The following is a 144179-nucleotide window of genomic DNA, read 5'->3' as shown; positions in this document are numbered from 1 at the left end:
TGGTGGAGCAGACGGTTGTGTCCAGTCCTCGGGCGGAAAATCTTGACCTGTTCCCGTCGTTCCAGCAAATGGTATCGGTCTTCTGGGTTATATTTGGGGTGCTGGAGGCGCCACTTAAGTTGCTGTGCCTTGATGATTGTCTTGATTTCATCGTATGACTCCATTTTGGTGGCCTGAGGGACACTGAGTTAAAAAACCAACTTCTGTTGGACAGCTGGGTGCCATCAGCACCTGGAAGTCGCCTCTATACGATTCACTATTTCTTCTGATTCCTGTGTCCATCTGCCTCTGTCGAAGCATAACTGAAGCTGCCATCGATCGGGGACTATGATTATCTTCAATGCCGCTGGCTAAGAAGGATTGTTTGCTTCCCTCAGAAAACCAAAACCTTCATTGAAATAAAAATGATCATTTCAATAGTTCGATCATTCGTTATATCTCTCCCAAACTCCTTTCTATCTCTATACAGTATTTAAGGGACAATCTCTCTCTCTCTCTCTCTCTCTCTCTCTCTCTCTCTCTCTCTCTCTCACACACACACACACACACACACACACACACACACACACACACATACAGAGAGAGAGAGTCTGTGCGGGCGCAATATGTACACAGCGACAATAATGTACCGCAACAGCTTCTGAGTGTGGAGCAAGGCCAGGCAGGAAACGGGCCAGGCCACACACGGCCTGTATGCACGACACTCCCATAAGCCACAGCGGGCTGGAGCACTTACAGAACTCAACGAATAGGCCTAACAGACTGCGGCTGGCTACTAAACAACACACAGCTGCCTCTGCTGTGAGTTCAGTGCCAAGCTATTGCTGAGCTCACTGCTAACAGGCGGAATGAACGTCTGACTCAGCCAGCAAACATTCGGACTGGACTCGACTGATCACAACGATGAAGAGAGGAACTGAAACTCACTCGTTTTCGTGTTCTGTCGGGGATTATCTGAAAAACCGACTCGGAGAAATGTCATTTGTTCATGTTGTGTATTTGTACGTTTGCTTTCCTGGCTGGGCCACAAATCCCAGAAGATAGTCGATGACTGAAGTCTGTGTTCAATGTATTGCAGCCAATGATAATTTCTTCAAATGAACACACCTCATGTGCGCGTTAGAGCACGCCGCGCACAAGCACGCACGCGGCGCGGCGCGCGTATTTTAGATAAAGAAAAAGATTGATTTTTTTTAAAGTAGACAAAAACCAACAAAAACATAAGAATGTAGGTCCTGCGTAAACAAAAAACGGGCATTATAAGTAAGTTTTATATGTGCAACGCCCATCCATTTACACATATCAACTATGGGGTGGATTCACAAGAACTCACAACTTTTACGCTAGCACTCATATAAGCTGTCACCCCTCAACCCCTATAACTCTCTGCAGTGGAGTGATGGCCTAGAGGTAACGCGTCCGCCTAGGAAGCGAGAGAATCTGAGCGCGCTGGCTCGAATCACGGCTCAGCCGCCGATATTTTCCGTCCCCCTCCACTAGACCTTGAGTGGTGGTCTGGACGCTAGTCATTCGGATGAGACGATAAACCGAGGTCCCGTGTGCAGCATGCTCTTAGCGCACATAAAAGAACCCACGGCTACAAAAGGATTGTTCCTGGCAAAATTCTGTAGAAAAATCCACTTCGATGGGAACAACAAATAAAACTGCACAAAGGAAATATTTTTTAATGGGTGGCGCTGTAGTGTAGCGACGCGCTCTCCCTGGGGAGAGCAGCCCGAATTTCACACAGAGAAATCTGTTGTGATAAAAAGAAATACAAATACATAAATACACCCCGCTTCATTTACTATGTTCGTTCATTAATAATGGGTCTGATGAACACACTTTTCTGAACCGAAGGCCCCTTTTGGCTCATAGCCAGTATATGATAAGAACTGAAAACACACATGTATACCGTGGCGATATGCCCATAACAATGCTTACATACACTGCCGGTACACTGACATACCCATCTGTTTGTATCATAAGCATACACATACATTAACACACATTATGTTTACTGGCAGGGATTCAGTGTAATACATGTCCGTAGGAATCCACTTTTTGAGAAACTATACCGTGTGTCATCGACTGTTTTTATGGATAAGTTGTGCAATTTTAAATGTCACGTATATATTGTAGTTCCTTCAAAGGGTGGGAATGGCAGTGTTGGTTTTATTTTATTTGTCTTGTTTTGTATGACGTATAACTGATTTGGCAGCCAGTACTAAGATAAAGTCAAATATGTCATCAGTTTGATTGTAGATTGTGTAGTGTCAGTCGCGTGAAGCTGACTTTTTGTTTAATTGTTGTACCGCGCTGCAGTGTCAAAAATCTTTGCACGAATTCACAATGCCATAAACAATGAACAATTGTGTCATCTGAGACATCACAAAAATTACACCTGTCGTCTTTAACTACTACCGTGTCTTTTAAAATCCGGCAATTTGCAATCAGTATTGTGTAGCAAATCATAAGTTAGAACCAGCGTTTTTTACAGCTGAATTAATTGCCATTCTTATGGCATTAACATATCTAATTGATCTGCCCTTAAACTTGATTAATGTTTTATTTTGTGTCGATTCAAAATCAGTTCTGCTGTCAGGTTGTACGAACTTTAATCATAACATCATTTTTCAAATAAGATTTTTGATTCACTGTATTCAAATGAGAGGAACTAATTTTGAATTGTGCTGGATTCCCTCACACTGTGGGCTTTTCTCTAACGAACGTGCAGATCATCTTGCAAAGCTTGGAGCTAAAAACGCTTTAACTGCAGTTGAACTTCCTCATCGTTTATCATCACCGGAAATGTGTAATACTGTTGAAAGAAATATGCAAAATTCCTTTCTGTCTTTAGAAGTTAACACTTCTGCCTTATTAAATGTTAAAAGAACTGGCAGGGCTGTTAAGAGCATGGCATTTAGGTTATTACTAAATGCCCCATACACAAAATATTGTGAAAATATTGAATGCATTTGCAAGGGACTTTAACGGTAGAGCATGTTTTAACCTCCTGTTTTTTGGGGTTTTTTTATATATATTTTTTTTTTTATTGATATGCACTTGTATGTATCCTACTTTCTACTGTATCTGTGTTTGTGTATGATTTCCAATTTATGTTCATACCTTGTTATGTACTATCCCCCCACCTCCCCACCCCACCCGCCCTCAATATTCCTTGTGACCCAGGTACACTTCGTAATAAAGACATATTCTGTGCTGTTCTATTTTCCTTGGATTCTCTGTTGTCTTACATATTTTCCCATTTTAGAAACGTGGCGATCTTGGGTCGATGTTTCCCCAACAACATCGATATTTTGGGACAGCTGCTTGAAGTCCCTCTCTCAGTTTTAAAATTGTTTCACGGACACTGACAGTCTTTCATATTTTAAGGCAGACGACAAATCAAAGATGAACAAACGGAGTATAACTGCAGAAACTTGGTCAATTTTATGTCCCTTTAGTAATCCTTCTAACAATATATGATTTTGGAATGGTCAGTTTCGTGTGAAAATATACACTAACAAGAGAGGCAAGGCCTTCAAGACTCACTTGTGATACACTTTTTTTTTTTAAATCCAAGCTTTTTATGTATTGAGTATAATTTCAAAATGTAATGTTTAAGATGAGAAAGATCAGTTTAAAGCAAATTAACTCCCCTAGCATTAATTACAGAGTAATTTCCCTTTTTTACTATCTGCACCAAAACGTTTCCAAAATAAATTAACTTCCATGCTTAGCAAAAGAAGTTCCTGTTTGAACAAAAAATGATAATAATGACTGCTCTTGTTGTTGGGTCGAATATCAGATCAAAGTGCCAAGTTTAGAGCGGAATACAAAAAATATAAATATAACAGTAAATGCAGTTTGCATATAATTTGGCTTCTTTTTTTAAAAAAAATTTTGTGCCCTTCAGTCCCAGAGGTGCAATATTGTTTTAAACAAGATGACTGGAAAGAGCTGAATTTTTCCTATTTTTATGCCTTATTTGGTGTCAACTGACAAAGTATTTGCAGAGAAAATGTCAATGTTAAAGTTTACCACGGACAGACAGACACACACACGCACACACACAGACAACTGAACACCGGGTTAAAACATAAACTCACTTTGTTTACACAAGTGAGTCAAAAATGAAATAGTGTCACAGACTTGTGAAAGTGCATCATGACTGCCATCTTATTCGCATCATTCAACCCTTTGAGTGCACAACATTCTTGCCGCATTTCTGTTGAAGGCCGAATCGTCAAAGTGACGTAACGATGATGACAGACCTCAGATGGTAAGACGTGCTTGTGTCATTGTAGTGAGCCTCCCGCTCCTGCAGTTCATACACTTGGCCTTATTGTTCCCATGAATCGAGCGATGGCCAGCGGGTACTGTGGCTAAAGTAAACACCGTTTGCTGGTAAACAGACCTTACCTTGTACAGTCTACCGTCCCTGTACTGTAAACAGAGAAAACTTTGCCTTCCAGACGCACGCTGTTCGTGCTTTGTCCAAACAGTCTCTCGTTCCTGTTTGGATCACTTCTTATATACAGTGGCTGCTTGAGGCGACCGTGTCAGGCGCACAGCAGCCATAGTAATCCCCGGTCTAACATCAGTGAGGGAGAAAGCGAAATAGCATCATGCCGTGTTGTGCTACCGTTAATTGCTCCAGAAAACCTTCGAAGGCAGAAGAAGAGAAAGGAACACATTTCACTGGTCAGGAAATATTATTCTGTTCTATTGTTTGTCATTGTGTAATGAAAGAAAATGTGTGTTTTCTTTTTCTTCATTTTGTTTTCATTCTGAGATTCTCTTAATTTTCTGCTTCTCACTTCTTCTTAGTAGTAGTAGTAGTAGCGGTAGTGCTAGTTAGTATTATCATCGTGCACTTTGGCATAATACATATAATGTGTGTGTGTTTGTGTGTGTGTGTGTGTGTGTGTGTGTGTGTGCACTTTTCTTTTTACATAAATATAAACGTCCGAGGCGAGGGACGAGTTTTTTTTGTTTTTGTTTTTTAAAGTGACTAGTAAAGAACAAATGATCACTTAATCTCTGATTTAGAATACATTGTGCATTGCAAGAAAAATATGGTTACACTAAATATGCACGTGTATATGTGTGTGTCTGTCTGCCGGTGCGTGTCTGTGTGTGTATGTGTCTGCATGAATGACATGTTTGTATGCGTATTTGTCTGTGCTCTATGTACAAGCAAATGTGTATATGCAGGGACGCACTTGCAATTTCTTGAGCTGATTGTTTTTTGTTTTTCTTAATTCTCTACCACTTTCAGATTTCACCAAAACAGCCTGAACGACAGAAACCTGTGAAGGTGCGGAGAGAACTTCTACCCCTCCCGATCTGTAGTGCTGTGTTCAGTACATTTGGAAGAGAGATAATTCTACCAGTTTGGACAAATTACGCAAAGATGACGGATGCTTGACTTAACCAAAGATTTAGTAAAGGAAACAATGCAAAATGTTTAAAAGTTTAAAAAATAAATGAAACGAAATGTGAACATACAAAGCGATTTTTTTTTTTTTTTTTTTTTTTTTTTTTTTTTGCGCACGCACACACACACACACACACACACACACACACACACACACACCGCCATGTTCCTTGGGATTGTCATGTACGTCACGTTGGGTTATCAGTGAGTGTATTTGTGCGTGCGCGCGCGTCCACGCGCGCGCGTGTGTATGTGTTGCACTGATGCTTTTTATGTTTTAGCACAAATTTATTTATGTCTATGTTTAGTATTGTGTTTTTACTCTGATGTACATTCCAAATCCTACTAATATTCCTTTTTCTGACTCTCTGTCCTCCTCCCTGCTGTTCTCTCTCTATATCTCTCTACTGGTCTGTCATTCAGTTCAAATTTGGGGGTGTTTCGGGTGTTTGTATAAGTGGAATTGCGTAATTCATATTTCGATAATAATGATTTATTTATAATTTTATGCATGGATTTCTGCGTCTGTGTTCGTTTTTGTGTGCGATAATGTATGTGGAATGGGGTATGTTGTCATGACAGTATCTGTACCTTATCTCAGCCCTTGTTACAATAGGGATGCTCATAAATCATCTTCGGCCTTTTAGGTGGTGGTCAGCCTCTTATATAAGACTTCACCTCTGCACGTCTGCAGGAGGAACACACACACACACACACACACACACACACACACACACACACACACACACGTGATTCGGGCGTGCATACACTCATTCTCACTCACACACACAAACACACAAATGTACACACATGCGCGCATGCACACACTCACTCTCACTCACACACACGCGCGCACGCACACACACACACTGACGTTTGCTGCACTGTCAGCGCGCGCGGCACGGGAGCACTGACATGGCGGCCGCTTGGCTTGAGCTTCGCGGCTATTGGTTCGGTCCCACTGTTCTAAAAATAGATGGATAGACCATTGGCCTGGAAAGCTGAAGCCATCTGGACGCCATACTGACACTCGTATCCGGCCGTCAGTCCGTTGAGGAATCGTCTGCTAATTGGTGTTACTTTCTGAACTATAACCGTGTACCTTCGATGAAATCTTCTTATGCTTGCCCACGACATGCAAAATGTTATGTCTTGGTTGATATCTGCCAGAAAAGAAGCGCTTTTAAACCGGTTTGTGTGGTCGCTCATTTTAGTTGGTTTTTGTTTGTTTGTTTGTTTTGTTTTGTTTGTTTTCAAGGTGGTTAGCATAGGAAGGTCTCCAATGTGTGCCTGTGTGTTCAGTCACATAATATGCAACACTTTCTATCAGTTGCACTTCCTGAGCAGCTAATTTCAGTTCCTACTTTCCTATTCAGTCTCCATATGCTCTACCCATTGTTTTGATGACAGAGAGAGACAGAGACAGACAGAGAGAGAGAGAGAGAGATGTATACGTCGTCGATGAAAGAAAACAGAAGGGGAAAAAAATTCGCTTTGAAGTTCAATTACAAATGGAAAGAATATCCTTTTCAGTTTCTCGCTCTGCAGTTTTGCCGGAAACAGTTTCACATGGGTATCGTGGCTGTGTAAAAAATGAAGTGGTTTTCGCAATATTCTGCATAAACTCAAGTCACAAACTATATGAAATTACCGCTTCACGCTGCATTGACACAAGTGGCAAAAATGGTTAATTGAACACTTCCGCTGGCTTCTGTTAGCAAAGGGGCTGAAAGAAGGCATGCGCTATCCAACTATTTTTTAATCAATTGTTCGATTCATACACAAATCCAAACACAAAACCATGGTCGAGATCCCTTTGCATGACAGAACCAGACTGAAAGACTGAAAGATAAGCTTGACAAGAGTGGCTTTCGTCGTCAAGCCATACTGGTGTTCTTTTTGCAGCTGTCAAGAAATGAACATTTCCACAGTCTTTTCATATTTTTTCAGTTGGCGACGATGTACAATACTATAGACTAGTTTTCAGCCTGAAGACAGCACAAATCAGCGCATAAAAATCTTATGATACCCTGTCATCTATGCTTTCTCTTACGTGTGTTATCCTTGAACAAATTAACATAAAAGCAACATGCGCCAAATAAAGCACTACATAAACAATCATAAAACGTGAAAAGGAGATATGCTAACTGAGCCTGAACACAACATAATCATCAATCTATTAGTAGACCACAATTACAACATTTGTTTGTGCGGATGGTTCGAACTAATTCCAGTTCTGGAATCACAGGTCGGTAGGGAGCACTGAGCTTAGCTGTTTGATTAACACACATTTGTCCTGATCAGACTGATCAGGCATTATAGCACCTTCTGATGCGCAAGGCATGTGAATTCCAAATTTCCGATGAGACCTAGAGCCAGTCTCACTTGCACCAGTCTTGGAGACTTCAGTAGTCTCTATCAGCTGTGTTCTATCTTGTTGCAAACGAATCAGGTTTACGGGCAGCAGCACCCATTCAACCTGGCAAGGATCATTAAAACTCCATCTCAAACTGAAATTGGCACCAGATCTTGCATGAACCTAACACTTTATTTCAAAAACAGCAGTATATTTTCTAGCTGCGCCATTTTTCTCTGTTGACTGTTGCTGTTCCTCTTCCATCAACTTCATGGCCTGGAAGAAGGTGACCTTAAGTATGGCACATGTCTCTTTTCAGTTGGGGATTTAGGGGGTTGATGAACCACTCTCTAAGCAGATAAGCGGTGTGTTCCTCTGAGATTTACGTCTGGGTGGACTCCAGGCTGTACAGAGCATTGGAGTTGCTCATGACAGATTTTTCTGGTTGCTGCTCCCAACTAAAGAATGTGGACAACATTGTGGTGACACACTGCCAATAGCCAAACACCCAAAGGAGAATGCTGGTCAATTTATCTGCGGTGTTGGTCTCCTCTATGTTTCTCAGGTTTATCTCCAGGTGAGTATTTCCACTCAGATGGCTGTATTCTTAGATAGAGTAAGGTATTAGAACTTTAGCAACACAGATAACATATTAGAACATAAGTAGCACACATCCCGTGAAATGCCCCACTAAAGACAGACAGAGTAAGATGGTGCAAGAAGTTCTAGAACAGCTGTATTGTGCCACCCATACTGCCCCTGTTTACTGGAGAGCCTGATGATGATGTATGAACTGGAACATCACAGCTGAGGTCCTCAAGCGCTGCCAAAGTGTCCTCATCACTGAGCCGCATAAAATCCACTGCCTCTGCTGGAGAGAAGGTGAAGGAACAACTAGCACTGCATCTCTCTCCTCAGATCGTCGGAATGCTCTTTGCTCAAGTCGCACTGAACTGAGAGGACCTGCATACTTGCAAAATCGCAGTGTGGTTTCCTAGCAGACAACCATCGACATTATCTTCTCCCTCAAACAGATGCGGGAAAACTTAAGGGAACAAAGGCACTGAGCCACTGTTCATAGCCTTCATGATAGATCTCAGTAAGGCCTTTGATCTTCGAGATCCTCCCCAAGATCGGATGCGAAGCCAGGCCTCTCAGCATCATGAAATCTTTCTATGAAGACATTAAGGGCACTGCGGTCTTCGACGGAACGACATTAGATGCATTTGATATCGGAAATGGGGTGAAACAGGGCTGGTCTTCGCACCCACACTGTTTGGAGCAATATTTCCGTTTTGCTCAAGCACGCCTTCGCCAAAGAAAGCATCTATATCCCGACCAGGTCAGACATAAAGTTGTTCAAGCACTTCAGACTAAGAGCAAAGTTCAAATTTCAGGTGAAATGCCTACGGAACTTCCTCTTCGCATACCGTACGCAGTAGTTACAGCCCGCTCAGCTGAACACTCGCATGAACCGCTTCAGTGAGGTTTGCCGCGACTACTGATTTACCATTAGTCTGAAGAAAAAAACAAATCATTGGAAAGGACATGGATTATCCATCAGACATAAGAATCCCTGACCATGGAGTGGATGTCTGTGACTTTGTGTATCTGGCAGTTACCACCATGTCCACACAAAGAATGACAGAGATCAATGTAGATTACAATAAATGCATTTATACACCACTTTATCAAATAACATTAATTTTGTTGTCAAATGATCCAGACTGTGTTTACTCCTTCACTGAAAATAATGCGGTTCAGTTTCTCAAGGAGGTGTCACTGCGTTCAGACTAATCCATATATCTATATATATACGTTTGACATTGCGTGCCTAACTGAAACTTATATAGATGGTATGTTTGATTTGGAGGGTGTTTTCAGAAATCATACTATGTTTAGAACAGCAGCAGTGAAACACTCATATATGGGTCGTAGAAGCGGGGGGTTACTGCTGCTTGTCCATAAAGACCTGAGCAAATTCATAACACCAATAGTGGTTAATACCGAGCATGTGGTCTGCATCAAGATTTCTAAATGCATGCTACAATGGGATAAAGATTTGCTTATGGCATTTGTTTATATCCTACCATCAGTACACTATAAAACATCAAATTTTACTTGCCATATAGATGCCCTTGATCATTGTATTCTAGACTTAATCAATCGTTACCCACAGGCCCATTTGATATGTAGTGGAGACTTTAATGCAAGGACAGCCAATCTCCAAGTAACGTGGTCACACACCGATCTGACCTCCAGACCCCTCCACTTAACTCTTTCCTTCAAAGAATCAAGGCTGTCAAAAGATGACACATTGAAAATTTAGGTGAAACTATGTTAAATTTATGTGCATGCTTTGATTTATGTATCATGAACGGTTATAACCATAGTCCTGACTACACCTTTATATGAACACATGGATGTAGCGTTATCGATTACTGCCTTGTTTCCAGCGATTTCATTGACAATATTACCAGTTTTTCAGTTTGCAGCAGAGTTGATTCAGAACATATGCCAGTTTTATTTGAAATCAAAGGGGAATCACCAGTGCCATGTTCGCTTCATTATGAAACAGAAAGAATTGTGTGGAGAAAGGAAAGGATGACAGAATTTACAAAAATATCTAATAGCGATTTGTTCTTTCATAACATAGATTATGCATCCTCTTTGAGTGATACAAATATCAACACAGCTCTTCAGGAACTTACGAGCTGTCTAATGAATGTTAGTGCCCGTGTACGCTCAAAGCGCCCTGCTAGAAGCATTGTCAAAAGAAAAACATGGTTTGATAAAGAATGCCAGGAAAACAAAAGAATAGTTAGATCAGCGCTGACACTTTTTAAAAGATCTGGGGACGTAAATGAACAAAACACCTATCTACAGCTAAGAAGGAAATATAACAATCTAAAGGACCTGAAAAGGCGTAACTTTAATCAAGGGCGCATCGATTCTCTGATGAGTGTTGCAAACGATTCTCAGGCTTTCTGGTCAGAGATCAGTAAGTATCGCAGTAGAGCCCACTTAGCTAACAACATTTCTCAGGATGAGTGGCTGGTCCACTTCGACCATCTGCTGAATTCTGGCTATGAAGAGAATCAGCACCAACCTGCACTTAACGTCTCGGATATGGTATTCGATTGTATCCTGGATTCAGACATCACAGCAGAGGAAATTAAGCAAGCCATCCAAGGTCTTAAAAATGGCAAAGCTGCTGGACCAGATGATCTTATAAGTGAAATCTTGAAAGTTTCAATAGACCCAATACTCCCTTTCCTTGTTACATACTTCAACAAACTTTTTAGAGATGGTATTTTTTCAGAGGAATGGACGAAATCCATCATAATCCCTCTATTTAAATATGGGGATTCTAATGATACTAACAACTATCGGGGTATTTCTCTGATCAATAACTTAAGTAAAGTTTTCACAAGCATTTTAAATAATCGACTCGTTTCTTGGGCAGAAACGAACTCAATTATTTCAGAAGCACAAGCGGGATTTAGAAAATCATATTCCACCACTGACCACATTTTCACTCTGCATGCCTGCATCGAGAAGCATCTGCCAAGAAATAAGAAATTCTATGTAGCATTCATAGATTTCAGTAAAGCCTTCGACAGAGTACAACACAGCCTATTATTCGGTGTACTGCTTAGAAATGGTGTTAAAGGTAGAATGTTCAATATTTTGAGGAGTATGTATAGTACGATACAATCTTGTGTCAGATGCGGTAATTCATGCACCAAATATTTTAAATGTATGCAAGGTCTGAAACAAGGATTCTCATTAAGCCCTCCTCTATTCTCGCTCTTTATTAATGAGCTTGCACATGAATTGTTTACACGGGGTAAGCATGGAATACAGTTCCAACCAAATGATATTGAAATCTTTATTTTACTATTTGCTGATGATATTGCTCTTATGTCTTCCACCATTTCAGGTTTACAAAATCAGTTGAATGTTCTACATGAGTGTGCACAAAGATTACGCTTGAAAGTGAACCTAGATAAAAGTAAAGTTATAGTTTTTCGTAAAGGTGGATACTTAGGAAAGAAAGAACATTGGTTTTATGGTCAAGATTGCTTAGAAATAGTTAACTCTTACAAATATTTAGGTGTCCTATTTTCAACTAAACTTAGTTTTGAAGTTGCTACTGGATTTGAACATGTTATTCGTGCTAAGAAAGCTACCTTCGTAATTTTGAAAACTTTAAGGAAACTTGGATACTATTCTCCTAAACTGTTTTTCAAGCTCTTTGATGCTCAGGTCGTTCCCTCGCTTTTGTATGGCTCGGAGCTATGGGGTTTCAAACCACGAGAATTCACAGAAAGGATCCATTTGCAAGCTTGCAAATTACTGCTAAACGTCCCACCTTTCACTCCTAATGATATGGTATACGGCGAATTTGGAAGATACCCATTGTTTATAAACTCTGCCGCGAGATGTATACTATATTGGTTTCGGCTACATAAACAGCCATTGTCTAGATATTCTAGGAAAGCCTATGACATGCTTTACGACATACAAAACAGAAGTAACAATGCACAAAACTGGGTTACTTAAGTAAAAAACCTTCTCTATACAAATGGTTTCGGTTATGTTTGGATGTTTGGGGCAGTTGGGGATGAAAACTCTTCATACACACATTTAAAGAGCGCTTACAGAACTGCTTTTGTCAGCGTTGGTATGCGCATGTGTCAGGAAGCAGGCGCTTTGAATTTTATCATTCGTTTAAAAGCGCCATTGAATGTGAAAAATACCTTGATCACATTAATAATAGATATTTCAAAACAATATTTACACGTTTCAGAATAGGTGTTTCGGCTATAAATAGCCACACCCACCGCTTTTCCCCTGTTGGTCAAATGGGTTGCCCTCTTTGTTCTGCTGACTGTGAAGATGAATTCCATGTACTGTTTGAATGCCCAAACTACAGTGACCTTAGGTTGAAATATTGCATAAATAGTTCCAACTCATACTTGACACGGGATCAGCAATGTGCAAGTATTTTGAATGGTGGACTCGACAGTAAACTAAATCTTTCAAAGTTTCTTTTTCTGGCTTTTAAACGCAGAGACTTAATGAATCATGAATCACTACCAACATCTAGTTAAGGTACGAAAATGATTAATTATGATTTGCCATTGCCTTATTCAAGTGTCTTCTCACAAGGATGGTCTCTAACTGATACAATGAGGACGAAAGATTTATTTATTCGTTTATTTGTTTATCTGTCTGTTATTTATCTACTTATTTGTGTGCCTTGTGCAGGTTTCTTTATGTATATTATGTTTGCAACGGGTCACAGGCCTATACGCAATTAAAACATTAATTTTGTTCTTGTTCTTGTTCTTGACTAATCCATATGCGCCACATTAAATCTGCCGAGCAGATGCCCGACTAGCAAAGTAATCCAACGCGCTTAGTCAGGCCCTGAGGAAAAATAAATACATGAATACATAAGTAAATATATATGTGACCAAGCGCCCTATGCTTGCTCCAAAACTGCTCACACACGAGCTACATCAGACGACGTTTTTTCTTACCGCGCCCAGAATTGTGACGTCACTCCGTTTAAGGGTGGTTTTGCAATTTATTTGCTGGATGTTTTTTGTTGTCTTTTTCTAAACATCTTTGTGCAATACCTATTTGTCATACTGGGCGCGCGAATGTGTGGGTGTGTAGTTTGTTTTAGTCTATCGTCAGCTTGAGTGGTTTCTTATTTGACTTGTTTCAATGTGTTTCACGGTGCGCGTGTTCATTTTTTGTTGGTGTTTACAACGAGACAGTGATTGCACACGCTAATTTCCATGTGATCAACGAAGTGTTGTTGAATTTGAATTTGAATTTCTAAACCACATTTTTATATATCCTTATTGCAATGGGATTGTCACAAGACATCTTTATTTCGTTCACATTTTTTCAATACTTTTTCTTACCAGCAATAAAACACCTCCTGAATTTCTGCCATGAAAAGAAATCGTTTAAGTTGGTGCATGAAACATAATGTAATCCGTAAAAACTCCATTATAATCGAAAGATAAATCAAGAAAAGTTTCTGTTAAGCAAGCAAAATCAAATTTATTTACATAATTAATGAAAAATATCTAATTTGTTGCACAAATTTTCCACGTTTTAAGTGTAAAAAAAAGTCCATTGAATTGGATGGCGTGCCTGTCCAATGGCTTCTCTGAGCCGCTTGAACGCAGGTGCCTGTCGCTCACACTGCCACTCACTCTCCAACGCCACGAACTGGACAAACCGGAGATTTCATGTACCTTTTTGTTCAGGTTTATGAAATTTGCAGTCTTTGACAAAATATATTACAAAGTTATCAAAAGTTTCTCCATTTTACTGCTTTCTTTCTTGGAAAACTTATCTTGCAAATTCAGTGTTTTTCTTTGGCACTGTATTTTCTTTGAATTTGTTTATTAGTATTGCAACGTTTTTCGCTATCTTCTTTAGACAAGTTACAGATCTTAAAAAGTGAAATGGGGTTTCCAAATCTTCAATATACTTTGGGCTTGTCTCCTTTTAGAAGACAAATTATTTCAGCTTGTTGTCTTCAGAAAAGGTGTGCAGGGACAACGAATGATGCTTGACAATGGAGGAAATTGGTAGTGTTCGTTAGAAAAAAAAATTAGAGTAATTTGCCCTTGATTACGCCGGAAAGAGAATTCGTGGGGAGTCTCTAAAAGCGAAAGTAGCGAGTTCGTCGATTGTACTTGTGTAAATGTTTCACAATGGGTCTGGGGAAAACGGGAGGAAAGAAGTACTGTGTGTGCTGTTCGAACTTAAAAGGAAAAAAGATGACATCGCAACGAATACCAGCCACGAACCGACTGCATAGAGCGTGGCGAGCTTCGTAATCTGAAAAGGACCACACCCTCAGTGGCGATGATATTCCTTCACTTTTTACGAACAAGGTCTTCACAACAAGCACGGTATGTGACATTTTGAATCGAATGGATTTGTGTGTGTGTATGTGTGTGTGTTTGTTTGTTGGTCACATTCTTAGCTGTGATATTTAAATTATTCAGCACAGATATATGCATTTCTGACACATAGTACAAAACTGACTAGTGTATCCCTGAAACAAACACTACAAAGAATTTCCACTATACAACATTTGTCAGCACATACTTCTTTCAAGTAAAAATGCTTGAACATTTTCAGAAGGTGCTGTAACAATGATACTGAGACAGTGAGATCCTTGCTACTTACACAGGCAATGTGAATGTTTACACACACACACACGCACACACACACACACACACACACACACACACACACACACGCGCGCGCGCGCGCGCGCACACACACACACACACAGATAAAGAACAGTTATTGTTGCAAATTTAAACAACTCACTGGCTTGAGATTCTGCACATGCCTAATGCAGTGAATAGATCTGACACATTTTGGGGGTTGTATGGAGTTTGACTGAAAATGTTTAACTAAAACAAATGTCACAACATTCAAGCTATAATTTGAACTTGAACTTGAACTGTACGATGTTTAAGGTCTTGAAGACATGTTCATCGCTCCGTGTGGGTCATCAGTTGTACATACTAAACTTTGCATGCGTAGCTTATTGGCAAGACGGATTGTACTTGTCTGGCTTGTTCTTCCAGTAGACATCCAGTCTGTTCTTGAAGGCATTCACCGACGGTGCCAAGACCACTTCGTGTGGGAGACTGTTCCATGTCTTGGTGACCCTTTCACTGAAAAAGTGTTTCCTGGTGTCGCAGTGGGTGTGGTGCGGGAACAGTTTCTTCGTGTTTCCTCTGGTGCCTGGTTCCTCTGCAGTTTCAAGTTTTGGTTTTTCAGTTCTGTGGAGTCCGTGGACATACTTGAAGGTGTCTATCATATCCCTTATGAGTCGTCTGTGTTCCAGGCTAGGCAGGCCGAGTCGTTCTAGTCTTTCCGCGTAAGGTAGCTCACTGATCGAGGATATCAGCTTTGTGGCTCGGCGCTGCACGTCCTCTAGCTGCTTGCATAATGTCTTGTGTCTAGGTTGCCACACAGTTTGTGCATACTCGAGGATAGGCCTCGCTATTGTTTTGTAAAGCTGGATGAAGAGCTTGCAGTCTAAGAACTCGAAGGTTCTCCGGATGATGCCAATTACACTGTTCGCTCTTGCTGTGACACTGTCCACGTGCTGCTTAAATTTGAGGTCATTATCAACTTGAACACCGAGGTCCGCTTCCACCTCAATTTCTGCCAAGGGTATTTCTCTGATGGTTCCGGTTTCAGCATCTACATGCTTCATATGGTACGATGCTTTTGATTTTCGTGTGCCGATTTTCATCACTTTGCATTTCTGTGGGTGGAATCTCAGAAGCCAATTGTTTGACCATTCTGGAGGCTGTCTAGGTCCTGCTGAAGAGATGCGGTCGATTCCTGGTTGTTGCTAGCGGCATAGATTTTTGTGTCATCTGCAAACAGTTTGACGGTGTTTTGTACATGTTTCGGTAGATCGTTGACGTAGATGACAAACAGGATTGGCCCTAGTACACTGCCTTGAGGGATACCGCTTGTGACTGCTACTTCGTCTGACAAAGTTCCATTGATTCTGACTCGTTGTTTTTGGTCTCCAAGGAAGGCTGATATCCAGTTGAGTATTGGGCCTTTTACTCCGTGGGCTTCAACTTTCTTCAGCAGACGACGGTGCGGTACAGTGTCAAAGGCTTTTTGGAAGTCCATATACACGACGTCAATGCTGCTGCCGGAGTCTATCAGCCTGGTCCAGTCATCGAGAGCTTCCAGTAGATTGGTCACGCAAGATTTCCCCTGAACGAATCCATGTTGCTCTCCACAGAGTAGTTCATTGCGCTGTAGGTGATTCATTATTTGTGCCCTCATGAGCGTTTCCATTACCTTGCACAGGATACAGGTCAGGATGACAGGTCGGTAGTTTTCTGGCTGCTGTCGGCTTCCTTTCCTCTTGTAGATAGGAGTGACTGTGGCTTCTTTCCAATCTTTAGGAATTTCCCCATGTTCCAGAGTGAGGCGGAATAGATGTGCTATTGGGCGTGCTAGAGACCCTGCTGCCTTTGCCAACACCATGGGGTGGATTCCGTCGGGTCCAGGTGCCTTGTTTGTTTTCAGATTTTGAAGCTGCTTTTTCACATCTGCTTCAGTGATGTTTACCTCTTGCAGTATTTCCTGAATGCTGTACTCGGGTGGTGGTGGTAGGTTCTCCTCTTCTTCCTGGGTGAAGACTCTTTGAAATAATTCGTTTAGAACGTCTGCCTTTTCTTTGTCTGTTGTCGTTTTTTTTGGTTTTTTTTTCCGTCAGCTTTTTTTCAAATCTGCAATGCCTGACCTGCATTTGGTTTTCGACTTGACATATGACCAAAAGACTTTGCTGTTATTCTTTGCGTTGGCTGCCACCTTTTCCTCTCTACCTCTCTTCGCTTTGTGGCACGCTCTTCTGGCTTGGTTATTTGCGCGACGGTATTCCTGCTCGTCTCGAGGGTCTCGTGATTTTTTCCATTTTCTGAAGAGTCTGTGTTTGTTTCGAACAGTGCTTAGTGTTTTCGGGTCCATCCATTTCTGGGTAGTTCTTCCTGATGTCATCACTGTTGGGATGTGCTTATATACAGCTTTCTGGATCTCATCCTTGATGGTTATCCAGGTTTCTTCAACTGACTTGTTGGAGAGAAGTTTGTCCCAGTCTGCTTCAGCGAGGTCCAAATTCATTTCTTCGTAGTTTCCCTCTTCAAACTTTGTCTTCTTCCTTGCTGGTTCTCGCTTATAGTAAGAACATGAGAAGCTGATGATGAGAGTCATGTGGTCGCTTCTTCCTTGTCTGGCTTGTGTTGTGATGCTGTCTATCATCTCCTCTCTGTTGGTGAAGACCAAGTCATCTAGGCTGGGGTTCTGTCCTTGCCTAAATCTTGTTGGTTCCTTCTGGTGCTGGGTGAGATATGCATCTTGGGTGGCTTCGAGGAATTTCTGCGCCTGGTGCTCCTCCCTACAATTGCAGGTCTCATTTTGCCAGTCGACTTTTGGGTGGTTAAAGTCACCCATCAGGAGAATGTGGGAGTACTGCTTCTGTTTGCACAATCAGTTTGTTGAGTTTTTCTGCGTTATCCGGAGGAGAGTTTTGGCTTCTGTATATCAATCCAATCAGAAGTTTATCTGAGCCATCCAGACGACATTCGACTAATATTTGCTCTTCAAAGTCGTTGTCTTGAACTTCTGTCTGGGAAGCTTTGAGGTTGCTGTCTACATATAAGCACATTCCCCGTCCTTTCTTGTCCGTGAGGTTATGAAAAAGGTCGTAATCATCAATGGCTACCTCGCACTCCTGTACTGCATATCTTGTGTTCTTTGGTTTGACTTCAGTTATTCCGATTACTGATGGTTTGTACATGCTGATAAGGGCTTGTAGTTCACTCCTTTTATTGACTCACTTGTGTAAACAAAGTGAGTCTATGTTTTAACCTGGTGTTCGGTTGTGTGTGTGTGTGTGTGTGTTAAACTTTAACATTGACTTTTTCTCTGCAAATACTTTGTCAGTTGACAACAAATTCGGCATAAAAATAGGAAAAATTCAGTTCTTTCCAGTCATCTTGTTTAAAACAATATTGCACCTCTGGGATGGGCACTCACTTGTGTAAACAAAGTGAGTCTATGTTTTAACCCGGTGTTCGGTTGTGTGTGTGTGTGTGTGTGTGTGTGTGTGTGTGTGGTAAACTTTAACATTGACATTTTCTCTGCAAATACTTTGTCAGTTGACAACAAATTAGGCATAAAAATAGGAAAAATTCAGTTCTTTCCAGTCATCTTGTTTAAAACAATATTGCACCTCTGGGATGGGCACGAAAAAATAAAGAATGAAGCCTAATTACATGCAAACTGCATTTACTGTTATATTTATATTTTTTGTATTCTCTAAACTTGGCACTTTGATCTGATATTCTGACCCAACAACAAGAGCAGTCATTACTATCATTTTCTGTTCAAACAGGAACTTCTTTTGCTCAGCATGGAAGTTTTATTCATTTTGCAAACGTTTTGGTGCAGATAGTAAAAGAAGGGAAATTACTCTGTAATTAATGCTAGGGGACTTAATTTACTTTCAACTGATCTTTCTCATCTTAAACATTATATTTTGAAATTATACTCAATAGATAAAAAGCTTGGATTTTTAAAAAAAGTGTATCACAAGTGAGTCTTGAAGGCCTTGCCTCTCTTGTTCAGTAATGAATCTGCATTGTTGTAGAGGCACGTACGTGAGTTCAAGGAAGCACTGGCTGTATTGTTCTGGCGGTTAGATGACAGTTTGGGAACTGATGAACTTTTAAAACGATGTACATTGCGAGTTGAGAGGTGTTTTTTTTACTCCGAGTCTCCCTGGGCCGCCTGATCCGGCGATTCCCCGAGGTAGACCACACGCTTGTTGCGCCTCACCCATCTTGCTTTGTCGTCACCCGACGCCTGGGCCCTCTTCGTTTGCAGTTCATTGTAAAGTGCAGTCTCTTTCTTGCGTTCTGCAGGGGTCAAGTCTTTTCTCATGCTGATGCCAGAGATGGGGGTTGTTGCAGCAGCCTTGGTTTCTTCTTCCTTTCTCTTTCTGTGGTAGGTACGCAGAGTCTCATCTCTCTATGCCATAGAGTCGAAGGTTAGTCTTAGTGGTCTCGGGGGGGCCTTCGCTTCCCTTTTCCTTCGGCTTGCCCAGTCTTCTGATGTCTATTGGTTGATATTCAGATGCTGCAAGATTTTTGTTGTTGTCTCTGTGTCTTCTGATTTCCTGTCCCTAGATTCAGTGGCTGCGCATTCTTTCATTTTGAAAATGATCAGGTTGGTTTTTCTTCGGTGCCTGTCTTCCATTTCAGCTACTTTTTCCTCTGTCTTGCTGTCCACAATGTCAACGATTTGGCTCTCTGTAGGAGTAGGACTGCCTGTGTTGTTGTCTGCTGTGTTGATCGTGACATTTTTGACGGCTTCGTCTGTTATGTCTCTGATCTTTTCAACCATTTTCTGGGGATTTTTTTTTTTTTTTTTTTTCACAGCTGTCAGATGTTCAAGTCCAAGAAGACGTCACTGCTACTTATGCATCAGCAGTGGAAACCAATGATGCTGACAGTAAATTGAGTAATTTTACAAAATTTAACAAATTTGGAAGTGAAAATATGTAATGATCTGACAGCTTTGCTTCCTACTTTACACCAATCTGACACTGATGACACCATGAAAGATGACTTACTAGGGCCTTGAAGACTGTTTTGTCAAAAAATTTAGACTGAAGGGGGGTTACAGTAGTGGGTGTCAATTTGTACAGTGTGTGTGTTAGCTGAGAGCGGATTGATTCAGGTGGATCATTGGTATTGACAAATTGTGTAAGACAGTCAGATTATTATCTGTGTATGAAGTGTTTTTTTTAAGCTTTCTTCTTGGGAATTGTGGAGTTTGAATGCTCCTGATTTTTTTTCCATACTGATGTGAACAAATATTGCAACTGTTTATATACCGTTTATATTTATCTGATATAGTGTTGATTTACATGCAATATATACATCACTTGTATACAAGAGAGAATTTGATTTCAACAGCCAAAGCTTATACCCACTGCTTACTAACGATATTGATCATATGGTGCATTTAAATAAGACTTCAGAAACTGTAGCTGTGATTTTTCTTCTTCTCTTTTAGGGAGAAAGGTGGGGGTGGGGAGGGGTGCAGTGTGGTTCAAACCAGTGAAGATTCACTGCAGAGTTTTTGTTTTTTTCTTTCTGATCATGGAAAAAAAATCAAAATTTTGTGAATGTAGACATTGCAGTTCAATATAGATGTATATTACACACATACACACGCGCGCGCGCGCACACATGCACAACATCCAAAACTAAATCGTGCTCACATCATAAATAACTCAAATTGTTTAGACAATTGTTCATTGTTTAGCATTTAGCTATGAATGAATGATACAAAAAATAAAAGAAAATATTTAATCAAAGTGATTTTCTTCAAGTCTGTTTGTGTTTGACTCAGACCTGTTCACACTTCATTTTGCAAACAGTCCAAATTTGATTGTACAGATTTGACAACAAGCAATAAGCAAATGAAATATATATATATATATATATATATATATATATATATATATATTTTAAAAAAATACAGGAAATAAAAGATGGGAGGTGGGGCATGCAAATGTAAATAAATGCAAATATTTACACTAAGAATTTACAACACTATACCAGTTTCTAAAAAATGGCATCAAAGAGAAAACTGGTAAGTATGTGTTAATCCTTTGGCCAGTTGTTAGATACAATGGACTTACAGGTTTCCATAAAAGAAATACATATTCTAACCTGGTGAAAGTACAGACATATCCATTTTGGGTAAACAGGCCAGCTGATTGTACCAGACTGGTGTGTCTGAATGTCTGGAAGTCTTGAGAAGACTTATCAATGCATGTCACTTGTAATGAGTACTGTATGCACACATGCATGCATGCTGCACCATAAGATGAAATCATTCTTTACTTGCAGTTAATCATCAATGCAACTGCAATGAAACACACATGAATCAGTCTTGATGATGATTATCTTTAATCAAATTCCATGCACAGCTCCACCACTCTTCTCCCCACAATTTCCATGCTAAACTGCACCACTCATTTCCCCACAGATTTCCATGCTCAACTCCAACACTCTCCTCCCCACAATATGTATTAAAATGTCATGTGATAGAAAAGCCAGAAATAGATCAAATTCATTGGAACAGCAATGGCCATTTTCTCAAGTCTGAAATCTGTTTTTAGAAGGCACACACTCACTCACTCATACTATGTCGCAACAATATGAAATGCTAGAATGTATATAGATTCTGAATGAATGGGTCACACACAGGAGCAATACTTTTTTCTTCAGTTGTTAAAAATCTGTGGGAGGTTTATGTCGCTGTGACAGCAGAAATGTCTGTGACAGCAGAAACTGACTTGACTTCGCCTTCTTGTTTCTGGTTCCACGACAATTGAAAATCTTTGCACGACGAACAAGTTCAGCTTTCGCTCTACTTATCAGTTGTCCGTTCTTTTTAAAAATACTCTTTCGGTTCTTTAGCTTTCATGGATTCAAGCGCACTTTCAGTTTCAGCGGACAGAGTCGCCATGTTGCCTTATCCGGACGTCCCAAGGTGAAGGGGCTGAACTTTTCACTGACTTCGGTTTCCTAACGAACAAGGTCTATTGAGAACAAACAGAATGGGCCCAAGCACAGAACTTTGTGACACACCAAACTGTACAATGGTAGGGGACGATGAAGGCCGCAAACAGAAACAACATTGGACAGGTCAGACAGATTAGAACGGAACCATGAGAGAGCAAGATCGCAGAATCCAAAAGTGCAATTAAGACGGTTGAGGAGAATCTGTTGATCAACAGTATCAAAAGTGGTCAAAAGATCAAGGAGGGGGACAATTGATAGTTCGTTGTTGTCAAGAGAAGTTAATAAATCGTTCGCAATTTTGAGAAGGGCTGTCGCAGTGCTGTGACAGGTACGGTAAGCAGGCTGAAATGGGTAATTCAAGTTATTGGTGCTGAAGTGGTCAAGAAGTTGAGCAAGGACAATTTTCTCAGTTACTTTTGAAAACAAGGAAGATTTGAAATGGGTTTGTAATTTTTTTGGGGGGCTTTTTCAGCAGTGGCCGTAAGATAGCAGACTTAAACACAATGGAAAAGGAGCCAGACAGAAGAGAGCTGTTAATAACAGCAGTGATGAATGGAAGAAGTGTGTCAAGACAGTGGCTTAGGAAGGAAGCGGAAAGAGGGTCAAGTTCGCATGTTTTAATGTGTGACTGATAATTCTCTTGACAGTGTCAAGAGAGACAGGCTGGAAAGAGGTGCGGGGTTGCCAAAAAAAGGTGGGTCCGAAAAGACAGAGGAGGCGACAGAATGAGAGTCGAGAGTCTGACTGAGGTCCAGGATCCTACTGGTGAAGAAATTTTAAAGTGCTTGTGGAAATTGGGAAGGAGGGATGTTGGTGGGAAGGGGAGATGGGATGGATTTGCCATGGAGCTTGTTGGTGATAGTATATAGCATTTTGGGGGTGGCACATGCAGCAATTCTGGCATTATGATATGCAGTTTTTGTAGCATGTACTGTTCACAGCTTTGTTAGCAGCCTGAAATATCCGTTTGTGAATTTTCAGCCACTGTCTCTCGGCTCTGCGACGCTTTCGCTTTGCTTCCAGCAACTGGGGGCCAACGTCAGAGAACCACGGTGATGGCGGGCGCTGGGAGACCCTGCATCTGGTGGCAGGGACGTTCTGGTCCAACAAGTCAGCCAGCAGCTGGTTGAGGTCATCGGCAGAAACAGGGGGACAGGCCGCCAGCCTGGTCTGGAGGTCCTCATCAAAGGCGGTCAAATCTATGCAAGCTAGATTCCTCGCCCGCATGTAGACCTGGCTAGAAGAGGGCCTCAACAGGTGCAGGTGACACTGGAGGCACACATAGTCAGAGAACAGGGTGTGGCTGACGGTCAGGGACTAATGTACGTATGGTCTGGTCAGTCCAATGTATGGCCGTGCCAGTGTGGGGACACGGACAGCTTGGACCAGACCAAAAGAGTCAAGGAGTCAGGCGGTAAATGGTGAGAAGGTGAAAGGTGTGGTAGGGAAGGGTGAGGGTGAGCCGGACAAGTTCAAATGAGTGGTGAAGAAAGGGGAAATCAGTGGTGGTGGAAATAGAGGGGTTGACAATGACAATCATGGTTATGACTGTGGCATTAGTAATTATGTTGACTGTCATGACTTTTTGAAGCCTTTCAGTGATTGAAAGCCTAAAGTTTGGTCAAGTGGGTTACGGAAACAAGAATATACCCAGCATGCACACCCCCGAAAACAGAGTATGGCTGTCTACATGGCAGGGTAAAAACAGTCATACATGTAAAAGCCCACTCATGTGCATACAAATCAAGGTTGTAGCCCCTGAACAAAGAAGAAGAAGGAGGTAAAGTTAAAAAATGATTACTTTAATCAAATTATATCATACTTCTCAGGTTAATAATTCAAAATTGATGAATTCATTCATTTTGTTTGAATCGTGTGCGGATGAAAGCTTTAAACTTAACACTACAACCAACACTACAGCAATAAAAAACCCAGAAGAAATAAACACCTACTACACATATTAGAACGCAAGCAGAAGCACACAAGAGCAATAATAAACCTTAATGTACACAGCTGTAAAAATTTCTATGAATGCATGCTGCAAGACACACTGGGCAATGGCTGTGCCAAATAATAGGTAATGATTCTCAAATAGGCCTTTCAAGCAACAACCGATGCTGCACCTGAAACACCACTCCATAGTCTCCCAAGACTGACAGATGCCAGCTACCTACAGCACACATAAGGGGTAAACTGCATGGGAAAAGGCACCCTCACATTTGAAATTCATCACACAAAATGTAATATATAAAATATTTCACACCACTCATGCAAAAAACAAAAACAAAAACAAAAACCAGTATGTTGTTATAGAGAGCAGTTATTATTGGAATACAACTATGCTGACTGAGATGAAGAGAAGTCCTTTTTTTGAAGTAAAATTCCAGTGACAATTCTGGATTCAAACAGTGTAACTCACAAACTATTCAATTCTACTGATTAAATTATCATTGCTATATCTTCATTCACTCTTGGACACATTCTACATATTGTATGATTTTTTTTCTATCCAGAGTGAAATACAGACCCCATTTGCACATAAACAATTCTCCGATCAATATGAAAATAATTTGTACAGATGCAAATAACAAAAGTTATGATTAAAAATGTGTGTGTGTATATATATATATATATATATATATATATATATATATATATATATCTGTGTGTGTGTGTGTGTGTGTGTGTGTGTGTGTGTGTGTGTGTGTGTGTGTGTAAAGCAAATACACACACAAGACATACACACAACATAATTCTGGAGGAAAATAATTACAAGTACCGGTAAACAACTCTTTGATCATTACCAAATGACTTTACAAAAACATTAAAAAAAAATAAAACAAATAGGGGAGGAGTGGGTGTGGAGGATTATTTGAACCCTTTAAATACAGCAAGTGGGGGCCATCTGAATTTTCTTTTATAGAGAGGCAACTATGCCAATATGACTGAATTTTCATCCCTTGTGGACTCATCAGATACATCAGCAGTGGCAGTGAACTGTACCCCACAACAAGTGAGTGGGGGAAAAATCACAATCCATTCACTTTCCAAATCTGCTCCTGTAGTTTGGTGAAAGAAAAGGAAGAACACCGTTGAAATACATTTTATATAAAAGAAATGATACAGTAACAAATGAATAACTAAAAAAGAACTGAACTTTGCACCCTATGCATGGGATCCAAATGTATGTGGGATCCAAATAAACACACACATACACAAACATTCCAAGAGAAAGTCAAAATGTAGCCCAACTGGCTTCAGCTCTAGACCTTCAGCAGGAGCAATAGAAATTTTGTTCAGCAGCAGATACAAGTCTCATTCCCAAATCTTGACCATATGTAACTGAACACAATTCATGAAATATAAAACCACTGCAATGACAACAACTAAATCAAAGAGGAATGCCATTCAGATAAGCTGACATGCAAACTTCTTTTAACAAAACATTTTCCACATTATTTTCCAGTGCAACCCTTTTTTATGTGAAATCTGTCCCCTGCGTGTTATTGGCTGCATGGGCCCTATCTGTATCTGAAAACTTAATTCTGACCGCCACTTCTTAGAACTAACTCAGAATACTTGATAACAACAGACACACACAATGACACTGAAGAGCAACAATACAAGCTACAGTCATACTAAATAAAAACAAAATCACATCTGATGCTGGATTTCATGTGAATGTGATTGCAATATGCCGGAAGGACATGAAAAAAGAGAAGCACCAGAGTTGGTGCAAACATGGAGAAATCAGGAAAGTGAACTGATCACCTCCAAAACTATTTGAACATACAAAACATGATATGGTGGCTGGGGCTGGAAGAGGAGCCAGCAGACTGGATTGTGATTTAGCAAGTTAATACACTAGAGTTCAACAACAGTGCAAGTTCAACTTAAGAATTCAGAATGGTAGAAATTTACCAGCTGGTAAGCAGATATCAGAGGAGATGAACAGAGTAACATGACCAAGTCGACAAGCTGACAAAAACAACTCGCATTCTGATCCAAGTTTCCAAAGATGACTTCATGACTCAAACAACATCCAGAATAAACAGAACCATTCTGCACCAATCAATATGGACTTTCACTTAAGGAATTTTGGCAGATGCGGCCGGATGTGTGTCTCATATGTATTCAAAATAACTTTTTCTTTACATTCTGGGTGTGTGGCTTAAGCTCTGTATCACCTATTAGGTTGCATGTTATGGTACTTAAATTCTTATCCTGATTTCATTGCTGTAACTGCCCCCACCACCCACTGCACTCCCAACCCATTGTGATTCCTGTCATTCAGGGCTCCCACTGAGGAAAATATAAAATCCCTGAAATTCTAATAGGGTCAGTGCTTTTCGCGAACTCTCTGCTCCCCTGGAAACATTTTTTGAAATTTACATTCAAAATGGAGCAATATGATGCAAATCAGGGCACATCTTTAACACTTTATTGCCATTATCATAAATCTACAATTCACACAAAGCATCTGCAGTCTTCCATCTGCAGGGATGAAAAAGGCATTGATACATTCAGTACGCACCACTTGTACTGGCCACAGGTTGCACCGGGCATTGTTTATTCTGTCACTGTAAAAAATTTCCTGGCCGGACATTGGCTGTGTCCGACATCACTTATACCGGCCATGCTTTTCCCATCCTCCAGAGCACCTAACTCCAGATATACCGGACATCATGTATATTGTCAGAGATCCCTTCCCCAGGAGTCTTCTCTCTGGACAAAGTGTTGTGTCAGACATCGCTGATGGCCCCTAGTCCCATGCCCAAGAGTACCTAATAATTCTGATATATTGTCAGGTATCACTAGCAGTGAAGGCCCATCATTGTTTCACTACAAGGTCAGAGGCTATACCTTTGATCTAAAAATACTATAAATATAACCTATAGATATAATCAAGAAAGGCTGTCTAGACATTACCCAGTTCGTGCAACACAAACATACAGACACCTGAAGGTGTTAATCAAAGTAACTGACCATGTGCAAACATTCTCATTTTCAGGTGAAGTGCCTTGCCTGTTTCACTTGAAGCTAACTTAAATGAAAGATGAATGATAATATAAAGCAAAATGAATATAAAATACAATCCCATGTGTTTTAACCTTCCTCCACTATCAGTTTTCCTTCTCTTATTCCTGCTATGTGTTCTTCCATTTATCATTTCACGCTTTCCATCAGTTCTCCCCTCCAAATCATCTAAAGCCATACTTCTGTATCTTTTTCAATCTTTTGTTGACTTCTGTCTTGGAAAAGATGGCATGGATGTTTAACTGTCATGTACATGCACACTTCAAAGGAAATGAACCTAAGAGTGGGAGATGGGTGGGGGAGTGGGCAGGGTGAAACTTGATACTCGACTCGATGAGTCAGAAGAGGAAGGGAGTTGGGGGAAGGGGAGGAAACTTGCTGACAAGGGAGTGGGGGTGGGAGGGGAAGGGAGATGCGAACTGGCACGAACCCGTGAGGTTGACCTTTTGACCACTAGACTGTTTTAACTGCTGGCTCTGTCGCCCTCCTTTTGACCACTAGACTGTTTTAACTGCTGGCTCTGTCGCCCTCCTTTTGACCACTAGACTGTTTTAACTGCTGGCTCTGTCGCCCTCCTTTTGACCACTAGACTGTTTTAACTGCTGGCTCTGTCGCCCTCTCGGCATGAGACCACTTACAACAATGACCGCAAAGGGGGTTGTCATTGAAAAGAAAGCTGGAAATTATCAATGCTCTGGAACAGTACTTTTTTAATCTAATGTATTACCTTTGGAAAGAAAACCTCAAAGAATGATGCCATTCTGGAACAGAATCACTACAATCACAAAAGCAACGACCTGCAAGCCACACTGTACTGGATCAAAAACTACTCGGCTGGCTTTGCTATGCAAGGTGAGAAAAAATTCTCTCCTTCACATTAATCATTTTGTTATCCATACATTCATGCACATTGATACAAGTGTGATCGCATTGTGAAACATTTATGTTGAATTATGTTTTAAAATACGTTTAATACAAGTCTTTTTTTCTTTCTTCTTAATATCATCATTATTACTGTCATTATTTTCATTATTGCGATTATGTAGGTAAACATCATTCTTTTCTTCTTCTTTTTTTTTTTTTTTTTTTTTTTTGGTTTTTTTTTTTTCATGTGAAAACGATAAAAGTATGTTAGTCAAAAAGCGAAGATGGTAATATGCACATATTGTTCTCTCTCTCTCTCTCTCATGTATGCATGAAACGTCCTTATGAACATGGCTATCTTATATCTGCAGGTCCCAGAGCATCCCATGCAGCTGGTCCAGTGCTGAGGGACAAGGCAAACATGCTTGCCAAAGACCTTGGAAAGAGGACTGGAAAGGACAGCTCACCCGCAGGAAAACCGGCACAACACTATCTTTAAGTCTTTAAGGTGGAGAGCAGTGAAAGGGAATCTGTTGATGAACAGGCCGCAAATGAAAGGATGGAAGATGCCCTCAAGCCTCTTTTGGCACATTATCAAACCAGAGACATCTTTAACCTGGAAGAGACAGCACTTTTCTGGAGATTACTGCCAGGAAAGACACTGTTTCATGGGAAACAGGTGCATTGGTGGAAAAAATCAAAAGAAAGAGTAACAGTAATGTTCTGCTCAAAAATGGATGGGATGGAGAAACTGCCACTTCTTACAAGTGGGAAGTTCAAGAACCTGAGATGTTTCAGCGTTATTAGGAGGCTGCCAGTGCAATATCAGGCAAACCAAAAAGCATGGATGACTACTGATATTTTCAAGGATTGACTGCAAGAATTAAAATATCAGATGTCAAAGCAGAAACACGAGGTTCTGCTATTTCTTGACAATTGCCCAGCACATAAACTTCCACCACTGAAGGCAACAGAAACAGTATTCTTTCTGCCCAGCTCTACCGCTAAGATGCAACCTTGTGATGCTGGGATGATTCAGAACTTGAAAGTACACAGCAGAACAATAAAAGTATATCAGCTGATAGATCACACTGAAGTAGTAGGTACATCTGAAGACTATCGGTTCAGCCTCTTTCATGTCTTGTGTACTCTCCAGCAAGCATGGGAAAAAGTCACCACATCTACAATCACCAACTGCTTCCATGAAACAGGATTCAGTGTTGCTGAAACAGAAGGCACCAAAGCTGATGAAACCACAGAAGATGTTCTCCAAGAGCTCAAGCCGTCAAAAGATCCACTGCTGTCCAAACTCCTTAAGGAGCATGACATATCTTTGTCTGACTTATTTGTTGATGACAATGTCACAACAACTGTTCCTGAGATTCCTTCAACTTGCACTTTGGAAGCAATCCCTTCTATATCATCTGCCTCTCCAGAATCAAAATTTGAAAAGCTTCGACTCAGAAAAAGATAACTGGGAGATCTTGAAAAGTCCAAAGTGATGGTTGTGAACTGTTAGCAGAAAATCAAAACATAATTATTGTCTGCATGCAACATGCACATGTGACAGCGCTCTTCACGAACTCTCTGCAGCATTGTGTTTTGCCAAAAAAAAAAAAAAAAAGATGACAGAGTACTTTCCACAAAGCTGGCTGATTCAGGATAAGGCCAAGACAAGGGATACCCCTTCTCATCATCCTCCCCTTTCATCATACTCCTTCCACTTCACCCCCTCCTCTTACCCCCTCCCTCTTCACTCCCCCCTCCACTGCCTTCTCCTCCTGACTCATCTCCTTACCCTCCGACATCCTCACCCCCCCACCCCCACCCCCCCTCTACTCTACTCCTTCTCCTCCCCCTCTTGCTGCTTCTCCATTAGTTTCTGTAAGAGAACAATGTCACTGTAGTGACATAACTTCTCCATTAGTTTCTGTAAGAGAGCAATGTCACTGTAGTGACATAACTTCTCCATTAGTTTCTGTAAGAGAACAATGTCACTGTAGTGACATAACTTCTCCATTAGTTTCTGTAAGAGAACAATGTCACTGTAGTGACATAACTTCTCCATTAGTTTCTGTAAGAGAACAATGTCACTGTAGTGACATAACTTCTCCATTAGTTTCTGTAAGAGAGCAATGTCACTGTAGTGACATAACTTCTCCATTAGTTTCTGAAAGAGAACAATGTCACTGTAGTGACATAACTTCTCCATTAGTTTCTGTAAGAGAGCAATGTCACTGTAGTGACATAACTTCTCCATTAGTTTCTGAAAGAGAACAATGTCACTGTAGTGACATAACTTCTCCATTAGTTTCTGTAAGAGAGCAATGTCACTGTAGTGACATAACTTCTCCATTAGTTTCTGTAAGAGAGCAATGTCACTGTAGTGACATAACTTCTCCATTAGTTTCTGAAAGAGAACAATGTCACTGTAGTGACATAACTTCTCCATTAGTTTCTGTAAGAGAACAATGTCACTGTAGTGACATAACTTCTCCATTAGTTTCTGTAAGAGAATAACGTCACTGTAGTGACATAACGTCTCCATTAGTTTCTGTAAGAGAGCAATGTCACTGTAGTGACATAACTTCTCCATTAGTTTCTGTAAGAGAGCAATGTCACTGTAGTGACATAACTTCTCCATTAGTTTCTGTAAGAGAACAATGTCACTGTAGTGACATAACTTCTCCATTAGTTTCTGTAAGAGAATAACGTCACTGTAGTGACATAACTCTTCCTCCCTCCTACCCTGTCTATGACTACCTGACTCCAGTACTATCCAGCATGGAAATACAAGTGGACTACATCAGAGGTGATGGCAGTTGTTTTTTCTGCTGTCTCTCGAGAGAACTGCCAGGCACAGAAGGCTCCCATACCAAGTTCAGATACCGGTAGTCAGTTTGTGACAACTGACCAGCACCATGGTGTGTTTGCTCAGTACATTGATGGTGGCAACACAAGTCTGTGAGGGAAATGCAAATGTCAGGCAAGTGGGCCACTAGTGCTGCAGCGACGGGTGTACGTGCTGACCCCCATTTCCTGTTGTGAGAAACTGGTGCCAGGTGGACAAGAATTTGTATACTGGTGGCTTCTCTTCTCTCCACTCAAGCTCAGCACAAGTGGAGAAGGTGGTCCTGCATACTTAACACTGTGCAACACTAAGAGCAACCACTATGACTATACTGCACCATCAGTCAACAAGTGCAACTGTCAAATTCCTGCACCAGTTATCATCAGTGAGGAAGACTCCATCGTTTGTGATCTCAGTCAAGAAATGTAAAGGATGAAGAATGAGGACAAAGGCAGCGAACTTGAAGTTTTGACCCAGAAACTGACCTCTTGCTCCATCCCATGTTCCTCATGTTCAGGGCCCAGAGCCTCTTCAGTGAATGTTTTGGACCTACTTTCAACTTTGCTTAATGGCTGATTTAACTATGGTGGTGTACATGCCCACCGCCCAATTTAATGATTGTTTTATACCTTATTTATATTCTTAATGATTGTTTTAGATCTTGTTTATTAAATGGTTTAACTAAAAATACATGTCCAGCACAATCTTTACTGATTGTATTAGACCTAATTTATATTTTGTTTAATAAATGATTTAATTAAAAATGCATGTCAATAGCCCTCTTTACTGAGTATACTGGACCTAATTCATATTTTGTTTAATGAGTAATTTAACTAGAATACTTGTCAAGAGCCCTCTTTACTACTGAGTGTATTAGTCCTATTTACTATTTCAGTAAATGAATGACTAAAAACACATGTCCAGAGTCCTCTTTACTGAGTATATTGGACCTATTTTCTATTTTGTTTAATGACTGATTTCACTGAGCAATATTGCACCGAATTTCTTTATTTCAAGCCAGTGACTGATTTCATCGAAAATTTAAAAATAAGTACATGCCCACAGTCTTCTTCAGTTAGTATACTGGGCCCATATTCTGCTTCATTTCAGTGACTGAGCTTATAAGGACGATATAAATATTCATGTACAGCAAATATTCATCCCATCTTTTAGAACTTTGTGTTTATAAACATTGTGATTATTACATGTATTTTATTGATGTGTTCATCAATCTTGATACGAGTGTGCCCTTTGTGTTTTTCAACACCATAACAAAATTCATGAGATACACACAGTTGAGAAAAACCTCTCTCTCTCCCATTCAATCCCTCTTTTTCTGTCTGTCTGTCAACATACCCACAAACTATTTTTTCACGCATACATGCAACCTGACATCGACTATGCCTCAACATGCTGGGACTCAGCTAGCAAAAATTGCTTGAAACCACTCATAAGCATATACAGATGTTCTCAAAAGATTATTCTCCTCAAATCTTCTATCCATACTAGCGACTACAAAGAACTAAACATTCTTCCTTTCCATCTGAAATGTATCTTTAATAAAGGTGTTTTTATGTACAAAATTAAAAAGAAATTAGCACCACCCTACCTTCAGAGAAAATTTCCTGAAAAAAGTCTTTGTGGCAAAAATACCATTTCTATCCCTCGTCCAAGAACTAACCTTTTCATATCATCTCTCATGTATTCTGGTGGTAAACTATGGAAGGAAATTCCCAACTACCTAAAAAATAAATCTACCTTGGTATCATTCAAAAAAGAGTACAAAAAATATCGAATGGAACAATTATAAACAATTCTTGTATGCTATGTTTTGTTTGAACTTCTTGTGAGAGCTTCTACACTATAACATTTTTCGTTTGCTCTCTGACAATGTGAACAGGGAAAAGAGCTCAGAAGTATTAGTGTATATTAGCCCGTGTATGCATGCGAGTGAAAGTTGTTGCATATGTGCACGCGCGCGCGTGTGTGTGTGACCGAGTTATATTCCATGTTATTTTTTAAGTTTCATGTTTAACTTTTGCATGTTGTTGTTGTTACTGTCGACAGAGTCCGTACCGATTTTTTTCTCTTTTTCTCCTTTTGTGTGTGTGTGTGCGTTTGTGAGTGAGTGAGGGCATGGTGTAAAAAAGCTTTCAGCTTATCCAGTTTACCCTCAATGAAACATTTGTTCATTGTTCAAAACATTTGTTCTATCTGTCTGTCTGTCTTTAAAAAAAAAATTTTTTTTTGATTAATTATATTTTAACAAAAAAAGTTTTAAGTGTTGTTTTCAAAGTCATATTATTACCAATTATGTACAACCTACATAAACTGTCCTGCCAGCAGGAGTTGTGCTGTCTGTTTTATCTTTTTTTTCTCTCCATCTCCCTTTTCTTTACATCTATACTCATCCATTCACTCACAGTTCTTTGTCTGTTTGCTTCTCTATTAATGGACAATATGCAGGCATGCAAGATGTTAGTGTTTGTTGAGCGTTTGCATTGTTTTTCTGTTTTTTTCCCCTTGTTCTTGTGTATTTTCTGACGATTTGCTTGTCTGTCTCTTTCATTCGTCTCTCACTCCATAGTCATCCCTTGCTATGTTGTCGAGATACACAAAGGAGAAGGAAATAAGATAATGTTTAACGTATAGACAAGCATATTTTCGATGATTTATGAAAATGGATACATTAGCAATTAATAAACAAGTATACACGATATAGATAGCAAGGTTAATACACAGATATGAGATAACGTAAGTATTATAAATACCATAATAATGTACATTCTATTCCTTTCCTTTTCTTTTTTTACGTAATTTGTTTTTCATTTTCTTTGGCTGGGCGGATGTGCTCTAAGAACTAAACTGTTTTCTAATAATATGTTCTCATTCGAACATGGACTGCAGATTAAAAGCAGACTGTATTTTAAAAAAAAATGCTAATGTGCATTTTCCCAATTAGTAATATCTTATTGATAAACATATGAGGATCTTTCATGTGGTGTAAACAGTTTATGCCAAATAATATACCAGTTAATGATAGTTTTATGTTAACATTAATATGTTAGAATTTATTGCTCTATGAAATCCCAGAACTTCAGCACCTCCAGACAATCAAAAAATGTTCACTATAATCTACAGTATTGTTACAGTAAGAACATTTGTTACTATCTGATAATATCATTTCATCAATCAGTATTTTTGGGGGGTAGATGTTATGTAGAATCTTCCAATGAAGAACCCTTAATCTAGTTTCCTGTGTAGTGTTCACGGCTCTGGCCCAGGTTGATTTGTCAAGCTCAATACCGAACATTCTATGCCAAAAATTACAGGCTATGGGTATAGTATCCTCTGTCTTTGCACTCAGAAGCTTCCTAATATTTTTGTTCTTTGTGTCAAAATGTCTCGCTCCACATTGTTGATAGTCTCTCTTTCTCTCCAATCTGTATCCACTTTGTCCAGGTGTTTGGGATTGAGCTCAACAAAGCAAAGCATTCAAGAATTGTATTAGCATTATTTCGACCAATGATAGGAGGCGTTTTAATGATAGGAGACATTTTTCATTTTGATGAATTATGTCTTTCATTTGTTGAATTCCCTTGTCGTGCCAGTTTTGAAAGAATAACACTGTTTTTATATCTTATCAAGGAGTTATTAAAGAGTAACTGTGAATGAAAATTTCTACAATTTACATCTGTTAGTTCCCAGTGGCCTTTGCAATCCAAGTATGTGCTCAATACATCTTTCCAAAATTCATCGTCTATATTACAGAACTTTAAAGCTTTTGTTCTGCAGTTAATAAAGAAAAAATTATCATTTGTAGCAAGTTTATTCAAGTGCCATTCTGTTAATAAGCACCAATTTTCCTGTTCTCTGACTTCAAAAAGTTTCCCTATACACTGTAAACTAAACATCTTTGGAACTCAATAATGTTTACCATACTTAAACCTTCCTGTCCATATTTGGCCTCTAAGACTTTTCTTTTTGACTCACTTGTGTAAACAAAGTGAGTCTATGTTTTAACCCGGTGTTCGGTTGTCTGTGTGTCTGTGTGTGTGTGTGTGTCCGTGTGTGTGTGTGTCCGTGGTAAACTTTAACATTGACATTTTCTCTGCAAATACTTTGTCAGTTGACACCAAATTTGGCATAAAAATAGGAAAAATTCAGTTTTTTCCAGTCATCTTGTTTAAAACAATATTGCGCCTCTGGGATGGGCACAAAAAATAAAAAAGAAGCCTAATTATATGCAAACTGTATTTACTGTTATATTTATATTTTTTGTATTCTCTAAACTTGGCACTTTGACCTATTATTCTGACACAACAACAAGAGGAGTCATTATTATCATTTTTTGTTCAAACAGGAACTTCTTTTGCTAAGCATGGAAGTTTTATTTATTTTGCAAACGTTTTGGTGCAGATAGTAAAAAAGGGAAATTACTCTGTAATTAATGCTAGGGGACTTAATTTACCACAAATGAGTCTTGAAGGCCTTGCCTCTCTTGTTACTTTTTCAAATGCCCTTCTGTTGTTAAACATTTCTTTCCATATGAATAACAATATACTCAGAACTGTGTGGTTTAGACCAACTGATTGCATTATATATATATCTAAACTAACTTTAAAAGGATGTTTTAACTACATTGACTTTATCCATAATACTTGAATCACGTTTACTCCAATCCTTTATTAAACTACCTCACTGCTAGAATTGAGTTGGTTGTTCTGACAGCTTCTTTCACAGAGTCAGTAATGTGGGCTCTCATGCTGTCCAAAACCAGCATGGCCTTATTCCGGCGAAAGAAACCCCCTGGTCGCTTGCCATAGCACTCTAACAGCCACGCCTTCATTAAGGTTTCATCCATCCCTTTCTTGTTGACTTTTACTACGATTCCTTTTGGGAATTTTTCCTTTGGCATCGTGATGCGTTTAAAAATGATCATTGGTGGTAGCTTTTCTCCTGATGCCGTGCAGCTAAGAACACAAGTGTGTTTTTTCATGACCAGTTGTTTTCAGTGTGATGAATGATTCTCCTTTTTTATTTACAGTCCTATTGAGAGAAAGGTCAAAGGTACTTCATCCGTATTAATGAGGTCTTGCGGACCAATGAAATTCTAGGCTATTTTCTCCTGTGTGAAATTACGGAAGTTTGTTAGTTTTTCTTCAAAGTCAGGAGGAAGCTGTTGACAGAGAGTTGTTCTTGTCCTGACTGAAAGACCTCTTCGCTTTAAAGCCTGAACCGGACTATAAATGGCGGGCGATTTGAATCAAGCCAGTTTCTCACCAGAGTCTGACACTGTGACGTCGGTGAAGGTTTATTCAAAATAAAAGCCTAATAAAGCTACGGTTTGGCTTCATTTATGGCAGAGAGCGAGATTTGCCTAGCAGCTTCCAATCTAGACCTGAATTGACTTTGGAAAGTACAAAATGTGTCAGCTACACGTAATACAAAATTTGAATGCAGAGAAAAGGGGCGGAGCTAGAGCCGTTTGTGTTTGCGCTAGACGTGTCTGTCAGATAAAAATAGCACCAGCACGTGGTACTGTCCGGTGAGAATTGGAAAGCATGCAGACAGCCCCTCGACGTTGGCAACCGTAAACGACCACATTGTGTGGCAGGAGTACACGGATATCTTTCTCCGCTAACAGTGAGTCGGTCTTTGTTTTGCTTTCACCTCCCACATGTTTACATTTCTACCGGACATGTGCTCGCGCTTTTTATAGATAAACTCCGCCCCTTTCCCTTTTATGGATAGGCTCTAGTGCGCATGCGCAACCGAAACCTTGCTCTCGGGAGTTAAGACTTTAAGGATCTGAGGCACCATGATGGCCCACCTTGGAAACCCTCAATGTTCTTTTCTGCAGCGAATGTTCTTGCTTTCAGTCTGATCTGAACTGTGGAAACGCCTCAGCCATTCGCTCTGTGTGTGTTGATCCAGTCTTTGAGGTGGTTTTCTAATTCAGGCCATCTGCACTTCTTGCCTCTAAAGGCCTTTGTCGTTTTCTTACAACACAAAATTTCTCCACGCTGCTTCCTCCAACGTCGTATCATTGATTCATTCACTCCAAGCTCATGTGCAGCGGCTCTATTGCCATTTTCAACAGCTAGGTCGATCGCCTTCAATTTGAAGGCTGCATCGTACGCATTACGTTGTGTTTTTGGCATGATGAGGGTGTGCGCTTGAGCAGAGCAGAACTGAATGCTCAACTGAAGGCTTTAATGTGTGCGGATCTGATTTTTAAAACGTGAACAGTTAGCACACAAATCTGAAGCTCATCCAAAAATTAATGAACAGAAATCATGATTTTGGTGAGTTGAAGGGCAGCTAAGAATAGACGAGAACGTGACACTCCCGGGATTGGGAAAATCCGCAGATAAGCCGCATCATTGTATAAGCCGCAGAGGTTTTTTCTCCGCATGGGAGAAAAAGTCGCGGCTTATAGACCCAACTTTATGGTATTCAAACGGTTAAGTCTGTGCATCCAGGTTTCCTATATCTGTCATGCCTTTCTGTTTGTTTCAAAATATATTCCAAGTATTTTTTATTCTGTTTACAGCTGTAAAGGGGATACTGTGTTCTTCTTTCTGGGTGCCCATCCTTAACCCTTTTTTCTTTTGTACATTCAATTTTAAGCCTGAAAATGTTTGAAACGAAGTGAAAATATCTAATGATTTGTGCTTGTCTTCTTTGTTTTTCAAAAACAAAATTGTATCATCTGCTAATTGTTTCACTTTTAAATGAATCTCATTTTGAAAGTGGGAGCCCTGTCTATTTCAGTCTTATCTCTACACACCTTTGATTCAGTTGAAGACAAAGATCTGTGCCAATCATACCTCACCAGTGATTCAGAAGTTGAAGACCATGCTTTGTGCCAAACACACCTCACCATTTACAGACAAAAAGCCACTAACCAAAAGAAAAAGAACCCCAAAACCCAAATAAAAAAACCCAACAAATACACAGACGTGAAACAAATTTAGAAAAAAAAGAGTGCATTACTGCATGCACATATACACACAAACAGGCACACATATACACAGACAGTGTGTGTATGAACAGCAGATTAAAGTATATACATAACACACACACAAACACACAGAGATAAGACTGAGCGAAATGTAGTCGAAGTGATCAACTGACTAGCAATGAAGAAGCCATGTCCACGTGAGCTGCAAACACTGGTACAAAGTACAAAGTTCTGTGTCATTTCACAGGAATTTCCTTATCTGCATGCCAGATGGTCGAATATAACTCCTCACAAATTCACTGACCTGATAAAACCTGTGTTCACCACACTGAAAGAGACAGCATTTGTTGTCTGGAATCTTAATCTTATGACACTTCCTCATTGACAGCAGAACTGAAATGTCAAGTAATGTCATGAACATGTTGAATCTCCGAGGTTTAACATTCATCCCGATAAAGTCTGTGCTTTAATCAACAAACTGAGTTCAGTATCAATAAGTAATCATGGATGCTATAAAGTGATGGAAATAACTGCTTGTTCCACTACAACTGTTAGAAAACTATGACATGATCAGGGAGGCAGCTGAAACCAAAGAGCAGTAGGTTGTCTTTGTTCCTGCAGCTATGGAAGAGTCTCAATATGGAGAAAATGCCTTTGAAACTCAGATAGTCAGGTGCTCGACATCATCAACATCGCCCTAGTTGGAACTGCACAGGTGACTAAAAATGTTAAAGAACAACCTATGTCATTCAGCAATCAAAGCCTGAATTAATACTGTATTGTGCAGCACAATCTGCCCTACTTGATCAATGCAGTGTTAATCATGATATATCTAACCTGTATCATACCTGTAAGCTGTCAGCTGACAGCACAAAGCTCTTCTCTGGTGCCATAAACCCATCCACTGATGGCATGCGTTGCACCCATCCATTCCAATTGTTCCTTCAACCAAAGTGATTGAATGAGCTCACAAAGATTCTTGAACAGTTAGCTTGATGTATCTGTTGTTTTAAAATGCTGTTTAATGAGCATGTCTAAGACCCTTTCTGTGTCAATAGTGATAAGTAACTGGACAATGTGGAAGGCATGTTGAAAGAGGCAATGCCACATAGGCAAAAAAGGTGTCAGAAACTTTGACAAGCAGAGACAATGGTCCTAGTCAGCAGACTTTGCAGGCTGTGCAAATGATCATGGATTATGATGGAGATAGTCTCTCTTAAAGAGTCTGATGATTCATTAAAACATGAAGAAGATGACAGTGATGAAACTGACAGCAACATTCAGCACTTGTTCAATCTATTGAAGCAGACAGCAGTGATGAGTGAGTGACAGTGACAATGAGGAAGAAGAGTGCATGCATATGGTGCAGGAAGTAGGAGGACAAGGAGAGGAGTGGTGTGTTGCAGCATGTATTGCCACCCCTGCATGGATTGTCACCAACGACAATACATGCAGCCCTCACTACACATATTGTCGTCCCTCTGCACTGGTGCTGTTGTGAGGAGTCAGTGAGGAGTTGTGACGTAACTTTTACGACCCAGTGTATAGTCGTTGAAGGGCTGTACCCACGCGGATAAAATAGCACACACACACACACAAACTCACTCACACACACACAGTGACAGTAGCCAAACCTGGCCAGTTTACAACCCATCCACTCTTAACTTTTACGATCGACTGAAGATCCCAAACCCACTGAGTGAGAAGTTCTGATGTATTTTTTTTTACAATCCAGCATAGCGTCATTGAAGGGCTGAGCCCTCGCAGATAAGTTAACACACACACACACATCCGCACGTACAAACACAGAAATATGCATGCACACTCACACTCACACACATACACAAACGCGTCAAATACATCCGCACATATACACCCGCCTCTTCTACCACACACCCCTTTTACATAAATATGAATACACTCTCAAACAAACACACAAAATACACATGCATGCATACACTCACACAAGTATCAGTATCAGTAGCTCAAGGAGGCGTCACTACGTTCTGTCAAATCCATATACGCTACACCACATCTGCCAAGCAGATGCCTGGCCAGCAGCATAACCCAACACGCTTAGTCAGGCCTTGAGAAAAAAACAACAATAATAATAATTTAAAAAATAATAATAATAATAAAAATAATAGAATAAATATAAGAGAATAATTTTTTTTTTTTAAATGATAGATAAATAAAGATAATAATAATTATGGTATTTATAAGGCGCAAAATCTTGATGAAATCAACTTTAAGCACACAAAAAAACAAAAACAAACAAAAAAATCAATAAATGAATATATGAAAAAAAAAATTTTAAATAAAATAAAATAAAAATAAGAAATAAAAAGACAACAATGATGATAAATATTTAAAATAATCAAATAAATGTAAAACATACAGACACACACACACATGCATATAAGATATGCAACAAACATGCAGTTTCACAGATATGAAAGCAAAATCAAATACACATAAACGTACATGAGCTCCAACACACATTACCCTGCGCCCCCCCCCCCCCCCCCCCCGCACACACTCATTTCTAGGCTATGTATCACAACTTCCGCGGCACACACACACACACACACTTACTTGTACAAGCACACACACATACGCCCATATCCCCCACCCCCACATATACAAATATGTATATGCACACCCGACAACCGCACATTGCAATATTCTGTTGCTCCCACAGTACAGACAAGCATACACACACACATACATCATCCTCTACACACACACACATACACACACATGTGCACATAGCTCTCCTGACACATGTGTAAACTTACACCCTCGTGCATGCACACAAACACACAGACACACAAACACATACATACACACACGCACAGAAGCTGCCACAGATTGGCCGAAAGAGGGGTGGGAAAAGATCTCTGATGACAAGAACGTGGCGTCTAGGATGTTGCTCAGTCTATTGTATTTGGAAAAGCCCACAGAGACTCCGTTCCATTTTGAAGAAATTTGCGCAAGGTTGGTTTGGAAATGCCGATATTTGCTTGATTTGCAAAGCATCGTGCTCTACCGTTCATGCTAGACTTATGGCCGCTCCCTCTCTCTACCTTTATTTCTTTGAGGCAATCGATGGTGTGATGGCTTTGTATCTGTTCTTTTTGGTATTCTTTGACTTTTCTGAGGATTTCCGATTTTCCTAGATGTAAGCCGCTCGTTGTTGCGTTACCAGCAAGTCTGTCAGCTCGCTCATTTCCCTTAACACCTGCATGTCCCAGGCAGTATGACCATGTAAGTTTTTTAATCTGAAAGTTGCACATTGCCTCATGCCACTCTGGGCTTCCCATTCCACTTTCAATTTTCTGTATGAGGTTCATTGAGTCGGTTAGAATCATGGCATGTTGGTTTCCGGGCATATGGATAGATGATAGCCACTTTACTCACTCGGAACGACAAGTTTTCTCCCTTGCTTTTCCCCACAGACGGCCCATTTGTAAGGGTTTGGAAAAAAATTACAAAAAATACAAAATACTGTGTAAGAAAACGAAACTTTCAGAACTGGTTTATTACGTGTTGAGCTATTACATATAAAAAAAAAAAAAAATCAAATTTCTCATCTTATTTTTAGTTTTGCCATATGTAGAAAATACTGCCAATTTTTCACCCCAAATCACCATACCCATGCTCGCTTTCTGCATTAAATTCGCTTTCTTCTTCGTCATCATCCACCTCTTCAATGTCTGACCCTTCAGTTTGTAGCATTTCAAGTACTTCGGCAACCCTAAAACATTGCCGTCACTGCCTTGTTCGCTTCACAACATTCTGAGAAGAGGCCGCTTTGCGCTAACAGGCTGGCACGCGAGCAGACGACCGGTCAGTGACTTTGTCAGCGTGTGTGCAAGACAGGCCACACATCCCAGACTAACCAATCATACTGTTCAATTGTGGAGTGACCCAGAATAGCACACTCTGCTTGGCTAATCACAAAATCACATGTACAGCGCATGATGGAATTTTACTTTCGGAGAATGCTATTCCATTCCTTCGTCCGAAACCGAATACGTTTTGTGTAGGCCTTCGTCCGGAAAGAGTTAAGGCCATGTGTCACAGCTTCAACTTCCATCGTTAGGCTGGCGGTTGTGACTTTGTAGGCAGCATTCTCTTCCCTAATTGTTTTTCCATTTTGTTTCGCAATAAATCCCCAACCGGATTGGCCTTTGGTGACTGAGCCATCTGTGTATATGATGATGTCCTCTTCTTTACTGTTTTCTTCTATGAGTAACTTCACTCCTGCATCAGTTTTGCCCTTTGGCTATTCCCAACAATGTCTTCCTAGAGTGGGTGAAATGGCTGTGTTGAATAGATGATTGAGGTTTTTGGGGTTTTCCTCCCATTCTTTTGTTTCTTTCAGGTCTTGCAGTCGGCATACTAAATGGATTGTCTTCTGCTTGCCCCGTCCATGATCGTCCTCATCCTAAACGGCTGCCTTTTGGTTCCTTGACTGCATCATGCAGTGGGTTTTGAGGGTTTTCTAATGCTCTGAAGAAGGTCTTAACCTGTTCTAACTTGTTTCTGGCCTGCACTGAAGGAAGGTCAAGCAGGTATCGCATAGTTTCCGTGGGCGTGTCTTTTGTTGTTCCAAGGATCAGCCTCATAGCTTCATTTTGAACTCTTTCTAATTTTAGGAGGCTGCTTTGAGACAGTGTTGTTAACGCAAGTCCATAGCCGATCACACTGAGAACAAGTGATTGATATAGCAGGAAGAGGTGGCGTTGTTTGATACCTTTGGTTGCCATTGCTTTTAAGACTGAAAGACCCTTTTCACATTTGTGAACAGCATTTTCCATATGTTTTCTGAAGGTCAGCATCCTGTTGAACTGTATTCCTAGGTAGCGTAGGCATTCGGTTTTCTCAATCTGAATTCCGTCGAATGACATAGGTAGTGGTGATTTGCTCACGGTTCTGTTGTTGAGGGTGCACAGCAACGTTTGAGCTTTCGCTGGATTGATGGAAGATCCTGTGTCCTTGCACCACTGAGCGATATTGTTCAGTTGTTTCTGGATGGCTGTAGTTCTTTCTTGAGCATCTTTTGAAGTTTTGAAGACCAGTGGCCTTCATCCACAAGAGTAAGCACCCGAGCTATTCCATTGTACACTCACACAAACAAGCACACAATAATCTCATATGCACATGCGCACACGGACGGACACACACACACAACAACAACAACAGTGCAGAGGGGTGACAATATGCAGGCCGGTCAGATGGCATGGAAGAGGAAGTGGCTGTGAACATCAATGAACTGTTGCTTTCACTGAACACTGCTGCAGAATGGACAACAGCCTATAATCCCTGATTTTACTTGAAACCCAAGGTTGACAGTGTAACCATCAAGAAGTATGTGATTTGAATTTTTCATGCTTTTTATCACTGATCAGATGATTGACTTGTTGACACAGGATGCAAACTGGTATGCACAGTAGACTTGAGTCAGCCCAGTTACAACCAGAAGTGAGTGAGTGGTATGAAAGAGCTTCCTCCTGTGTTCAGGGCAACTCTTTGGTGTTATAAACCTTGTCTGCTCAGCAAATGAGTATGTATATGGCTGATCTTTCATGTTGACTGAACCCACGATTGTCACTGACTGGAAAGTTATTCACTTGCCTGCCTGCACGAGTTGCGATTGTTCTCAACTTGTAATCTGTTTTATTTCATTTCCATGTATATAAACAGAAAACATGCACATCATTTCTGGCTATATTCTGTTTGCTTTCTTTTTCAATGTTAATCTGTAGAAGTGGAGAAAGACTTTCATGTATACACAAAATAATCTGCATTTTGAAATGTCTGAATAATTGGTAAAAAGCCCAGATTCAGAATCTTAACTTCTCTTTCATAACATTCTGTCTCTTCTGTATCTTTTTTTTATAGTTTCCATGCTAGAATTTCATCCCTGAGTCCTCAAAATTCCATGGCAAGTGGAGAGCACTTATTTTTACAGTATTTTCTGGCACAACACCTATTCTGGGGTATAGGGATTACAAGCAAGTGAATAAAAGAAGATAATGAACATGATAAACAACTGAGTGAACAACACTTGATGTGTTGATTACAAGTATGACTAAATCATGCTGTATCAATAATGTGACCCCATTACCCCAATCATTTCTCCAAATGTATACACATGTTAAAAGCATATAAAAATATTGTAAAAGACTGCCTCAGAATATTACAATCAAAGTTATCATAACACCACTTCCTATATCTGTATAATCTATGAATATAGTATTAAGAAGCTGGACTTATCATTGTAATTCTTAAGTTTTTATTGTAATTCCTAAGTTATTATTTGTCCAACTGAAAGTATCAGTTTTCGCAACTTAGAAGACATCATCCTACAAAAATTAAAACATGACTTAGGATGAAAGAAGCCTTAAGGAACCAATTTTTGTCATAAATTACTGTAATCAGGGCATTCTGTAACAAAACTTAGTTCATCTCTAATCACTGACAATCTGTATTTAAGGCATAATCTTTCATCACAAGGTATATTATGATTATGTTCAATTAACATATCACCCATAACCCAGGCAGCCAGTTTTCCATTACAGGTTTGAAGTCAAACATGCTAATGTCTTCTGAAATGTCTACAGCATATTACATAACAATTAAAATTAAATGAACTTACATGAGAACCCATGACTCTACCAGTGTCAAAAATTACACAATAGATTCAATTAGTATTTTCTAATACTTTGTCATTACATCAATTTTATTCTCAACGAGAGAAAACCAGAACTATACAAATGTTATCTTATCTCTTGCATACTGAGAAAGAAACAAAGCTGTACAATCTGTAAAAACATTAGGTAAGAAGAGTGACTGGCTTATTTGTGGATGGCAGCAGTCAGCCTGTCTTGGTGTTCAAAAATGAGCTTCGCCAGTTGGGCTCGAGTAGCCAGACTGTGAGAGCGACGATCCAAGCACCTCTGGTAATGTGCAGGAGGGGAGTTGGCTTGGCAGTTGAAATGTTTGTAGTGGTGTTTCAGGGCAGGCTCAACTGCTCGGAAAACATGAAGCTTGCTGGCAAACAAACAATGTTACAAAGCTTTGTAACAAGAAACAAAACCAAACCACAATAACAAACAATTTCTTTTCAAACAATAAAAGTTAGTATCACACACACACACACACACACTCACACACACAGAGTTTAAGATGAAACAACAACCGATAATAACTATATCTCCAACAATGTAATATCTATAAATACAAGTGAAATGAGTAAACTCAGAAACAGTGCTCATGACTTATATGTATAGAAAAGGGAAGGCACAACACACCAGTCAGGAAAAGAATGTGCAAGATTTGTCATATATTGGAAGATAGAATTCATTTTCAACTATATTCTAGAAGGCATGAGATGAAAGACATGTCCCCAATGACTGGCAGACAGCGGTTGTTGTGCCTATGGAAGAAAAAGGGCAACAAGAAAGACTGCAGCACACTGAGGTTTCTCCCTTCTAGTCATGCTGGCAAGATCTTCCCCAAGATCCTGGACTAGTGCACCAGAGCAAATGAGGATCAACTTCTGAGTGAAGCTCAGTTTAGCTTCAGAAAAGGATGAGGCTGAGCAGATGCCATCTTCACCCTCCAACAACTCTGTGAGAGCATGCAAGTAACAAAAGCAGTTCCATCTTGTCTTGGCAGACCAAGAAAAAGCCTCAGACACTGTCAACAGGAACAAGCTTTGGAAGTACTGAAATTGTATGGTGTGAAGGGGCAACTCCTCAACAACAACAGTGCAATCTACATCAACAGCCAGAGTGCAGCATGGACCAAAGCAGGCTTTCCAACTGGTTCCAAGTGAAATCCAAGGTCAGACAGGGTCGCTACTGTCACCATTACTGTTCCTTGTGTAAATGGACAAAATCACCAAAGCTGTCAACCCACACCAAGAGGCCCTAAACAAACTGCTGTTTGCCAATGACCAAAGCATCCTAAATGAAAACAGAGAACGTCTGCAAAGACATACAGACAGCCTGAACAGCATCTGCGAACACTACAGTATAAAAATAAACATAGGTAAGACAGAGGTCATGTTAGTAGGGCACACACCTGAAAAACTGGATATCACCATCAACAGATAGCAGCTCAAACAAACCACAGAGTTCAGATAGCTAGGGAGCATCTTTGCTGAGGACGGGAAGCTAGACAGAGAAACAGTGACTAGAATCCAGAAGGCAAACTGTCAGCTATCAAATAGCAGCCCTCCTGAAGCATCCAAGCATACGTATGGAAACCAATGTCAAACTGATCAACACAGTCTTCATTCCCACCCTGATCTGTCAGTGCCAGACATGGATTCTGAAAAAAAGCCCTGGAGTTCAAACTCACAACTTGTGAGATGAGATGTCTCTTTCGAGCAGCTGGCAAAACCAGATGGGACTGGGTCAGAAAGGACAACATCAGAAAGATGGTTGGTGCTACACCTATCGACCTAGCACACCAGCGCATAGAGTAGTTTGGTCACCCAACAAGAATGCCATTTAACCAGCCAGCCCTGCAAGCCTACAACACAAAGCACTCAGGCTTCAGAGCCAGAGTAAGACCATGCTGATGGTGTATTAACAGAGTTTCAGATACTCTCTGCACCCACAGCATGACACTTATCCAAGCCTAATGTCTTGGCGCAGATCGCCAACCTTGTCTGCCTGCGACATCTTCCTGGTGGACGTGATCGGATAAAGTAAAGAAATTTATTTTCTTGACAGAATTCATGCAAATGATATGAAGATAAGAGAATATGGTTTATCAGAAAAGCATCAGAAAATGTTGTTACTTTGTCATCAGAATGTATGAAAATTGACAAAGTCCCACTGGACTTTGTTTTCAACTGTTCTGCATTAACAACTGTTTCAAGAATGAGACACTGAATACTCTCTTTGTAAACATGCTGGATTTGTGGACAAACAAGCTGATTCTGATTCCACCATTTGGATTTGGTGCCACTGAGATCAGACCAGACTATTTGCTGTGCATCATATCCCAGTTGAAGTCTGCAGTTTGACTCAGTAGATGTAAATCATTTTTTCAAAAAAAGATATTTATTGCTCTGGATTAAAGAATTGATTTATGTACAAGTTGAATGAATTATTTTTCTTGTAGAAAAGAGAATCATCAGGAGAATTGACTGCTATGATTTTTATCTAGTAAGAAATGTTTTTTTTATATCATTGTGTGTCTGCAATCCATTGATCTCAATCATTGTGTGTCTGCAGTCCACTGATCTCAATATAGTTGATATAGAAATTATATTATCCCTATCTGTTTGGTTAAAAAAAAAAGAGCTAGGAATGCTGAGATCTTGGTCAAAGGAAAGGGGACTGGTACCAGTGCCGGCATCTGTTAACTCACAGTAAACCCACCATGCTCATGTCTGTTCTTGCATCATGCCAATCGGGAGGAGGGGAAGCGAGGAAAGCAGAGGAAGGGTCAGAAAGAATTTTTTACGCGGGTGTCAGCACTTGACAAGTTGTACAATTCTTTCTGATGGCATGTGTGTGTGTGTGTGTGTGTGTGTGTGTGTGTGTGTGTGTGTAAGAGTGTGTGTGTGTGTGTTTGTGTGTGTGTGTGTGTGTAAATATACGTTTGAAAAAGGCACTATAGCACAACACACACACACACACACACACATTTATGCAAATTAAGAATATCCTGTCATGTATCTTGCAAAAGAAAGGGGTAGATATTTCAATATCCCAAAAGAAATGAGACTACGTTTACAATGTCAAACAACTGAGGGTGAATATCATTTCTTAGAAGTTAGATGCATGTGAATTATACAAAGAAATCAGAGATGATTTCATGCACAAACTTTAAAAGATACCTTTGAAATATTATCTAACTCAGTCAGTTGATACTGGAAGACAAATATGAAGGAATGCTTGGAAAATATGTCAATAACTGCTGCCAAAATCGCTACAACATGGAGAAGTAATTGTTCAATCTTATTTTGGCTTATTGTCTTATCATTAAATTACTTTTTGTGTGTGGTATATGTGACTGTGCATGCATGTCTTACAAACCTTAAGGTTTAATTGACATTGAAATTGATTCTGATTCTTATTCAGATCCTGATTCATACACATGCATACACACACACACACACACACACACACATGCATACACATAATTGTTCACATACATTTACCAACCCATTCACATCAATACAACAATGCCAAATAACCATACTGAAACATCTATTCTCTCCACTGCCATTTTCTTTTACATGGTTCTGTCTTTCCATCTTGTTCTCTGTCTTGTTTACACACACAAGCAAACACATTGGCCTGTGCGTAGTCATACATTAACTTCAAACTCACACACGCACACACATATGCACACACATACACACTCATGCACACACACATTCACACTCACATTTACACGTTGCTTTAGCAACAGACCTTTGTGACATGAGGACACCTTGATGAAATGGCCCATGCCTGACACCTTCCTTACCCTTCATCCCACCATTGTTGCTCTAGCATCTCTCCTTTGTCTACAGGTGCTGAACCTTTGACCCCATATGAGTTGACCACTTGTTTTGACAATCACAGGCACTCGCATTACAGGACATTAGAATACGATTTTATTGCTTACGTGTATGTGAAGTTGTGTAAGAAAATAAAACAAGCTTAGGGTTATGCAGCAAGTCAAACACATGTATAACATGTGATTTCTATTTTGAGCAATGCATAGAAAGCTCTACATTTCATGTGCCTATGTGGACACTCCTCCATTTCCCTAGAATAGCCAGCAATCGTATGAAGCAATATACATCGCAGCGAACTAACCAACCATTCCCAGGAAATGGTTCCCGAACATAAAAGTAAACACTTCACTATATCCTGCTTGAACTCTTCATGGGACTAACATATGATTCACTATAGGCAGCCCACTGGGTCCCTAGAACCATGTCATTACATCCGACTTCATTATAAGCAGCTTCGACTGTATGCCAGAAATATTAATTTTCGATAGTGTTGTTCTTGGGATATAGGAATATGGAACATGTAAGTATGACATGGGTGGAATTTTTGTAACACTGAAAAGTTTGCAGCCAGGGTCCAAGGGCTCTTTATTATAAAAAAAATAATAATAATAAAAAAAATAAAATAAAAAAAGCCAAAATGCCAACACAGAAATCCATTTAAAACAGAATTACTTCCACCCATACTATGACATATTTACTGCCCTGGACAATATGGAAGGCTGTTGAGATGTTGAGATGGAATCAATAATTCACTTTCAAAAACTTACCTTGAAACTACTCGCTGCAGAAGTTACAGATGTGAATGAAATAACAGGTCCTTATGTCTCAAAAAAAAATTTGTTATAAATCACTGAAAAATACATACCTGTATTTGATAAACATGTCAAAAAGATCTCCATTGCCAATGTCATCAGGCAGCATGAGCTGTCGTGCACTGATGAAGTCTGAGATGTAAAAACTGGAATGTTCATAGGACATCATGTCATAATGTCCAACTTTGTTATTCAGCTCAATGGTAGTTGGATAAGGCTTCTTGTCATAGATCAGGTTGGGTTTGTACTGCCAGAAGCCAATTGGGAAGAATACCTGAACATGCATATGACAGAAATGGTGGTCAGAATTGGATTTCATCACAGATCACATCTATAGACCTCTCTCTCTCTCTATGTACACACACACACACACACACACACACACACGCATATATATATAAATATATATATATATATATATATGTATGTATGTATGTATAAATTCATGCACATGTTGTTCAACTTATAATGAAAGATAATAACAATAATAACATATGTAATTATATATTTATTATTACTTATATAGCACAAACTCCCAAATACTTACGCCACTGAATCTACACAAAGAATGGATTGCACATAGCTAAGCAGTGCTGATTCAACCATACTGGAGCTCATATCGGGCCGTCAGTCATCAGCATAAATCAAATCAAATTATGGTGCTTCGAGTCTCGCTGACCACAATGGCCATCTCAAGGTTATCACCACATTAGCATCTACTTCAAGGGTAAAAAAAGAAAGAAAAGTAAAATTAGTCACCACTTGAAGCTTTTCTCTCACAGTTTAAAAACCTTCCAGAGTTTAAAACACATTCAGAGTCACCACTTGAAGCTTTTCTCTCACAGTTTAAAAACCTTCCAGAGTTTAAAACACATTCAAATCGGATTAAAAAGGTTCACTTCTTTCAAAAAGTCCATTAGCATCCACAGAGGGACATCACAAAACAAAGTCTTAAGAGAATCTGCCGTGTAATGTCTGTGTCTAACGTCATGCTGATCCCAGCAAAGACTCCTCCTTTCAATTCTTCACAACTGCTGGGAGGGTCTCTTTTGGGTCTGGTCGAATTTGGAACAGCTTGTGGGTATGCAACCATCTGGGTGTTCCACTCCTCTTGCCAAAGACCCTTAACGTAAGTGTTCACTTTCTGCTTCTGTCTGTGCATGGTACATAGGATCTTAATAATTTTTCCTTTACATGGTTCTTGGTCAGCTGGTCTGCCATTTCATTACCTCTAATGCCAACACAGCCAGGAACCCAGGCCAAAATGTCATACCCTTTTCTTGTTTCAAGTGTAAAAATTTCATAAAATTCCAGCATTTTCAGATGTATCAGACAGGCGCAATAGTTGAGTGGTTAAAGCACTGGACCTTCAATCTGAGAGTCACAGGTTTGAATCTCTGTAATGGTGCCAGGTGGGTAAAGGGTGATGATTTTTCCAATCTCCCAGGTCAACATATGTGCAGACCTGCTTGTGCCTGAACCCCCTTTGTGTGCATACGCAAGTAGAAGATCAAATACACATGTTAAAGATCCTGTCATCTATGTCAGCTTTCAGAGGGTTATGGAACCAAGAACATACCTAGCATGCACAACCCCAAAAACGGAGTATGGCTGCCTACATGACAGGGTAAAAACAGTCATACATGTAAAAGCCCACTCATGTACATATGAGGGAAGGTGGGAGTTGCAGCCCACGAATGAAGAAGAAGTAAGAGTCTTAAAGAAGACCAAGGTGTGTGTGGGAAAAGAATAGTTGGGAAGGAAGCAATGGTCCTCAATATATGGCTCTGTTGACCTGTATAGGGGGAAGTCATCCACAATAAATGATTAGCTGAACAGCCCACTGTGGACAGCAAAGTCTGCAGGGATGTACCCCTATAGGGTTTTCTGACATAAATTGTCTGGTCTTATCAAAATCCTTCACCAGTCAGTCAACAGAGCTCTTCACTTTGAAACAGTGACCAGTAAAAGGAAACATTTGCTGTGATAAGCCAAGAAGCAGTCAAGCAACCTTGCATAGATACATGTTCATGATTCTATAAGCACTGTCATTTGCATTGTCATTTTACAGCAGAATAAGAATTAATCATGCCATCAGTACATTTAGCATGTTAGTTTGCTGCAGACTGCAGACATCAGAACTTAAACCATACATAACACACCATTCTGAAGATCTTTTTATTTCTCCCCTCCAAGAGCGAGAGAGAGAGAGATAGGTTAGCAAAGAAAGTCAAGAAAGTAAAATCAAATTTACCTGCCATTCAGGAATTGTGTTCATGCGAACACGGTTGAAAAAGTCTGTAGCCAACTCCATTCCAACTGAGCAGAAAAGAACAAGTGAATCAGGGGGAATCTTATGAGTGACAGCCTCCATGAGATAGAACTCAGATATGTAGGAGCCGTTACTTTGCAGAGAAATCCATTCAATCTTGGCAGCACTGTCAGCATATTTTTTATTGTAGTAGGTAATCATGGACCTGAAATTAAAAACAGACTTATACATGCAAAATATCAAAGCTAACCCCATAAACCAGATTTTTGTATTCTTTTCCATGCACTACCTCTTGCTGCTTACAGAGAAGCTGGGGTTCTTCTCATTGACAAACATTACAGATTAAATGCTGCAAAATATATTCTGAAGACCTTTACAAAAAAAGAAAACAAAAAAAGAAAAAGAAAAAAACAACAAAAAACCAACAACAACAAAAAACAAAAGAAAGAGAGAACATTTAATTTTGATGTTCATAAAAAAAAATCTTTAAAAAAACAAAAAAACTGAGGCAAAGCCTTCATGACTCACATGTTTCCTGCTCAACAACAAAACTAAAAACACAGGACGGGAGTGGGGATTTTTTTTTTATAAGTGTTTATATCTATCTATCAATCCAAATCATATTTTCACTCACCATCAGATATATGAATGTTTGTAGAACCGAAAGCTGTGTGCTGGAAACAACAATACCATCCTAAGCAGCCCACATCAATAATACAGGTCTATTACTATCAAAGTTTCAAACTTTCCCTGTCTTTATCATCACTTTTTGAGAATTGATAAATGGTAACTGTAATGGATTGAGAAAGCCTTATGAGATTCTTTTTATTTTTGATATGATCTTTACTTGTTTTGCATTATGAATCTGTTATGTTTACTAGTTTCTGGTGTTAAGACACTTGTTTGCTAATTTCTATTTGTGATATTTACCAATTGGTTCACACAGAATATGTTTAATTATTTATCCCTTAGTATGTGAAACACTGTTGCGTCCCTTGTGGATTTGTAACATCTTGAAAAAATTATGCATGGTTGTAACTGTGCAAGAACATCTTTGCAACTAAATTGACGGCCACTGGTATGGGGCAACATCAACACTGGGCCACGGTGGTCAGTAATGATTTATTTACCTTTTATGATTGTGTTGATTTAGAATTTGTACAATTTCTTGCATCAATATTTGTCATGACTGACAAATTGGAATTATCACAAAACATACGAACACACATACCCCTACACACACACCAGAACTCACTCTGATTGTCTGTCTGTATCTCTAATCAAGTGCACTGATGTGAAAATATCATTCACATAGATTCTCTTAGTATGTTAGTGAATGGAACTTTGGAAATGATTATCATTAGTGTTTAATACCTGACACAAGAAAGTTTATTATCTTTCTTTAAGAGACAGTGTAGATCTATCTGTTAACTCACTCGCTGCCATTGTCCGCATATGCGGATGTCTTCGGAAAAAGCGTTCGATGCCAATGTCCGCATATGCGGATTTTGATTTTGAAAATTTGCGCTGTTGGAGTGACGTGTCGGATACGAAACTCAAAAGCAGAACTGATTCTTAAGTTATCTCCAGCCAACTTTTCATTCACACACACAGCGTGTGTGCAGTGACACGCTTATTAGCTGACGACAACGAAGCATACCCTCGGTCAGCTCTGCAAGTTGTTTGACAAGATGGCGTCGCGTCGAAGTGTTCGACACGGTAGGAGAGGTCAAATGCAACACAGCGTTGAAGCTACTTTGGAAATGATCCAAACTGAAAGCTCCGATGTTGAAGGAGATAATGATGGTTCGTCGGACAGTGATTTTGAACCATATCCCGATGAACTAGAAATAGATTCCGCTGCTGAAGAGGGTGTTTACAGTGGAGAGGAAAGCGAGTCCTGACCATGTGCCAGCTGACCGACACTGACAACGAAATCACTGAGGAAACGGACGACTTTGCTGGTGTTTTTACCAGTGATTGGACTGAAAATGGTGAGTGTGTATGTATTATATATATATATATATATATATATATATATATATATATATATATATATATATATATATATGTGTGTGTGTGTGTGTGTGTGTGTGTGTGTGTGTGTGTGTGAAAGAAAACAATGTCACATGCTCAGGTGTACAACTCTGTGTGTGTGTGTGTGTGTGTGTGTGTGTGTGTGTGTGTGTGTGTGTGTGTGATTGCATGCATATGTTTACTTATTTTCTGTTTTACTTGTTTATTTGTAGAACAAGGTGCTGTAGAAATGACAGAAATAGTACTAATACTGATGATACTGTCATTATTGTTTGTAATATTGTAAAAAAAATAATAATAATAATTATTAAAAAAAAAAATCTAAAGTGGTTTTCTTTGACTACATGTAAAAAAAACTTACCACATTATGTTTCCATTCACATAAATATTTAGAATAAACAAGGGAATAAGCAAACAAATAATTTAAACAACAATAAGAAGAAAGAGTCAGACCTGCATGATCATTTGTGTGTGTGTATGGTTGCAGGTCATGTTGCTGTGCTGAAGTGGCTGAACAAAAAGCCAGTTTATGTGCTGACAACAGTCATGCTGCCAACTACCATGGTCAGTGTGACAACACGGCACCGTCCTGAAAGACAGAAGCCAGCTGCAGTACAAGACTACATCACCAACATGGCTGGAGTGGATATGAGTGACCAGCTACTGCAAGTGCAAGGTCTGTGAAGACCTGTTCAAGCACCACAACACACCAAGACACCAAACTGCCAACTGGTGTCCAAAATGTGGAGTTCCACTGTGTGTGAAGTTGTGCCCAGGACTCAACATCACCTGCCATGAGCTTTTTCACTCCAAACAAGACTATTGTCAGTGATAATACATCAGGTTTTTGTGTACAGTGAACTCCCTTTTTTATGTAGAGACAATATTTTCTTTTGTGTGCGTGATTTTCAACTTTCTCCACCATCTGTTCATACTTCATTGCATGTACTACGTCTTCAGTTCCTCAAATAGTGTAGGATGTGATGTGGAACATTTGTAAGCTGTTCAAGGACACTTGGCATACCTTTCTGATGGGTGCAAAAATGCTACAAAATACACAAAAAATGAATACCGTGATCAACAACAAGATGGTGAGTAAATAATTTTTTTGCACAAATATGGAACAACATTCACTGAATACACATACTAAATTTCAATTCTCTGGGTGTTTATTTGTTTTTTTGAGAATTTTTTTCCCATCCTATACAAACCCTGGATTTTCAGGGATTCGCAAGGGCAAAAACTCTTGGCATGGAGTGAGTTAACCTTGTATGCAACAGCCAGACACTACAGTCAAATAACGACTTTTTTTCTCTCTCCGACTATATCTCTGGGGGTTTTTTGTCTACTAGGTGTATCATCACTTGTGGATCACAAAAAATGTGTTCTTAAATTTCTGTGAATACCTGTTGCTATGGAAACAAATCAAAATGGCCACCAAACAATGTATCAAAGAAATCGGGTTTGTGGTCCATGTGGTGCATGCAGACACTTTTTGTTACGTGGAATTGATACACAATGACATTATAGGAAATTTTCTTCCTAAAATTATGTTTAAGTAACATACTTACCGTGACCCACAAGCGCAGACTCCACCAGGGGTCTGACATTCCTGTCCTGTGCAAACTACTATCCGCCTATGCGGAGGAAACGAAAGTAGCTACAGCCAATAACTTCCCGAAAGTAGGTAACCTCCCCTTTGCCCCCCTGACTAGCGCCCTCTTTTTACGGCAATTCGCCGCAACCAGTGCAGCATGCAGGGAGAACAGAAAGCGGGGAGGAACAGGAGGGTCTTAAGTGTGGGTCACGGTATGTTACTTAAACGTGATTTTAGGAAGAAAATTTCCTTTTAATTACACATACTTAACTGTGACCCACTAGTGCAGAATGGCATGACAAGATGGAGGGCTCATCTGTTCTATTGTCAGTGCACTGCGATGGCCTGTTGTGTGACCACCGCAGAGGCAACGCCTCTTAAGCCATCATCCCTAAAGCGATAGACATCCCTCAGTAGAATTAATGAAGGTAGCAGGGTTTTTCCAGCAAGCAGCCTCCATGTCTTGTAGCCATGCTGAGTGGGCAAAGGCAAGGGTAGAGGACCATGCTCTGACTTTGTGAGCTCTGGCTGAGGAGGCATGCTCTAAGGGGTCTGAGTTTGAGTGGGTGAGCTGGCAACACCCCTCGCTAGCGGCGACGGGGCTCAGAGAGAGGGTGTACTGTGTCACCTAAGGATATTGGTGCGGGCAAAGAAGACTGAGGCCCGCAGCTATATTGTGGGAGAGGTCTGTGGACCACAGCTGATAAATGTAGCGCAAAGAGAATCGGGTCAGTGTGTTGAATCCACACTTTATTGACAGCCCTTCGAATCAAAGGAAGGGAAGGAAACACGTACCCTATAGGGTTGTCTCACTTGAGCGCGGTTGAGCATCAATGCAAGGAGGCGCATATGTGGCTTGATCTGATGATTCCACATTGGTTGTGGGCCAATAGTGGAAGTGATATATGTGTTTGAAGGAAACTGTGGCATGAGACAGAGGTAGCCCACCATGTTGGGCTTGCCTTAGGTGTGACAGCCAGGTCTGTAGAGCTCCTCCATGCGAGCTGACAGGCGATGGGCGCTCCCCCCGCCACTTTTTTGTCGCTGCCAAAAAATAGCACTGGCATGTTGCCTATGCATAGAATGGCGGACATTTGGCAACAAGAGACTTGAGGTCCCTGGTGTCTCTGGGACAAGGCTGTATAATTGCCCAGGTAGGTACCATCACGAAGGGGCATACAGAAGGCTTGGTGGCTTCTCTACCTGAGTGTGGCAACCTGCAGAAAGTTGTCGGCAGTCAATTGCTGGGATGGATCAGGCTGTGGGAGTGCACTTCATGTGCCTCCAGGTCACTGAGTCTCATTCTGTGGTGGAATTCCTAATGGAAGAGGGTTTCCAAGGGGAAAATTTTCGCTAAAGGTTCTTTCGTGAGAAAGGGGACCGGATCCATGACAGGCCTCTGGCTGCGTGTGGTGCGCACTAAGTCTGGGATGGAGCAGGGCAGGGCAGGGAGAAAAGTGGCTCTAGATGTGTTGTACTGGCCATTTACATCAAATCACTGATCTGACATACGTTTTCAGTATGGCCAACAACAAAGTGAGAGCTGTATTATCAGTGGTTTCTTAATTGCAAAGGGAAATTGTTTGCAGCTTAATCTTTCATGAAGGACTATGTCTCTCACACTAGAAGTCAAATTGCACTGGGACTTAGTGCTGTAGCCTTGGGGGCTAACTAGCCTTTGGGATCCGTCCCAATGGTGACAGTCCTAAGGCCCTCTTGATTGAGGGAGTGGGGATGCAACTTGGACAAAACACTCTCTACTATAAATTGTATAATCAAATTCCAGCTCAGATAGTCATGACAGCAGTTGCCTCCTCTGCTGTTCTGATGGTCATTGTCGTACACAACTGATTATCATATACTGGTCCTAGGAGGACACCAATCAGCATGGGTAAATCAGGAAACAGCTGCTGTGTGCTTGAAGGATGAAGGTGTCGACCATGCAGGTTCTGCTGAAATGTAAGGAAGCCAGAAGTATGTGACGGGGTCTTGTGGTGCAACCGTGTGTCTGAAAGACATGGTGCTTGCTTCCAAAGTGACAACAAAGTCATCCTCTGACAGGCCCTTGTCTGAAGGCTGGGGCTCCATGATGGGACAGCCTGTCTAGGCTAGAAACCCCTGGAAGTGTCTCATTGGAAAGACAGTGCTTGAGAAGGAATGCCCATCTGTAACCACAGCAGTGGTTGTGTGTTGAGGCTGAAAGGATCGGGCAGGGAAGACCAAGTGCAGAAAGTGCTTTCAAACACCAACTGTTTGAGACGTCGATGCTGGATCTCTGTTCAAGCTAGGTGATGGGACGAACTAATGGGCTTGAATGTGGCATCTGCCATGCTGGTATGAGTGGGCAGAAAGGTACGCCCCTGTGGCTAATGAACGGTTCGTTGTGCTTTGTGAGACGCATCCGTCCTCGTCAATATGCCTTTCTCCCGAGTATAGAGGGAAACAATTATTACCCAGTCCTTCTGCTACTAGTGATGAGTGGAAGAGATGGACTTAGGGTGATTGTCTCCTGCCCAGTGGGCAATTTTTGGGCCTGCTAAAACTTGGAAGGCAAAGACAGAAACCCCTTCATGGGAGGGCTGGCTAGTATGTAGGGCCCATGTGGAGCTGTTGTCACAACCACAGTGCTGCAAACCAAGGGTTGTTGTAGGCAAGGGGGGGAAGAACAGATGCCTTACAAACTTGGAAGGAATGAAGGGCAAAGTAGGGATGTATTAATGAAAATGAATACATATATGTGCAAAGGGATTATAAACTTCCATCAACTCAAGTGATGATGTCAGGAATATGCCAATGACAAGAGATCGAGTCGCAAGAAATAAGCGGCTGTATAAGCATACGTGTAGCGTGCACAGATATACCCAAGTAAATGGGTAAGTGTGCATAGTCCGTAATGGAAAGGAATCTGTGTATGCACATATATATAAGAGATGTACATACACATATGAATAATGTGCCAGTATGTAGACGCAGAAAATTCTAGGCATTGTGTACAGAATGACTCAAATGCAAATGTGCATATATTGCTATGTAGGGAATCTCAATGAATAGATCTCAATGAATAGAGATAGAAATATAATTGTCATGTTAATATGAAAATTGTATGAACATATCCCATAAGCGCACACACATGTGTATACCAAGGGATAAGTATACATTTATAACTGTAAATAGAAATGTGTATAAATGTAGCAAGATATATAAAAAAAAAAATTTTTTTTTTTTTTTTTTGGGGGGGGGGAGGGGTCGTTGTTGTTGTTGATTTTGATAATAAATCAAAAAGAAAGGGAAATATTGTGATTTATTTCCTGTTATTGTGTATGACAAGAAAAGAATGGTAATAGGATTGGTTGCCTGCAGAGGACTGTGTGCAAGTGTGGGGGGATGAAGAACCCAAAAGTTCAGTGGCCAATAGCCTGGGAGACAGCAAGAAAGGTGCAGTTGCTGTGCAAAGTTGTGTAAAGTCCATGAATGGGCATCAGGATCCAATGAGAAACCGAAAAAACATCGTTGTTGGACAGCACTGGGGGCAGGAGTGACGTGTAGGCGGAAGGGAAGTAACTACAGCGTCAACTGCCTAGGTTACTAATGCAGAGTTGCCTCCCTTGGCGCCGATAATCGGCAAATAGGATGGTGTCTTTAGAGCACATATCCCCTGGTGTGACGTTTCCTTGCTGTAGAGAGAAGAGTGTCATGCTGCATGTGGGAGTCCATGGTTCGATGCCACCGTAACCAACACAGGTGAATACGGCTGCAAGGGGGATAATTATAATGTCCCTAGGTGCCGTGGGCATCCCTACCCGAATCGGTCGCCATCGGATGCGAGACGGTCAGGACATGTGGCATGACGACGCTGTAAGCCAGTGTTATGGGCGTCGTGGACTGTAGCTGAATGGCGGTCCAACCTCGCAAATAGTTCCTGTGAGAGGACCGATGTTCAGCTCTTGTGTGTTCACGGATAAAGGGATAGACAAAATCGGCCCGAGAACTGCTGAGTGGCAGGATCAAGTTATCAAGAGGCACTCCGACGTGGAAGTGCCGATATTAGTCTGGGTAACAGCGGAGTTAGGCAGTGGGGCAGAAGAAACCAGCACTGCCGAAAGTTCAATTGGCCGTGCACACACCTGATCTGTGGCGCAAGGTGTGGCACCAGTGCATAATTGCTGCAGCGAGTTAACAATGAGTTGCTGGTTGTTTGGTTGAGCAGCTTGCTGAGACGCCATCAGTGGATGGGAAACAGCAGCAACCGGCAGTGTGGCAGATGGGGTCATCACCACATAGCTTGGAGGGACCTTGCACACACCCGCACTGTAGGCGAGAGGCAGTGCCGGTAAAAGGGAAGTAACTGCGGCGGTCACCGGTAAGGGTGCCAAAGCAGTTGTCTCCCTTGGATCAGATGCTCCGGACAAGGGGGAGGGTGCACGCGTATGGGCGAGTGTGTCCCCTAGTGATCCACCTTCCTCCCTACACATGGGGAGGGCATCCCTATGCGCCTCGGTCGCCATAGGACCCGAGATGGTAGAGGCATGCCGAGTGGGGGTTCGCATGATCTGATGTCACGGCCGCTACCACGGACGCATCGCACATAGGGCCCAGTCTAGTGTGTGGATCCAAAGCAGGCGTATGGTGTTATTTCCCCAATGGGATTGTGGCACATTCCATTGGTGAAACTGTGGGTATGGGCAAAGAGATAGAGGAGGTCGACTCTGCACTGCCGACTGGCAGGGCTGAGAAAACGTGGATCGCGTCGAGTCCGTTCGTGGATCGATAAAAATTGCATCAATGGCACCACTGACCTGAGTGTGGGGCAACAAACCCCTAGAGTCACCGGAGGAGGTGCAGGAGGTGGTGGAGGTCTGGAAGTGGAGGAGGCGGCGGGTTGGTGTTGTTAAGAGGGCCAGAAGTAGAGGGCCCAGAGTGTCCGTGAATCGATTGCGATCGTGCCTTAATTTTAGCCTGATCGCCCAATCGAGCCATATAATTATGTGACCTGGCTGAAGACATAATTTGACAAAAAACAAGAACGCCAGAGAATCGACAGACAGACAGACAGAAAATACGAAAAAAAAACTTAGCCGTATGAAGAGCACAGGAACAGGAGTCAAGATGACTGCCAGAAAAAGAGGGTGCTAGTCAGGGGGGCAAAGGGGAGGTTACCTACTTCCGGGAGGTTATCGGCCGTAGATACTTTCGTTTTCTCCACATAGACGGACAATAGTTTGCACAGGACAGGAATGTCAGACCCCTGCTGGAGTCTGCACTAGTGGGTCATGGTTAAGTATGTGTAATTAAACTTCATTTTCACGTGAGATTGTGTTGGTTCTTCAATTATTGTACTTTTTATGAATTTTTTTAATTTTGGGTACTGCGAAATCCTGAAAATTTACAATGGGTAAAAAGATTGGAACTGCTATGAATTAAAACCCAGAGAATATTTTCATACATACTCGTGACAAAATTTCAATAACGTGTCATAAAACAATCATGCAAAGTCTCATGGTTCTAGGTTTACTCATCATTGAGCAAGTCCAAGGTATGTTTTCAAGGCCAGAAACTTGACGACTTGTATCGAAATTGAAAAAAATAAAATAAAATAATAAACACAAGCAATCTTTATTAGCAATTTTTTCATTGTTAAAGACATCTTTACAGTGGAAAAACTTAGCATATGATAGAAGAGATATTCAAGAATCAAAATTCATCAAAAACCCAAATCATGAAAAATCATCATTTTGGTCTCTTTTGCACTGCCATATCCCCCCTTAATCGATGTGGGTGATGCTGTATGTTGATTTTTTATTTTGAATTTCTGTTTTTCAAACAAGCCATTATTATGATTTATTGCAGTTTCGATGAGTTCAAAATGCACTTCTGTATGGAACCCTAACAACCTGGTGTTGGTGTCAGTCCTTCCACATGTCACCAGTGTTATGATGTGCTTGTGCCACAACAGTAACAAAAAAATCTGTGTCATAATCACTCCGGATCTGTCAACAGATAAGATGCACGTCTTCTCTATGACTCGTCAGGTGTCAGATGCGGGAAACAATTCCTGATAGAGGGGAACAATTCCTACCACAGGGAGAGGCAACCAATTTTCGCCTGGTGGGAGGACAAGAGGGGACAATCCTTGTCAGACAGTGGAGACAATCCCGGTCAGAGGGCAACACAAACAATCCCTTCCAAAGAGAGGAATAATTCTTACTAGACAGAAGGAAAAATCCCTGCCAAAGGGAGAGACAACCCCTGCCAATGGCACAGTCAATCCTTGCCACAGAGAGGCATTCAGTTGCTGCCAAAAAGACTGACAATACCTGCCAGAGGAAGAGATAATCCCTGTCAGAGGGACAGGCAATCTCTACTAGAGGAAGAAACAATCCCCACCAGAGGTAGAGACAATCTTTGTCAATCTCTGCCAGATGGAGAGATAATTCTTGCCAGAAGCAGGGCCAATTATTCCTTGCCAGAGGAAGAGAGAATCACTGCCAGAAGAAGGGAAAATCCCTGCTAGAGGGAGAGACAACACCTGCCAGAGGTAGGGACAATCACTGCCAGTTGGAGGGACAATACTTGCCAGAGGGAGAGACAACACCTGCCAGAGGGAGAGATAATCCCTCCCAATCAATCCCTGTCAGAGGTAGAGACAATCCCTGCCACAAGGAGGGAAAATCCCTGCCAGAGAAAGGGACAATCCCTGCCAATCAATTCCTGCCAGAGGAAGAGAATCCCTGCCAGAGGGAGAGATAATCCCTCCCAATCAATCCCTGTCAGAGGTAGAGACAATCCCTGCCACAAGGAGGGAAAATCCCTGCCAGAGAAAGGGACAATCCCTGCCAATCAATTCCTGCCAGAGGAAGAGAATCCCTGCCAGAGGGAGAGATAATCCTTGCCAATGATAGAAACCATCAATCCCTGCCAGAGGGAAATACAATGCCTGCCAGAGGGAGAAACAATCCCTGCCAGAGGAAGATACAATCTATGCCAGAGGAAGGGACAATCCCTGCCATAGAGAGAGTGAATCCCTGCCAGAGGGAGGGACAATCAATCCCTGCCACAGAGAAAAACAATCAATCACTCCCAGAGTGAGGAAAATTCCTTTTCAGGCACGGAAAAGAGACAATCCCTGTTACTGTGTCAGAGGGAGAGATAATCCCTGACAAGGGGAGGAACATTCCCTACCAGAGAAAAGAAACAATTTCTGCAGATGGATGCTCAAGAGAACACAGAGCTCCTGGTCATGTTCTGTCAGAGGGAGTGACAATCCATACCAGGAGGGAAAATCTCTGCCAGAGGAAGGAATTATCCTTGCAATAGGGAGGGCCAATGAACTGTCAGAGGAAAGGGATTGGAAAACTGCAATCAATGGGAAGGGAAATAATCCAATTTAAGGGAAGAAACAATTTTTGCAGGGAAAGAAAATCACTTTTACAGTGACGGAATTGAGGGAGAAAATAATCAATAACTGAGAACGAGAACTTTTTTATTCCAGAAAAAGCAAACAATCTTGGCAAAATGAACAATCTCTGCTATGTGAGCAACAATCCCAGCAAGATGAGATATACCTGCTCCAAGCAGAATATAAACCTGACACCTGTCAGTACCATGACAGGAACTGTATTATGTGATGCATCAGTGACAACTTACTTGAGCACAGAGAAAATGTCCTCTTGGCCTGGCTGTGGGACATGTTGGTAGATGAACATGACCAGGAGCTCTGTGTTCTCTTGAGCATCCAGGCATATATGACCATAGTCATCCAGGAAGGTGCCCACACCCTCCCTATCCTCCTCACCTACAGGCAAAATGAGATGGATGGTGGTGGTCTCCGTAACATAGGGCATTGGTACAATCTCCACCTGCAGAAAAAAGGAGACAATTTAAAACACACAGTTTCAGTTTCAGTAGCTCAAGGAGGCGTCACTGCGTTCGGACAAATCTATATACGCTACACCACATCTGCCAAGCAGATGCCTGACCAGCAGCGTAACCCAACGCGCTTAGTCAGAAACTCAGAAACTGAAATACATACATCTGAAAGCACAAACTTGCAAGGGTTATGAATATCATGCACTCTATTACTTGGATGTAACAAGTATATCAACATGTTAAGGTTTCATATAATTTAATCAAAGGTGTTGTTTCTGTACCAATGCAGGCATTGGTGTATAATGTGAACAAGACAGGTGACATAACTATTCCTTGTGGAGCACCAGTTTAAGTTGTTTTGAAAAGAGGAAAGAGCTAGATGAAAACATACAGGCTGAGTTTTGTTGATAACAAAACTGGTAATCCATAAAACAAGCTTTGAGGTGTTGACCCATTCAACCCTGGGGAGTTTACAGCCTCAGCTGGCTTCCCTCCCTTACTGATGTGAAAATATACTGTCTTTCCTCCAAATCATGTGTGGACACATCCAGATATACTGTAGAAGCTAGTTCCTTTCCTTGGGGTTTATGCATGTGTAGGAACGTGAAAACCATTTTAATGAGACATATTTTGAAACCAGAGCAATGCTCTGGCACTGTGCTCAATGAGTTCAGGGAAAGAAGTTTCAGTGCCAGCAGTAGTGGTTGAATGGTATTGAGAAGACAATTTTATAAACAGAGTACAAACAAAGTAATTTTGTTTCTCAAGGTGGATGTATGAGTGATGAAGGAGAATGAGTGTTGCATCAGCAGTATTTTGAGCAGCTCTATGTGCAAACTGACGCTGATCATTGGAAGGAAAGTGTATGACAGGTTGTATTTGAGAATGATAATGCTTTAAAAACATTTCATCACAATAGAGGTAAGGGCAATGGAGCAATATTCCTTCCAGGAAACAGGTATTTTCTTAGGATGAATAACTGATTTCATCCATAGAGCAGAAACATAGCAATCTTTTAGAGGCCAGGTGAAGAGGCTACCAAAATACACCACATAACTGTGAGGCACATGTCTTCAAAAGATGTTCACTAATCTTTCAACCAATTGCATTTTCCATATGCAGTTTTTTAAACACAGATTCAACATTGCAGGGGTCAACAAGAATATAATTTTCATCTTTGAAAGCACTTGTTTGAAGGCGTGCATGTGTGTGCATGCATGCATGTATGTCTGTGTGTGTGTGTGCACATCTGTATGTGTATGTATGCGCACATGTGTGTGTGCACGTGTGTATGCGCACACGTGCATGCATGCATGCGTGTGTGTGTGTGTGTGTGTGCATTCTATACTGTTTATCAATTTTATACACTGTTGAAATTTGAATACTTGGTTTTAATTATGTATGTCTTTGTTTAGTTATAATTTGATATTTAAGCCTGTTCTCTTATCATTCCATGTATATGACTGTGATTATTGTATGCTAGGTTTACATTAACTTTGCATTCAAGCATTTATATCTTTTATGTATTCATAACAAAAGACTGTGAGACTATAATAATTGTATATACATGATTGTGATTATTGTATGCGAGTTCCACATCAACTTTGTATAAAAATCTACACTTTTTATGTCTTTTATGTAGTCATACTGACTGGGTGTCAGGTCAGGTCATTAGATCTGCTACTGGTAACCTGTAATCCTGTACAACCTGTTCAGGGTCGGGGTGCCGGCGACTAAACCGGCACTCCCACCGCTCCCTTGTGGGACTGGTGAGGCAGGTGGCTAGACACCCTTATGGAATTAAAAACGAGATCCATAAAAGGGCGTCGGCTCAGGGGAGCCACTGACGGCCATCTAGCTCCACCATGCTGTGTGCATGCCACACGCAGTTGGCCCCCGGGGTGTGTCTATCCATGCATGTGAAGTCTGGATCCGGCAGAATCTGCGGAAGAAACCTATCGGTTCAACAGAGAGGAAGGCGGTTACAGCAACGCACTGTGGAGTGCAGAGAGCAAGATGAGACACTGAAAGGAAATCTCGGTCATCCACTGCATCCGTGCTCATCTTCCAGTCGTCTCGACTTAGTCTTGCCACTGGAAATTGGTGAACCCGGACGAGAGAGTGAGGTCGACGTTGCGCAACTCCTCTTCACTTTAAACAAACTCATCGCGCAAGTCATCAGTCATCTTTAATGACCTTTCATCACCCCCAAGTCCTGTGGCAACAGGCGAGCGACGAAACGACAGGTGTGGGTACACTGACAGTCGCAGCTGCAGACCTGCACGCAGGCAGCTCAGGCCATAGGGTCGTTCTTCATCGACAGGAGCGGCAATGGAGCTCAGCAGCCGTCTGAGCGTCTGAGCAGCCCTCTTTAGGAATGCACTGCTCACCTCCCTGGCATGAGGAAGGGGCTAGAAAAGGTGCCCTAAAAATTGCCTGCTCCATATCACCCTGGCCAGCATACCGCAGCTGGCGGTGACCCTACATCAGCAGTCGGAACAAAGAGAAAGAAAAGAAAAAAACAAGGATCGTTCCTCTCACCATTGGTGCTTGGAACATAAGGACTCTCCTGGACAGAGATAACGCGGACAGACCCCAAAGGAGAACGGCACTAGTTGCATCCGAACTCGCCAGATACAACATTGACATCGCAGCCTTGAGTGAGACTCGGCTTGCAGGTGAAGGCGAGCTCTGTGAACGGGGATCTGGTTACACCTTCTTCTGGAGTGGACGAGGAAGCGAAGAGCAACGTGAGGCTGGTGTTGGTTTTGCAGTAAAAACAGCACTTGTCAGCAAGCTAGCTGGAATCCCAAAGGGAGTCAACGATAGGCTTATGACCATGAAACTCCCACTGGCATCTGGCCAGAAGCACCTCACCATTGTCAGTGCCTACGCCCCAACCATGACCAACCCGGATGAAGTGAAGGCGAAGTTCTATGAGGACCTTCACTCTGTCATTGCTGCTATCCCGAAAGCAGACAAGCTCATCATTCTTGGGGACTTCAATGCTAGAGTTGGCTCTGACTACATCTCCTGGGATGGAGTGATTGAAAAGCATGGTGTGGGCCACTGGAACCCAAATGGATTGCTTTTGCTTCAGACCTGTGCAGAGCACAAACTGCTGATAACCAACACAGTTTTCTGCCTCCCTACCCATAACAGGACGTCATGGATGCACTCCCGCTCAGAGCATTGGCATCTCATCGATTATGTCATCATCAGGAAAAGGGATAGGCGAGATGTACGTGTGACAAAGACCATGTGCGGCGCCGAGTGTTGGACAGACCATCGCCTTGTAGTCTCGAAGCTGAATATTCGAATCCAACCCAAGAGATGCCCCCAAGGCCAGAAGGCTCCAAAACGGCTCAACATCACTAAGCTGAAAAACATCACCATCAAACAGACCTTTGTGGAGCTGCTGGAAGATCATCTGAAATCCGCCTCTCTGAACAGCCAGAATGTGGAGTCTGACTGGAGGACCCTGCGCGAGCTGATCTATAGTACAGCTTCAGAGACCCTGGGACCCATGACCAGAAAGCACGAAGACTGGTTTGATGAAAACTGTGATGAAATCAAGCAGCTTCTGGATGAGAAACGCCGTCTGCATCAAGCCTACCTAAGCAACCCAAAGTCCACATCAAAAAAGGATGCATACAATGCCATCCGCAGGACTGTTCAGCAAAAGTTAGGTCAGATGCAAGATAAGTGGCTGAGTGACAAAGCTGATGAGATCCAGGGATATGCTGACAGGCATGATATGAAGAAGTTCTATGATGCCTTAAAAGAAATCTACGGCCCCACATCTTCAGGATCATCCCCCCTCCTCAGTGCAGATGGGAATACCTTGATCACCGAGAAGGAGAAAATTCTCGAACGCTGGGCTGAGCACTTCAACAGTGTCCTAAATCGCCCTTCCTCCATAAATGATGAAGCCACAGACAGTCTCCCACAAGTCCCCATCAACGAAACACTGGACGATCCGCCAACACTTCTTGAGACCCAGAAAGCAATCTGTCCACTATCCAGTGGCAAAGCACCTGGCTCAGACTCCATACCAGCAGAGGTCTACAAGGATGGAGGCACTGTGCTGACTGAGAAGCTCCATCAGCTGTACTCACTCATGTGGAAAGAAGAGACGATCCCCCAGGATTTCAAAGACGCATCTATCATTCACTTGTACAAGTAAAAAGGGAACCGGCAAGCCTGTGATAACCATCAGGGCATTTCCTTGCTCTCCATCGCAGGCAAGATACTTGCCAGGATCCTACTAAACCGCCTCACAGCACACCTTGACCAAGGTCATTTGCCTGAGAGCCAATGTGGATTCCGGAAAGAGCGCGGAACCACTGACATGGTGTTTGCTGCAAGGCAGCTGCAAGAGAAATGTCAGGAGCAAAATGCTGATCTGTTCTCCACCTATGTCGACCTCACTTCGACACCGAGTAGAGAGGGACTGTGGAAAATCATGGCGAAGTACGCATGCCCTCGGAAATTTATTTCCCTGGTCAGCCAATTCCATGAAGGCATGCAGGCTCGAGTCCAGGACAATGGCGAAACATCTGCTCCTTTTCCTGTCACAAATGGTGTCAAGCAAGGCTGTGTCCTGGCGCCAACACTGTTCAGCCTCATGTTCTCTGCAATGCTTACTGATGCCTTCAGAGATGGTGATGTTGGAATCGGCCTAAAGTACCAAACAGATGGCAAGCTGTTTAACCTCAGAAGGCTTCAAGCAAAAACGAAGGTCATGACAGACATCATCAGAGACTTTTTGTTTGCTGATGATTGTGCCCTCAACGCTGGATCTGAAGCTGACGTGCAACTCAGCGTTGACAAGTTTGCCACTGCCAGCAGGAACTTCGGCCTTACCATCAGCACAAGGAAAACTGAAGTTCTCCATCAGCCAGCCCCAGGGAAACCCCATGTTGAGCCCAACATCACAGTCAACGGTCAGAGACTCAGTGCGGTGGAGCAGTTCACATACCTTGGCAGCACACTGTCACGGAATGCGACTATCGACGATGAAGTGAACGTCAGGATTGCAAGAGCAAGTGCAACCTTTGGCAGACTCTATGCAAATGTCTGGAACAGAAGAGGCATTGGTCTTGAGACCAAGCTAAAGGTCTACAGAGCAGTAGTTCTCCCCACACTACTGTACGCCTGCCAAACTTGGACAATGTACCAACGACACGCCAAGAAGCTGAACCACTTCCACACAACATGCCTCAGGAAGCTACTGAACATCAAGTGGCAAGACAGGATCCCAGACACAGAGGTGCTCGCAAAAGCCACCCTTCCCAGCATCTTCACCATCCTGATGCAGCCCCAGCTTCGCTGGGCTGGACACGTGGCGCGTATGCCAGACCATCGGCTGCCCAAAAGGCTCTTCTATGGCGAGCTGCAACAAGGAAAGAGATCACACGGAGGTCAGAAGAAGCGCTTCAGAGATACTCTGAAAGTCTCTCTGAAAGCGTTTGATATCAACCCTGACTCCTGGGAGGAATCTGCAGTGGACCGTGACAAATGGCGCACTGCTGTGCACAAAGGCGCCAAGTTGTGCGAGGCCAACAGGACTGCTGCAGCTGTTCAGAAGAGGCAGGCCAGAAAGTCACGGGCAAACAAGCTCCCTGACAATGATATGCCTGTCTTTGTCTGCCCCAACTGTCAGCGAACATTTCGTGCACAGATTGGACTATTCAGCCATCTGCACATTCACAGATAGATTCATGAGCATCCCCCCCCCCCCCCACCACCCCCCCCCCATCTCCCAGCTGGATGACAATGATGGTCATCATCGATCTCGATGGACTCACACCACCACTGACTGACTGTGATACTTGTGCATTGTTTGTGTAGCATACACCACAAGTGAGTTTCTCTTCTTGAGATAATATTCTGTATTCTGTAAGTGTAACCCCCTTTTCATGAGTCTTCCACACGCTCCAGTTAGTAAAACCATTATTGAGAAGGAAGGGGTCTTCCTCATGACAATGCTCACTCAAATAGTATTTTCATGCAACAGACACATCAAACCTATCTGTTCATTGTCCTACTGTGTTCAATGAACAAAATCTGAATGAAGGAAAAATTGAAACAATTGCAGAAAGTCAGTGGATGTCTTTGTGGCACTGGAGAAGCACTCTGTCTGGGACGTCAGCTTGACATAGGCATGAAACAGATTAAGCAGTGAGCGATCACCCAGCTATCACTATGTGTTGAAAACAGACAATGAAAAACACTATACAAGATGCACCTAAACAGTTGGCACTGAAAGTTATTTTCATGACTCAGCAAATTTTTAAAAAAAGCAAATGTCACATGACAACATGAAGTCAGTGCAAACTGCCTTCTTTTAAGCAGTTTTGTAATATAAATTCCTGGATCTCACTGCTTTCCATTTTAACTGTGTTCCTTATTCACTCACTTCATTCAATATTTGAACCAGTCTGATTTCATAACTGCTTACAATACTTGGAATAGTTCAGCTTTTATTTGTTAGCAACTGTTATGCTCAGCTGGACATTTTTCAACTGTCTCTGTTTTGCTTTGCCAATGATTGTTCACCCCCAGCCACCCAGACCACTCGGAACCTAGCATCCTGGAAAGTGAACTGAGAAAAGCAGTGAGGACCAGTCCTAAAGGCAAGGCAGCAGGAGACGATGGCATTTCAACTGAAGCCATCCTTGCCTGCGGTGAAACCGGAATACAGTGGCTCACTACCATCTTTCAGAAAGCTTGGGAGGAGAGAAAAGTACCAGAAGACTGGCAAAATGCAATAGTGGTGCCAATATGGAAGAAGAAGGGCAGCAAGAAAGACTGCAGCACCTACAGAGGCATATCACTACTCAGCCACGTAGGGAAAATGTATGCAAAGATCCGAAAACAGAACATCTCCTCAGTGATGCCCAGTTTGGCTTCAGAAAAGGAAGAGGGTGCACCGATGCGATCTTTGCACTCCGACAACTGTGTGAGAAGGCGATGGAATACGACCAAGATCTCCATCTCGTATTCGTGGATCAGGAAAAAGCCTTCGATCGAATCAACAGAGACAAGCTGTGGAAGGTCCTCGAGCAGTACGACGTCAAGGGGCAACTGCTAGACAACATCCGAGCCATATACGCCAACAGCAGAAGCACAGTCCACACCGCCAGCGGAACTGGTTTCCAGTAACATCGGGGGTTAGGCAGGGCTGCAATCTCTCCCCTCTGCTCTTCGTGATCTACATGGACCAGATTACAAAGGAGGCCAACCCAGACCCTGAGGCACTCAATGAACTCATGTTTGCCGATGACCAGGCAATGATGAACAACGACAAGACACAGCTACAAGAGCACACAGACCAGCTCAACACAAGCTGCAAGAACTACAACATGAAGATCAGCGTCAGTAAGACCGAGGTCATGACCATCAGTAGGAGACCAGAAAAATTGGACATCAGCATCAATGGAACCCAGTTGAAGCAAGCAAGCGAATTCAAGTACCTGGGCAGCATCTTCACTGAAAGCGGGCAAATTAGACAGAGAAATAGAGACCAGATGCCAGAAAGCCAACACAGTCAGCTACCAACTCGCCCCTCTCTTGAAACATCCCAGCATCCCCATGAGCACCAAGGCGAAACTCATCAACGCCATTTACCTACCAATGCTCACATACCAGTGCCAGACATGGTCCTTAACAAAAGCCCTCGAGAGAAAATTGGTCACCTGTGAAACGAAATGCTTGAGAAAAGCAGTGAACAAGACCTGGAGAGACAAGATCAGGAATGAGGTGATACGAGACATGGTAGGAACAAAACCAGTACTACAACACATAGAACAACAGAGGATCAAGTGGTTTGGACACCTCTACTACTGTACTACTACTAATAATAATATAAATATTAAAAGGACATTTGGTACACCCAGTTCAATGCTACCTGGTCATTAACACTGAAAAATAAAATGACATATGCATACCAAAAACACACACAATACACCTGCACACACAAATCCTCCTGCTCCAATTCCAACCCACAAACCCACACCCACTCCACACAAGATGTAGACACACAGAAGTTATTTAACAGAAATCCCTGCACTCATGCATGCTCAGTATCTGGTTACTTGTGGGGAAAAAACAAACAATTTCATCTATTTTAACTTTTTCCACTTAAATAACTAATATCCTGCTAAGGCTACATAATTCATTTTTCTTTGAATTATGTGTTTGTTTTATTTAAGCATGTACAGAAATAACATTTTGGGGACAAATTCTTCACCTAAACTGTTTTTCCTCTCTTTTTTTTAAGTATTCTATTCTCACCTGAACTTCATTTTTTGAGTCTTTGAAATTTACAGGGTCTTTGATGTATGCTTTACATGATCAAAACAATTATAACATTTATTTCTTGCTGTTTGTAACATTGAAATATATGGGAAAGATGTACAGTTCTGAAGTTATGAACTTAATCTGTGTGTTTCAAAATCTGTTTTGTTCTGCCTGAAAAAAAGGTTTTCTTTTGTACATTTCAAATATGTTTATTGGCTGTCTTCACAGAAATAGTTAGAACTAATTTGAATATAGTTTCAGTCATGAAATAGTTTTAGACTTTGTCACCATGTGAAAGTTATAATCAGTGTATGAAACTACAGTATTTTATGAAATTATGCATTTGTAGATATCATGCTACAAAAAAAAAAGTATTTTGTGTTCAGTGCACGAGGTGAATTTTTACAAGGAAATCTGTAGCCAGAGCTAAAAAAAAAATGTTTAATTTCCACAATTTATGTCATGGAAACTGGATACAAATCAAATTCTTGACCATCTTCTTATCAAGAGATAAGTAATAATTCCTACAGTGTTCATATTATTTCAAACAGAGAAAGCAAAGTGTACAATTCTGCATGATTTTGTTAGTAATAATAATAACAATAATAATAACTGGGCATTTATCAGCGCTTTCCTCATTGCACAAAGCACTTTACAATTCACACACACACGCATACGAAACATACTCAGTCCTCAACTCACAATCATGCACAATAAACATATATGTACATACAAACTTGTGTGGTTTGTCCGTCGCGATCGACGAGGACCATCTAGTCATCCTGGGGGTGGGTGGGTTGGGCTCTGTGGGTGCACAGATGACTGGTCAGGCCAATCCACGTCCAGAAGGTTCTGACGCAGTGTGGACAGGGGATGGTGGCGACTGTCGGGGACTTGCTGGCACTGCTTTTCCTGGCCTGTCTGCGTTGCTCTGCTGCAGCGATTCTGTTGGCCTCAGGATTTGGCGCCTTTGTAGACAGCTTAACGCCACTTTGGTCTGTCCATTGCATTCAGCTCCCATGTGTCGTGGCTGATGTTGAAGGCCTTCAGAGAAGCTTTCAGAGTGTCTTTGAAGCGCTTCTTTTGGCCTCCATGGGAGCGCTTGCCATGTTGGAGTTCGCCGTACAGCAGTTTCTTGGGGAGCCGGTGATCTGGCATGCGAACTACATGGCCTGCCCAGTGCAGCTGGGCCTGCATCAAGATGGTGTAGATGCTGGGCAAGTTTGCACGAGTGAGCACCTCTGTGTCAGGGATCTTCTCTTGCCACTTTATGCTGAGAAATTTTCTGAGGCTGGTGGTGTGGAAGTGGTTCAGCTTTTTGGCGTGGCGTTTGTAGACCGTCCATGATTCACATCCACAGAGCAGTGTGGTGAGAACTATGGCCTTGTATACTTTGAGCTTCGTCTCCAGGGTGATGCCTCTCCTGTTCCAAACGTTCTTATGGAGTCTGCTGAAGGCAGCGCTGGCTTTGGCGAGTCTGGCATTCACCGCGTCGTCGATGACAACTGTGCGAGAGAGTGTACTGCCCAGGTATGTGAACTTGTCCACCGCATTCAGTCGTTGCCCGTTGATGAAGATGTTTGGTTCAACGTAAGGCTTTCCTGGAGCTGGCTGGTGCATCACCTCAGTCTTCTTTGTGCTGATTGTGAGGCCAAACTTGTCACAGGCAGCAGAGAACTTGGCGACACTGTGTTGCATGTCAGCTTCGGAGGCAGCATTGAGAGCGCAGTCATCAGCAAACAGGAAGTCGTTGACGGTGTCTGTCCTCACCTTGGTTTTTGCTTGAAGCCTCATGAGGTTGAAGAGTGAGCCATCTGTGCGGTACCTGATGCCTATGCCTACGTCAGCATCTCTGAAGACATCTGTCAGCATGGCTGAAAACGTGAGACTGAACAGGGTGGGGGCATGAACACACCCTTGCTTGATTCCGTTGGAGACAGGGAATGGTTCTGAAGTCTCTCCGTTGTCTTGGACTCAGGCCAGCATCCCATCATGTAGCTGCCGTATGATGGTGATGAACTTTCTGCGACATCCATACTTCGCCATGATTCTCCAAAGGCCATCTCTGCTAACAGTATCGACGGCCTTGGTCAGATCGACATAGGTGGAGTAAAGGTCGGCGTTCTGTTCCTGACACTTCTCCTGGAGCTGCCTGGCAGCAAACACCATGTCGATAGTCCTGCGTTCTTTCCGGAAGCCACACTGGCTCTCTGGTAGGAGACCTTGCTCAAGGTGTGCTATGAGACGGTTGAGTAGCACTCTGGCTCTCTGCCTCCGACGGACAGCAGGGATATTCCACAATAGTTGTCACAGGCCTGACAATTTCCTTTGCACTTGTACAGGTGTATGATGGAAGCGTCTTTGAAGTCCTGTGGAACTGCCTCATGCTGCCAGATGAGCTGGAACAGCTGATGAAGCTTCTCAGTCAGCACCATACCACCTTCTTTGTAGACCTCAGCTGGAATGGAGTCTGAGCCAGGGGCTTTGCCATTGGATAGCAGACGGATAGCTTTCTGGGTCTCCTCCAAAGTTGGAATGGCATCCAACGACTCACTGACTGGCACCTGGGGGAGTTGGTCGATGGCTTCATCATTGATGGTGGAAGGGCGGTTCAGTATGCTGTCAAAGTGTTCAGCCCATCTCTCAAGGATCCCGTCCTTGTCAGTGATTAGGGTGGAACCATCAGCACTGAGGAGTGGAGCAGATCCGGAGGTGGTGGGACCGTAGACTTCTTTCAGGCCGTAATAGAAGTTCTTCATGTCGTTCCTGTCTGCAAAGCCCTGGATCTCATCAGCTTTGTTGCTCAACCAGGAATCCTGCATCTGCCGCAGCTTCAGCTGGATGGTGCTGCATGCGCTCTTCAGTATGTCTTTCTTTGACTGTGATTTGGGATCTTCAATGTGGGCTCTGTAGGCTTGGCGTTTGTCTTCCAGCAGCTGCTTGATCTCAGTGCAGTTCTCATCAAACCAGTCTTTGTGCTTCCTGGCAGAAGGCCCCAGGCACTCCTTGGCAGTGTTGTACACCGTCTCATGCAGTGTGCCCCATGCTGCCTCCACATTCTGGTTGTCCAGTACAGTGGACTCAAGGCGTTCCTCCAGGGTGTCAGCAAAGCTCTGCTTGATGTTGCCTACCTCCAGCTTGTTGACATTCAGGTGTTTGGGTGCTTTCATGCCCTGAGGCTGTCTCTTGGGCTGGATGCGGAGGTTGAGTTTGGAGACGATAAAGCGGTGGTCTGTCCAGCACTTGGCGCCGCACATGGCCCTCGTGACTCGTACATCCTGCCTGTCTCTCTTCCTGACGATGACAAAGTCGATGAGATGCCAATGCCCAGACCGAAGATGCATCCATGATGTCCTGTTACAGGTAGGGAGGCAGAAGACGGTGTGTGTGATAAGAAGGTCGTGCTCGGCACATGTCTGGAGAAGTAGTTGACCATTGCTGTTACAGTTGCCAACACCATGCTTCCCAATCACGCCTTCCCAGGAGGTGCTGTCACAGCCAACTCTCACGTTAAAGTCACCATGAATGATGAGCTTGTCTGCACTGGGAACAGTGGTGAAGACAGCGTTCAGGTACTCGTAGAACTTGTCCTTGATCTCATCCGGGTTGGTCATGGTGGGTGCGTAGGTGCTGACAATGGTGGTAAACTTCTTCCCATTGCATAAAGGGAGTTTCATCGTCATCAGGCGATCGTTCACTCCTTACTGGGGGGCCAGCCAGCTTGCCAACGAAGGTTGTCTTCACTGCAAAGCCAACTCCAGCCTCACGTCTCTCTTCAGGTCCGCAACCACTCCAAAAGAAGGTGTAGCCTGCGCCTCGCTCACAGAGTTCGCCTTCTTCTGCCAGTCTGGTCTCACTTAAGGCAGCGATGTCGATGTTGTACCTGGCTAGTTCACTCGCAATGAGTGCTGTGCGTCTCTGTGGTCTGTCTGAGTCGCCTCTGTCCAGAAGTGTACGCACGTTCCATGTGGCAATGGTCAATGGGGTGCTCCTTGTTTTCTTCTTTCTTTCCTTTGTGTGTCGACCGCTTGAGTAGGGTCCCCGTCAGCTGCGGTATGCCGACTAGGGTGGTGTGGAGCAGGCAATGTTTAGGGCACCTTTTCTAGCCCCTTCCTCATGCCATGGAGGTGAGCAGTGCTGTCCTGAAGAGGGCTGCTCAGTCGCTCAGGGGGCTGCCGATCTCCGCTGCTGCTCCAGTCGGTGAAAAACGACCCTATGGCCTGAGCCGCCTGTGTGCAGGTCCGCGGCTACGACTGCCAGTGTACCCACACCTGTCGCTTCGTCACTCGCCTGTCGCCACAGGGCTTGGGGAAAATGATGGTATGGGATGAAGGATGACTGATGACTTGCGCGATGACTTTGTTTATAGTGAGGAGTTGCGCACCGTCGACCTCACTCTCTTGTCCGAGACCGTCTGCATCCAGTGGCAAGACGAGGTCAAGACGACTGGAGATGGAAACGGATGCAGTGGATGACCAGGATGTCCCATGTGCCTCATCCTGCCCTCAGCACACCACAGTGCTCTGCTGCAACCACCTTCCTCTCCGTTGAACAATGAAGGTTTCTTCCGCAGAGTCCGCCGGATCCAGTCTTCACATGCTTGGGTAAACAAGCCCTAACTCACCGAGGGTTTGAGACCCGTTGGCTACCCTCACCTAGTTTAGCCAGCCTGTCAAAGCCGTTGCCCGGGGGTTGGATGCTGCCGCATGCTAGCAGCTTCTAGGACCCATAAGTGAGAGCTGGGTGCCGGTGGGGACCAACAGAGGACGAACCACTCCCGGAAGAGCGTGACAAGCCCCCCCTCTAAAGGTACTACCCCTCCCGTGCACTCCCTAAACCCCCAACAAACTTGTATGTACAATACAAACATACATTATGCATACATACATATAATTTATATACATGAATGTATGCATGCATTCACCCACCCATACATACATACACACATTTGACGCACACACAATATAGCGTTACAAATATACCTACACAATCAACTAACTACTTTCATGTATGGGATGCTGCTGGATGAGGAAAGTCTTGAGGTTAGATTTAAAGGAAGGCAATGAGGTGCTGTGATGGACGCGGTGAGGCAAAGATTTCCATATTTGAACAGCAGATAATAATAATAATAATAATAATACATAGTTTTTCTATGGTGCAACATCCAGCACCAATGCTGCTCACAGCGCCTTACATCATCCAGTTGACTATAAACATGACTTAAAAAACACATCAACCGCTATCTGACAATGGAAAACATACAGTGTGTTCATATGAATGAAAAAACACACTTAAGAGATGAATCAGACTATAAAAGCTATGAAGTAAATAAGGTTTAGATTAAAACAAAAAGCATTTCATAGAACACACACACACACACGTGCGCACATATGTGCATGCACACGCACACACACATATATAGATGTCCCTCCCTTACAGACACACACACACACTCACACACACATGCTGACATTAAATATCAACTGCACTAAAAACAAAATTGCATAAGCATTAAAATATTTCTTATTTTCTAACATAGAATTCTGTTTGGACATACTAACATGCCTACACATTTATACACGCATACCAGAGCACTGTACCCTCACAAACACATGCATGCACGCACGCACGCACGCACACACACACACACACACACATGCGCGCGCGCGCGCCCATTAAAACATAACAACATAGAAAAAATGCCATCACATCTAAGATCAAAACTACATAAAATGCACAATGCATTAAAACAGGACTACAAAAATACTAGTAAAAAGATACTTGTTAACAGGCATAACTTGGTTTAACCGTTTCGCCCAGAACAAAAATGTTCACAGAAAAGGTAAGTTTTCAGATCTGACTTAAAGGAATGTAGATCAGAGGCATTCCTAAGAGATGAAGGTAAAGAGTTCCACACTTGGGGAACCTGAGCTCTGAAAGACCTATTTCCAGCGCATTTCAGATTTGTCCTTGGAAGTTTAAGCAGCTTTTCAGAACTGGATCTTAATGTTCTTTGCGGTTCATATGTTTCCAATACAGAGGAGAGATACAATGGAAGAGACTTGTCAAAATGTTTGAAGGAAAGTGTTGCTAACTTATACCAGTTATAGTGAAAGCGGGACTCACTTGGAAGCCAGTGTAACCGATTCAGCAGAGGTGTAACATGATCAGATTTCTTTTTGGCGAGAACCAGTCATGCAGCATTGTTCTGAATTTTCTGTAATCTGTTGATGGAGGAAGATGGTAAACCTGGAGGAAGATGGTAAACCTGTGAGAGTGGAATTGCAGTAATCCAGTCTGGACAGGACAAAAGAGGAAACCAACTGAGCCATATTTTTCTCTGTTATGTAGGGTCTGACTGAGGCTAGCCTTCGGAGATAAAAATTACATGAGAACACAAGAATGAAATTTGGTCGTTCATAGTCAAGGTTTGATCGATATATACACCCAGGTATTTGGCTGATGTTTGAAATGCTATTGAAGCAGGGCCAAACGTAACTAGTTCCTTTTCTGCTGCCTTAACATGAGTTAGGTCTCCAACAGCTAAGAGTTCAGTTATGTCTTCATTGAGCTTTGGCTTGTTTTTGTCCATCCATGTTTTTAAATCAGCTATACAAGCTTCCAATTCAGTAATGACTGTTTTAAAATCAGATGGTGAAGCGGCTTTTTGTAATTCTGTGTCATCTGCATATTTATGGTAACCAAATGAGTGCCCTTTGAAGATGTCAGACAAAGGTTGAGTGTACAATGTGAAAAAGATAGGCCCTAAGACTGATCCCTGAGGGACACCAAACACAAGAGGAATGACTTTAGAGGTGCTATGTTTTACTTTCACCTTGAGTCGACGATTTGAAAGATATGAAGAAAACCATTTTAAAGCAGTAAATTTAATGCCAAAGGTAGTGTTAAGACGATTGATAAGAATTTGGTGGTCACTTTTATCAAATGCTGCTGACAGATCTAAAAATGCCACTACAGATGTCAGTCTTTTCTCTGTGTTTGAGAGGAGACTATCTGTGACCGAAAGAAGGGCTGTGTCTGTGCTATGGCTTTTCCGATAAGCTGACTGACAAGTTTCAAGCAGACTGTTTTCATCAAGATGTTCCTGGAGCTGATGTAACACAACTTTTTCAATGATTTTAGAAATGAAAGAAAGATTAGAGACAGGTCTATAGTTCTTTAGCTGATTTGTGTCCAAATTGTGCTTTTACAAAAGAGGGGTGACAATGGCCAATTTAAGACAATCATCAACAATGCCTGACTCAAGAGAATGATTAATAATTCTGGTGATCAAAGGGAGAAGGTCATCAAGACATAATTTCAAAAGGTTAGTGGGCAATGGATCAAGGTCACAGTTCTTACTTGGAGATTTGAGAATAAAATCTCTTACAGCTTTTTCAGAGACAGGTCTAAAACATGTCATTAAATTTCCTTTAAAATCATTAAATCGGTCCTCTGGTGGGCTAGCATCCAGTTCTTGTCAGATGTTTACAATTTTGTCATTGAAATAATTACTAAAAGCAACAGGGAGATCCTGAGGAGGAATGTTTTTTGGCAGCAACAGTTCTCTACTTTTACCAGTGAGCTGGTTTGATACAGCGTAGAGCTGTCTGGACGTGGAACACTGGCTGATGGAGGCGCTGAAATGTTGATGCTTTGCAGATGATGAAAAGGCTTGACCACCATACTGTTCTCTTTTTTTATTTTGGGACGCAGAAGGTTCTATCATCGGCAGCAGAACGAAGAGAATGGGAAGGTACATAGATTTGAAAGATGTCAGAGAGGTATCGGGGTGCAGTTCCAGATATGACATGGCAGCAGAGACAGGTGGCTTTGTAATTGATTATTTGCTCTGTGGGTAACCAGTGCAACTCTTTTAGTTTTAGAAGGGGTGTGCAGTGTGCAGATCTTTTTGCATTATAAATCAGTTTGGCGGCAGAGTTTTGTACCTGCTGTAGTGATCTGAGGAGTGTTTGCGAACAACCGATGAGAAGAGAGTTGCATTAGTCTAATTTAGAGGGTATGCATGAACTAACTAGTGTTTTGGTTGCGTCAAGTGTGAGATAATGGTGTGAGGAGCTGATTCATTTGAGTTCAAAGTAGGCTGCTAGACAGGTTTTGCTGATGTGATACTGCATGGAAATATCTTTATCAAGGAAAAATCCAAGGTCACGGACATGATCAGAGAATGAGATAGAAGTTTCCAAGATCAACAGTGGAAGGCAGAGAAGTGGCATCTACTGTTGGAGGAAGGAGTCTCAGGACTTCAGTCTTGTCATCGTTTAGTTTCAGTTTGTTTTCTGTCATCCAGTTTTTCACTTAGTACAGTAATAGTATATTTCAATGTAAATCTGACAAGAGGACAACAGTTTGTGGGAATGACTTCTTTTTTTTTCTCTTTTTGACTCACTTGTGTAAACAAAGTGACTCTATGATTTAACCCAGTGTTCGGTCGTCTGTGTGTGTGTGTGTGTGTGTGTGTGTGTCCATGGCAAACTTTAACATTGACATTTTCTCTGCAAATGCTTTGTTAGTTGACACCAAATTAGGCATCAAAATAGGAAAAATTCAGTTCTTTCCAGTCATCTTGTTTAAACAATATTGCACCTCTGGGATGGGCACAAAAAAGTAAAAAAAGAAGCCAAATTATATGCAAACTGCATTTACTGTTATATTTATATTTTTTGTATTCTCTAAACTTGGCACTTTGATATGATATTCTGACACAACAACAAGAGCAGTCATTATTTATTATCATTCTTTGTTCAAACAGGAACTTCTTTTGCTAAGCATGGAAGTTATATTTATTTTGCAAACGTTTTGGTGCAGATAGTAAAGAAGGGAAATTAATCTGTAATTAATGCTAGGAGACTTAATTTGCTTTAAACTGATCTTTATCATCTTAAACATTACATTTTGAAATTATACTCAATACATAAAAAGCTTGTGTGTTTTACTCTCAGGGTACAGGGCTTTCACTATGTTCATTTGCCCAAGTGGTCTTTTTCGGAAAATACTAAAATCAATACGACGAGTGGACTTTATAGAACTATTGGCTGAGCCCTGAAGGTCATTGGCAAAAATCAATTGCATACACATATTTATACACATTCAAAGCGTGTGCTCATATTCTTCGCGAACGCGAACGACGCCATTTTGTTTCAAGCTGTTGACCTGCCCGTTCAATCCTATATTCAATGGACAATACACGATAACATGTGATGGAAAGTTGGAGAAGGAGACCGTTAAATATTTATTCAGAGAAAGATTTGAGAACGCCTCATCACTTACTGGATTATGCCCCAAACTGCCATAAAAATATCCACAGAATCAGTTGGAATTCACAGTTAAAAATAATAAATCATGTGAGTTAATACCCTTGAACTGATCGGAATCGTAAAAATTTCCAGTCTTGACTTTTCTCAAAATGAAGTCCTTTTCACTTCATAAGACATTTAGAAGTACTTGTACTTGGTTCAACGTGTTATTAGTTTAACAAAATACTCAATTTTCATATCAACTTTAAAACTATAAAACTAGAATGAACATAAAAGAGAAACTGAATCGACCGTGTCAACCGGGTGTAACTAACTGAAACTTGTACATCTATCTAGATCCAGAGAAAATGGCTAAATGCTGCAGTGTGATTGCGGCGATAGCCACGTCTCCTTTACAATGGACTTAAAAAGAATTTTTAATTGCCCTTAAAGATTTTCTGAATGCCCAAGATACACCAGAATAATATGATTTAAACAGCGTTCTCACTGCGAATACTGCAATCGATTTATCACCCTTTAAAAAAGCATGTTTAAATACTATATTTTTGAATGTCAGTTAAGGAGCCATGATAGTGTAATGGGTAAGACAGTTTCTTCACACCCAAACACGCGGAGTTCGAGTCTGATGTTAGGACTTTTTTGTTCTTTTAACCCAAAGCTTTATAATAACAAATACAGAACACATTTTAACGATTAGATTTTTTTTTTTTTTTTAAGTGTATCACAGGTGAGTCTTGAAGGCCTGGCCTCTCTTGTTTGTTTTTTTTTACTTTGGTAATTGCACAAGTCTTGTTTTAGTTTTCTGAAGCTTAGTGTATATATTTTACACAAATACAAAATACACTGCGACTTGTAACAAACGGCATAACCAGAATGGTGCTTCATAATCACAAAATTTTATTTTTCCTCACATTTACCATAAAGTATGGTCTATAAACTGCGACTTTTTCTCCCAGCTTCAACCTCTCTCTGTGGCTTGTACAATGATGCGGCTTATTTGAGGATTTTAACGATCCTGGGAGCGTCACATTCTCATCTATTCTTAGCTGCCCTTCAACTCACCAAAATCATGATTTCTGTTCATGAAGTTTTGGATGAGCTTCAGGTTAGTGTGCTAACTGTTCACGTTTTAAAAATCAAATCTGCACACATTAAAACCTTCAGATCAGCATTCAGTTCCACTCTGCTCAAGCGTACACCCTCATCATGCTGAAAACGCGACGTAATGCCTACGATGCAGCCTTCAAACTGAAGGCAATTGATCTAGCAGACGACAGTGCAAGCGACAAACCAGCAGCGACCTCCACCTTGCATTCATGTTCATCAAGTGAAAGTGAGGCTGAAGTCAGTGACAAGATGGCGAAGGAAGCTGTGCTGGTTCTCTTCAACTTGGACACTGAAGACGAAGATTTCAGTGGATTCAGTGAGCAGGACAACACTGAATAAATGTGACTATCCCTAAATTATGGATCTTATTTTCGTTGTGTTTATTTTTTTGTGTGGCACTAGCAGTATTTTCACTTGCTTCTCTTTGTGTTGTTTCCGCTTGTATTTCTTTCAAAACCTACAGTATTCATAGCTTTTCCGTAGTATCGGTATACTATGTATTCCAGTACTGGTAATAAGTGCGGGTGCAGTTATGTGTATATGAAGTTCAATTTTTTTTTTAATTTAGTGGGTGCAGCTTATGTACTAGTGCACTCATTAGACCAAACTTTACAGTACTCAATTTCAAGAGTTGTCAGAGCATGCAGACAGGTCCATATACACTACACTACATCCACTGGAAAGATGAAAAGGAACAGATGCCTGACCTTTGCATAACCCAATGCATTGATCAGGCCTTGAGTTTCAAAACATTTGCTAAACAGAGACAAAAGATACTGTGCATGGACATAGTACGTTGTGTACATCTTGGTTGTCTGAAAGACAAAGTGAAAAAAAATCTCAATAAAATCAAACTATATCAAGTAATAAATGTATAAGAAGAGCATATCTACCAAGAGACTGACCCAGTAACATATATCTAGACTGACAGAAATCATGCCAAAGCAGATCTGAGGACTGACCTGCCCCAGAGGACGAACCAGCTGCACTCGTTTCTGCACCTCCTGATTACCACTGGATGTGTCCCGCATGGTTATATCCAGAACATATTCCATGCCCCGCTGGGGATCAAAGCGACGATAGCCATTTTTCAGGCCAGAGTAGAGGAAGATGTTGTTGTACTTTGCATTGAGTCTCTCCACCGACACCTTGACCACTTCTTGAATATCCAGCTTATCTGCGCCTGTTGATTCATACAAACATTTATGTTGAACACAACCTTAGTATCTTTTTCTTTCTGATTCAATACAGATCTCTTACAAAAAAGAATGTTTTAGAAAATCTTGAGATGTTTCATAGTACATAATGTGTACGAGCATGTGTGTGTGTGTGTGTGTGTGTGTTTGTGTATGATCTTAATTTATGTACTTTTGTTAACTTATTAAGCTTCAGTTTATTTGGATATTTTTTTTGTGGAATAGGTTTGGCACATGTCGAACAGTGAATTTCTGTACCTGTGTATAGACAATAAACATGTGTCTCGGTTATCAGAATGGTAGACAGAATATCCTTTTCAGAAAATGGAGGGGTAAAGGTGTTGAGTTCAGCTAATGCTGAATTTCTTTGTTCACAGCATTTCTCTTGCTGCTGTCTTACTGAAAATAGGAAGTCAACTGCAGATCTTCTTGACGTGAAACCACACTACTGGGATTCTGAGTAAATTTCAGGAGATGCAGTATAGAAAGGAGGACTCAGCTTTTGTCATCTCTGACAAAATGAGAGATACACTCAGTGATCTGACGAGTCCACCCATCAAAATGTATGTGCAACACATTGAACAAAAAATCACATGTCAGCGTTCTTTCTCCTGTCTTGGCCCAGAAGTTTGGAACAAACTGCCCTTCAGTCTGTCACATGAATTCCTCAGCTCAGTTTAAAGTTTTTCTTTGATCAACTCTTCCATTCTGCCTACCATCTTATTAACAAATTTGCTTTTGAAACTTTTGCTGGTAATGTGTGTGCATGTGCGGTGTTAAGTTTGTTTGTGTGTGCACTTGCTTGTTCATGAATGGTGCATTTAATGTACCATTATGTATGTTTTTGTATACAACTGGGAGTTGTGAGCATCAATCTGCATTCTAATTCTTCTTCTTCTTTTCATTGTTGTTATTACTACTATTATCATTATACATCTATATTATGCTAACATATAGTGTCATGTAAATAATTTCTGTTGCCGAACCATATTATCTTAATATGTGTCATATCACTTTTGTCTATTCCATTTGTGCATTTTGTTACAATGTGTCTATTCATTTCAACTTAAAATAATTATAAATGAATTTGCACAAAAAAGTTTCTACTGTCATTTTACTGTTACATTTTAACTTCTTTTTCACAAACTTTAGCACTATCATATTACTCACTGACAGGTCATTTTATCATTTTTAGTTAAAATAGAATTTTCTTTTGTTTAGCGTGGAAATTAAATTGACGCACACATCTACCAGAAGCAGCAAAATTCTGCTATGTGTTCTGAATCATTTACTGAGCCTTTCATAGCCACGCACACACAAACACCCTCCGCCCCCCCTCACCCCACACACACATATCTGCATATATATATATATATATATATATATATATATATATACATACACACACACATTATATGTACAAGTATACATACACACATACAGAACAGCATGATGGTGAATGAAAACAAGTGCATTATTATCATATCATTTACATTATATTTTCTGAAAAATCACAAAGTAACTGTTTTTAAGACAAAAGTTTTGCTTCTGTGTACTTGTTTGTTTGTTTTCTCTGTTTTGACAGTTTGAGGCACCTACCTTTAAGAAGTTTAATGTTGGTAAAATCATCTTGAAGGTAAATCAGAGTCTCAGTAAAGTAATCCCATCGAATAACATCAAAGCGGTTTTTGGGTTTATAAGGCTCTGGAACACCTGAAAATTTAAATAAATAATTGACAAAAGTTTCATTTCCTTTTGAAGAAACAAGGAAAGCAATCATACTTTCTGTGACATCCAGTTTACATACATAACAGACAAACAGGCAAAGAGAGACACACATTGACAGATAAAAATATAATTTAAAAAAAAAAAGTTTTAAAGCAGTCAAAGACTGACAGAAAATGACACTGAAGACGCAGTTTTATCAGAATAAAATTAATGGATGGTTTGAACCAGATCTATATCTGGAAATGTTGGTACTAGTGCCAAATGTTCTTTGTCATCTTCAAATTAAAAAGTTAAGGTATCATACATTCAAGGGAAGAAGGTGTCAGAATGGATTAAGATGCTCATTTGCCAATATAGTGTCAGTAAACAGTCTGTGAGGGTGTAAGTTCGATTCCCACTCTTGCCCTTTCTCCCTAGGAAAATCAAACTGATTGTCTAGTCATCTGGACGAGACACGCTTGGTGAACTGAAAAGAACCCATGGCATAATAAGTGTTGTCCTCTGGCAAAATTCTTAGAATAGAATATGTCTTTATTACCAAGTGTACCGGGGTCACAATGAATATTGGGGGGGATAGTACATAACAAGGTACGAACATAAATCGAAAATCATACACAGACACAGATACAGTAGAAATTAGGATACATACAAGTGCATATCAAGATAAAAATTGTGCATACTCACACACGCACGCACTGCACACACACACACACACACACACACACACACCATGCGCACGCGCATACACACACACAAATACTCTCTCTCTCACACACACATACACACACTCACACATTTGAACAGAAGCCGCATATTACATGTGGATGGGGCTGATGACTAGATCTTCAGAAGATGGTTGTTGATTGCACAGTTCTAGTTATCATACTGGATTTGTTCGAGAGACAGGGCATTGACTGCTTTCGGGGAAAAAGCTACCGGCGCAGCGAATGGTTTTCATCCTTATACTTCTGTACCGTCAACCAGAGGGGAGCATCTCGAAAATCCCCAATTCGTCCTGGCTGATTGATTTTGCTTTTTTGAGTAACCGCTTATATTAGTTATAATATATGTCTTCTAGATCAGCCCCAGTAATCTTGGTGGCAGTTTATACGATTCTGTTCAGGGCTGTGACTTCTGCCTTGGAAATGTTTCTGTACCAAACAGTAATAGCGAAGGTTAACACGTACTTTCAATGACTGCTCGGTAGAAATCAACCATGATTTCTTTTCAAATTCCAAACTTTTTGAGGCGCCGAAGAAAGTACAGGCGCTCTTGTGCTTTCTTGACAATTTTTTCCATATTTATCTCCCATTTCAAATCGTTGGAAATGATCAGTCTGAGAAATTTAAATTTGCTGATGATCTCCACTTGCTTGTCTTTAATGACAAGTGGTGAGGGGTCAGATCCGGTCTTCCTGAAATCTAAAATTAATTCTTTTGTTTTTGATATGTTGAGTTCTAAGTTGTTTTGATCACACCAGCTGACAAGTTCTTGAGAAGAAATCTACTTTGATAGGTATACAAATACATTATATGCATGCACTCAAGGCCTGACTGAGCATGCTGGGTTATGCTCCTGGTCAGGCATCATCTGCCTAGCAGACATGGTATATTGTATAGATTTGTCTGAACACATTTTTGCCTCTTTGAGAAACTGAAACTGAAAGCTGATTATAACCTAGATGATCACATGGGGCCGTATCTTGGCTGAAAATAGTCACTATCAATCCCACAGAATCTGAAAAAAGACACAAACACACAAAAACACCCGGGAAACAAAAAGCTGGTTGAAATATGGTCATACTCATGCACGTAAACTAAGGACATGCCTCTGATATTGACAATTCCATCATTTTTTGTCAGATTTTTTTCATGTTTTTGGGTGTGTTTTTTACCAGTTCAGTGCCAGGGAATTTGGAGGAAAAAAGTGCTCTCCCCTTGCCAGGAACATTTTTTTTTTTTTAATTCTAGTACAAAAACTGTAAACATTATTGTGGCAAAAAATGAATATGGATTCTGAATCTTTTTTTTCTTTTTTTTTCCTATCTATTTTGATTGTTGATGGCTATTCAAGCATTTTAACATGATATTAATGATTTTTGTGTGCACAAAAAAATCCCAACTCCACTGAATGACATCCCCCAAAAAAGGAGGAAAAAAATACAAGGAAAATAGCATGCTTATAGTCAGATCATACCTGTAGAAGAAAGTAAAACAGGTTATGTATTTACAATAACAATCACAACCCTTGTAAAAATGTAAGCGAATAACTGTTCCAACAATGACAAATGAAGGTTCTGTCAAGATAAAAAGTCAATCATGCTCTCAGGTACTGAATGGTCAAGCTTTTATTACACCAAAGAGTGTACCCCCTGTAGAGAAGGAAGCTCTCAGATGATACTTTCTCCCTCCCAGCTGAAACTGAGCCAATAAACTGTCTGCTGTACATCCAGTCTGCCTGTTCTACAAATGAGTCCGTCAACAAATCAATAACAAAACCCATGAAATAATAAAATGACATGATTCCCATCTACTGATGTCAACTCTGTTTTTCATGAAAACCATGGATGATTGGCTGTTGGCCAGTTCTTGCAAGATGAACACGGTTAAAGACAGTTCAGTGATGTCATGCCATGCCCACTTTACCATCTGTCTGGTCTTCGACCTATCAACTTACACAACTCCATTCTCTCTCCTCCCCCCCTCTTCTCAAATTACACGAAAGTATTGCATCCTTACTGTCAGTCATTGTAACCCGCTCAAAACTGATGTCTGATTGGATAGATGGACTGATCAAAGCATCAAGCATTGCTGTCAGTTTCCTCACTGTCGTTGTCATCACCTTAGTATTCAAATCAATCATCACATTCTTTTTGCATATGACACAAACCTACTCTGCCAGCGTGCTCAACAAAGTCAGTGAAACATTATCAAGAAAGGAGCCCTCCACCTGACCTATGCTCATCTAATTAGTATGTTGATAATCCAGACACAATACGCTTTCAATTCTGAACTCTTTGTGATTTTTGCAAAATAATCACCAACCTCTATAAAACAAATCATAAAAATTATGCTCAAAATTATGTAAAAGTATGTTTTCTTGAAGGAAAATGAATGGAGAAAAAATATTATGACATCAATGTTGACAGGATGAGATAACTCCCAATCAGAATATAACTCAGATTTACAGAAAAAAAATACACAGAAAATAATCAAAAGAACAGAAGAAAATTCAAGTTTGTTTATTCTATGAGTGGAAATAGTGCTAAAACAGCAAATATATGCTAAAATATTAACAACCACATGCAGTTATGTTGTTTCCTGCACTATCACGCTGTTTTAAATATGAACAATATACATAACCACTCACATACACCCCCACACACACCCTCCCACGCAAACACCAACACACAATCTTGCAACACAAAAACTCACTATAAACAATACTTTGGCTTGAAGTTGAACATTTCATCTGGATGGTTTCATAGTATATGAAAACCCAAAAATGAAGTTTTCAAGCTAAAATATTTAGTTTTTTCTACACCCACTTCTGACATGACACATGACATGATTACCATGTAGCATGTAATCATCATCAGGATAACAAGAATCACTTTTCAGTTGATCAACAACATTTCTTTCGTTTTCTATCACGTTTTTGTAGTTGCATTTGTCAATGTTGTGCGCAAAATCAAACAAAATTCTAGCCACCTCTTTTGTATTGTATGTTCTGACAGCCATGTTGACACACTCAACGGCTTTTCACTACATAAAGTGCAAAAATCTGCATCAAAACTGAGCCAAAACTTGCCAAGAAATTGCTTCGAACACTCATCAAGGCTGTCGTCATTTGCGAGGACACCTGATTATGCAGTTACCCCTCATCCGCAGTTGGATGTGAAAGGCCTAAACTAACCATTCAGATTCTGTTTGAGTTCACTGAACCAAACTCTGATAAAGGAAAAATTGTAATAGATGCAGGATGTCAGTGGATGTCTTTCAAGCATTACAGCAACACTTTTTGCAGGACATCAGCAGACGTCTTATACTATAGGCACTCAACTGGTTAAATAATCTGAAAACAAATATAATTTTACATAAAACAAAAAATAATCATGAAAAGCAAACAAAACAAAACACAAATGTCAGTAGGCAACTCACAAGTCTTAGGTTAAAAGAAAGAATGCAAACAGAAAAAATGGCCAACTACTGAGTCCAGAAAAGGGTGTGTTTTTTTAAAATTATTCAAGGCTTTCTAAAAGAAAAGAAAAAAAATATATGTGTGTGTGTGTGTGTGTGTCTGTGTCTGTGTGTGTGTGAATGGACCAGCAAGGCAGAAAATGGCAAAGGATGAAATGATAGGAAAACAAGAAAATGGTCAGAAATTAAAAAGCAATATAAAAGTAGAGATTTTTTCCAGTAATTTCAAGATGGTGTGGACAGTGTTAAATGGTAGTTGTTTTTTAAGTGCTTTACACACGGCAGTAAATGGCCTTACAAGTTTATAAAAGTGGATGTTCACATATTTGTTAAATATTAGGTTTTAAGTAGACCTGCTGTTCCTGCAATTCTAATATTTTCTAATAATTTGGAATAGAATTTCTTATTCTAAAATCAGTGTTCTTATGTTTCCATTTGAAAAGAGTAACCTGCCCTTGCGCCCACTGGCTGCACTGTGTTGGCCTCTGCCTTTTTTGTGTTTAATCTGTGCTTTCCCTGTTTTAATCTGGACATTTTTTATATGTGTGTGTGCGTCGTATTTCCAGGACATCTAAGGTCGGAACAGTTTTATCATATTTATTTGCTTTTTAGAACAATTTTATAATAACAGTGTTTCAATTTTCAAATTTACTTCAATGAATGCAACTCACCGTACCCTCGTTATCGCATCAGCGACCGCCTTCGTCCTGTCAACTATACTTTCCGTTTTTCACGTGCCCTGCCCTCTCTTACCGTCCGACCTCTGCTCTCGCACTACAACTGTCACCATGGAAAACGTCAATTTCATCAAAGCGTTGCTGTCAAATATATCATGGCAAAAACAATTCCGACGACACGATGACACAACGCAGCGCATAATCAGCCTGGGCATCGGCAGAGCAAAGACAAAAAGAGGAACCAGAGCAGGCAGACTTCGCCGTTTGTGGATCTCTGTCCCCAGCACTGATCGTCCTGTCTCCGATGTCAGCCCTGCTGTTGCTGTGACTGTCAACGACAACCTCAACACTCATGTTCAAGCTGACTCCTTTACTTCCTGTGACACTGTCCTTTCTGACACTGTTCCAAAATGTGGTGTATTTCCCGTGATTGGCCCTGGTCTGCTTTCTACCCCTTCCACACCTGTCTCAACTCCCGGACCTTTCTCTGCCTTCCCACTGTCCTCCACTGCTCAGTCACCATCGTCTCCTTCCGTTGCCTGTCTGTCTGACTCACCTGCTTCACCTTTAGATTTCTCACAGCCTGCCCCTGATCTCTTTCATGCCTGCCTGTTCAATGCTCAATCTGTCTGCCCTGATCAAAAGACTGACTATATTTCTGATTATATTTTTGAAAATAATTTTGATATCGTATTTCTCACTGAAACCTGGTTGAAATTACAAGGTCACGAACCCAAAATTAAACAACTGACCCCCCCTGGATACAAAACCAAGTGACTTCCTCAACTGTCTCGTGGAGGTGGCATCGCCATCGTCTATAGAAATATCTTGGAGTCTTCCCTTTCCTTCTCCCATAACCATGCCTTTCCACATAACACTTTTGAAATGCTCGAAGTCACTCTCAATGTTCCCGGTCACTCAATCATCTTCTGTTGTCTCTATCGTCCTCCTCCTAGTCGTAAAAATAACCTAACGTCTTCTCTGTTTCACGATGAGTTCCGAACATTACTTGATTACTACACCCTTCGTTCTGGCAAACTTATCATCCTCGGAGACTTCAATTTTCATTTCAACAACCAAACTTCCTCTGATGTCAAACGCCTATGTCTATCTCTGTCCAATCATTCTCTCTCTCAGCTCGTTACAGAACCAACACACAGATCTGGCCATACGTTGGACTGGCTCATCACACGTGACTCTGATGCTATGATTGCGTCAGTGACTGTAACTGACGAACTCTCTTCCGACCATTCTGCTGTATTATTCTTGCTTAATATTTCAAAACCTACCAGAACCAAAAAATCCGTTACTCGTCGCAACCTGAAATCCATCAACATTAACACTTTTTCTTCTCAAGCTGCTGAACGCCTTTCCAAAATTTCTTCCCACACCAATGTCTCTACACACTACAACTCTGTCCTCTCTCAACTGCTGGATGAACATGCACCCCCCACTACCCGCATGCTCCCTGATAGACCTTCCGCCCCGTGGTACACACAAGACATTCGACTTGCAAAACGCAAACGTCGCCAATTGGAACGGCGATGGCGATCAACAAAACTGAAAGTCCACAATCAAATCTTCCGAAAACAAATAAATAAAGTCAAACATATGATCTCATCAGCGAAGACAAACTTCTTTTCTTCTCAAGTTCTCGATGCCACATCCACCAAATCTCTTTACACTATCATGTCAAATCTTCTCGGCACTGCAAAAAAGACTCCTCTTCCATCTGCCTACACTTTGTCTGAACTCCCCAATGTCTTTTCCTCTTTCTTTTTTGACAAAGTCCAGAATATTCGTACCATCTTAGACCAAATGCCTTTCCAACCTACTCATCCTGATCCTCAATTCAACGGCACTCCTCTCCATTCCTTTAATCCATTAACTGAAACAGATGTCCATGAAATCCTCAAAGAAATGACAATAAAATCCTGTGAGCTCGATCCTATACCAGCCTCTGTTTTTTCTCAGTGTGTCTCACAGCTTCTCCCCACAATCACCAACATTGTCAACTCATCCCTTCTCACTGGAACGGTTCTATCCACTTTCAAAACTGCAATAGTCCGGCCTCTTCTGAAGAAATCCAACCTTGACGCAAACATTTTGAAAAACTATCGACCAGTTTCTAATCTTCCATTCCTGTCCAAACTCCTTGAAAAAGCCGTCCTGAAGCAGCTCAACAATCACCTTTGTTTCAACAATCTCATCCACCCATTTCAGTCTGCCTATCGTGCTGACCACAGCACTGAAACCACTCTCCTCCACATCCTGAATAACCTACTGCTAGCGTCCGACTCAGGACAGATCTCCCTTCTCACTCTTCTCGACTTGTCAGCCGCCTTTGACACGATAGACCATTCAATCCTTCTTTCCCGTCTTCATTTTACATTTGGTATCAACGGCACTGTTCTAAACTGGTTCAAATCTTATCTCACTGATCGATTCCAGTCTGTCATTGTTGATAATTTCCAGTCTGAACCCGTTAAAATTGAACATGGAGTCCCACAGGGATCTGTTTTAGGCCCAGTGCTCTTCACACTGTACACTGCTCCTCTCGCTGAAATTATCAACCGCCATAATGTCAGTCATCATTCTTATGCTGATGACACTCAACTCCAGAAGAGTGATACACCTGAAAAACTGTTGTCGCTCTTGCAAGAAACATCTAACTGCTTCCTGGATATTCAAAATTGGATGACTCTAAATAAGTTACAATTGAACGCGGACAAAACTGAAGCAATGATATAGGAACTAAACAAAAACTCTCTTCCATTACAACTAATACAATCAAACTTGGCAGTACATCCATCCCTCTGTCCACTTCAGTCAGGAACCTCGGCGTTGTCCTTGACAACACACTGTCCATGCAAACATTTATCAATCAGACATGTCAATCCTGCTACTGTCAACTGCGGCGCATCAGTTCCATCCAGAAATATCTGTCCACTGACGCAACATCTAGACTTGTCGTTTCTCTCATTCTCTCTCGCCTTGACTACTGTAACTCTCTATTGTCTGGTTTGCCTGCTTCATCCATTCAATCCCTTCAGCGCATACAAAATTCTGCTGCCCGACTCGTCCTCAGAAAGAAAAGATCTGAGCACACCACTCCTCTTTTGCAACATCTCCACTGGCTCCCTGTCTCACACCGAATAAAGTACAAGATCAGCACTCTATGCTACAAATGTATTCACAAATCAGCCCCTTCCTATCTCTGTGGCTGCCTTCACCTCTACACTCCATCTCGCTCACTGCGATCAGCTTCAGATCCACTCCACTTACACATACCCAGATTCAAACTCTCGACTGTTGGCCACCGTTCTTTCTCTGTCTCTGGACCTTGCAATTGGAATGAACTTCCTCTTTCGCTTCGTCAAGTCTCCACACTCAGCTCTTTCAAGTCTGGCCTTAAAACCCACCTCTTCCCAAAATAGCCTCCCTTCCCTGCCTCTTCCTTGTCTTTTTAGTTGGTGTTTTTTGTTGTTGTTTTTTGTTTTTTTTTCAGTTTTAGAGTTATGCTTGCGTGAGAATGACTGGTGCGAAAGCGCTTTGATTTGTTTATGCACAAGATTTAGCGCTATATAAGTACCATTATTATTATTATTATTATTTGAACATATTTCTTTTATGGCTCACAAGATTGTGATATTTTTAAAACAGTAACTGACATTGAAGAATTTATAATATGATCATAAATTTATCATAGTGTCTCTTATTTGGAAATAGTGTTTCCTAGTTTTTCTTGAAAATACAAAATTTCTTTTACTGTGTGATAAATCAAGTTGTTATGTTTTCTTACTTACAAGTTTTAATTCAGCTTTTCACTTTTAAGTTATAACTTTTGTCATGTTCATATGTATGTCAGACTTGACTGCAGGCTGAGAGACTATGTGGTGTGAGTGACAAACCTTTGAATGCACACCTAATTTCCTATCAGATTAACAAAGATATATTAAATAATTAATAAAGAGTTTCATTTGCTGTGCCAAGAATGAAATGCAAAATATCAAGTAAAATCAAATGCACAACCACATGTGTTAAACACTGAAATTTCATAACGCTGAACTGTATGCTTCTGACACTCAAAATGTGTAGCACAAATCATGTGATGTTATGTATCCCAAACAGATAGATAAAAGGTGTGCACCTCTGTATCCTCAAGAATAAACAAATAACTAAGCAGTAAAACAAAAGCAGATTTCAAGATGAGTTCATGTACATATCACACAGAATGTATTAATGAAAACAGGACTTACCAATGGGCCATGAAATGCTGTCTACTCCACCAGGAGCATACTGGCTCATGTAAAATATATTTTCTTTCATTCTCTCAATTTCTTGTTGTGTTGTGTTCAGCTCATATTCACAAAAGTATCTGAAATGAAGCAGACATACCATGAAAAACAACAGATACATCATTATCTACTACTACTTCACCTACTACCAGCATATCATTACCATCATATCATAGTAATGTTAAGTGCTACTGATATAAAATTAAAAACGAAAGAACTGAATATAAAATTATTAATTAAAAATCAAACTAAAAGCAAAACATAAATACACATAATTCAACATAAAGCATGTGACTATCACTATATCAGGAATATCTCAATTTGAAAAGAAAAATGGGGTTTTTCAGGAACAAATGTTCAAGTATTACCATCATTGTTGCTTGTAGCCAACCACACAATGCCATATTGGGGCTGCAAACACCATCAATGTTCATGCCCTTGAACATAAAGTGAAAGGAACATGGAAAAGAAATGTATGCACACGTACACACATTCACACATAAATCAAGGAAATGTCTCTTATGTTGACCACTCCTCTTCTTCTTTTTTTTTTTTTTTTTTTTTTTTTTTTTGCTATCCCATCATCTGAAGCATTTCAGCTGCATTACTCCCACGGGTCTCATCCTGGGTCCCCTAAAGGCTATACACAGTCACAACTGGGTTTGTTGCAATCCCAGTATTGGTAGTCCACAGGAACTTATCCACTCTCCATCAATTGTTTGCAAAAGGTTATTTTTAATTAACCTGAGCACAGACATACATATACATAGTATGCAAAATTATATAATATAACAAGTATACAAAAACCAAAAAATGCCAGTGGGCAACTCACACATCCTAGACACAGAAAGAAACTCAGTGAACATAGTAAGAATGCCTAATTTTCAAGTCCAGAAAAAGGCACAAAATAGCCAGGACTTTCTAGAAACATCATTGGGGAAAGAGTAAGAATGCCTAATTTTCAAGTCCAGAAAAAGGCACAAAATAGTCAGGACTTTCTAGAAACATTATTGGGGAAAGGACCTGCAAGGTAGAAAATAAAAAGGAAGAGATGACAGAAAGAAAAGGAAAATAGCAGAAACAAAGAGATTAAAAGAAAAGAGGAAATTTCCAGCACAAGATTTCTAGAAGATGGGCAAGGTATTTGTAACTGGAAGTGCCCCAGGCTACCCCTGGAAGAAACATTCAGGAAAGAATTATCAGCTCATTGAGGAATATACAATCTTTCTCTGCTAGAATTTTAAGCATGCATGCATGTGTATGTGTATGATGCAAAGAGTAATGCAAAGAACCGCAAAACCACAAATGTCAACTTGCCCAGCATGTGAAGTCCTGGAAACACCCACAGATGGAGATTTGAACTACCTTAGAATCTTTCACATAGAACATTTGGAAAAAGAAGACATGCTTTAAAGAAGGGAAACCTGGGTCAGGGGACAATGTGTGAAAAATGCTGGAATGAGAAAAGATTTCTACAGTATTTTGAAAAAGAGGATACACTCTGAGACATTCCAACCCAAAGAACAGCAAAACCACCAGCTTGATAATTTTTTTTTCTAAATGATGGCCATCCTAGGAAGAGATAGACTCTTCCTTGCTTTCTGAATATACATTATATGTATGTGGAGTGATGGCCTAGAGTTAATGCGTCTGTCTAGAAAGCGAGAGAATCTGAATGCACTGATTCAAATCACAGCACAGTCAGTATGTTCTCCCCCTCCACTAGACCTTGAGTGGTGGTCTGGATGCTGGTCATTCAGAAGAGATGATAAACCGAGGTCCCGTGTGCAGCATGAACTTAGCGCACGTAAAAGTACCCACGGCAACAAAAGGGTTGTCCCTGGCAAAAATTCTGTAGAAAAATCCACTTCAATTGGAGAAAAAAAAAATGCATGCAGGAAAAAAGTTTTTTTAATGGGTGGCACTCTCAGTGTAGCGACGTGCTCTCCCTGGGGAGAGCAGCCCAAATTTCACAAAGAGAAATCTGTTGTGACAAAAAAAGAGTAATACAATATTTTTTTTTATATATATATATATATATACATACATATATGCATGTGTGTCTGCGTGTGTGTGAGACCCTCAACCATGAAATGAGTCACTCTGCATCCACAGGTTATTGATATATCAATAATCTGAATTTATATGACCTTACAACAACAAAAATGTATGTAAACTGGATGATTCTGTAAATAGTTATTCTGGTTTAAGTTCTGAACTCAGGAAAGTCATGAATTGAGATATCAAGGCTGAAAAGTTTTGGGATATAGCCTTAGCCCACACTTTCTCACAAGCCCACGCTTTCTTTAACATTGAGGGTAAACGTGGGGGGCATCAGCACGATACAGCATGGGACTGCAAGGAAGCCTGGTCATTCCCCTGCCATGCTTTCTCTCAATTGCCTGAAAGTGTGCAAAAATGTGGGCTAACATAAGTAACAATCCACATCTTCTAGGTGGGAAAGAATACATGTCCCCAAGGTTGGAATGCTGAAGTGATTTTCTTGGAATTTCTTTTGAAAGGGAAGATTCATAACACTGTCATAAGCAGGACTGGATGGTTCAGAAAAATGATCATTTCAGTTTCAAAATAATCCATTTCACATGCAAATGAGTGTTCAGTAAGCAGCACACATGTACTTGTAAAGGTCTGTAATATAGAGCTGAAATCAACAGTTAAAATGTTTATGACTGAGGAAGCCATTAAATTCAACAAATCAAATCAAATCAAATTATGGTGCTTAGAACCTCACCGACCACTAAGGCAATTAAATCCAACAGGTAAATGTATACTCCCTCATCCATGATTTCATACTGCATCAACTTCCTGAGAGAAATATAAAAAAAACAATACCATATTTATGATATTGATGAATTACTTATCATAATCCTGGAATATGACCAGTGCTCTAGCTATTTCAATTAACTTTCTCTGGAAAAAAAAGTCTCACTTATGTCTGGTATCATGCTGAATGTTAGATTCCAAAGAAAAGGATGCTTTGCAGCAACACAACTATCTTCTTTTCTTGTCGTCGGTGCAGCAACTCCAACATTTACTTGAATTGTATCATGATAGGCTTTTATATGCACTTTTTTTTTTTTTTTACCATGCCATATTGAGAACCATACTGTTTTTAGGGTTTATAACTGTTATAGGTGCACACATACGCAAACATTAAACACAGCTTCTCAGAAATGAAGGATAGTTAAACGTATCTTTAATATATGCTTTATTTCTGGAAGAATGAGTGAGGAGTTAATGAGAGTAGCAGGGGTGAGGGTGTTCAAAAGCAGCATTATGTAAGAATTAGATTCATAACTAAAAATTATAACAAAGCCAATTAAACAATAACCTGTTCAAATTTATATTGAATGAAACTTGTATTGATTTTTTTCTGAGGCAGCTTTATGCATGATTAACAACTATACAAATAAAAATGCCAGATAAACAATAACTATGTTCGAATTTTTACTGATGAATGAAAGTTCATTAAAATGATTAAGACAATACCCAACTGAACAAATAATTTTCTTTTGTAAGACAAACACAGCAATAGGAGGAGTTTGTATTATACTCCATGTTTGGTGATACATATACTTACCATGTCAAACTGATGCAAACTAGGCCTATCGGTTTGCTCTGCTTGGCCAAATTTCGCGCGGCTAACAGTGAAAAGACGAGCCGTCTTGCCCGGTCCGCTCTTAGCCAATCAAACGCCTCTAAAAGCTATAAGCGCTGAATCATTCCGTGGCCATCGAAGAAAATGCCCCATGAGAACCACGGTGGAGATGCGGGGACGGACGGGTGGGCGTTCGAGTTTGACATGGTAAGTATATGTATCACCAAACATGGAGTATAATACAATTTCCTCCTTTTGGTGTCATATACCGTACCATGTCAAACTGATGCAGAATTTAAAGCAAATGGAGGAGGGCAACGCCTACTGGTTCGTATGGGGAGCCCTTGTAACCGAGACAGCAGTGTTAGCCGCGACAAATCCCCTTGGAACCGTCAGCCCTGGTCATACGGAAATCCCTGAGGTAGAAGTTGATGAAGGGATTCTCAGACCGCCAGAAGGCTGCCTCCAAGACATGCTGCAGTGGCACTGAGTGCTGGAAAGCAGCCGAAGTAGCTATGGCCCGCACTTCGTGTGCTCTGGGATTAAGACAGCTGATATCCCTGTGTGCATGAGAGTAGACTCTATGAATGACTTGGGAAACCCAGCAGGAAATAGTGCCTGCAACAATGTCTTTCTTGTAATTCTCATTGAGGGAGATGAGAAGACGCCTCTGAGAAGAACGCCTATGGCAAGACCTATCCCAATAGTATTTGAGACACCGAACAGGGCAGAGATGCCTATCCTCATCATCTTGGGCAAGAATATCAAAGGTCTGACCCCCAGAGAGGGGGAAGGGACCTCGGGGTCTTGGTTCTTAGCCAGAAACTGGAAGGAAACGAAAAGTGATGGAACCATCTCTGTGGAAGGCCAGATCTTGTGGCATTCCACTAAGACCATGAATCTCGCTTCTACGACGGCCTGTGGCCAAATGAAATGAAATGAAATTATGGTGCTTAGAGCCTTGCCGACCACTAAGGCCATCTCAAGGCTATTGCCGCGTTAATAACTACTACAAGGGTAAAAAAACAAAACAATTAAAACGAGTCACCACTTCAAACTTTCCACTCCAAAGTTTAAAAAAAAAAATTCCATAGTTTTAAAACCTTCAAATCTGGTTAAAAATGTTCACTTCTTTTAAGAAGTCCATCAGCGCCCACGGAGGGACATCACGAAATAAGGTCTTCAAAGAAACCGCTGTGTAATGTCTGTGTCTAACGTCATGCAGATCCCAACAGTCAAGGAGCACGCGTTTCACGGTGAGAGGCTCATCACAGGGAATACATCGAGGGGCCTCTTCCCCCTTCAACAAGTAAGAATGAGTAAAAAAAAGTGTGCCCCGCATGCAGTCTGCACAGCACAGACTCCTCCTTTCTGTTCTTCACCCCCGAAGGGAGGGTCTCTTTTAGGTCTGGACAGATCTGAAAGAGCTTGTTGTCTGTCTGGGTGATCCACTCCTCTTGCCAAAGATCCTTAACATAAGTGTTCACCTTCTGCTTCATGTCTGTGTATGGTACAAAGGCTCTGGATAATTCTTTCTTTACAGCGTCCCTGGCCCTCAGGTCTGCCCTTTCGTTACCACGAATGCCAGCATGTCCAGGAACCCATGTCAACACAACCTCGTATCCTTTCTTCGTTGCGAGAGTAAAAGCTTCATAAAATTCCAGCAGTTTGGGATGAGTGATATTCCTGCAGGCGATCGCCTCCAGGCTGACAAGGAGTCGGAAAAGATCATGAATCTCTTTTGTTTCGAAGAGAGAACCATTTTTACCGCCAGAACCAGTGCGGTCAGTTCCGCAGTGTACACTGAGCTGTCAGACAGGATGTGTTCCGTTGAGGGCTGGTCAGGAAAGGCGGGACAGAACGCAGATGCAGCGACTCCGTCCTCTGACTTGGAACCGTCAGTGAAGATTCTTTGAAAAGTGGGAAATTTGTGGCAGAGTTCCAAAAAGTAAGTTCTGTAGGCCAGAGAACTGGTGGAGTCTTTACGGTACGAGGCCAGATCGAATCGGACCTCAGGTGTTCCAAAGGTCCACGGAGGGCTGTCGGGGAACTTGGAGAAATCTGAAATACCACCGACATCCAGATCGGCATTTTCTATGTGCGGCTGAATGCGGAGTCCAAGAGGAGGGATGCAGTTTGGGTTGTCTTTAAATTTCTTGTTGAAAGGATTGTTGAATACAGCGTCGTAAGCAGGGTTTGTAAGTTCAGAAAACAGTTTCAAGTAATAATTTAGGGTCAGCTTCAGTCTGCGGTTGGAGAGAGGCGGTTCCCCCGCCTCTGCATACAGGCTGTGCACAGGGGTGGTGCGGAATGCACCTAGACTGAGACGGAGCCCTTGGTGGTGTATAGGGTCCAGCAGTTTCAGGTAAGACGGTCTGGCCGAGCCGTATACTACACTTCCGTAGTCCAATTTGGACCGGACCAGGGCTCTGTAGAGGTGCAAGACAGTTCTCTTATCAGCACCCCAGCCCGTGTGTGCCACAACTCGGATGATGTTCAGGGCTTTTTGGCAAGATATTTTCAGCTGTTTGATATGGCTCAGGAAGATCAGCTTCTGATCAAAAACAACCCCTAAAAATTTGGTTTCCTTGACTGCTGGGATGGTGGATTTTCCCAGATGGATTTCAGGGTCCAGATAGAACTGGCGAAAGTTACGAAAATGAATACATTCAGTTTTGGAGGACGAAAAGGTGAAACCATTCTCCTCTGCCCAACACTGGATTTTGTTGACGCAGAGCTGAAGCCATCGCTGGATGCTGGCATACATGCTGCCAGTTGCATACAAGGCGAAATCGTTCACAAACAGCGAGCTGTCCGATCCCTTCTGAACCGACTGAACGATGTCATTAATTTTGATGCTGAAGAGAGCCGGCGACAGAATGCTCCCTTGCAGAACACCCAGCTCCTGCTCGTGAATGTCGGACAGGTGTGGTGCCGACCCTCACCTGGAATTGTCTGTCTTGCAAAAAATTGTGGATGAACTGGGGCAGGTGTCCTCGGAAGCCGAGCTTGTGCAGGTCCGAGAGGATTCCAAATTTCCAGGTGGTATCGTAAGCTTTCTCTAAGTCAAAAAATATGGCCACCACATGCTGTTTGTTTACAAAGGCATTTCTTGCAGTGGTTTCCAGATGAACCAGATGGTCAACGGTAGAACGATTCTTGCGGAAATCGCACTGTTCTTTCGGCAGAAGACCGTCGGTCTCTAGTTTCCACATCAGTCTACCGTTGACTATCTTCTCCATCAGTTTGCAGATGCAGCTGGTCAGTGCTATTGGGCAGTAGTTGGAGGGGTTCAAGTGGTCTTTTCCCGGTTTTGGCACCGGGATTATGAGGGCTTTCCGCCAGTAGGGTGGAAAAAAGCCTGTGATCCAGATGTGGTTGTAAACTTTGAGCAGGGTGTCCAGACAGGTTTCGGGAAGATGTTTTAAGAGTTTATAATGGACCTCGTCCATTCCTGGAGAGGAATCCGTGCAGGTCTGAGGGGCAGATTTTAGTTCATTCATAGCGAAAGGAAGGTTGTAGCTCTCTGTGTTGTCGGAAGAGAAGTTGCAGGGTGTTTTTTCTTTCAGGTTTTTGGTTTTGAGAAACCGAGCAGATTTGTTGGCAGATGACTTCAGTTCGATTGTGGAGGCAAGCAAATTGGCAACTGCTTTCTTCTCTGACCAGAGCGTCTGAGAGTTTAAGATGATGAAAAGTTGGGCAGACGTTTTTGCCCTTAATTTTTTTTAAAACCCTCCACACTTTCTTCTTGGGTGTGTTGGAGGTTAAGGAAGAGCAAAAATCTCTCCATGATTTTCTCTGGCTCTTTTTAAAAACATACCTGGCTTTCGCCCTCAGCTGTTGATGGGTTCAAACGCTATCAGTCTCTGGTCTCCGAAAGATGCGTCGTTGTGCTCTCTTCCGAGACTTACGGGCCTCCCGACATTCCGCGTTGAACCAGGGCAATCTTGGCATCTGAGACTTGGAGGTAGACGATAGGATTGCTGCTTTGGCGCAATCTAAAACAATCTGAGTCAGAGTGTCAGCAGGGTCCTTGCTTTTTAAGACTGTTTCTTCCTGCAGCTCCGCTCTTAACTTTGTGGTAAAAATTCCCCAGTCGGCTTTGTCATAGTTCAGGCAGTCCGGCAGAGAGTCACCTTCCCAATCTGTGGGGCGGAGGATGACAGGAAAGTGGTCACTGCCGTGCAGATCGTCGTGCACTCTCCACTCGTAGTCCAGGACCAACAATGGATCGCAGACTGACAGATCTAAACACGAGAGCTTTCCAGAGGACAGATGAAGGTAAGTGAGTGACTTGTCGTTAAGACAGCACAAGTCCATATCAGAAAGATGGTTTTCCAAAAGAAGACCTCAGGCTGATGTCATCTCACTTCCCCAGAGCGGGGAGTGGCCATTGAAGTCGCCCAACAGTAGAAACGGTCGTGGGAGCTGGTCGACCAGGTTCATGAGGTCCTGCCTCAGAACACAGACGGAAGGAGGAAGGTACAGAGAGCAGACAGTGATGGTTTTCCCAAGTGTGACTCTGACTGCCACCGCCTGTAAAGGGGTGCTTAAAGGAACTGTACTGTATAAAAGGGACTTGCGTATAAAAAGAGCGACACCTCCCGTCAATCCCTCTTGCTTCGGTTGAGCGGGTTTAAAAATGGAGTTAAAACCAGAGAGAGATAAAACCTTGCCATCTCTTTGCAGAGTCTCTTGCAGCGCCAGCACTGAAGGTTTCAAGGCACGACAAAGCAGCTGGAGTTCCTTGAAATTGGCGTAGAACCCACGGATGTTCCAGTGGATCACTGCCATTAAAAAGGTTAAAAAAATAAAGCAGCAGCATAATCCATCACTACACCCTGCTCCTCTGCTTGCGGTGGCTCAAGGCCGGCCAAGATCGCATATCTATTTTTTTAACTTAAAAACTTGTCCGATTCTGACCAAGCTGGAATATCCACCACCTCGGCTCTTCCTGACCCCGCCGAGGCCGCAACCCTCCCCTCCTTGAGTTTTGGAGGTACGGGGGGGTTTCTGGCCACTCCCACCAGCCCAAGGGGCAGGCAGACGACAGACGGGACGAGGGGGGCTGAGGGGTGGGGAGGACGGGAGGCGGACACCGTGCCTCCGCCTGAGGCTTCCCGCTCCCGACCAGCAGCCCCCGAGGACTGCCATACAGGATGGGAAGGGGTGGACACAGCGCCTCCACCCAAGGCCAACGGTTCTATCAGTGTGGGTAAGTCGTCCGTCTGCGTTCATGTGGACGTCGTCTGGATCACAACGTCCACCATCCTGGGTCTGACAACAGAAGCGTAAGACGCCTTAGGCAATGGCTTCCACTTGTTTACGTGCCTCAAAGAAAGATATTTTCTTCTCCGTCTTCACCTTCTGGATTTCTTTTTCTTTTTTCCAGGTGGGGCAGTCTTTAGATGAGGACGGGTGGCCGCCTCCGCAGTTCGCACAACGGGCTGGACTGACGCATTCGCCCTGGTGCGCCGCCTTTGAACAGGTGCCACACGCCTCTTCCTCCTTACAGCGGTCCCGCACGTGTTCAAATTTCTGGCACTTGAAATACCGTAGAGGGGACGGCACATACAGACTTACGTTCACCTGCAGGTATCCGACTCGTATGTCCTTGGGGACATTCGGGCAGCAGAAGGTGAGGAAAAATGTGTTGGTCGGGACTCTGTCCGACCCCTTACTTACTGTCACCCTGTAAACGTCGGTCACTCCCTGAGAGGACAGCTCGCTCTTGATCTCTGCTTCAGAAACTCCTCTCAACTCCGGGCATCTGATAACCCCCTTCAAAAAGTTCAGTCCTTTGTGAGGGGAAACCTTGACCGCCCTATCCACAAAAGTGGTCGCTTTAAGCAGAAGCTGTGTCTGCCTTTTTGACGCTGTCTCCACCAGAAATGCTCCGCTCCTCAGCCTCTTGATAGATTTCAGTGAGCCTGCCAGACACTGGAAGCCCTTCTGGATAGCGAAGGGGCTGAGAGCCAACAAGGGCTTGTCGTCATCAGCGCCCTCCACCACAAGCCACGACGGCCAAAATCCAGAGGTCTCACCAACCTCCGAATCAGAGTCAGAATCGTCAGTTCCGGGTCTCCTCCTTTTCCCAAGTTTAAGGGGGTGTATCTGAGCAGGGACCATGGCCGCAGCTGTTATGTCCTTGACGCCTGAAGCGGGTGGGGAGCGTGTGGACCGTAGGTCCAACCATGCTTGGGATGGTGGGTGCCACACCTTCTCAGAGAGGGCGTCCCTGGATACAAGAGGGACCCACGAGTGCTGTGAGGAGACAAACACCCACTCATCTCCCTGTAGGACCAAGGGCTGGGTAGGTGGGAACTGCAGGCTCCCCCGGGCTGAGCGGGGCCTCTCGGCAGCCATTGGTCCTGACAAGGAGGCCGTTGTGACCGTGGAGGTAACCTGTGGGTTGACAGAGGACCGATTTGTGGACTGAGTGGCAATATTGGTTGAGGAGCTCGACTTGACCGACAAGAAGTCGATCCCACTTGTCGGGGCTGTGTGTGTCACCCTGTGAGATGTGCTGGGTTGGGTCCGGTGGGGAGCGGACAAGGGGTTGGCCCCTGGTCTTCCCGGCAACCCACCGTGGACAAAGTAGAGGTCCCCCCCCGGAACCAAATTTTTCTTCCCCCCCCCAGGAGGTGGGGGAGGGGTTCGACAGAGAAGGGAGGAGGGGGAACAGCAATGGGGCCCCTGAGGGCCGTCTCCGAGTGGGGACCCGGGTAACGGCCGGGCGCGGCCTCCCCTTGGGAGTTTGCGCCTAGCCACGAGTCCCCACCGCCAAGAGAGGACTTGCCACTCCCCCCTCTCCCTGCCTCACGCTGGGACACCTCGGGAGGCGACGCTTGTACACCTTTCCCCCCGGTCCCCCCTTCATGACCGTTTTCCTGGTACGAGAGTTGCCTCCGCGATCAGCGTCTAAAGATGCATCGCCGCGGTCCGTATCGGGAGGAATCATGAGCTCCGGGCCTGGGAGAGTCTCTTGCCGAGTCTCAATCCCAGCCTCATGATCCCTGCCTTCGTGGGATGGCATACAAGGCATGGTACCCGCGCTTAGGCACCCAGCAAAAATCCAACCCCCAACAGAGAAAGGAAAGACAGGATCAACTTAGAGGTAGAGAAAAACGAAATGAATCGAGGGGGCCAAGTCAAATCAAGTACACAAAATGTAAGAATACAATACAGACAAGCCGCATGCAGCAAAGTAAGGCCAATTGAATATGCTTAATAGCAAAAAAAAGCATAAGACGAGACAGAGTGTAAACCTGACAAGATGGCGTGGACAGCCTTGGCCAAAGGAATGATTCAGTGCTTATAGCTTTTAGAGGCGTTTGATTGGCTAAGAGCGGACCGGGCAAGACGGCTCGTCTTTTCACTGTTAGCCGCGCGAAATTTGGCCAAGCAGAGCAAACTGATAGGCCTAGTTTGCATCAGTTTGACATGGTACAGTACATGACACCAAAACAGTTGATATGCACTGATGTCTGTAATACTACTGCATGCTGTGTGTTTGTTATATTGTCATATTATCTAATTTAATTGAAAATGTGCAAATATCTTCTAATTACTATAAATATAACTTAAAATGTTATGAAAAATATATATAAAATACATATGTACACGGACAGCACATACATATTTTTGGGTATTCAACAACTGTTCATTCAGTCCATGAGTCAAAACTTGATATAAAAATTCTGTGGACCAGCTCACATGGAAAAAAAAAGGATTTACTATGAATTACCTGTGTAGTTTGTAGTGACTGGTATCATCTGGCATTGGAAACACAGAGTGTGAGCTGTTAAACTCCGGTATCAGTGATAACTTGCTGATGGTGTCAAAAGTGAAGGATTTCACTTGATAAGCCTTGTATTTCTTGGCCTGCAATTATAACACAAAAATGGAAAGCCTGTATCATACGCACTGTCAAACTGATGCAGAATTCAAAGCAAAATAAGGAGGACATACATAGACTACTGGTTCCCATGTGAAGCCCAACCAATGGTAACAGCTGTGTTAGCTGTGACAAAGGAAATCCCCTTGGAACAATCAGCCCTAGTCATATGGAAATCCTCGAGAGAAAAAAACAAACAAACATAAAAACTTGAAGGGATTCCGTTCATGTGGTCTCTTATTCAAACAGCATTTAGAGCTTTTCTCTTTTGGGGCCTGAGAGAAGCCTTTTCGACTGACCTGAAAAACCCAAAAAGAAATGGTACAAGCTGCAAAGTCTTTATTGTAGTTCTCATTAACTGAGTTGAGAAGATGTTGCAGATATCTCTCCCAGCTGTATTTGTGACACCCGAGCAGACACTGATCCTAATATTTAACCCCCTTGGTTAAGATATATATAAAATATATCACCATGTGAATGTTGTCTTCACCCCCCCACCCCACCCCCCACCCCCACACACACACATCTTCTCTTTCTCTTTCATAAACACACACACACAGAGGTTTGCTATAATATCAAGATTTTACACTTTTTACAGTGTGATAGTGACACATGATGTGATATACTGTAATTTCAGCACCTAACATCTGCCCTTTCATGACTGTGAATGCAACACTTACCCCTCCATGGTCCGTGCAAGCCATGTCAGTAGCATGAATTAGGCATTTCCCAAAGTTCAGACTCTGATCATTATGATGACACTTGGCAAGACACCATTCCATGTGGGCTCTGACTTGTTCCATTAAAGACTGAAACAAAGTCCCTTGTTTACAATCAAAACATTAAGAAAAGAAAGAACTATTTTACTAGAAGATTCTTTTCCAGTTATTCTTACTAGCTATCAGGTCAACTCAATCTCACTTTTTACATGAAACAACAAATAAGCACTGTTAGTGTTACTCCCAATCAGACAAAGGTACCCAATTTTTGCCTTGCACTTTCCACTACCTACTTAGCAGGTAAATATGGAGTAAAGAAAAATAAAACCATAGGCTTCCTCCAAAAAGGAAGCTCTAAGTCTGTTCATATATGGTTTACTGGACATGTACACTCAGCAACAATGATCATAAAAAAAACGAAAGAAAGAAACACAGAGTTTATTCAAGATTGGACAACACCCTTTACTAAAAGCTTTAAAGTCTCAAACATGCAATGCACAGATGAGATGAAACAAATATGGTACATTGTAACATCAGTACACTTCACATCACTGGGAATTATGTGAGGAAAAGAGAGAGAGTTTCTAAGTATTAACACACACCATTACTCCTGAGAGACAAACGCACACAACTCTGATAAACTGTTGCTTAATGTAGGATCTGTCATGAAAATGTAAAGCCAAACATAAACATAAATGTCTTTAAACCAGTATTGTCAATGTCATCCTTCTTATCTCTATCCATCATAATAAAATACAGAAAAATGTCTCCCCCCCCCCCCCCCCATCACCCCCATTCCCCACCTATTTTTTCTTCTTGTTACCCTTGCAAAGAAGCAGGGATGTGAAAGGAACTGTATCAAAAAAGTGTATTGTAGCTGGGGGGTGGAGGGGGTAGGTGAGGAGGGGGAGATGATGAGAAAGGGGGCTGTGAAAGCCCCTGATGTAAAGGCAAAGCTGTTTTCAAACCCCAATAACAGTTCAGGAATCACCCATGTTTCATTGTTCTGCAGGTGTCAATATTAACTCTTTTTTTTTTAAATGACACATAAACACACAAAAGAAAGAACAGTATTTCCAAAGAGCCTAAAATCTGATCTAAAACAAAACATATGTTCTGTTTCTAATGGAGATGAATATCTGGTACTTTGGTTACAGATCCCATATACATATATATATGCTAGCTGCAGCCATCAAGTGTATTGTGGCATCATGGGCTGATGTAATTTTGGCACAGAAAAGTGTTGTGAAATGTTGCGGTTTTTGTAGTATAAAGTGACCAATGGCCCAAGCGGCCAGACAAGGACAGAGATCATGCATGTGCATGTGTGTGTATGTGAGTGAGTGTGCGTGCATCTGTGTCTGTATGTGTGCGTGGGATTGGGGTGTCTATGTAAACTTGTGCATATGCCAATGTGTGTGTGTGTGTGCGCTCATGCACGTGTATATGAATGCGTGTGCGCATGCACACACATGTGTGTATATGTCTGTGTGGGGTGGGGGTGTCTAAGTATGTGCATATATATACCAGTGTGTGTGTGTGTGTGTGTGTGTGTGTGTGTGTGTGTGTGTGTGTGTGTGTGTGTGTTCCCTGTTAAAACTGGGTTTAATCTGAAAAACATATATCAGGCCACAAGAACATCAGTATGCTCCTGAGGACAGGAGTGAATCGTTTTTGTTGTTGTTGTTGCTTTAATTCAAAGCCCACTTGTTTGTTTATTTGTTTGTTGTTTTCAAATCAAAGTGCACTAGATTTCATTAAAACAACTCAGAAATGACTCTCAGCCAGATCTGAGTGAACACAGAATAGATTAGAAATGGGCCTTTCATTATCGGGACGGATGAAAATAGTGTGGCAGTTTTTTTTTGTTTTTTAAATTTTGTCATCAAATGATCGGCAGTGGCATAACAACAGCCGTTGTCAGCAACATCATACCTAACTTTCACCCCCTTTCCTATCCCCCATTTTCTCTCCAGATTTGTACAGATCTCAGGAATACACTTTTCCGCACTGCTCTCACATCCACGAAAGAAGGTTGTGTTTTTTTCAAAGGCAAAACATACAAATTACACACCAAAAATAGAAAAAATTCAAACGTGTAATTATCACATAGCTACTGAAAAAAAGTTTGAAAGAGAAATTTTGATTGCACAGTAGATAATGATTTTTTTCCCTCAGTCCACTGGCTTCCTCAGTTACACCTTTGCAGACTGATATGTATATATATCAAAACCAGGTGTCATTTTCAATAACTGATTTAAATAATGCAAATGAACAAACAGACAAACACACACAGCAATGGGTAATAAACTTGTAGTTCACTGACCTGTGAAAGAATAATACCTCCGTCCAGATGGCAGAATGCTTTCCCTGCTTCTGTTGTCTTAACAGCTCCCATGTGCACATGCTGGCTGACACTAATGTGGCTGACCAGGTTAAACAAACGCTCACCCCTCACATAGGTATGGTCAGTGACAAACATATAATAATCAAAGGTGTCCAGGTATTGCTCACTGACGTACTTCAACATATGGACAGGTATTAAATGAGGGTGGTTGTCTTTAAAGTTCACAATTGTCATTCCAGAAGGCACTGCTGGTCCCTTGTCATCCAAAAAATAAACCAATCTTGTAACATAATTACTGAGGGTTTTATTCAGAGCCACCCCCAAAGTATTAATAGTGTTTTTTGAGGTCACAACACCCACAAACAACTTCTCTCGGATGCCCAGCTCTGTAGATGCATACCGTGGACGTATGAGTTTAGCTTTGGAAGCACCTCCAACCTCATCATTGTCAGATGACTGTTTCATCGGTGGAATAATGCGAGGCTCAAAGCTTTCCTCCTCCTGGGATTTTAGAGACTTGGTACCTCGCATATGTACTAACTGCTGAGGGTCTTGTCTAGAAAGGAAAGTCTCACAGCTGTCATCACTGAATGGGGCATACATCATGCTCATGGCCACACCCAGGCTCAGCCCTATGATGGCAGGGAGCAGGGGTCGTGCAAATCTTGTATACCTGTGATCCATTCTGCTTAACCCAGTGAATGCATCGGAGTGTGACAGTGCACGATACCTGCAAATAGTTAATAACTCTTTAAGACACTGTATTGTCGTATTTTTTAAAACTATGGGGTTTTGTACTTTAAAAATCAGCAATTAATGAGGTAAGATGGCATGCATAATGCAAAATCAAAGAAACAAACAAAAGCAATTAATGCATATATATATATATATATATATATATACATATATATATATATGTGTGTGTGTGTGTGTGTGTGTGTGTGTGTGTGTGTGTGTGTGTGTGTGTGTGTATGTATATATATATATATACATAAAGAAGAAAAGAAACACAGAGCAAGAAAGAAAAGAACAAAGCTGACAAAGTAATTTTTTTTAAAGAAAACCATACATTCATAAAATCTGGTGGTGTGTGTCCATCGAGATCGATGATGACCATCGTTGTCATCCAGCTGGGGGATGGGGGGAGGGTGGTGGTGGGGTGGGGGGGAGGATGCTCATGAATCTATCTGTGAATGCGCAGATGGCTGAATAGTCCAATCTGCGCACGAAATGTTCGCTGACAGTTGGGGCAGACAAAGACAGGCATACCATTGTCAGGGAGCTTGTTTGCCCGTGACTTTCTGGCCTGCCTCTTCTGAACAGCTGCAGCAGTCCTGTTGGCCTCGCACAACTTGGCGCCTTTGTGCACAGAAGCACGCCATTTGTCACGGTCCACTGCAGATTCCTCCCAGGAGTCAGGGTTGATATCAAACGCTTTCAGAGAGACTTTCAGAGTATCTCTGAAGCGCTTCTTCTGACCTCCGTGTGATCTCTTCCCTTGTTGCAGCTCGCCATAGAAGAGCCTTTTGGGCAGCCGATGGTCTGGCATGCGCGCCACGTGTCCAGCCCAGCGAAGCTGGGACTGCATCAGGATGGTGAAGATGCTGGGAAGGGTGGCTTTTGCGAGCACCTCTGTGTCTGGGGTCTTGTCTTGCCACTTGATGTTCAGTAGCTTCCTGAGGCATGTTGTGTGGAAGTGGTTCAGCTTCTTGGCATGTCGTTGGTACACTGTCCAAGTTTCGCAGGCGTACAGTAGTGTGGGAAGAACTACTGCTCTGTAGACCTTTAGCTTGGTCTCAAGACTAATGCCTCTTCTGTTCCAGACATTTGCATTCAGTCTACCAAAAGTTGCGCTTGCTCTTGCAATCCTGACGTTCACTTCATCGTCGATGGTCGCATTTCGTGACAGTGTGCTGCCAAGGTATGTGAACCGCTCCACCGCACTGAGTCTCTGACCGTTGACTGTGATGTTGGGCTCAATGTAGGGTTTCCCTGGGGTTGGCTGATGGAGAACTTCAGTTTTCCTCGTGCTGATGGTAAGGCCGAAGTTCCTGCTGGCAGTGGCAAACTTGTCAACGCTGAGTTGCATGTCAGCTTCAGATCCAGCGTTGAGGGCACAATCATCAGCAAACAAAAAGTCTCTGATGATGTCTGTCATGACCTTCGTTTTTGCTTGAAGCCTTCTTACCATCTGTTCGTTACTTTAGGCCGATTCCAACATCGCCATCTCTGAAGGCATTAGTTAGCATTGCAGAGAACATGAGGCTGAACAGTGTTGGAGCCAGGACGCAGCCTTGCTTGACACCATTTGTGACAGCAAAAGGAGCAGATGTTTCGCCTTTGTCCTGGACTCGAGCCTGCATGCCTTCATGGAATTGGCTGACCAAGGAAATAAATTTCCGAGGGCATCCGTACTTGGCCATGATCTTCCACAGTCCCTCTCTACTCACGGTGTCGAAGGCCTTAGTGAGGTCGACATAGGTGGAGAACAGATCAGCATTTTGCTCCTGACATTTCTCTTGCAGCTGCCTTGCAGCAAACACCATGTCGGTGGTTCCGCGCTCTTTCCGGAATCCACATTGGCTCTCAGGCAAATGACCTTGGTCAAGGTGTGCTGTGAGGCGGTTTAGTAGGACCCTGGCAAGTATCTTGCCTGCGATGGAGAGCAAGGAAATGCCCCGATGGTTATCACAGGCTTGCCGGTTCCCCTTTCGCTTGTACAAGTGAATGATAGATGCATCTTTGAAATCCTGGGGGATCGTCTCTTCTTTCCACATGAGTGAGTACAGCTGATGGAGCTTCTCAGTCAGCACAGTGCCTCCATCCTTGTAGACCTCTGCTGGTATGGAGTCTGAGCCAGGTGCTTTGCCACTGGATAGCAGACGAATTGCTTTCTGGGTCTCAAGAGGTGTTGGCGGATCGTCCAGTGCTTCGTTGATGGGGACTTGTGGGAGACGGTCTATGGCTTCATCATTTATGGAGGAAGGGCGATTTAAGACACTGTTGAAGTGCTCAGCCCAGCGTTCAAGAATTTTCTCCTTCTCGGTGATCAAGGTATTCCCATCTGCACTGAGGAGGGGGGATGATCCTGAGGATGTGGGGCCGTAGACTTCTTTTAAGGCATCATAGAACCTCTTCATATCGTGCCTGTCAGCATATCCCTGGATCTCATCAGCTTTGTCACTCAGCCACTTATCCTGCATCTGGCGTAACTTTTGCTGAACAGTCCTGTGGATGGCATCGTACGCATCCTTTTTTGATGTGGACTTTGGGTTGCTCAGGTAGGCTTGATGCAGACGGCGTTTCTCATCCAGAAGCTGCTTGATTTCATCACAGTTTTCATCAAACCAGTCTTTGTGCTTTCTGGTCATGGGTCCCAGGGTCTCTGAAGCTGTACACGCAGGGTCCTCCAGTCAGACTCCGCATTCTGGTTGTCCAGAGAGGCGGATTCCAGACGATCTTCCAGCATCTCCACAAAGGACTGTTTGATGGTGATGTTTTTCAGCTTAGTGATGTTGAGCCATTTTGGAGCCTTCTGGCCTTGGGGGCGTCTCTTGGGCTGGATTCAAATATTCAGCTTCGAGACTACAAGGCGATGGTCTGTCCAACACTCGGCGCCAAACATGGTCTTTGTTACACGTACATCTTGCCTATCCCTTTTCCTGACGATGACATAATCGATGAGATGCCAATGCTTTGAGCGAGGGTGCATCCATGACGTCCTGTTACGGGTAGGGAGGCAGAAAACTGTGTTGGTTATCAGCAGTTCGTGCTCTGCACAGGTCTGAAGCAAAAGCAATCCATTTGGGTTGCAGTGGCCCACACCGTGCTTTCCAATCACTCCATCCCAGGAGATGTAGTCAGAGCCAACTCTAGCATTGAAGTCCCCAAGAATGATGAGCTTGTCTGCTTTAGGGATAGCAGCAATGACAGAGTGAAGGTCTTCGTAGAACTTCGCCTTCACTTCATCCGGGTTGGTCATGGTTGGGGCGTAGGCACTGACAATGGTGAGGTGCTTCTGGCCAGATGCCAGTGGGAGTTTCATGGTCATAAGCCTATCGTTGACTCCCTTTGGGATTCCAGCTAGCTTGCTGACAAGTGCTGTTTTTACTGCAAAACCAACGCCAGCCTCACGTCGCTCTTCGCTTCCTCGTCCACTCCAGAAGAAGGTGTAACCAGATCCCCGTTCACAGAGCTCGCCTTCACCTGCAAGCCGAGTCTCACTCAAGGCTGCGATGTCAATGTTGTATCTGGCGAGTTCGGATGCAACTAGTGCCGTTCTCCTTTGGGGTCTGTCCGCGTTATCTCTGTCCAGGAGAGTCCTTATGTTCCAAGCACCAATGGTGAGAGGAACGATCCTTGTTTTTTTCTTTTCTTTCTTGTTGTTTCGACCGCTGATGTAGGATCCCCGCCAGCCGCGGTATGCTGGCCAGGGTGATATGGAGCAGGCAATTTTTAGGGCACCTTTTCTAGCCCCTTCCTCATGCCAGGGAGGTGAGCAGTGCATTCCTAAAGAGGGCTGCTCAGACGGCTGCCGAGCTCCATCGCTGCTCCTGTCGACGAAGAACGACCCTATGGCCTGAGCCGCCTGTGTGCAGGTCTGCGGCTGTGACTGCCAGTGTACCCACACCTGTCGTTTCGTCGCTCGCCTGTCGCCACAGGACTGGGGGGTGATGAAATGATGAAGGATAAAAGGTCATTTTGGATGACTGATGACTTGCGCGATGAGTTTGTTTAAAGTGAAGAGGAGTTTCGCAACGTCGACCTCACTCTCTCGTCCGGGTCCACCAATTTCCAGTGGCAAGACTAAGGCGAGACGACTGGAGGATGAGCACGGATGCAGTGGATGACCAAGATATCCTTTCGGTGTCTCATCTTGCTCTCTGCACTCCACAGTGCGTTGCTGTAGCCGCCTTCCTCTCCGTTGAACCGACAGGTTTCTTCCGCAGATTCTTGCATGCATGGGTAGACACACCCCGGGGGCCAACTGCGTGTGGCATGCACACAGCACGGTGGAGCTAGATGGCCGTCGGTGGCTCTCCTGAGCCAACGCCCTTTTATGGATCTCCATAAGGGTGTCTAGCCACCCGCCTCACCAGTCCCGGAAGGGAGCGGTGGGAGTGCCGGTTTAGTCGCCGGCAACCCGACCCTGAACAGGTTGTACTGGATTACAGGTTACCAGTAGCAGATCTAATGACCTGACCTGACCATCATAAAATCTACCACTACAATAATATACATGAGTCATACTAAACATCTTAAATAATTAATTTTAAAATTGTAACATCAGTAATCCCTCCTAACAAGTGAAAGTGACGATAGCTAGAAAGTGATTAAGACAAGTGCCAGTCCATGTGGAATACTAACATTTGCAGTTGTTAAGTTTGGCACCGACTTGTTGTTTCTTTTTATCTCTTTTTTTTTTTCCAGCTCTTTAAAATAAAGGAATAATGCACTGATGAAAACCACTTATGTATGAAAATGTATCGTTTATGCTAAAATAATACTGTGCTTTTGTTTATCTTCATATCAAGGAGCAATGTACTTTTGACCATTTGACGTGTTAACTACACATGAATATCTTAAAGTGGATACTGAATTAATTAGACTGAACATAAAAGAGAAATCGAATGGACTGGGTTGTAGTTTCTGTTAGCGTGTTGAACATGGAATCCACAAATCTGGAGAAAATGGCCACACGTTCCTGTGTGCCTGAGGCAATGGCAACGTCACCTTACTGTCGACTTCAGAGAATTTCTTACACAATCAAAATACACCCAAAGTAACATGATTGAATTTGAAATGGAGTTATCACCTCAAATACCGTAATCAATCTGTTACACTAAAAAAAAAACCCATAAATTTAAACATCAATTTTTGAATGGCACTCTGTGATTTGTAGGCACACTCATGCTTTAGCACTGTGAATAAATCTTACTGTTGACCCCAAAATGCTTGGTTCAAATCTACTATTATGCTCCCCTTTTTTTCCCCTCCGAAGCATTATAGTATTAAATACATAACACATCTTAAAGTTGTTGTTTTTTTCTTCTTTTTTGTTTTTTGTTTTTTTTACTGGATAGTGCGTATCAGCGTATCACAAGTAAGTCTTGAAGGCCTTGCACCTGTTGTTGTTTTTTAATAATTCAGTTTTCAAGCTCTACAAAAAATGCTTTGCACAATCACATTTCCCATTAAAAACTTTGCACATTAAATGAAATACGTAACATGATCATTTGTTACTATCATTTCTTTTACAACAATGCTTGTTGTCAAATATTCAATGAACAATTCAAATTTTAAACAAAGTTAGCTTCAGCTGGGATTTATGAGTTGGACAGTTCTGGAAACAATGGCTAAGCCAGCAAAGCATGATCAGTATAGCTGGCATGACCAGCCGAATGAAACAGGAGGAACTCCTTCAAAACTCACCGCTTGGTGGCTAGTTACACTTACCAGGCTATAGCTTTGCTCTGTTAGCCAATTTGTGCGGCTAATGCAGTACTAAGACCCAAGCAGGCCTAGTTCTGGCACAGCCAATCAGCACACTTGCTCTCTCCAGCTTGTATTATTCATTCAATGGCTCACATTAAGTATCCCATATCACCATAGCAATATTAGTAGGGCTGGCTGGGTGGGAATATGAGTTGAACAATGTAAGTTTACTGCTAACTAGCCAAACAGAAGTTTTAAGTCCAGATTTGAAAGAGGTTAGCGAGTCAGAATGTCAGAGGTTGTCAGGGAGTCTGTTCCACATCTTTGGGGCTTGAAAAGAGAAAGATCTGTGTTCATAGGTCTTAGTTCTAACATGAGGTATCCTGTGAAATCGAGTATCAGAACACGAGCAGAGCTGGTGAGAAGGAATATTCCGGAAGATATGGAGTTCAAAAAGACACTCTGGTCCAGACCCACTGACTGCAGAAAATGTCAAGAGTGGACAGATTGCAGTCTATTCATTCAGAAACAAGGCAACCATGGAGAGACTGCAGGAGAGGTGGAACTTGGTCAGGTTTAGAAGCTCTGCAAATGAGTATGACTGTGTTATTCTGAATTTGTTGAAGTCTAAGAGATATTTCGGAAGGTTAACCAAAAAAGAATAGCAGTAATCCATTCTTGAGAAAACAAAAGTGCACACAAGTGTTTTGGTTGCATCAGTGGAGAAGTAGTGACGGACAGACCTGATCAAATGCAATTTCAGATTGGCAATTTTACAGATGTTTAAAATGTGCTGTTGGAAGAAAGAAAGAGACTAGTCATGAATTACACCAAGAAGAGAACAGGAGAAGAAAGTGAAACAGGTAAGCTATTAATCAGAACAGTCAGGAAGAGAAGGATGGCAATGACACTGTTTTAGACAGGCTATCATACTGTTCAGTCTAATCATCATTCAGCTGCTGCTTATTGACAGTCATCCAGTCCTTTTGGTCCGTAATGCATTCCCCTGTCTGAGACACCAGTGCATCAATTTCAGCTGTGGAGGCCAACTGATAAAGCTGGATGTTATCAGCAAAACTCATACGACAATGCATGATGACTGATGAAATCCAGCACAAAAAGAACTGGACCCAGGACCACACTCAGGTGGAAGAACCCTTACTTAATAATTATAATTTGCTATCGGGACCATTGGAAGGGGGTTTGCTTAACATGCAAAAAAGGCATGGGAAACTGTCCAGCAAAGACAATGGTCCCAATCAGCGGATTTACACAATTTTGCAGGCTGTGCAAATGATCATGGATAGATATTAACAACAGAGATGGATCTCTCTTGTCTGGTGATTCGTTTGAACATGAAGGAGAAGACAACAGTGACTAACTGACATTTATAAGCATTCAACAATTGCTCAGTCTCATCTATCGTAGTAGACATCATTTTTGAGCAGGTGACTGTGACACAGATATATATATATATACACATATATATGGGTGGGTATGTGATGTAATTTGGAGGGGGGAGGAGAAGTTTCAGTTTCAGTTTCAGTAGCTCAAGGAGGCGTCACTACATTCGGACAAATCCATAAACGCTACACCACATCTGCCAAGCAGATGCCTGACCAGCAGCGTAACCCAACGTGCTTAGTCAGGCCTTGAGAAAAAAAAAAGAAAGGTGAATAAATAATAGATAAGCGTACATAAATAAATAAATAAATAATAATTATAATATAAAAAAAAGGTAGCAGTATTAGTAATAATAATAATGATAATAATAATAATAAATAAATAAGACAACAATGATGATAAATAAGCAAATAAATGTAAAACATGAAGACACACATTCACACATACACCCACACATGCATAACAGATATGCACCAAACATGCAGTTTCACAGATATGAAAGCACAGTCAAATACACATAAACGTACATGAGCCCCAACACACACACACACACACACCACACACATTACCCTGCATCTCCTCTACCCCCCTCCTCCACACACTCATTTCTAGGCTATGTATCGCAGCTTCCACGGCACACACACACACACACACACACACAGATGAACACTTACTTGTACAAGCACACACACATACGCCCATATCCCCCACCCCCAACCCCACACACATATATACAAAGATATATATGTATATACACACCCGCACGTTCCAATATCCTGTTGCTCCCACAGTGGAGGCATGCATACACTCACATACCTCATCCTCTACCCCCCCTCATCCCCGCACCCCTACCTCCCCCTCACACACACACACACACACACACACACACACACACACACACACATGTGCACAGAACTCTCCTGACACTTGTGTACACTTACAGCCTCGTGCATGCAAAAACGCACTCAAAAACACAGACCTACACATACACACACACATACACACACGCACAGAGGCTGCCACTGATTGGCCACAAGAGGGATGGGAAAAGATCTCTGATGCCAAGAACGTGGCATCTAGTGTGTTGCTCAGTCTATTGTATTTGGAAAAGCCCACAGAGACTCTGTTCCGTTTTGAAGAAATTTGCGCAATGTTGGTTTGGAAATGATGCCGATGTTTGTTTGATTTGCAAAACATCGTGCTCTAACCTTTCATGTTAGACTTACGGCCGCTCCCTCTCTCTGCTTTTATTTCTTTGAGCGATCGATGGTGTGATGGCCTTGTACTTGTTCTTTCTGATATTCTTTGACTTTTCTGAGGATTTCCGATTTTCCTAGATGTAGGCCGCTCATTTGTGTTGCGTTACCAGCAAGTCTGTCAGCTCGCTCATTTCCCTTAACACCTGCATGTCCCGGGGCAGTATGATCAAGGGAGGAAAAGGAAAGAGTAGTGTAAGACAATAGGTGATTAGGTCCTAGGCTGAACAGAGGGCATGGGAGGGATGTGGCTGTGGGCACCAGAGAACTTTTGTCACTGATTACTGCCACGGTTTAGACAACAACCAACATGATTTTCAAGAAACCCAGGGTTTGCCTTTTTATCCAGTTCTATATTCTGGGGTCAACAGTTTGACAGAACTGCCTTTTTTCTTTACCCACAAATATAGAACTGCATCAAAAAAGCAAATCCTTTTTTTTTCTTTCATTTTCACATATTCAGTGTGTTTGCAGCATTAATTCATTTACTTGCATTGATCTTTATCCTGTTCAGCACCTATAAAACGTTAGCTGATGTCCTGCTCAAAGTGTTTGCCATAGTGCCTATAAGAGACCCACTGATATCCTGCATCTATTTCGATTTTTCCTCTGTCCGAGTTTGGTACAATAAACATAAACAGACTGAATGGTTAGTTTAATTCTAAACCTCGCGTGCATCAGGTCTAAGACCACTTTCTTCTCTGGTGTAGGCCCCTTTCGTCTTATCTGCTAATGGACCACCTGGAGCGTGTGTGGGAAAGACGGTTTGTCCCAAATGCAAAAAATGACCATTTGTCAAGTGAAGACAGTGATTGTCAGGTCGGCAAGAGCAACATTTTTACCCTGCATTCTTTTTTTTTCAGTTTTCGTTTCCTCTCGAATGCCTTAAAGAAGATTAATGTTGAAATAATAAATGAGTGGAGAGGAAGAAATGTTGAGTATATATATCACAATGTTATTAACCATTTACAATTTTTTTCCGCCTTCAGAACGAAAAAGCACAATGGAAGAATTGGGGATATTGCCGTCAGGTCTTTCATAAGGTCGTTTCCCCCCATTTTCTATTGCTATCACTTCGTGCTAACAGCAAATTTGACAGATTTCCGCGAAGGATTACCCAATTTGGTTTTATTTTCTTTGATTTTTTATATAATAATAATAATTTAAGAATACGATCACAAATATTCAACCCAAACTCGGTAACTTAAGAAGATCATGAAGATAAGACATTACCTAAGATTTGATACATAAGGCCGGATCGAAAGACATTGGACTTACCAATATATAGGTCAAGGTATTTTCAAAGCCCCTTTAAAACGTGGCATTTTCCTTTTGCCAAGCCCAGTGTGTGACTCTACGGAAACAATGCATGAACAGAGTTACCTGCCCCACTGAGCTACATGAATATTATACACAGAAGAAGAACAAAACGTCTGGAACAAGAGCGGGTGCTTATCGATGACACAATAAACCTACTTGTCCAGGGCTGCATGAGCTTCTCCATAAAGCTCGCACAGACAGAGCAGTTTAAAAACTCTCCTTCTTCCAAAGAACTGTGTCGGACTGGACGCCACAGACCACGCAGCTTCAAAACCCCAAGAAGCTCAGGCGTGGGCTTTGCCATACAAACCAAACTTGCACGACAGCTTGACAGCCTTCCAAGTGGAAATAAACGATAGACTGATGACCCTGCGTCTGAAGCTGTCCGAGGATCGCTTCGCCCAGTATCAGCTGCTATGCCCCGACGATGACCAACCCCTGATGACATCAAAGAAGCCTTCTACGAGGAGCTCAGCCGCACCATTTCAGCGGTAGACAAAAAGGACAGGCTGATTATCCTGGGGATTTCATGCCCGCGTCGGCGTGGACTTCTTCTCGTGGCCAAAAGTCCAAGGACAGCACCGCACTGGCAAGTGCAACTCCAACGGACTGCTTTTGCTTTCGCTCTGCGCGCAGCATGGACTGACCATCACCACACCCTCTTCCAACAAGCGGACAAGTACAAGAACACATGGATGCACCGCCGTTGGTCAGACCTGGTACGCAGCAAGATGAACATCAGACTTGCATGCAAGGCTCCAACCAGCCAGGCAGAAACCCCCTAGGAAGCTGAACATCCACCTCTCTCCCAATCACCGAGGACGTGCTCCAGCAGTAAATCCAAGCAGCTGTCTCTCAAGAAATTCCTGCATCGACTGATGTAGAAGAGGTATGGAGCACCTTTAGAGATGCTGTGTACACAGCAGCAGCTGACACACTCGGTTTTGTACAGAAGAGCCACAAAGACTGGTTTGACGAGAACGACTCTGGAATCTCCAAGCTCCTGAACACACTGCATATACGGCACCAGGATCACATTTCCGATAAAGACTGCCAGAGGAAGAAGAACCAGTTCTTGCAAACCAAGCAACTCGTACAGAAGAGGCTGCGTGAGATGAAGAACACCTGGTGGGAGAGAAAGTCTGAAGAACTTCAGTCCGCTGCTGATGCTCACGACATGAAGACCGTTCCATGATGGTCTCCGAGCTGTGTATGGGCCAAGAGTCACAGGATCATCCCCTGTCGAGCCTTGGACCAGACCACCCTCCTGACAGACAAGAAAGACATCCCTGCCTGCTGGGCAGAGGCACTTCAACACCCTCCTCAACAGGGACTCGTCCGTATCTGACGAGCTAATTGCAGCCCTCCCATAGCTACCAGTCAATGACTCGCTAGCTGCCCCTCCCACCAAGGCCGAGACCCTGAAGGCCCTGAAGCTGACAACATCAGGAAACGCACCAAGAGTGGATGGAATCCAGGCTGACATCTATAAGTATGCAGGCGAGGTGCTGACAGACAAGCTGACCGTCCTGTTCCAGTCTATCTGGGAGAGAGGGGAGGTCCCCCAGGATTTCAAGGATGCTTCTATTGTCTGCATTTACAAACGGAAGGGAGACAAAGCATCCAGCTATAACCACCGTGGAATCTCTCTCCTCTGCATCGCCGGCGAGATCTTCGCCCGCATCATACTGAACAGACTGGTTGCCCATGTCTCCAGCACAGTCATCCCTGAAGCACAGTGCGGCTTCCGCTCAGGCAGGGGAACATGTGACATGGTGTTTGCCGTACACAAGATGCAAGAGAAGTGCCGTGAGCAGAACAAGGACCTCCACATGGGCTTTGTAGACCTGACTAAGGCCTTCGACACAGTGAACCGCCATGGTCTGTGGAAGATCCTCCTTAAGTTTGGCTGCCCAGAGAACCTAATCCAGCTGATTGTGTCATTCCACAATGGCATGCAGGCAAGAGTACAGGAAAATACTGACATGTCAGATCCGTTCCCTGTGGTAAATGGAGTGAAGCAGGGCTGCGTCCTGGCACCCACACTGTTCTCCATTCTCTTCTCTGCCATGCTGATTGACGCCTTCCAAGACTGTGACCGGGGCATCTACATTCAGTTTCGCACAGATGGCAAACTTTTCAACTTGTGGCAACTCCACGCCAGGTCCAGGGTGCTTGAGGCACTGTTGAGAGAGTTCCTCATCGCTGATGACTGCACGCTTGCTGCATGAGGACATGCAGTTCATTATGGACAGGTTCTCAACCTCCTGCAGGTGCTTTGGACTCACCATCAGCCTCAGCAAGACCGAGTCCATGTACCAACCAGCTAGCTCACAGAACGCCAGTGCCTCCCCCCCCAACTGCCATCAAGATCGATGACACAGAGATCAAGTCAGTCAACAAGTTTGGTGCCTGGGCAGCACCCTATGCAGAAACGGAGCCCTTGATGCAGAAGTGACGCTGCGCATCACCAAGGCCAGCTCCGCCTTTGGCAGACTCAACAACAGGCTGTGGAGCAACAAAGTCATCAGGCTCAGCACCAAAATCAAAACCTACAGAGCTGTTGAGCTGACCACCTTGTTGTACTGCTGTGAAACATGGACGACGTATCACCGTCAACAAATTGAGCAGTTTCACCAGAGATGCCTACGAAAGATCCTCGGCATAAAGTGGCAAGACAGGGTCTCCAACCTCCAGGTCCTAGAGAAGAGCAGCCTGCCCAGCATCGAAAGCCTGCTGATCCAGTGCCAGCTATGCTGGACAGGACACGTTGTCCGCATGACAGACAGCAGGATCCTGATTATGCTTTTGTATGGCCAGCTGAAGGAAGGCCACCGCGAACTTGGAAGACCCAGCAAGCACTTCAAGGACACTTTGAAGACAAATCTCAAAGCCTGTGACATAGACATCGCTTCCTGGGAAACTGATGCCCTTGACCGCTCTCGCTGGATGATGCTGTGCTCTAGTGGCATAAAGACGTTTGAAAACAAGAGAACGCTGGCCATTAAGGAGAAACGTGAGCGAAGGAAGCAGGGCTCAACTTCTGGAGGCGTTTTCCCTTGCAACACCTGTGGGAAGTGCTGCGCATCCAGAATCGGCCTCTTCTCCCATATGAGGACACACACTGACAGATAAGCTTGCCTGCCTGCTCATCCGTTCGTCCGACGGGAGACTCCATCATTGTCTTTTTATTTTATTTTTATTCATTATCATTATCATCATCATTATTATAATTTTTCTTTTCTTTTCTTTTTCTTTTAAATTACATGTTTTAAAAATTTAGATATTCATTTACCCTTTTCTTTTTTTCTCTCTCTCTCAAGGCCTGACTAAGTGTGTTGGGTTATGCTGCTGGTCAGGCATCTGCTTGGCAGATATGGTGCAGCAAGTGGCTGGACTTCGTTTGAACATGGACACTGGATATTAGTTTATTTGGTCTGAACGATGTCATAAAGGTAATGTCAGTGATAAGAAACTCTAGGGAGAGCTGGACAGTACAAGGTCTTCAAAGAAGAAGCCCCCCTCAGTCAAGTATTTCGGCCCTGAACTCCTTACACTCTAAGGGGGCTGGGCCGCACCCAGGTCATGACTCCTGGAAGCCCTTGTATTGCCGCCTTTTTCTTTTTTCTGTTTTCCTGGTCCTCAGCAGGTTCGAACCCGCGCCTCCTGGGTGGTCGCCACTTCAGGACTGAGTCACCTTTTCTGACAGACGTTTTAATCACTGAGCCATTGTACGCCTAGTTTGAGTAGGGAAATTTAATCCTTATGAAGTTTACTTTCATTCCTCCTCGACCAGATCCAGCTGGAAATCGACAGCTGTTTCATGAGGCTGTGAGCAGATGCGCCCACAAACCCTCTTGCACCAATTTCTATAGCAAAGACTTTGGCTTGGAAGCCAGATTCTCTCAGGTAGCTGGCTAGGCTAGCACACTTCTCGGTCTTGTAGATGTGGGTTTCCTCCATTCTGCTTTCGTTCTAGTATGGCACAGTAAGCTCAATCAGAATCGCTTCTTTCGTTGCCTTGGAGTGGAGCACTATGTCAGGTCTCATGCCGCTCTTGCTGATGATTTCCGGGTGTTTCTTCCCGTCTGGTAGGTCAACTGTGCATTCCCAGTTTTCGGAACCATCAAGCAGCCCACGTTTCCATGCTTTGGAAACTTTGGATGCTGTTCCTGGCCAAACTTTATTGCCTTCTGCCCAGCGGAACTCTACTGGAACTGATGGGGTTGGTGCTCCTTGGACAATGCTCACCACGTGTGCAATTTCTTTAAGCACTTGGTTGTGCCTCCATGTGTACCGTCCTTGGCTCAACGCCGCTTTGCATGAGCTGAGGACATGTTCCACTGTTTGTTTGCCATGGCAGAGTGGGCATGCAGGGTCATCTGCTTTCCCCCATTTCACCAGAGTGAAGAAGGTCGTACACAGATCTTAGGATGAAGCTGATCCTCAGAGGGGCCATGTACCACATGTCGCTCCAGCTGAGGCTCCTTTGGAGTGCATTTTCCCATGTTGTCCACTGCTCCTGCTGGCCTTACTGGACTGCCTTCTGCACTCTTTTATCACCCTCTTCCTTCTTAATCCCCTGTATGATCATGTCTCTTTTTGCTTTCCCTCTTGCCTTGGACCACCATTCCATCTTTGTCGATCCCAGGCTCTGTCTGTTGGTTTGGGTGTGTCCTAATATTTCCTTCGTCTTAAGGCTTTCTTTCACTGCACTGACTGCCTCTGTTTTATTTTATTTTATTTTATTTTATTTTATTTTATTTATATATTTATTTATTTATTTTATTTTATTTTATTCATTTTTTTGTACGCTTATAGTTGACTTCATCACGTTTTTGCGCCTTGTGAATATTATTATTCTTAGTAGTAGTTCTTTATTTATGTATTTATCTATTATTTATTTAGTTATTTCTTTTTATTTTATTTTATTTTATTTTTTATTATCTTTATTTTATATATATATAATTTTTTTTTAATTTAAAAAAATATATATATATATTTTTTTTCTCAAGGCCTGACTGAGCGCGTTGGGTTACGCTGCTGGTAAGGCATCTGCTTGGCAGATGTGGTGTAGGGTATATGGATTTGTCCGAACGCAGTGACGCATCATTGAGCTACTGATACTGATACTGATACTGACTGCCTCCCTGACTTTCCATTTTCTGCCAGTCTTCAGCTTGGTTTGGTTGGATCCCACAATACTGTCACCTGAGTCTTCGAGCATGCTGAGAGGTCTTGCCTTCCCTACCTTGTATTCTTCGACAAGGGACTTCGGAGGTAGCCTCAGCTTTGCTTGGCTACAGTAGAGTGCCATGTCATTGAGACCAGGTGGGACACCGGCCATTTGCGTGTGTACTTGTTGATCTTTGCCTCAATCGACTCGACTGTGCTACAGCTGATATTATATATCAGGAGAGGCCACTGGAGCTTTGGTATCAGCATGGACTGTAGGCACCACACTTTGTATTTGCCAGGAAGGCCACACCGGTCTATGATATGCAGGCCTTCGTCTGCTGTCTGCTTAGTTTCCCTCCTTCTTTGTGTCTTTTAGGGACTCATCATACCATCTTCCAAGGCTCTTGACTGGTACATGTGACACCGTTGGAATCGGTGGCTTGGTTGGCTACAGTGAATCTGACCGTTTCAGCTACCTTTCCTTTTCGCAATGAGAGGCTCCGTGATTGCGGTGATTTTTGCATCGTTCATTAAAAACTTCTTTTCCTTTTTTTTTTTTTTTTTTTTTTTTATCCAGGGCGAACCAAACGTTTTGTTCAAATCTGAATATACTTTGAAGTTTGTCCAGGCAAATGCAGAAAAATGCTGGGCCCTCCAGCGAGGATAATGACTCACATTCATTATCCAAGCTAAGAGGCATCGCGACGCCAGGAAATTTTATATATATATATATATATATATATATATATATATATATATATATATATCATGATAAAAAAAAAAAAGAGAGAGAGAGGCTCCGTGATTTCTTTGGTTTGAAGTTCATCCTGGCTGAGGAAACTAGCTCGCTCAGCCGCTTCAGTATTTCACAGGTGTCATCCTCTTTTGTTGAAAGGACTGTTGTGTCATCCATGAAGACTTTCAAAGGAGGTATCTGGTATCCGTTACCGAGGTGACTCGATCCGTTCCCGTCATTGAGGCCTTCAAGATCACTTCCATCGCCAGCATGAACAGGACTGGAGAAATTGCACAGCCCGTGGCTATGCCCACTTCCAGATTTATCCAATCTGTAGTGTATTCCTTGGTGGTGAACCGCATTGAGAAGCCATGAAAGTACTTCTTCAGCATTTCCTTGATGTTCGTTGGGACATGGTGCATCTCGAGAGCCAGTTGGATCATCTCATGAGGAACTGACCCGTACGCATTTGCCAGATCCAGCCATACCACGTCAAGGTTCTTTTTCTCTGTCTTTGCTCTTTGGATTGCGTCCGAAATCATTAATATCTTTGTTTTTCGAAAGGGTGTTTACTTAGCAGCAAGTGAAAAATGGTTTTATGGTAGATCTGAAGTTTCTGTATTAAATACATATAAGTAATTAGGTATTTATTTTTCAACAAAGCTCAGCTTTACCTTTGCATGTCAAGATCTTGTGAATAGAGGAACACGGGCAGTTGTTAGTATACGTTTGAAAATAGCTCAGTAGAATTATTCTTTAAGTTGTTTGATGCACACGTCCAGCCTATAGTACAATACGGGGCTGAGATTTGGGAAGGAAGTCAAATAGAGACGCTACATTTGTTTGCCATGAAACGATTCTTATGTGTTGATTGACGAACCCCTAACGATCTGGTTTATGGTGAATCGGGAAGATACCTATCTTAATTCATATATTAAATGTATCAAGTATTAGTTAAAACAAATGTATGAACATAGACTCCCTGCACAAGCTTATGCTATAAGATATTGTATAATTTAGACAGTAGAGAGAAAATCCCGGCTCGGGCAATATATATTGCCAGTTATGTTATGTCATTGTGTTTTTTCATGTATCAAGTATTGGTTAAAACTTGCACAAATGTATGAACATAGACTCCCTGCAAAGCTTATACTATAAGATATTGTATAACTTAGATAGTAGAGAGAAAATCCCGGCTCGGGCAACAAATATTCGAAAGTGTCTATGTCGTTATGTTTTTTCATTTGTTTGGTAAAATCAAGGGGTTGGATGTGTTGAAAGTTTCTTAGTTCAGTTGTTTTAGACAACGATTGATGGAGATTGTAGGTGGCAAGAATGGAATAGTCATACTGAAAATAGTGATAGATTTTCTTTGTACAGACTACTGAAAATGAATTATTTAACCGGCAGAACACTAATATTGTAATGAATATGAATAAGTCTATGAGATGTGTGCTAAGTTTAGAATTGGTGTTTCTGATATAGCTGTGCATGGTCAAAGGTACAAAAAAAAGAAAAGAAAAAAAAGAAAATGAAAAGAAAAGTACACATGTCCAATGTGCAGATCCGAGAGAGAGGATGAAGTTCATTTCGTTTTTTGCTGTCCGGCATTGGATGGTCTGAGAAAAAGATTCATCCTTTCAAAGTAATATAGCAGACCAACTGACCTTTTTTTTTTTTTTAAAGACTAACATTATTAATGTCTTACAGAAATGAATCTGTCATCAAGAACTTTGCAGTTTTTCTGTATAAGTCGTTTCAGAGAAGAACCATTATGAGCTGATACCATGATATTGTTCAAAGATATATATACGATATTCAAGAATTACATACAATATATATATATATATATATATATATATATATATATATATATTAGGTCAGGTCAGATAGATATATCTGCTACTGGTAACCTGGATCCCAGTACTACCTGTCACAGGGTCGAATTGCTGGCGACTAAACCAGCACCCACACCAGTCCTCTCAGGAGGATGGTGAGGAGGGTGGCTAGACACCTTGGTGGAAATAAATGACCCATCAAAGGGCGCCAGCTCTGGAGAGCTACCTGCGGCCACCTAAGTAAGGGAATAAACCATGACAGAAAATCCGGTGCGGGGCCCCTAAGGCGGTTGGATGGCAAACTTCGTCACTTTCCGGCAGCCCCTGCGACCGCGTTGGCACCAAAACGTAACAGCCTTGCTGTTCCTCTGGATCTGTCAGCGAGGTGGAGAGGGGGGACAAGCTGCATGGGCAACAGCCTATCTTCCATATTACATTGCCCAGGCTTATATCCGTCCATCCATCCACAAACACCTTGCACCTAAAACCTGGAGAGGACACTCCAGCTTCGCTACTAGCATTAGCGTCGGAACAACACATGAAGCAACAGTTACCGGTTATAAGTTAGCGCTCAACTGGCGTAGAGCGGACGCCAGGGGTTGCTTTTGACGTTGGGAGGGACCTTCGCGTCCCACTGGACAGCTACCGCCCGCCCAAGCTGGGCAGCCCCCAGCCAATTAGGTGCTGTCCCGCCACGGCCTGCCTTCTTCTATGGGTGTGTGAAGATAAGGAGAATATCCGACAAGCAGGTCGTTAATTTCCGCACCAGGCAAAAAGAAAACTTCAAGAAACGGATCAACAATGAAACTGGCCTGTTGGAATGTCCGGACAATGATGCCTGAGCTCTCCCAAGATCTGCAAGACATCAGCAACGCCAGAAAGACGGCCGTCATAAACAGCGAGCTAAAGAGACTAAATGTGGACATTGCCGTGACTCAGCAGGAAACACGGCTGGCTGACTCAGGAACACTAAAGGAGAGGGACTACACCTTCTTCTGGTAAGGAAAGAGCTCTGATGCCCCAAGAGAGTACGGAGTAGGCTTTGCAGTCAGGAACAGCCTGCTGAACCATATCGAACCAGGCAGTGGCGGTTCAGAACGACTCCTGACTCTCCGCCTCAACACCTCTGAAGGTTATGTCACTCTCGTCAGCGCATATGCCCCAACTCTGCCTGCCTCTCCAGACGCCAAGGATGAATTCTACGAAAATCTCGTATCAACCATACTCAGGACAGAACAACTTGTTCTCCTGGGTGACTTCAATGCCAGAGTGGGTGCAGATAACGATTCGTGGCCCTCCTGTCTCGGTTCCTTTGGAGTGGGGAAAATGAATGAGAACAGACAGCGACTACTTGAGTTTTGTGCCTACCATGAACTGCGCATCACCAACTCCTTCTTCAGGACGAAGCCCCAACATAAAGTCTTCTGGAGGCACCCGCGCTCAAAACATTGGCACCAACTGGATCTGATCCTAGTAAGACGAGCTGCCATCAAAAACCTTCTCCACACTCGCTCTTACCACAGCACAGACTGCGACACGGACCACTCTCTGGTATGCTGCAAGATCAGACTGCAACCAAAGAAGTTCCACTGCTCAAAGAAATGGAACTCTTGCATTGACGTCAGCAAGATGTCTCAGCCAGACCTTGTAGAACAGTTCGCAAAGGCCTTTGAGAGAGAATTCGATGCATTGCTGCCCAGAGACTCTGCCACAGAAAGATGGGAAACGCTACGAGACACCATGCATCGCATTGCTATGGCCACCTTTGGGAAGAAAACCGCGAAGTCCCACGACTTGTTTGAGGCCAAATCATCAGAGATGACTCCTATTATTGAGGCCAAGCGCGCTGCACTCACCAAGTACAAACGGTCACCCAGTGAGAAGAACCTGCAAATCCTTAACGCCAGGCGATGTGTAAATGAGAACTGGACAGAGCTCAGCGAAGAGATACAGAATGCTGCTGAAAGAGGCAACATCCGAGGGATGTATGATGGCATCATGAAGGCACTGGGACCAACACAGAGCAAGATTGCCCCCCTCAAATCCTCCACTGGGGAAGTAATCAACGATCCTAGCCAGCAGATGGAGAGATGGGCGGAACACTACTCCGACCTCTACTCCACAGAAAACATGGTGTCCAACTCAGCCATTGATGCCATCAAGTGCATGCCGGTCATGGAAGAACTTGACGCAGAGCAAGCAGAGGACGAACTCAGCAAGGCCATTAACAACCTGACACCAGGCAAGGCACCTGGCAGCGACGGAATTCCCCCAGACCTCATTCAGCACTGCAAGACTACTCTTCTGCATCCAAGGGCTCTGCACACAGTCCTCTGTCAGTGCTGGAATGAGAGAGCTGTACCGCAGGACATGAGGGACGCCAAGATCATCACCCTGTACAAAAACAAGGGTGAATGGAGCGACTGCAACAAATATAGAGGCATCTCGCTTCTCAGCATTGTAGGCAAAGTCTACGCTCAGGTCCTTCTAATCCACCTGCAGAAACTGGCTGAACGCGTTTACCCGGAATCACAGTGCGGTTTCCGAGCAGAGAGATCCACGGTAGACATGATCTTTTCCCTTCGCCAAATCCAGGAGAAGTGCAGGGAGCAGAGGATGCTCCTGTATGTCGAATTCATTGACCTCACCAAGGCCTTTGACCTAGTCAGCAGAGACGGCTTTTTCAGGGCTCTTCGAAAGATCGACTGTCCCCCCAAAACTGCACAGCCTGATTGAGTCCTTCCACTCCAACAGGAAAGGGACGGTGCAGTTTAATGGTAACCTCTCCATGCCCTTCGACTTATGCAGCGGTGTCAAACAAGGTTGCGTCCTCTCCCCCACCCTATTTGGAATCTTCTTTGCTCTTCTCCTGAGGCATGCGTTCAGCACAGTGCAAGAAGGAATCTACCTGCGGACCAGATCAGATGGCAGGCTCTTCAATCTCACCCGCCTCAGCCGGAGCAAGGACAAAAGTCTGCGAAGCCCTCATCAGACATGCTCTTTGCCGACGATGCTGCAGTTGTGACCCACACCCAGCGGGACTTGCAGTCACTAATGGACTGCTTCTCCCAGGCCTGCAAAGGCCTGCAAAGATTTCGGTCTTACCATCAGTCTCAAGAAGACAAACGTCCTTGGCCAAGACACGCCATTTCCACTAGCCATCACCATTGATGACTACGAGCTTGAAGCCATCCATCAATTCACTTACCTTTGGTCCACCATCACTGACAACCTCTCCCTTGACACTGAGATCGACAAGAGGATCGGGAAGACAGCCACTGATGGCAACGCTGGCCCGCCTCACACAAAGAGTGCGGACACTGAAATCCCAAGTTGACCACGAAGACAAAGATGGGTGTATACAACGCCTGCGTCCTCAGGACCTTGCTGTATGGCACTGAGGCGTGGACCACACATGCTCGTCAGGAAAAAAGGCTCAATACCTTCCACCTGAGAAGCCTATGGCGCATACAGTACTCGGTATCTCCTGGCAAGAAAAGGTGACAAACACCGAAGTCCTGACTCAAGCTGGCCTCCGTCGGACCATGCGGTCACCATGCTGAGACAGTGTTAGCTGCGCTGGCTGGGCCACGTTCGCCGCATGGAAGATGGTCGCATCCCTAAAGACATCCTTTATGGAGAGCTCGCCATGGCGCAGAGAAGCAATGGCCGCCCACAGCTGAGATACAAAGACGTTTGCAAACGTGACATGAAGGCGCTTGAGATCAACACTGAGTCCTGGGAGGACCTTGCAGATGGCCGCAACAGCTGGAGAAGCACTCTCAAGAATCAGCTACGGATTGGTGAGGACTGACAAACTGTCAGCTGCTGCAGCAGAAAAACGATCTCGCAGAAAAGGGACGGCAGCCAACAGACCAGCATCAGCTTTCACATGTGACTGCTGCGACAGAGACTGTCTCTCTCGCATCGGTCTCTACAGTCACAGGCGACGCTGCTTGGTCCAAGCAGACAGCCCAGTTAGACATTAGGTCGGATATACTCTATCCATGGTCAGCCATGACCGAAGGAGGCCTACTACATACAATATTTTTGTGCGCATCATTTTCTGAAAATGTATCCTATGTGTACCCCCTTCAAATGGGGCCATGGCCTTTCTTGAATAAAATATCGTTATTGTTATCGTTATCGTTATCTTTATCCTAAATCATTGTGGAGCTGACTGAGCTGAACTGAGGATGCTAAAATGCGACTATATCGGTTATAAAGTGTGCTTGTCGTCGCGAGAGAAACAGGCCTTTATTTTCTTATTTCGTAAATTCCTACTTGGTTTGTTTTTGTGATTAGTCTTGCTTAAGCCAAAAATGGCAGACGATTTGAATGCGATCAATAATATAACATCTGCAGGATGATTACGTGTTGACGTTTTTTGACAGTTTGCAGTGAGAACAAATATGGATGTAACAAACGGACTGATTTCGCGGCTTGTTAAGAGCAAATCAACAGAACGAGTTCTTGCTCCGATTGCTTGTCAGGTATTGTAAGACATCGACCACCTGCCGCCGATTCTCCTATTTATGACAGTGTTTTTTTGTTGTGTTTTTTAATACTTGTTGTTTTCCAGTTCGTTTGATCATCTTCATAATAATAATAATCGTGAAAACATCGGCAATGTGGCACTCCGTAGATGATAACTTGGACTTGGTAGGAGGTTACAGATGTTTGAACCTGGTTTACAACCTGGAAGGAGGGAAATAAGCAGCGCTGTCAGTCACATACACACAAGAGTCTGAAAGTCAAATCTGATAGAGATACACTTATGGATCTGCATTAACAAGATCCTGATTCTCATCATCAGTAGAATCGTCATTTAATCATGTCAAAAGAAATGTCCCAGGTGTTGTGGCCGTATTTTATGGACCTTTATTTTTACTCCTCCCCCCACCACAAGTAGCTGGGCGTCGATCCTCGATGGATATGAAGCTGGATCGGTGTTGTGTTTTGCAGAGTTCCCGACGAAAATGTCATTGAACGACATTGGTAATCGTTACATACGATGATTTTGGTGGGAGATCGTCGGTAAACAAAACAAACTAGTGGGAGTTCGTTGGTAATTTTGGTGGGAGATAAACTCAGATATGGCAAGTCAGGAGGATGTTCTGAGGGTCACGTGACCAATCTGTGGATCAAGAGTTTGATTCTCTTTGGACTTTTCTATACGCGGTTCAATTAGCCATTGGTGAAAAGTTCATGCAGGACAAACTCAAGAATCAAGAAAGGTCCGCATTGACTGTTATTGACCAAGAATTCAACTTCACATCCATTAAATCAATCAGGACCAATGTTGAGCTGTTCCCTGAACATCTATCCAGGATCGATGCCTAGCGCCGGCAAAGATTTTAAGTGGTTGTCTGTGTGCTAGTCTTTTGGATGAGACAATAACCTGAGTTTGACTGTGATCTTTTTCTGAGTTTCTCTCTCTGTCTCTCAGTCTCTCTCTCTCTCTCTTCCCAAGTCTCTGTCTCTCTCCTCATCTCTCTCTCTGTCTGTCTCTTCTCACTCCCCCTCATCTCAGTGTTAAGGTCATATGTACTGATTAAAAAGGAAACCGCCATCTTGTAGAATCATATTCATAACTGAACTCAAGTCCGCACAAACATGTCCACCTCAATTTTCCTCCTTTCCTTCTCATCTCCTCATTGGACTACACCCCTCACTCCTCCTCTTGCTTCCCTCCACATGATTCATTAACATTTGTCTCGTCTACAGGTGGAAGTACCATAGATTATGTTATAATGTCCAGAGAGTTGTGTGTTATGAATTTTGTACGCTCATTGAAGGTGGTTTCATATATTGACTCACCGCATTTCCCTGTATCGTTTACAATTGCTCAAAGTGAAGACACTGCTTGTACTGAGAAAGTAAATGATATTAAATGGATTAATAGATTAGCTTGGGATCAAACAAAGGAGAACAGTTTCAGAGAAAATCTTTATTCAGACGATTTACAGACTATGTGTGTACATGCGTTTTCTCTTTTGGATTACTGTGTAAATGAGGCTTTGGAACTATTCAGTAATGTATTGCTGAGAGCGAGTGAATGTATGAGGAAGCGTGTGTGTGTTGGGAGTGATCAGCGAGATGCCCCATGGTTTGATGCTGAATGAAAAGATGCAAAACACAAAGCTAGACAATTGTTAACAATGTTAAGACAAACCAAGGATGATAAGCACCGATTACCCTATGTGAAAGCTCGGAAGGAATATAAGGATTTATGTAAGGTAAAGAAAGTTAGCTATAGACGTGATAAAGCCAGACGTCTAGCATCACTGAGCAAAGACAGCAAACAGTTTTGGAAAGAAGCAAAGCAAGTGTCTGGAAGAAGGAAAATAGGAGTATGTAAAGACATTAAAGAAAATGAATGGTTTGAACACTTTCGGAATTTATTTACTCAGAACGAGGTTATCACTACTGATAACAGAGCCATTAGTGAAGTGCAACCAGAGGAATCAAATATATCTGATGAACTAAGTCATGATATTTCAGAACAAGAAGTTGCAGATGCTATTCGGAAATTAAAAAAAGGCAAGGCTTGTGGTGTAGACAGTATTTTGGCAGAAATGTTAAAATCAGCTGATAATATTGCTGTACTTTTTTTTAACAAAACTGTTTAACATTCTGTTTGATAAGGGCACGTATCCAGATGAACGGGCGAAGGCAATAATTGTTCCAATTTGTAAAAAGGGAGATAGTAGATCAACAGACAACTATAGGGGCGTGTCTTTGCTCAGTCTTATTAGCAAATGTTATACATCAGTGCTAAACGGAAGACTTGTCAAATGGGCTGAAGAAAATGATATGCTAACAGAATCACAGGCTGGATTCAGGCGTGGTTATGCCACAACAGATCATATTTTTACTCTGAACGCGGTTATTGAGAAATCTTTATCAAAGAAGGGAGGCAAGCTTTACGCCTGTTTTGTCGATCTGAGAAAAGCATTTGACTCTGTGCAACGTCAGCCTTTGTTTGATATTTTGATTCAGAAAGGTATAAAGGGGAAATTTATGAATGCTATCATTGCTATGTATAAATGTGTTACGTCTTGCGTACGTATTGAAGATAAGTTAACTGAGTTTTTTGATTGTCCCGTTGGCTTAAGGCAAGGTTGTATGTTGAGCCCTATATTGTTTTCGTTATTTGTTAACGAAATTGCTTCAGCAGTTGAAATCAGTGGTATTCATGGAATTCAGTTTTTGCCTAATTTATTAGAGTTGTTCATTCTTCTGTTCGCAGATGATATTGTACTGCTATCTAACACTGCGATTGGTCTGCAAAATCAAATTAATATTCTGAATAATGCATGTAAAACACTCTTCTTGAATGTAAATACTGACAAGACTAAAGTGATGGTTTTTCGAAAAGGTGGCTTTTTGGGAAGATATGAAAAGTGGAATCTCGATGGAAATGCTCTAGAAGTAGTGAATGAATATAATTATCTAGGGTTTGTTTTTACAACAAAAATGAGTATAAACAAAGGAGTAGGAATTTTAGCAGCAAAAGGCAAACATGCATGCATTGACTGTATAAAATATATAACGAAGCTGAATGATATTTCCAAAGGATGTTTTTTCAAAATATTCGATGCTCAGATACAACCCATTCTTTTGTACGCTTCTGAGATGTGGGGTCTTAACAGACTTGATAATATTGAGAAAGTTCATTCCTTTGCATGTAAACGTTTTTTGAACATAACACTTAGAGTACCAAACAAGTTTGCATACGGCGAATTAGGACGTTATCCACTATATATAAATAGTGCAACAAGGTGTATCAAGTACTGGTTAAGGTTGCTGAATATGAATGTGCAACGATTACCCAGACAGGCATATTTGATGTTGTTTAACTTAGACGAAAGGGGAAAAAAATGCTGGGTGTCTTTAGTAAAAAATACTCTATTTAGACTTGGGTTTGGATATGTCTGGTTGCAACAAGGCGTTGGTTGTGAGCAAACATTTTTGTCATTATTTAAGCAAAGAATGAAAGATATATTTATGCAGGAGTGGGACGAGTCAGTAATGTCTAAAGATATATATCATAACTACAGACTGTTTAAAACTGGTTTTCAGTGTGAGCAATATTTTGAATATGTGGATAAAAAGTGTTTTAGGGACTGTTTAGTAAAATTACGGCTTGGTTTGCTCCCAATAAATGGATCATTTTTTAGAAGAACATTCAAATGTAATTCAAATTACGCATGTAAACGTTGTAATGTAATCGAAGATGAAAACCATTTTATAAACAATTGTGTCCTTTACAGTGACCTGCGGCAAAAATATCTGAACTCTGAAGGTCAATCGTATGTTCACTTGATGAAGAATGGTTCTGTTTACAGTATTCGTAAACTATGCGTTTATATATTTAATGCCCTGAAGATACGACAGGAATTCTGTGACAACAATGATGAAAGTTAGAATTAATTTACAATGCACGAGAAGCACTTTTGTTCTACAGGTTAAGTTAGTACGTATTTTACATTTTGTTGTGGTTGAGTGATCACCATATTGTGTACTTTTGACCTCTTTCTAGGGGCCGGAGGCCTGGAGATTAAAGTTTTGTTCTTGTTCTTGTTCTTGTTCTTGCTTCCCTCCACCAGACACCACCTGCCATTTGCATACTAGCTTCTCTGCCCCCTTCCTTTACCACCCCCAACCCCCCACCGTCACCCAACCCCCTTTACATGGACTATACAGTATATGGGAATGGCAGAAAGGATGGGGGCAGAGGGGTGTGGGGGGTCAAAATCCAGTTCTTATAAAGGAACCACACTTAAGAAAGGACACTCTGCAAATGTTGTCTGTTTGGCATAATGCCAATAGGTTGTTAATCTCTACTCTCAGGCCCCATATCAAAGCAACCTTCATGTAGATGTAACAGCTGTGTCTACCACCTTCCCTCTCTGGGACTATGACCCTTCACCATCTTACACACACACACACACACACACACACACTGTGAACACTTGAAACTCATTCACACATACACACAGCATGTGCACACACATGTATGCACACATGATATATGTATACATGTACATATACACACAATCTCTGTGTGTCTCCCATTCTGTGTGTGTGTGTGTGTGTGTGTGTGTGTGTGTGTGTGTAACACTTTATGAAGACAACTCACAAATGATCTAGATACTTTCAGATAGCTTGTTCTGTTTTTTTTTTGTTTGTTTTTTTTTCCAAATATTCCTTTGAAATTTGCCCACCTCACCCCACCTCCTTTCTAGACAGAAGGGCCAAGAGATAGCTATCAGATTCTATATGAATCATTGTTCTTGTGTGTGTGTGTGTGTGTGTGTGTGTGTGTGTGTGTGTGTTCAGGTTTGGTGCATTAATTTAATGTTTCTGGAAGCCATATGCAAGTAGAAAACCCATTCTGGTAAGTGAATTTTCCACTGAGTTACCCTACTGGGCAAGTGAAAAACAGTAAATTTTTACCCCAGCTAGTAAAATCTTACTTGGATCTGTCAATTTCTGACACTGTTTCACAGGGTAAATGTTGGCTTTTCTTTTCAATTCTGCATGTTGCTGTTTACAGTGGAGGTTAAAGAAAAGACCATACTCTTGAGCTGGCTCTGTATGGTCAGCTGGGCTAAACCGGAATCAGTATAACTAATAGTGATAATATTAATGTGAAATCTGCAGTAGATAATAATACAGGCGTATATGAGGAAGCTGAGAATCACAGCCTTGGACATGTTTGCTTGAAGAATACACCAAATACAAATATAAGGTAAACAGGTCTGGAAATGTAGATAAGTGTTGCCAGGGTGAACCTGAACTGAAAGGACTTTGGGCCTAACCTATTTGTATGTTACATGAAACAGTTCCTCACAAGCAGCTATTTGACCTTCATTCATTAGTAAGCGCATGTAAAAGAAACAACAACAACAAAATGTTTGTCCCTGGCAAAATTCTGTAGAAATTCCTCTTTGATAGTAAAACAAAATTTGATGCACTTGCACTAGTTGCAGACAGGGGGAAAAAAAGGGGTGGGGGGGTGGGGGGTGGGGGAGAAGAGGTTCAAGCCAAGTTTCTTTTAGCATCTTAGTATCGTACTTAACAAGTTGAGTCATTTTCAGACTGACTTCCCACCTTTTAACAAGTTGAGTCATTTTCAGACTGACTTCCCACCTTTTCCTTCTTTCCACTCCCTCCCCATATGAAAACTTATTATATATATCAATGGAATAAAACAATGTAATCAGATGTTGATCTGAATTCTTATACAACATACGTTTACCCCACATGTCATGGTATATATACAAAACTGAAAAAAGTGAATAATTTATTATTTAATACTTTATGTAGTGTTTATGTTCTTTTTCATTAAATTGCTTTTACGCTTTTCATACAACAGGTGTCACTGCTGATGATCCTGAATGAAGTAGAGGGGGAGGAATCAGTGGATGGGTCAGCTCTGAATGTTGGTGCTTGTGTGGAGAGAGTCATCAAGGCTGTGGATGGCTTCATTGGAGTGGGACAGGACCAGATACAACAGTCTTCTGATCCTGTAAAGTTCTTCATGTCTTGTTATGTAATATGGACTAATTTTACAATACCTTGATGATTAAAATTCATGAAACAATCATGAACATGTACACACACATGTACATGCATACCTACATGAAAAAGTTTGGTACAAGTAGTAGTATTTTGTTCAGTTAACATATCAGGTACAAGTTAATGATGATATAATATTGATTAAATGAAATTAGTGATGAATAAATTTTGTAATGCAAGGTGCTAAGATGCAAAGAACCAATGGCAATAAAAGTGTTCATTCTGGAAGAATTCTGTCTGTTGTGTAACAGTATTTACTTTGCTCTGTTGGTACACACAGAGACTCAATTATAACAAGAAGAAAAAAATGAAATGTGTTGCACAAAGGATAAAGGCAGACATGATGTTACTAATCATGCACATTCCAACTAATTCAAGGAAAACAGATTTGTTCTCTGAGGAGTTTACAGCCTCAACAGGGTTCCTTGTCATACTGATGTGGAAAAATGCAGAAAATATGCTGAAATTGATTGTTTTTTTCCTCCAAATTGACATGTGTGGATACAGGTGGATATACTGTAGAAACTAGTTCCCTTCACTTGCAGGTTTGTGGAATCTGTTCAGCAGAATGCCATGATCTTGAATCAAATGCTGCTGAAAGATGTAACAGTGCCAGTGTAGAAACTGAACCACTTTCAGATGTGGTAAGAAGATCATTGACAACTTTTGAAAGAGCACTTCCTGTGCTATGGTTTGCATGGTATGCACACTGGAATAGCTTTCTTGAGACCAAAGTGTAAAAAGACAGTGGAGTGGTCTGTCAGGCTCGTTCTTTACAGTCACCCCTCTGCCTCTTCACTGCCTACAAGCTAGTCCAGGATGTGACCATGGCATAGAGTAGGTTGGTCCTCTTGCTGGGCCAAGTTCCACGTCAACAGCATTACTTTCATGAAGTTTCCATTTGTATCAGTGTAGGAGTCATAATGAAGGTTGAAGTCCCCTATTGTCACAAGCTTTGCATGTCTGTAAGCAAAACCAGCCATCAGTTTTGTTATCTCCTGCACAAACTGTGAGGTAATAAGTTTTTTTTTTCCTTCTTGGTGGAGGCAGAGAAGGATCACAGTTATGCTGTATTTCACACAGTTCAAGAGATGAAATTGTAGCACTGGCTGGATGTAATTTTGTGCACACTTGGACAGGATTCCTGTAGGGCATAGTGAGTCCACCACTGCTACCAGTGCACTGAGGACAGGAGTGAAGAGGGAACGTAAGCTCACAATTTCTCGCATTCCCTTCCCACTTTTTTTCTCAGTTGCGAGAAATCTTGGGTCACCCCTACAGCGTGTGAGTAATCATGAGAAGTACCCCATATTTTGATTAAAGATATTTCCTTTGTCATCGGAGTCGGGTTTTTGTCTTTTCCCGATGCAAATCTAAGAGAAAAATCAGGGAGAGGAAAAGAAAAGAGAAAGAGGGGGGATAACAAAAGTGACGATAATGATAATGACAGTGGCGTTATTGAAGACATCAACAGTATTGACACTGAAACACATCTATTTATTGTATTTCACATAAAATGGATCACTGCAATGCATTGACCTAAAATTCAACATTGGAATCAATAGCAAACAACAAAACTGAGGCAATGTACATAACTAAAAGAGAAATATGATATGATGATGATATAATATGATATAATATAATGTAATATGATATAATAAGATACAATCTAATAATAGTAATATGATATAATATGATATGATATAATGTAATATAATATAATATAGTGTAATAATTTTTATAATGTAATATAGGTAATATAATATAATATGATATAATGTAATATGATATAATATGATAAGACTTGAACCAAATCTTTCCTGAGGGATGCTGGGAATAACATCATACATAAATGTGATAGAAAAAAAAAGTAGTTTCACAATACCTCATCCTCACATAGGGAGCGTGAAAACTGGACCAAATAGTTTTGATGTTTGGTGTGATGCAACCTTTTCTGTCAAATTCATTTAGAATGTTCTTCTTTTCATGCTTGCTCATTTGCTCATCTGTTTGTGTCAGCATCCTTTCACATGTAAGATTGCACTGAAAATAGATTCTCAGTTTCATAGAAGACACTCAGAACATGAAAAGATTATTTCAAAAACAGAGTGAAAGAAAAGAACAAATCAACCAGCCAAGAAAAACATACAAAATGAAACACACACACACACACACACACACACACACACACACACACACACACACACACACACACACAATCACTCACTCACTCACTCACTCACCCACTCATTCACTCATAAACATACACATTTTTTAAAACCAGTACTGTGTCATAACCTTTACCATCTATTGTTGACGTCTTCGCTACCGCCACTGTCATTATCATGATCCATTACCTTTACCATCTATTGTTGACGTCTTCGCTACCGCCACTGTCATTATCATCATTGTCATTGCCCCCCATTGCTAGTTTCTTTTTTTCTGTCTCTCATTTTTCTCTTAGATTTGAGAGAGATTGTGGGCTTTCAGGGAAAGCTTGGAGGAGTCTGCTTTTTGAACCACATTTCAGCCATTAAACCAGACCGAAAATACTTTCTTGAATGATGTTAATCAGTTCATTTGTCATGTTTCTTCAGAGTGTGCATTAAAATATAACATGAAATATATAAAATATAAAAAATGTTTTTAAGTGTCAACCTGTTCATTACGAATGGTCACATTTGTCAGGTTTCCTCAAGTAATAAAGGTATTTGCACTGTTCTTATGTGGCACCTTACTATCAATGGAAGTCAGAAAACGTTTGTGTCCAGCTGTCTTCTTTATCCTCACCTTGTTTCTCTTGTTGTCTTCCTTCCGGAAATCCGAAAGCCTCTCAAAGTCTGAAGCTGCTGTGGTGCTTAACAAGCAGAACTGTTTATTCTGTACTGCAGAAGCTGGGCATGTCATACTGTGGACCCGGCAGTGTGCACACATGGTTGTAGTAGAAGGTCAGGTCAGGTCATTAGATCTGCTACTGGTAACCTGTAATCCAGTACAACCTGTTCAGGGTCGGGTTGCCGGCGACTAAACCGGCACTCCCCACCGCTCCCTTCCGGACTGGTGAGGCGGGTGGCTAGACACCCTTATGGAGATCCATAAAAGGGCGTTGGCTCAGGAGAGCCACGACGGCCATCTAGCTCCACCGTGCTGTGTGCATGCCACACGCAGTTGGCCCCCGGGTGTGTCTACCCATGCATGCAAGAATCTGCAGAAGAAACCTGTCGGTTTCAACGGAGAGGAAGGCGGCTACAGCAACGCACTGTGGAGTGCAGAGAGCAAGATGAGACACCGAAAGGATATCTTGGTCATCCACTGCATCCGTGCTCATCCTCCAGTCGTCTCGCCTTAGTCTTGCCACTGGAAATTGGTGGACCCGGACGAGAGAGTGAGGTTGACGTTGCGAAACTCCTCTTCACTTTAAACAAAACTCATCGCGCAAGTCATCAGTCATCCAAAATGACCTTTTATCCTTCATCATTTCATCACCCCCAAGTCCTGTGGCGACAGGCGAGCGACGAAACGACAGGTCTGGGTACACTGGCAGTCGCATGCCGCAGACCTGCACACAGGCGGCTCAGGCCATAGGGTCGTTCTTCGTCGACAGGAGCAGCGATGGAGCTCGGCAGCCGTCTGAGCGTCTGAGCAGCCCTCTTTAGGAATGCACTGCTCACCTCCCTGGCATGAGGAAGGGGCTAGAAAAGGTGCCCTAAAAATTGCCTGCTCCATATCACCCCTGCCAGCATACCGCGGCTGGCGGGGATCCTACATCAGCGGTCGAAACAACAAGAAAGAAAAGAAAAAAACAAGGATCGTTCCTCTCACCATTGGTGCTTGGAACATAAGGCCTCTCCTGGACAGAGATAACGCGGACAGACCCCAAAGGAGAACGGCACTAGTTGCATCCGAACTCGCCAGATACAACATTGACATCGCAGCCTTGAGTGAGACTCGGCTTGCAGGTGAAGGCGAGCTCTGTGAACGGGGATCTGGTTACACCTTCTTCTGGAGTGGACGAGGAAGCGAAGAGCGACGTGAGGCTGGCGTTGGTTTTGCAGTAAAAACAGCACTTGTCAGCAAGCTAGCTGGAATCCCAAAGGGAGTCAACGATAGGCTTATGACCATGAAACTCCCACTGGCATCTGGCCAGAAGCACCTCACCATTGTCAGTGCCTACGCCCCAACCATGACCAACCCGGATGAAGTGAAGGCGAAGTTCTACGAAGACCTTCACTCTGTCATTGCTGCTATCCCTAAAGCAGACAAGCTCATCATTCTTGGGGACTTCAATGCTAGAGTTGGCTCTGACTACATCTCCTGGGATGGAGTGATTGGAAAGCACGGTGTGGGCCACTGCAACCCAAATGGATTGCTTTTGCTTCAGACCTGTGCAGAGCATGAACTGCTGATAACCAACACAGTTTTCTGCCTCCCTACCCATACAGGACGTCATGGATGCACCCTCGCTCAAAGCATTGGCATCTCATCGATTATGTTATCGTCAGGAAAAGGGATAGGGCAAGATGTACGTGTAACAAAGACCATGTGCGGCACCGAGTGTTGGACAGACCATCGCCTTGTAGTCTCGAAGCTGAATATTTGAATCCAGCCCAAGAGACGCCCCCAAGGCCAGAAGGCTCCAAAATGGCTCAACATCGCTAAGCTGAAAAACATCACCATCAAACAGTCCTTTGTGGAGCTGCTGGAAGATCGTCTGGAATCCGCCTCTCTGGACAACCAGAATGCGGAGTCTGACTGGAGGACCCTGCGTGTACAGCTTCAGAGACCCTGGGACCCATGTCCAGAAAGCACAAAGACTGGTTTGATGAAAACTGTGATGAAATCAAGCAGCTTCTGAATGAGAACGCCGTCTGCATCAAGCCTACCTGAGCAACCCAAAGTCCACATCAAAAAAGGATGTGTACGATGCCATCCGCAGGACTGTTCAGCAAAAGTTACGCCAGATGCAGGATAAGTGGCTGAGTGACAAAGCTGATGAGATCCAGGGATATGCTGACAGGCACGATATGAAGAGGTTCTATGATGCCTTAAAAGAAGTCTATGGCCCCACATCCTCAGGATCATCCCCCCTCCTCAGTGCAGATGGGAATACCTTGATCACCGAGAAGGAGAAAATTCTCGAACGCTGGGCTGAGCACTTCAACAGTGTCTTAAATCGCCCTTCCTCCATAAATGATGAAGCCATAGACCGTCTCCCACAAGTCCCCATCAACGAAGCACTGGATGATCCGCCAACACCTCTTGAGACCCAGAAAGCAATCCGTCTGCTATCCAGTGGCAATGCACCTGGCTCAGACTCCATACCAGCAGAGGTCTACAAGGATGGAGGCACTGTGCTGACTGAGAAGCTCCATCAGCTGTACTCACTCATGTGGAAAGAAGAGACGATTCCCCAGGATTTCAAAGATGCATCTATCATTCACTTGTACAAGCGAAAGGGGAACCAGCAAGCCTGTGATAACCATCGGGGCATTTCCTTGCTCTCCATCGCAGGCAGATACTTGCCAGGATCCTATTAAACCGCCTCACAGCACACCTTGACCAAGGTCATTTGCCTGAGAGCCAATGTGGATTCCGAGAAAGAGCGCGGAACCACCGACATGGTGTTTGCTGCAAGGCAGCTGCAAGAGAAATGTCAGGAGTAAATGCTGATCTGTTCTCCACCTATGTCAACCTCACTAAGGTCTTCGACACCGTGAGTAGAGAGGGACTGTGGAAGATCATGGCCAATTCCATGAAGGCATGCAGGCTCGAGTCCCAGGACAAAGGCGAAACATCTGCTCCTTTTGCTGTCACAAATGGTGTCAAGCAAGGCTGCGTCCTGGCTCCAACACTGTTCAGCCTCATGTTCTCTGCAATGCTTACTGATGCCTTCAGAGATGGCGATGTTGGAATCGGCCTAAAGTACCGAACAGATGGCAAGTTGTCTAACCTCAGAAGGCTTCAAGCAAAAACGAAGGTCATGACAGACATCATCAGAGACTTTTGTTTGCTTATGATTGTGCCCTCAACGCTGGATCTGAAGCTGACATGCAACTCAGTGTCGACAAGTTTGCCACTGCCAGCAGGAACTTCGGCCTTACCATCAGCACAAGGGGAAAACTGAAGTTCTCCATCAGCCAACCCCAGGGAAACCCTACGTTGAGCCCAACATCACAGTCAACGGTCAGAGACTCAGTGCGGTGGAGCGGTTCACATACCTTGGCAGCACCTGTCACGAAATGCGACCATTGACGATGAAGTGAACGTCAGGATTGCAAGAGCGCAAGTGCAACTTTTGGTAGACTGAAGCAAATGTCTGGAACAGAAGAGGCATTAGTCTTGAGACCAAGCTAAAGGTCTATAGAGCAGTAGTTCTCCCAACACTACTGTACGCCTGCGAAAACTTGGACAGTGTACCAACGACATGCCAAGAAGCTGAACCACTTCCACACAACATGCCTCAGGAAGCTACTGAACATCAAGTGGCAAGACAAGACCCCAGACACAGAGGTGCTCGCAAAAGCCACCCTTCCCAGCATCTTCACCATCCTGATGCAGTCCCAGCTTCGCTGGGCTGGACACGTGGCGCGCATGCCAGACCATCGGCTGCCCAAAAGGCTCTTCTATGGCGAGCTGCAACAAGGGAAGAGATCACACGGAGGTCAGAAGAAGCGCTTCAGAGATACTCTGAAGTCTCTCTGAAAGCGTTTGATATCAACCCTGACTCTGGGGAGGAATCTGCAGTGGACCGTGACAAATGGCGTGCTTCTGTGCACAAAGGCGCCAAGTTGTGTGAGGCCAACAGGACTGCTGCAGCTGTTCAGAAGAGGCAGGCCAGAAAGTCATGGGCAAACAAGCTCCCTGACAATGGTATGCCTGTCTTTGTCTGCCCCAACTGTCAGCGAACATTTCGTGCGCAGATTGGGACTATTCAGCCATCTGCGCATTCACAGATAGATTCATGAGCATCCTCCCCCCCAACCCCACCACCACCCTCCCCCCATCCCCCAGCTGGATGACAACGATGGTCATCAATCGATCTCGATGGACACACACCACCAGAGGCACACTAAGGTCCTGATCATCCACAAAAATTCAGTTTAGTTAATGTTCGACCACAACAAAAACTATCCACTTCATCAGAAGCTAATACTTGAAAAATGTACAAATTGATAAGGATGGGAAAAAAATTAAATACCGGTACATTAAGAAAGAGTAGAGCTGTGACAGGCAG

At 42.4% G+C, this 144179-nt stretch overlaps 2 protein-coding genes across 2 annotated transcripts; both read right to left on the bottom strand.

The window, feature by feature from the left end:
* Nucleotides 1–15393: 15393 nt before the first annotated feature.
* LOC143294202 (uncharacterized) lies at nucleotides 15394–16074 on the bottom strand. The gene has a single exon (XM_076605633.1). The coding sequence runs from the start codon at nucleotides 16072–16074 to the stop codon at nucleotides 15394–15396; it is 681 nt and encodes a 226-aa protein (XP_076461748.1).
* A 24174-nt stretch (nucleotides 16075–40248) lies between these two features.
* Nucleotides 40249–118671, bottom strand: LOC143293833 (chondroitin sulfate synthase 2-like). Its single transcript, XM_076605114.1, has 11 exons — nucleotides 118565–118671; nucleotides 108171–108921; nucleotides 105806–105934; nucleotides 104976–105112; nucleotides 93571–93689; nucleotides 84307–84420; nucleotides 82474–82694; nucleotides 62601–62812; nucleotides 51305–51527; nucleotides 49104–49324; nucleotides 40249–44763 (listed from the first exon to the last, which is right to left on the bottom strand). Exons 2-11 carry the CDS (start codon nucleotides 108873–108875, stop codon nucleotides 44568–44570), a joined length of 2277 nt encoding a protein of 758 aa, XP_076461229.1. The 5' UTR covers nucleotides 108876–108921; nucleotides 118565–118671; the 3' UTR covers nucleotides 40249–44567.
* Between the last annotated feature and the right edge of the window lie 25508 nt (nucleotides 118672–144179).

The sequence above is a fragment of the Babylonia areolata genome, chromosome 19 (genome assembly GCF_041734735.1).
Source record: "Babylonia areolata isolate BAREFJ2019XMU chromosome 19, ASM4173473v1, whole genome shotgun sequence".
Classification (NCBI taxonomy): Eukaryota; Metazoa; Mollusca; class Gastropoda; order Neogastropoda; family Buccinidae; genus Babylonia; species Babylonia areolata.
The sequence above is the reverse complement of the archived record's forward strand: the minus strand, read 5'-3'. Positions and strand labels throughout refer to the sequence as shown.

Coding starts and splice junctions, on each gene's coding strand:
- LOC143294202 (XM_076605633.1), bottom strand. CDS start 16,074: ATGAAGCATGTAGATGCTGAAACCGGAACCATCAGAGAAATACCCTTG.
- LOC143293833 (XM_076605114.1), bottom strand. CDS start 108,875: ATGGATCACAGGTATACAAGATTTGCACGACCCCTGCTCCCTGCCATC. Junction 93,690..104,975: donor AGTCACTACAAACTACACAG/GTAATTCATAGT, acceptor GCTTCATTTCAG/ATACTTTTGTGAATATGAGC. Junction 84,421..93,570: donor CAGCATTTCATGGCCCATTG/GTAAGTCCTGTT, acceptor TTAAATTTTCAG/GTGTTCCAGAGCCTTATAAA.